This window comes from Eulemur rufifrons, chromosome 6 (genome assembly GCF_041146395.1).
Source record: "Eulemur rufifrons isolate Redbay chromosome 6, OSU_ERuf_1, whole genome shotgun sequence".
NCBI classification, from domain to species: domain Eukaryota; kingdom Metazoa; phylum Chordata; class Mammalia; order Primates; family Lemuridae; genus Eulemur; species Eulemur rufifrons.
The window spans coordinates 85,534,623-85,678,801 of NC_090988.1; positions in this window are offsets into that span (position 1 = coordinate 85,534,623).

Consider the following 144,179-nt stretch of genomic DNA (forward strand, 5'->3'; position numbering starts at 1 on the left):
ATTTCCTAATTTTTTTTTAAATTCTTGTTAGGTGTTAGAATTTTATATCTTTTTGAATAAAATAACATACTTTTTGAAATTTAATCTTGAGAAATTAAGTGAACCAAGACATTACATTGTGTTTCTCTATTCAGTTCAATTCATTCTCCCACTCCTTTCAAATCTTCTCTATTTGTCTGATAAACCCAACTCCATCACCTTCCTGTTCCCTCAGAAATAACCTTATATTTGAACAGGGAAAATTGATGCCAACAGATTGGTACTGTTCTAATTTCCTGCTACCAATTCTAAACCTAATCGTCTCTTCACCCATCTTTTCTTCCTATTAAAGAAGTATTTATCTGCAGCCTCAGAAACCCAACTCAAACACACTCAAAGTAGCGTGTTTTGGCTTATCTATTTGAATGTCTGAGAATGGAGCTGACTTTCAGTACAGCCCTATCCAACAGTATCATAAAGTCACTGTCTCAGATCTTGATTCTACTTTGTTGGCCTGTTCTCAGACTCACCCTGTGTTATATTTTGTGCTACATTCTTTTTTTTTTTTGTACATATTCTCAGATGAGGCCTTCTCTCCCCCCAAAGTGCAAAGACTACAAATATACAGATGAAGACTATGCACAAATTTAAAGAGATGTGCTGCTACTGAAGAAATTATTATAGTAAGTCCACACAGATATTAAGATATCTAGAAAAGAATATTGCTTCTCATTCAACAGACACTCAATATTAAATGCATGGAAAGTCAAGTGAATGCTTCACCTTTAAATAATGTTATGAGCCCTAGGAGACTAATAATCGAGGACATATTTCATAAACTCTGGGGAAAGTTTGCATGGTTTTGCTGATTTGTTGAATTGGATTTCTTGATTTGTAAAAGGTTATAACCTTCAGGCTCCCCATCCTGTGAGCTGGGAACTAAAGCCTCTTCTGGCAGAGACCAGAAGCAGGCACTTCAAAGGGGAAGAGCTTTATGCTGCGTAGGTCTGCTAAGTGTACATATTCAGTGGCTTATAGGAGGAGCTATGAATATTCATGAAGAGGGGCACATACATGCATAGTAAGAAAACATGCATATTACGTATATCCCATGTTCACTTTGGGGTGGAGACTTAACATTTAAATACACTAAAATTAGGCCCTATACATCAAAGGTGAAGCAGTGTGAAGGAACGCAGTGTGAAACCTTGCAAACTGGTCAGAACCAGTCCATGGTCAGCAGTCTTGTATCAGGAGAAAGTTAACTATCATCAGACTCTTGTCCAATCACAGCTGTAGATATGGCTTGTGGAACGGGGTCAGTTACCATCTGGCAGTCAGTGAGCCAGCAATGGTTTCAACATTGTTTATCTCAAGGCCAGTGTTTGTTTAGCTGCTAGAGAAAAAGAAAAAAACCTTGTGGCAGTTAGAACATAATTTATTCTTTAAGTGTGGGTGTATGTTTTATCCCGTGTCTTGCATGGGCTTAGGTCTTCTTTAAATTTGATATTTTATTGTCACAGAGTTTGTTCTGTCATTTATGATCTCTATTTTAATACATCTAAACAAAAACAAAGAGATTTACTTATGGTTGTTTGAGATCCATGTAAGATCACACACAAAAAAACAAGAAATCTAATGAAAAGGTCATCTTTTGAAAGAGACCAGAATATCCAAAGCCAGTTCATATGTTTTGATGACTTCTTAAGTGTTTAGGTTGTCGAAATTATTTAAGGAATCCTCTTGGCATAACCAAGTATAGAGGTATTATTTCTTAGTGTCTTATTCAATTGTCTAAATCAGGGGTGGGGAACCTTTTCTTGTTGGAAGGCTGCATTAATTTAGCTGTAATCAAATGAGGCTGCATTTAAGAAACTTCAATTAGCTATACTTAAAAATGTATATTATTTTGTAAAAATCTAACTACTATATACTTAATAATTTCAAAAAATGAAAACTATTTGTTAATTTAAAAGTTAACTAACCTTTTAATGACTTTGTTGTGTCTGCTTTTTGTTGGAAAGCATTAGAATATTTGGGTGCAGCATGGAGGTCCGCAGTTTCAGTTGATCCTCTAGATGGGTGTCAGTCATTTGTGACCTTAAGGGCATCTTGATTTGGGTTAAGTAGGAGAATGTAGATTCACAGCAATAAGTGGTTGAAAAACAAAGCATTTTTCAGGCATGTTGCCAAAGGCATGGATATTCTATTGCATTTTTGCATATTTCAATTGGATCTTTCTTAGCATCAGACAATGACTTTAAAGTGTCATTTACTGAGCTTTCAGTTAATTCCATCTGTAGTTTTTTAGGTGACTTGGTGATATCAACTAGGTGAGGCTGAAATGCTAATTTGAGTGTGATGTCATGATTCTCAAAGTCAGTGAAACTTTCATTTCCAATTAATAGGTCTATAACAGCTACATATTCTTCAAATGATTCGTATACACCATCCTGCGCATCAATGACCTTTGCTAACTGGGGAAAATGTTCGTTTGAAATTTCCTTTTGAAGAAGTAATGTTTTGAAAAAAAGATAGCTTTTTTTTTTTTTGAAATGCTTGGATTTTTTGCCACATATCATTTATATGTTTAACCTTGCAAAGAAATAATCAAGTTGTTTTGATTTGAAATGATATGACACAGAAATGCTGCATTCCTACAGAAATCTTCTTTCAATAATTCACATTGCTGATTATCTTCTTCATAAAATTTTACTATCTGTTCTCCCAGAATTAAAATTATGGGTAACATCTATGCCTGCCATACCCAATGTACTTTAGAATGATACAGCAAATCCACAATGGATACCTCATAGTTCAACTTCAGCATATTATGAAACTGATGATGCTGTGTTGCATTTGCAAGAATATGGTCAACAATGCTTACAGCTTGTTGCAAAATGTCACTTAAAATAGTAGCCTTAGCACAGAGATTTTGCTGATGCAAGATACAATGAAAAGAAATGAGAGCATCTGGATCTGTTAATACCGTTTTTATCTGTGTGATAAAACCCCTTATGTTTTCCTGTCGTGGAAGGTGCACCGTCTGTACATAAACTCACTAAATTTGCCAAATTCAGTCCAACTTCACAACACTGATCTTGAAAGCTGTTGAAGATAATCTCTTCCCCATGTTCTATTCACAAGAGTGCCCAAAGCAAGTAACTCTTCTTAGCAAAGAAAATCTTCTATTATGACCTGCATGAAATATAAAACCTGCACCAAGTCAGTAGTATTAGTTGATTCATCCAAAGCAATTGAATAATATATATTTTCCTTTTGAAGTATTGCATGAAGTTGTTCTGTTAAGTTCATGGCTAATTCATGCTGCCAATCAGTCATGGTTCTACTTGAAAGAGGAAGTTGTTTGTACTTCGAAATGTTATGGGGGTCTAAGCATCCTACAACTTTGACAATCCATTCTTTCACAATATCTACATCATTGAATGGCTTTCCCTTTTTTCCTGAGTATATAAGCTACTTTATAAGTTGCTTCAGTGGCATTATTTCCAGGTCTTATTGCTGCTTAAAAGAATTGTCTTTGGTTTTGCTTTTCATCCTTTAATTTCTGCAATACAACCTTTCATGTCTCTGCCTCTAATTTAAAATATTTGTGGTCCTTATGAGTGTTATAATACTTGTGAGCAATGAATTTCTCTAATGTTGATATTGCAGTATCACAAAGCAAGCAAAGCATCTTATCTTTAGTAGAAACAAGATAATAATGCAATTATCAATCCTCATTAAAAAATCTGTTTTCTTACTTCAGCATTCTCCTGGCTTCTTTGACATCATGGGCTGTTAGCAGACAGAATTAAAAAATACTATATGTGCAACTATTCACAAATTCCACTTCAGAAACACAGTGCACTGTTGTCAAAAGCTGATAACACACTGGTGTACTCGACCCCCATAAACTCTCACCAGCTAACCTCATGTGGTGGTGGTGCCAGTGAGGCGGGGGAAGTTAGAAATGAATCATGAGCATCGCAGCTGTCAATTTAGCCCTTACGGCTTACTAATGCTCTCATTGTGCCAGTCAATGTGGGAGGATTATTTCATTGCAACTTACTTTATTCTTTGGCATGTTAAATATGTTCATTTTAAAAATAAAAATATAAAAGATGAATAAAAATGTATTAACAAAAATAAAAGGATTTGTTTTATAAAATTTGGATTCAATCAAAAGGCTTCACTTAAAGATCCAGAAGGCCACATATGGCCTTAAGGCTGCAGGTTCCCCACCCCTGGTCCAAACTGTGTTACAGTCACTTTTCTCAAAGATTGACAGAAAATGAAACAGAGAGGATTGTAAAAAAAAATTAATTTCTAATAGGTTCCAATGACCCTTTTGGACAAAAGTTCTCTGTAACAGAAGGGAAAGAATAGTTTCTCTAGTCCCACCTTGTATTAATACTGCAGGGGGTGGGGTAGCTAAAAACAGCCAATTATGCAATAATTAAATATTTAAGTAAGCCAGATGTGTCAGACTTTATTTCAGCTGAGGAAAATGTGCCTGCAATAAGAAAGTTTGATACACTGGTACCTGTAGTGGGACTGGTGTTTTGGAGGCAAATGTCCACATTAGCAGGTATGTTACACTTGTCCTATTTAATACATTTTATAAGGGTGACTTATCCAGAATTGTCTCCCATATAGTGCTCTTATTCCCTGCCTCTTTTTTATTCTGATTATAAGTTTGAGGGACAATATCTGTACTATATTATGAGACAAATTCAATCTCTTTACCTGCTCTCCGTGTCTCCTAAAATGGACAAGGTAATACCATCAATTATGACATTTTAATCTCTCCTGTCCAGTCTATATTAAAATGGGTTCTCATCTATTACTCATATTGCACTAGCTATATCCTCTTTTTCCATTTACTTCTCCAATATTGCAAAGCACGGCACATGTCCTTTCATAACTAATTATTTTAACACTATTTCAGTGACCTCACAGGATCATTGAAATCATCACATTTTTGCTCCCATGTCAATTAAATGTCCCAATTCAAGACTGGAAAAACTTTTTGAAAACCTGCCTCACTCTGTCACCATCAGCTTGCTCTACTCTGAAGCTGTCAAACACTGTGAAAATAATAGTTCTTTTTTTTCTGTAGCTACTTCACATAAGAAGAGTCATCTTTTACTTTATGTTTCTTTCTGTATTCAGTAACAGTGAGGGTGTTTAGATGCATGCATTTTTAAAACAAAAGTCCAGAGGAAGCAAACTGAAGGTATTTAAATGGGAAGGAAACGTAGAATGTAAAAAGAATATTTCGGTATCACTCATACGAGAAGGACCCAGAATCATCATTGAGCAGTTAACAGGCTGTTAGTGAGTGTTTATGGTGTGCAGAACACTGGGCCATGTCATATGCAATCTTGTTATGAACATGCTTATTTACATATCCTACTGAACTGTTCAACACAAGAGCCATGCTGCTCATAGTGGGGTCTGCATAATGGGATAGTTCATGAGGAAATGGCTATAGAAATTGAGAGTTAGCATTGAGAAACTTTTATATGAACTTAGGGAAATTTTATGACACTTGAATCTAAAAGTTTTTCAAAAGCTTATGTTTTATATTCCTTTTTGTGTGTCTTTTAGTGATTAATTTTTATCATATTTTATGAACCATTGATCTCAGACACAATGAGAGAAAAACTGGTCCTCACCACAGATAGTGGAGAAGCACTGCCAAGAACATGGAATATTTCTCGACCAGCTATGTACTTCTTCATAGCATCCTGAAATACAATCAAATCTGTTTTGGAGACCCTATCAAGTGCCATTCACAGCTGATATTTTCCATGTTATATAAATTTCAGTTTATATTCTATATAATCTAAGATAAAAAGCAAGTGAGATGGCTAGAAAACCAGATTCAACTCATATATATATATATATATATATATATCTTGTCATTTCAATACCTTCACCCCTGCTGGTTAAATGAGCTCTGCTAACCAAGAGCATGGACATCACTTGGGCATCAGTTAAATGCAGAATCTGAGACTCACTAAATCAGAATCAGCATTCTAACAAGATCCACAGATGATTTGTATGTACACTGAAGTTTTAGATGTATTGGCTCAGACTATTGTGGGGATTACCAAAATGTCGGAAACTTCACAGTTTCTAAGAGTGACACTAACATTAAAGACATTAGTGCAACACACAGCACATTTCATTAGTCAGGGCTTCAACTCACAAAGAAAAATGTCAGTGTACACCCAAATCCCTAACTTCAATTCATTTTTATTCTAAACTTATTTTCAGCGTCCTTTTGCTAGTTATGTGGCAGAACTCCTTGAAGAGAGTAACAGGAAATCGTGGTGCCTGCCTGGAATTCAGATTGGAAAAGATTCAAATGTAAATCACCCTAGGCTCTTTCAATTTAATATTGGCAAATTCAGTTATCCCGTATTAACCTCAATCTAAGGTACATGAGGGATCCTGGCCAGAAGATCTTTCTGGTCAATGCTACTAACTATTAGATGGTGAAGAAAACCCAGTCCAGGGATTAAAAACCAGTGGAAAGAACATTTGCTTGAAGAACCTATAATTCCAGATGTCAGCTGAAAAATATCCTTAAATGAAAGAAAGGCTCATTCTCTAATTGATTCATTTGGTAGGTGTTTTTCTCTCCAAAAAGACTATGAGCTCTTTTTGAGGGATCCTGCTAGATATTTTCCTAGCAACCACTGCACTAGTCTCACCTGGCAATATCTATTGCTCTTCACCTCTTTCTTTATGTTAGCTTTATTCCTTGAATATGTTTCTGCTGTGGCAATTTTCACATCTCCCAGAGAGGCAACACAGCATAGAGGAAAAATGTATGGTCAGCTGTAGAGACAGGCAACCTTGGGTTAAGTTTCCAGCTTTGCCATTTACAAGCTGTGTCCTTGAACAATTTGGCTAACTTCTATGAACCTTGGTGGCTACATGAATATCAAATTGGCTAGGTTACAAATTTATTAATGATGTAAGAATAACAACTAACACAAGATGTTTGGTAAATGACGGGGTTACCATTATGCAATGACTGTATATGTATACACATAAACTGTACAATTGTGTGTATATAAATTATATATGTATATGTGTATGCATATGTGTGTGTGTATATATCTCACATGAATTCTTTATCTCTAAATTCCCATTGATTTGCACAGTGCTTGGAATGATTGCTGAATGGAAATGGGGTGAATGAAATAATAAATGAATGAGTAAATGAAGTGAAGGGATAAATAATTGAATTAAGTTGATATTAATTTAATGCCCTCACCATTCTTGACTAGTCCTGGAGGCTATGATATCTTCCTGTGTGTTATTAACCTTATAGTGGTACTTGACTGTAATGCATCTTTCACAGTTCTAGTGTAAATGTCAACTTCTCTCCTCTGGGAAACCTTTCTTGAGTAGATCAGACCATCTTATTCTTCCCCTCCTCTAAATCTACATAAGTCCATATATCTCAAATACTGATTTCATTTTACTTATGTGAACTTAACAATTATACTAAACATTGTGTTCTGGGAACTCCTGGAGGAAGGTGTCTTGCAACCTTCTTGAAAAATGAACTGCAACGCAAACAGACTTGCTTTGGGGAAATAGAACTGATGTTCTTGACTTAGGTATGCCTGCCATCTTAAAAAACAGCAAACTCTACGGAGAGTGAAATATCCTAAGATAATTACAGCCCAGTTCCTGTAGGCTATTTTAAACATTGACTCATAAGCTCAGAAAAATCTTGGCAAGGCAGATCAGAATGAGAATTAGAGTTAGCGTAGGCTGTGGCTATTTGAAATTAAGAAGCTCAGATAAGATGTAATCAGAGGACAAAAAGAACCCCTCCCCCCAAAACCCATACACATATATCCTGTGGGGGAATGGGAGAGTAAGGAAGGGGTGTTGAAGGAAGTATTGGAAAAGATGAAGACGTCTTTTTGCAGCTAAATTCTTAAGAATGACAAGCATATCGACTAAGCAAGCAATAAAAGGGGACGATGCACAGAGCAAATGTGTGGAGAGAAACTAATTTAAAATGGGACTAAAGTAGATTAAGGTCCATACTTTGCCACCTAAGCAGGTAACTGTCCACATATTTTTGGAAAATTATACTTTATTTGATCCAGCTATTCTCCACTTTCCTTGTCATTACTTTCAAATATTTGTGAATTAAATATTTAAATACTAGTTGTAATTTGCCTTTCTTGTCACAAATCTTTACACTATACCCTCTCCTTCTCCCTTTCTCCAGGCCTTGACATTACACTTGAGCCAATTTCAACTAGTTGCCTTTCTTCAACAACCACACCCTTCATTTTCCTTTGCTGTTAAATATTGTGATAATTAGTTAATTTACTTGTAGTCTTTAATATGTGCAGGAGTCAGCAAACTTATACGGTAAAGGGCCAGATAGTAAACATTTTTGTCTGTAATAAAGGACATACCAAATATCTCTTCTGCAACAACTCAACTCGTGTGCTATGTAGTAGAAAAGCAGTCATAGACAATACAGATACAATTGATCATATCTGTGCTGCAATAAAGCCTTGTTTACAAAACAGGCAGCCAGCAGGCTGGGTTTGGCACAGGACCATAGTTAACCGACCCCTAGTGTAGTGACCCGCACATTGTAAGTGCTCAATAAATGTGGACTTTTTCTGAGCTACCATTTCCCTCGTTTTGGAATGTTACTCTCCTTCCATCGCCTCTCACCCTCTAGGAAAATCCTATTCTTCATTCTCACATGAATCCTTTCATTTACATCTCCAGGCAGATTTTCCACTGCAATTTTTTGTTATTAGAAACCCAAATTTAATCACAGTTATTTCTGTTTTCAGTGTACCAGGTATAAAGCTCAGTACTTTAAAGAAAACATTATCTCCATGCACTTTTTGCAAAGCACATGTGGTTGTTATTATCATGTCCATTTTCACTGATAAGAAAACTATTGTGTAGAAAGATTAAGCAATGCACCCAAAATGACACAACTTGTAAATACTCCTTTCTCTGTGTAGTTGCTGTCGAATGTAATACATGTATTTAGTGAATACATTGCATTGTCATTAAGGTAAATTTCCCCTCTGTGTCTTTGGCTGTGTTGTGAAACATCTGAAGGCAGAGTTCTTGGTTTGTGTAAATGAATCTCGACATTTGTTTCAAGATTTTTCCTGGTCCTCAATTTCTTCCCCTTCAAGGTCAAAAGTTCCCAAAATTCATAATTAAATATCTAACTCTGTGAGGAATTCCCAACGAATAAACAGAAAATATAAAGAAAGGTTATGAGACAAGAAGGAAAAATCAGTTCTAATGTGCATCAAATGTAGATATGTCCACCATAGAAATGAATGAATGTGAGAGAGGCAATATTTTAAAAAGAGAGAGGAATATATACCCAGTAGTGAGACTGCTGACTTATAGTCTAGTTCTAGTTTTAGTTTTTTAAGGAATGCCTATATTGTTTTTCATAATGACTACACTAATTTACATTCTCAGCAATAGTATGCACATGTTCCTTTTTTTCACATATTTTCCAACGCTTGTTATCTTTTATCTTTCTGATAATAGCCATCCTAATAGATGTGAGGTGATATGTCATTGTGGCTTTAATTTGCATTTTCCTGAAGATTAGTGATGTTGAGCATTTTTTTCTCATTCATTTGAGACTGAATCTATAGATAACTTTGGTTTGTATGACCATTTTTAACAACACTAATTCTTCTAATGAATGACTTTGGGATATTTTTCCATTTATTTGTGTCTTCTTCAATTTATTTCATCAGTGTTTTATAGTTGTCAATGTACAGGTCTTTCCCTTCCTTGGTTAAATTTATTCCTACATATTGTATTTGTGTATGTGTATGTGTGTGTGTGCGTATAATCCTTAGCTATTGTAAATGTGATTGTCGTCTTGCGTTCTTTTTCAGAAATGAAATCAGTATTTCAAAAAGATCTATACATCCACGTCCATTCCAGCACTGTTCACAATAGTTAAGACATGGAATCAGCCTAACTGTCCATCAGTGAATGAATAGATAAAATGTGGTATAAATACACAATGAAATACTATTCAGGCTTTAAAAGAAAAAAAAAAAATCCTGCCATTTGTGACAATATGAATAAACCTAAGGGACATTACATTAACAGAAATAATCCAGGCACAAATAGACAAATCCCACATGATCTCACTTATATGTAGAATCTAAAATGATTGAATTCATACAAATACAGAGTAGAATAGTAGTTATCAGAGACAGAGGTTGGAGGGGAAGGTGTTGGGGAAATGTTGATCAAAGGATACAAAATTTCAGTTGTATTAGAGGAATAAGTACAAGAGATCTATCATATAACAGGATGACTAACGATGTATTCTTGACAATTGCTAAGAAAGTAGATTTTAGTGTTCTCAACACACAAAAAAGTATTTGAAGTAATGCATATGTTAATTAGCTCAACTTAGTCATGCTAAAATGTATACATATTTAAAAATATGTTGTACATGATAAATATATACAATTTTTTGTCAACTAAAAGTAAATGTTAAAAGAAGAAAGGGACAAATATAAAAAAATTCTAAAATTTATAAAAGTCATATAGCTTCTAATTACAGAAGCATAAAAAATCTAAAGTAAGAAAAATAATGAAAATCCACAAAAGATTTATGGTAGGAAAACCCTGAAACCCCCAAACAGAGCTCTCGCATACAGTGAGAAAAAGTCTGATCATGTATAAGTCAAAACATTTATAATGATGCAGATTCATCAAGTGAAAAATTTAAAGCCAGAATGTAAAATAATATTTCCCAATTGCTGAGAGAAAATAATTGTCAACTAGAATTGAATTCTCCAGCTAAAATATGATTGGAGAATGGAGCAAAAGAAAAATGACCCCTGACATTAGGTATAATGACTGTATAAAACTATAGCAACACAGTCTAATATAGGAGTTTACGAATTATTTTTAAAAACCTAAAATGTTGACCCAAAATAGCATATATGAAGGGAATAACAAGATTGAAGTTTAGATGTTCAAAATTCATTATATTATTTGGAAGTAGTATAACAAAACTGAATAAACTCAAACTTTGTTAAATTGCATATATATGCTCAAATTTTATTTTTTTGTGTGTAAATTTCAAATTTGTAGGATGAGAAAAAACTTAATTAAAAAACTCAAAATAAGGTAGAAGGCAAGAAAGAAGAAAAATGAAGAGTAGAATGAATAAAATATAATAACATATGACAGTATGAATAAATCCAAATATATCAATAATCACAATAAGTATTAAATTATTCAGTTATTATAATATATACTATATTTTATGTTAATAAAGATTAGTTAAAAGATAGAGTCCCTAAGATTAGATTTTTTAAATCTAGCTGTATAGTTACTATAGCCACATTTATAAAAATAAAGGAATATTTAAATTTTAAAAAAGATGGAAAAATAGGAAACAGGCAATTAATAGGTAAAATAGACATGAAGTAAAATTTAAGACAAAAATTATTTTTGAGACCAAAGGGGTTCAATGTGAAATTTAAAATTTGAATATCATAAGTAGTTACTGATTTAACATCTAATCATAAAAGGCAAAAAACTGCCAAAGTTGCAGGAAGAAAAAGATTTATCTGTCATCAGATTTAGAAAATGTAACTTTTATCTTTGAACAATTGATCTAATGTTTTAAGACTGTAGTAGCTAAACCCATAGACATATACTAGGCCCTGCATCCAACAATTTAAGAATACGTTTTCTTCTTAAGCAAAAATTCAATATAATAGCCCCTAAACAATTTTTATTCTGCACACAATGTCCTCTGATTATAACATAATTATGACTAGACATCATTATCAGAAATATAAACCAGAAATAAAACATGACCTAGAAATTAAGTCACATATTATTAATAATATAAAATTAACAATGAGATTATAATGGATACTATAATGAACAATAGAACAATTGCTTTGTTCTAAATTTGTGAGATTCTGCTAAAACTGAATTTACACCTATTTTATAGTTAGTAATGCTTATATTACAAAACCCAAAATTATTGATGTATGCATTCAACATTAGAAGCCAGAAAAAGAAAAACAAGCAACCAAAAAAAAAAAAAAAAGTACAAAAAAGAATAGTGAGTACAAAAGCATGGATGAAAAAGATAAAAATAATAAAGTTAATGCTGATTATTTGAAAGACTGATAAAATAAACAAAATTTGTTAACCATGACCAAAAGAAAAACAGGTAATGCATGTAAATAATTATAAATGAAAAAGGGACAAAATCATGGACACTGCTGTGATTTAAAAAAAATTACAAAAGATATAAGAAATTTTATACAAACACATTTAAAAACTTGGATGAAATCTATAATAGCTAAGAAATAAAATACATCAAAAATTTAAAGAAATGCTTATATAAGCCTATAAATCTAAAATATATTTAATCAGTGTGTGTGTGGGGGGAAACTATCCCAATAAAAGGCCCAGATAATTTTACTGGGCCACCACAATGGTGCCCAAGATAGGAATTCCATTTCTGCTATGGCAGTGGGTGCCCAACCCTCTCACTTAACTACAACTAAAAATCCTGGGTAAAATGCAAAAAAAATGAAAAATTGATGACAACCACTCTACTATGAAAATAAACACAAGCTGGTAAATTACAATGGAGAGTCAGAACTGAAAGATGTAACTTACATGTATTTAAATTTCCACTTAATTTTTTTCTCTCCTGGCTTTGTTCTGAAAGTGAATCACAGTCCAGAGTGGCATAGTGTCCTGGCATCCTAAAAATCTGATAAAAGCCTCATGTTTCTGACTAGAGGAACCCCTGCAAGTGCAGCACTTGGTTTGACCCCTGAGCTTCACATGGGACAGCACCAAACCACTATAGCAAAGCCTCAGATGACTGAACTGAGATTGGAGCTATCACCCAGAGTGCAAGACATGATTTGTAGTATAAACCTAACCAGTTTGGAAAACAAAACATCCACATTCTACAGAGGCTTATAACAGGATGCAGAATCTATGCAGCATAACATTCACAATGCCAAGGTATAATCCAAAACTACTTAGCATTCAAAGAGCCAGGGATCTGGTTGTCTAAGGCTAAGACAATCAAATGTTAACCCCAAGATAAATTAGACATAGAAATGATCAGAAAAAGATTTAAACAGCTATTATAACTATGCTTCATGACATAAAAGAAAACCTCATTTTTAACTGAATGGAAAACTATCTGAATAGTCCTCTATGCATTAAGAAATAGAAGTTATCAAATTCTTCTTCAAAACACTAAGCCCATATGGTTTCATGACTGAATTCTATCAAATATATATGGAAAAATTATATTTTTCAAAGTATGATAAAGATATATTAAAAATTACAAATCCATACTTTTCAAATATTTAGATCCAAAAATTCTTAAAATATTAGTATAGAAACTAAGAATACATAGGATAATACATCATAACCAAGTAATATTTATTCTAGGAATGCAAGGTTAGTTCACTCAAAACTCAGTCTCTGTAATTTAATGTATCATATCAATAGAATAAAGAAGTAAAATCATATTACTGTTTTAATAAATGCATAAAAATCATTTGCAAAAATCCAACAACTGCCATGATAAACAATATGTAGCAAACCAGAAATTTCTTGAACTGCCAAAAGGCATCTGGAAAAATACTATAGTCAGCACTATACTTAATGATAAAAGACTGAATGGTTTGTCCTGGAGAGTGGAAGTGAGGTAAGAATGCCTGCTTTCATCATTTAAAAAATCATCAGATTGGAAATTAATAAATAAAATTGTCTCTATAAAATAATATGATATAATTGTTTATATATAAAATCCCAGGGAATCTATAAAACAACTATTAGAAATTATAAGTGAATTTAGCAAGGTCGCAAAATAAAAAGTTAATATACAAAAAACAATTGTATTCATGAATGACAAATATTTAAAAAATAAACTTTGAAAAACATATAAATTACCTAGGAATAAATCCATCAAGTTATTTCTAAGAGTTCTACACTTAAAATAATAAAAGTTCACTGAGATAAAATAGGGAAGAACTAAATGAAGAGCTATAACATGAGCATGGAATGAAAGACCCTACAATCCAATCACAATTTCATCAGGAAATTTTTATAGAAATTGGCAAACTAAGTCTAAATTTTATGTGGAAATATAAAGAATCCAAATAAATAAAGCAACTTTAAGAAGAAAGTTGGGGGACTCACTGTACCTGGAGTCAAGGCTTACTCTACAAAAAGCTGTGGTAATCAAGACATTTGGTATTCATATGAGACAGACATATAGATCAATACAGATTACACAAAAGAGAGCCCAGGAATAGATCCACACATATTAATTCAATTGATTTTTCACAAAGGTGCCAAGGCAATTGAATGGGGAAAAAATATCTTTTGGCTTCGTTTAGATTCTGTCCCGAAGCTCTGTATTTTCTCCAAGTTATTGCTCACCTTCAGCATGCTTGTGAGAAGTGTTTTTAACTGTGTCCTCTGTTACAGAATCCTGCATCTTCGTGTTTATTAATTCATTCCTTACTACTTTTGGTGGAACATTTATCTTTTTAGAAGGAGATATATATATATGTATAGATATAGATATAACACATGTTATATATGTGTGTGTATGTGAATGTGCACGACAGGAGCAGAAAATGTGTATCTGTACACCAGAATGAAATTAATAATGCTATACATTTATGTTAAAATTAGTTTATTCTAAATCACTGTCTCCTTTGTTTCACGTCTGACCTGCACTGGTATACCTCAAGGATATACCAAGGATATACCACTTTTTCTCCTTTCCACTTACATACGGAGAGTAAATCCCATGCTAACTGGCTCTAGTTTTGCTTTGCTTGCTTCAGGGCTGGTCCATCTAGCTCTACATTTTTAAATGTATAAAGTCCCAGAGTCACAAAAATCCTTAGCAGACATTGGATAGCTGAAGCTTCAGAGCAGTGATACCGAAGTTTACCTCTCCTCATTCCTACTTTCCTCCACCTTGGAAACCTTTTCAAGAAGCAGGAGAATGATGAAAGAGATGAGACCAACACTCCCTACAATGGGTTGTGGCAAAATGTAAATTAGAATTTGGATTCCGTTTCTCCCAGCCCTTATTCCACCTCATCTGGCTTCAATCCCAGCTTCTTGTTCTTGTTTTATTTCCCTTCTGCTGTTTCTTTCTTTGAGTTGCATTTGTGTTGCCAGGTGGGAACAACAGCTGAACACTGTGGTGGTGTAAGACACAAAAGAGCTCCATTGCAGCCACCGTGATGGATGGCATGAATAGGGAAAAACCCACAGAAGTGCTTAACTTTTCTCATTAACCTGCAGTTGTTTCCGAAAAAGTGAACTTTCATCAAACAGTAAAGTAAGACATCTGTTTCCACCAGCAGTGACTTCTAGACAGGGCAACATGATGTTGAATCGGACCTAGGACAAATTTTTATTGAATTGATCTAAGTTCTAATTTCAGTTTTTTTTTTCCTATAGAATAGAGGTCACTGAGTTTGATTATTACTTTTGAAAGTATATGTACATCTCAAGCAATTTAGGTGAGGATATGAAAAGCTCATTCATTTGTCAACAAATATTTACTGTTTATTGTATACAAGGTACATTGCTAGGCTCCCTACAGTTATTTGTATCTGGGCCCCAAGAGCACTGTAGCTGAATTCTAGTGTATGCTTCTCTGAGTTCTGGGAAATATTTTCTACTAGATTTCTAAAGAGAAAAAATGGCATATAATTCTAAGCTATCATTAGGTATTATTGCTGAAGCCAGCTGAACATCTGCAAGATGACTTGCACATGACAAGGGCATCAATGATGTGTCACGGATTTCGGGCAGCATCGTAGGGACCTTATTGATTGTCATATCTGGAGATCTTTTATCAACTTAGTGGTAATACTGACAGAAGCATGATGAAAATTAGAGCATTTATTTTTTGAAAATGAAGTTTGTATAAAAACAACACAGTTAAATCTAAATGATAGACAGTAACTCTATACTTTCTTACCTGTTGACATTTCAAAAGCAACTTATTTGTTTAAACTGGTCTCATTAAAGCCTTTTAGCACATCTAACACACATTGAACATGCTCAAACAGCCCTTGGAACATTAAGTTAGAGGCTTAATTTATCTTGTGGACAAGCTCAACCATGCCATTTGATGTACTAACAATTCTCTATAAGGATAGTTGCTACACAGTAATGGCAGAAACCTGACTACCAGACGTAATTTCCTCACTTGAATAAGATGCTAGGGTTTGAAAAAGCTTCTGCACAGCCAAAGAAACAGTCCAGAGAATAAACAGACCACCTACAGAATGGGAAAAAATTTTTGCATACTACACATCAGATAAAGGACTGATAACAAGAATCTATTTAGAACTCAGGAAAATCAGCAAGAAAAAATCAAGCAACCCTATCAAAAAGTGGGCAAAGGACATGAATAGAAATTTTTCAAAAGAAGATATAAAAATGGCTAACAAACATATGAAAAAGTGTTCAACATCTCTAATCATCAGGGAAATGCAAATCAAAACCACAATGAGATATCACTTAACCCCAGTGAGAATGGCCTTTATCAAAAAAACCCAAAACAACACATGTTGGCGTGGGTGTGGAGAGACAGGAACACTAATACACTGCTGGTGGGACTGCAAACTAGTGCAACCCCTGTGGAAAGCATTATGGAGGTATCTTAAACAGATTCAAGTAGACCTGCCATTTGACCCAACAATCCCATTACTGGGCATATACCCAAAGGAAAAAAGGTCATTCTGTAACAAAGGCACATGTACCCAAATGTTTATAGCAGCACAATTCACAATAGCAAAGATGTGGAAACAACCCAAATGCCCATCAATATATGATTGGATTAGTAAACTGTGGTATATGTATACCATGGAATATTACTCAGCTATAAGGAATGATGAAGATACGACATCTCTATGGTTCTCCTGGAGAGAGTTGGAACCCATTATATTAAGTGAAGTATCCCAAGAATGGAAAAACATGCATCACATGTACTCACCAGAAAATTGGTTTCCCTGATCATCACCTAAATACAAATCTGGAAACGACACCAATTGGACATCAGACTGAGGTGGGGGGTGGGGGAGGGGATGGGGGTATGCCTACACAATGAGTGCATTGCGCACCGTCTGGGGAGTGGTAACACTTGAAGGTGCTGACTCGGGAAAGGGGGGGTGGGGAAAAAAATATGAAACTATTGTTTTTAACTTGCACTGTTCACTTAATAATTTATCATGAATAAAAAAAAAAAAAAAAAAAAAAAAGAAAATGCCTGTTAGGTAAAAAAATTAAGAGAAAGTGAGTTATAAAATATCCTGAGTGAGGAAATATTACAAAGAAATTGGGATTGAGTAGCTTCATTATCAACTTCTATTGGAGCTTCTTCTGAAAAGAAATAAAGAAACACCACTGATTTGTTTCAAAAAAAAAAAAAAAAAAAAGATGCTAGGGTTTGAGATCATCTAGTCTAATGTACATATACATATAATTTTTTCCTAAATGATACAGTTGAGACCCAGAGAGATTATTGTGGACTTTAGGCATTGCAAAAATAGAAAATATGCTTTTAACAACAACAAAAAAAGATGACAGCATTAGCAATCATTGACCTTAGATGAAAATTGAGTTATTGCTTTTTTTCTTTCTCTCTCTTTTATTTTCCACTATCTCTCTCACTTTACCCTCTTCTTTTCCCCTTTCTGTCTATCATGACTTGTACCTTGTTCCAAAAATAATTTGTTTGTTGACATTTGAATAAAACATAGTATGAAAATAGTACCAGGACAACAAAATATATAAATGCAAAGCTTCACAGTTTGTGTCACCTAGAGTGGTAACAAATGTTACAAGAAAGAGATTTTCTATCATTTATGGTTATTATCTAAGATTGCATTTGGACATTTTTTCAAAGCTTAACAGCTTGTGACCCATTATTGTGTCAATAATATAACTTAAATTTTAAGATTCAGAAGAGAAAAGAGAGGCACACACTGAATTCTGTGCATTCTCCTTTTAAAGGAAAAATAGACAAGAAATAAAGTGAGAAGTAACTTTGAAAGGATTTGTATGCAATTGGGGTCAGACTGTTATTAATGATACATAAATGGAATGAGTGTTTCAGAATACTTTTATAAAACAGAGAACACAAATTGTGAGGTATGAATTCAAAAGCCTTTTGAAAAAATAAAACCTGATTATTTTGGCTTACCCATCCATTCGTCTGCTAATACACACCACTACCACCACTCTCTAGCTCATTCTTTTTCCTCCCTCCCTCCCTTCCTCCTTTCTTTCCTTCCCTCCTTCCTTCCTTCCTTTTTGTTCTCACTCTGCTTTTAGTCTCCTTATAATGGGATATTTTAAGCTTTAATTGTGTCATTCTGTACTCCATACAGAAGCTGGGCATTATATAAGTTTGTGAAATGCAAATGTGTTTTACCAACTTTTAACAGCAAGATCCCCAGCGCTATCAAGATGAAATTAGTACATCCCAAACATATCACAGTAAGCCTCTCAAGAAAAGAACGGAGTCCTAATTTTGCAAATGAGCAACATCCCTAGTCATAATTGGCTGCTTCTGTCCTAGAGTAGATAAGCAGTCCAAAAATTTCACATGATGCCCAACATATGTGTCTTTCTTTGCTAAAATTTACTCTTGTGTATGGGATTTAGATTCATTTATACCATAATAAATAACTAAACAAAATTTAGAGTGCTGGAAAAGGAATTATAAGGCTTTGAGGGTATAACCCTTAATTTGAAGATCCAGGCTTCAAATAAAGAGGTCATCTTAGAGTTACTAAAATAAAATAAACATGAAGGGAATCTCACACTCTGATAGATAACATTAGTTGGCCTTGGGAGAGAGAATTAAGGATGAGAAAGAGAAGGAGGGAAAGAGAAAAGGAAAAAGAAAAAGAAAGGAGTATTAGAGAAGATAGCATAGGGACGCAATACAAATTGTAATTAAAATTCCCAATTAATGTGTGGCCACAATATTAGATTGTATGCAAAAGAGATCAATCAGATTATATATAATCTCACTGGAATTTTCACCGTCAATCAAAATGACCTCTTCTAACCGCCTTTAACATTTTTCAACAGTCCATATTTTTGTTATTCTCCTGGTTTTTCCTCTTCATTATAATGTTTGAGACATATTTTCTGTTTCAGAAAAAAGAAAAAGTACCTTTGAACTGTACCTTGAGCTTTTCATATCCAAAAGTAAGAGAGAACTCAATAGATATGCTAAATAAATACTGCTGGAATGAGCAGCTTAAGGTTGTGCCCCCAAACTTTAACTGAATAAGATTTCTTCAGATAAATCATGAATCAGTGCAGTTCTTTCCCAAGTAGAGAATAAGATTATACCCATACTTGACTGATACAGATATTTTCCTTACCTCTCTGGGTTCTCTCTCTTTCTTAAAACAGTATAGGGTGTCTCATTCATTGATTTAATAAACATTTTTTATCATTCCTGAAACGGGCCTTCAGATTAGCTAATTCACAATGCAAACATTGTTTTTCTAAATTCTCTTACTGGAAGATTCAGTAATATCTTGGCAAATGACACACTATAGGGTGACACAAGTTTCAGTTGCAAGCTATTTCTTTTATTAGGTGTGTGAGTTTAGATATGTTATTCAACTTCCTTAAATGCATATTTCTTATCTATAATATATAGTATTAAATTAGTTCACCTCACAGTGTTGATATGAAGACGAACAAAGCAAGACCTCACATAGCAGTAATTTGAAACCTAACCAGGCTGTCTAGCCAGCTGACTTGCAATACACCTTTGATTTTAGTGCAATAATCCTGAATGGCTTCATGGGAGTTGGATATCATAAATCATAGATGGGTGAGATGGACTCTTTTGCTAGAGTTTGTTAGAGAAATCACCTCCATGCAGCCCAAGACGTACCTATTTGATAAGATCAGAAATTATCAGCCAAGCACTAGCACTTTTAGCTTTTCTAGTATGCCAGAGAAGGAGAGAAGGTTTTGGTTTCTTGACTTTAAGTGACCTACCCCATTTTCACATCTCTATATCTCATCCTCAGAGTCTTAGACTTTGTGCTATATTGGATTCCCTGTCCAGAAATCTTAAAAAAGAAAACCAATTCTACACTCAGCATTCAAACTCCTTAGTCATAGTCTTTCTTTACTCCGTAAATATTAGCTACCCACCTCAGCCCCTACTCTATAGAACTGGAAAGTCTGCCTTAGTTGTGTTTAGGCTTCATCACATTATAATGTGCTGAGGGAAAAACTGTCTTTTAATACCCCAAGTACTCCACCTAGGGCAGATTTTATGGATTCTAAGTGTCAAGGAAGGTCCAGTCTACATCAGTACCCCTGGCAGGCTAGTAGGCTGGCGCCCTTTAAACTTATATTTCATTAATATTTTTAACAACTTATTTATAGGGAAGGATACATGGTAAGTGCAGTAAGTGCAGAGGGTGGCAAAGGAGGACCATTATTTATAGTTTTCAGGCTCTCTGTCATTATACTGAGAAATTCAGCTTAAGTCCCAGAGGTACAAATGCACTGATCAATCAAAAACTCTGCAGCTGACCATACCTAGTCTCCTCAGAAGACAGTTTAATACTCTTTATTCTCAGTATGCAACTGGGGTGTCACCAGTACCCTCCCCCAAATAAGAAGTTTATCAAAATAGTTCTTCTAATCATTTAAGAGTATTCTTGAGGGATCCATCTTGCTCATTTCCAGTATTTATTTGTGTGTGTGTGTGTGTGTGTGTATAAGAGTCCTTGCAGTATTTTAAAGTAAAATATATTGTCATCCAAGACATTTTACTAATTGACCAGACTTATAAGCAGTGTTCGAAATATTATTGATTTATTTATTGTCCTTTTTCAAGAATACAAGATTAACAGCTGCCAACATTTCCTTACTCAATAAGTAAGCCCTTATCTCCTCACAGCCAATAAGAAATAAATTAGGAGAAGGGTTTAATCACTCCTTTGTTTTTCTCAGTAATTCAAGGTCTTTTCATTCAATCAGGAAGCCTGATAGTCAACTCTGTTGCCCTAATTTAGAACATTTTGCAAATAGTTCTACATTTTTTCCCCGTCCTAACCCTACCAGAACCTCTCATTTTGCACCCTTCCCATATTACAAACTCTTGAAATACAACACGGCTAACGGGAGGTGTGCAGTGTCCCATTTTTATCCTGGGTGTCAAAATCTAAAGGATGTGAGGATGAAGTCGAGAACCACATTTGAAACACAGCAAATTAAGAGGCTTTGGGTTTTCCTGTAGAATCCCTGGAAGAAGAACAAAAGACTACTTCAAAATGATTTATAAGTTTACCACAGGATCAGTCAATAGAGATATTAGATGACCAATCAATTTCACAAAGATTCATCAAAAAAAGACAACAAATTGTCAAACAGTTGCATTAAATCTTCCTTCCTTCTTTAAGACTTGAGGTCGCTGTTATCTTTGAGAAGTGTCCAGTGGCTACTGAATTAGATCAAAAAGAGTATACACTGTATTGGATTTGAAGCACTGGTTCTAGGGTAATCAAACCAAAAATGAGAAAATTGGAAAAGCACATGATGCTATGAAAAGATCCTAAAACCTAGAAGAAAGGATGTAGAGCAGACACATGCATTAAAATGATTTACTATAGAAAACAGAAAGCTATTTTTAAAATGTATCTACATGTGTTATTAATAAAATAGAATATAGTCTCAGGTAGATTTGAAAGGGGTCTAATTAATTGTACCTTTCTTTCGTTTCTTTGTTTAGAAACAACTGAGAAGTAAACACAGAACTCAAATGTTATCAATAAACTAAATTTCTAGTGTTTCTTGCTAACAATTTTCTTAAGCTCAGATCCGAGACAGCCTGTCTGAGCATAAGTGTAGATATCAAGAGAAAATGTCACTTAGTTAGCATCATGCGTCTCCTGTTGCAAGATGAAAACAAAAGGAAACAAGAAATCTCCAGTGCTCACAACATTTTAATGTATTTAATCAATACAACAGAGAAATGAGAACCAACATCCGTCTTCCTCCACCAATCAGGTAACTCATTCCTCCTCCACTGGAAGAGAAAGAGATGGGGAAAAGGTGGGGAAAGGAGTGAAACGGTGTCAGGAAGGAATGAGGAATAAGCATTCCCCCAGAATTGTATTTTAACTCATTTGGGGAAGGAGATTCCTTTAGTTTTGATATTTGACTCTCCAAACGTCATGTTGAAATGTGATCCCACTGTTGGAGGCGGGGCCTAATGGGAGGTGTTTGGGTCATGGGGGCCAATCCCTCATAAATGTCTTGGTGCTGCTGTCCCCAAGGTAATAAGTGCGTACTCCTACTATTAGTTTTTGTGAGAGTTCCCCCAGAGCTGGTTGTTAAAAAGAGCCTGGTTCCTTCCCCTCTCTTGCTTCCTCTCTCGCCACATGGTCTGCACACGCCAGCTCCCCTTCACCTTCCACCATGAATGGAAACTTCGAACCCCTCACCAGAAGCAGATGTTGGTGCTGTGCTTCTTCTACAGCCTGCAGAACCATGACCCAAATAAAATTTTCTCTATGAATTACCAGCCTTAGGCATTCCTTATAGCAACACAAACAAACTAAGTGGAGGTCAATAGATTATTATTCTGCCACCACTTTCATGACACTACTCCCCAAAACATGACCACTGTCGCTTTGGATGTCCTCCTAGGACTACTGGTAGGCAGAGTACATTTTGCCTCCAGAAACCTATGGAATGGGTCAATCAATATATATTAACTAAATCACCCACAATTCCACACTAAACACAAAGATGAAAATTTCTACCCTATTTACTTCCTATCCCAAATTTGATCTAGCCACTTTTATCTCAAATGCCATGGGAGGCTCTAGGATAACATTCATTGATAAAAGAAAATATTCTCATTATAAAACGCCATAAAACATAGAGATGCCCCAAAGTAGAAATTAAATCTTTTCCTCAAATCAAATTAGGGGGGATAAATAAATTCTAGATTAAGTCCTTTTTCTGTTGTAAATTCAAGTCCAAAAGAAAATTATCTTGTTCATGTGAGTTAAAGTATAAAAATAATTCAATATTCTTAAGTTGTCCAAAGAAATTAAAGTACTGGCCTTTATTATTATTATTATTATTATAATTTTCTGTTTTAGTTGAATGGCTTCCTCATGCCTGAATAGAGTTGAAGTCTGGCTATCATTTGTCCCATTCCTGTCTTCTACTGTAATAGGTGTATGTATTAGTTTGCCAGGGCTAACATAATACAATGCAACAGATTGGTGGCTTTTCTTATAATTCTGGAGGCTAGAATTCCAAGATCAAGGTGTTGGCAAATTTGGTTTCTTCTGAGGCTTTTCTCTTTCTCACTGTGTCCTCATATGGTCATCCCTCTGTCTGTGCACCTATCTTTTCTTTCTCCACATTTCTTCTTCTTGTAAGGGAACAGTCATATTGGATTAAGGACCACTACCCTAAAGAACACATTTTAACTTAATAATGTCATTAAGAACTTATCTACAAATACATACATTCTGAAGTACTGGGGCTTAGAACATCAACATATCAATTTTGAAAGAACAAAATACATGTCCATAACTGAGTAATTCTTCAGGATTTGGGAACTTTAATTAATACCATGTCAATTCTCTAATGGATCCAAAGCGATCCAAGGACAGACAAGATCATCAAAGAACTGTGCCAACTCCCAGAAAATAAAAAAAAATATTAAGTCAATACCCAGCATCTACAGCCATTTATCCTGATTTTTCTTTATTCCTAAAATTAAACATTTAATGTTGCCAAAGTCTATTGAAATGACTCAGTGGTGGCTGAGAGAAGGAGGAAGGTAGAGAAACCCTTCCTTGTATTAGCTTTGCCAGAATGCCTGTCAACTTAGGTTTCCCTGGAGACCACTACCTGTGAGGTTATTTTCAACTGAGAGAATCTACCATAAGTAAGTTATTTCCGTTTGTTTACCATTTGTCTAGGAAAAAATTGCAATTATGTATAGTTTCTCTTCATGCAGAGTGACCTTCAAAATAATCATACTTTATTAGCCCTTAAAATTTGCAAAAGTGGCAACCACTTTTTGAGCTTCCATTTATTCTCATTTAGAATATTAAAAATCTCTTGGTTTTCATTTTCTCTTTGGTCCCCATATTTCTGGCACCTTCATGGGAACCTAAAGAAGCCTCTACCTGGTAAAAGCATCTGCAGATTCTCTTGTGAGTGGACATTTTATACCTGTGCCAGCAGTTTTTGCCTCTTGCTATAATTGCTTCAGCTTAAGAAATCTGTTTCCTAGGAAGTTTCCAAGCTGCTGTTGTTGCTTTGGAAGCTGGAGTTCTCCAGAGGACCAACATTTCTGCTTATGCTCCTCAGACACTGTCTCTCTTCAACCTTTGAATGTTTCAAACAGTGAGCAGCATCTGCTTTTCCTTCAGCTTTTTCTTAAGTAGTGGCAAATGCCTCCAGGATTCTGCTTTCTTCTTCTACCACCTTGCACTTTCAGAAGGTTCACCTTCTTGACTTCCTAAGAGTTGAATCTGCTTATTTATTTGGCCTCTTTTTGTTTTTATTTTCTATCTGGCTGGGGCTGTTTGCTAGACGTGAGTGTCCTATTTTTTATGGCTTTTCCTTTGCTTTCTGGCACTGAATTTTTTTTCTAACATTCTTCTATAGATTGTGGGGGTTTTTTAGTAAGATTTAATAAGATTTCATGATAAGTGATAGGAAATTAATGAGTTCTCAGTCTGGCAAAAGCATGTAGAGGTTACCATATTGAATTGGATCATCCTGCCCAGTGCATAGTCTCCTGTCAGATAGCAAATAACCCAGACTTTACCTTGGGTAAAGCATTCTATAAGTGTTAAAGAAAGGAGATAAGTTTATAAACAAAAGAACAAAAGCTGACCACATACTTCTTCTCAACAGGAAAATAGGGGGCTCCAGGGCACAAGGGGAACGGAGAATGTGCACATAGTTTCAAGAGACACAGGGTTCAACTCAGAATCTTTATTGAGTGGAACTTCATTTGTAAAGACACGCTCATGTAACAAAGAGCTCAGAAACTTTACTGCACATAACCTTTCTGTGCTTCAATGTCCTCATCTGTTAAATAGCAGTAGTCATAATAGCACTGCACACAGAGTTGTTGTAAGGGTAAATGAGTTCATACGCAGTAAGGTTTAGAAGAACCTGGCATGTGGTAAACTCTCAATAAATGTCAGATATCTTTTTATCACCATTTTATAGATGAGAAAACTGAGGCACAAAGGAGTTAAGTAATTTGCCTTATGTCATTGACTAGTTAAAGGAAGAGCTTACTTTCAAACCCAGGCACTCTGGCTTCATAGTTTGTGTTCTTAACCATTGTACAAAGTGCATTCAATACATATTAGGTACTATTTTTATTGTAATTAGATAAGTCAGAGGTGGCACATAAGGGTATTCTCAAAACATGTTCCAGGAACTAGGAAGGAAAGAGCTAAGGTGTGCTCATTTCCTATATAATGGGTATTGCTCCAATCCTTTTATCTATATTATCACATTTAATTCTCCACCTTCATCATGCATGCAGTATGATTCTCATTTATAAATGAGAAAATTGAGCCTGAGGAAAAGCATGCCTCAATTACAGATGAAACTAATACTAGAATTCAAATCTATCTAACCTCAAAGTGTGGGTCTTGTTACTATACAACCCTGTTCCAATGTCATATTATTTGCTCTGATAATGTTCAGTTTGCCCCTAGCACAGTCACCATACGAAGAATCTAGGTTTGCTCTAAATAGGTGACAGCAGATGTTTCCATTTTCTTGGTTTTCCTGTGAGGTTCAGTCTCTGCAAAAGCCAGAATGGGTGGTTAGAAGACTACACAAAATGTAGTAATCGGAGCTTCACTGACCTCTGCAAAAAAGAACGTTTTCTAGTGTGAAAGATGTTGGAATAAAAACGGAGTCACTAATATTACGAAAACCCTTTCTGTAGGTTGTCTGTTCGCTCTAGTCATAGTTTCTCTGGCTATGCAGAAGCTTTTTAATGTGATCAGTTCTCATTTATTTATTTTTGTTGATGCTGTGATTGCTTTTGGGGGTCTTCTCCATAAACTCTTTGCCTAGGCTGATGTCTATACGAGTTTTTCCAACATTTTGTTGAAGCCAAAAAAAAAAAAAAAAAAAGAAAGAAAAGAAAGAAAACCCTGACAAAGCCAGGGAAGCGCATGAAGAGAGAGTTTTCATGCATATATGCCTGGCAATAAAAAAAAAGATTATGAAAACCATAACCTTGCACAAAAGCCATCAGAACCTTACACAAAAATTCTACAAGGACATCTGCCCAGCAACTGCCCATCTCACACTGGACTGGTGTCACCCTTGTTATTGATCTATGTAGCCAAGGATAATTATTTCAAAACAATTATGTAATTCTCCTCGGTTTTTTGCCTTAAAAATCTTTGTCTTCCTTTACCTCCCTGTCTATGCACAGTTTACTATGGAATGAGAATTTCCATTGCAAGACATTATTCCCAAAGAAACATCTATTCTTTTGGATAGCTTCTCTCTGTTTGTTATTTACATTGACACTAGAAAAATAGAAACATATCATGGGCTCATAATTAAAACACTAGAATAGTTTCCATCTTCAAAGCCATTTGATATTACTAAGATGTTCTTTTGGGTAGAAAACATAGACACTCTTTCTCCTTCTAAGACTTGGACCCTAGGATTCCTTGACATTCTTGTACCCAGAGTCTGCAGTCTCCAGATTTTCAGGGTAATTGTTCCATTTCTGGGTAAACACTTCCATTTCATGTAGGAAATTTAGGATTGCATTTGTTTGCTGCTTCCTCAGCTTCCATTCTGCCTTTTATTCTGCCATCAACACTAATTTCCTTTTGGTAAAGCATAGATAGATTGATTGATTGATTGATTGTATGACAGCTTTGCAGTTGGGTGGAACTGATTCTACTCTCATCTGCAAGGGTGGGACGGACTGGTTTAAGCTAATCCATACCCGACCCCCTTCTAGCTTTTATTCCTTCTAACCACAGCAATTGGCTCAGGAATGGATACATGATCCAACTGGGGCCAATGAAAAAGACTCAATCCAAAAATTAACTGCTGGGGCCCTTCTCTCTCTTCCCCTGGAGCTGTACTGGTGAGTGTGGGATAGATTCTGGAAGCTGAAAATGAAACTGACCCTGCCAACACATGGCGGACATGTCACTGAGCTGCTGCCTCGAGCCTCGGTAGGGACAAATTCTGTCTCTAAATTGTTTCAGTTTTGTGAGCCAATAAATTCCCCTCATTCTGGATGGTGGTTTGGATTGAGTTTTCTGTTATGGCTGTAAAGAGCCCGAAACAACAGTGTATGTCATCAGGGAAACATCTTCTTGATCCAGCAACCCCTAAAATCCTAATGGTTCTTATGGAAAAATGAATCAAATATCACACAAATTAGAAATGCAATGTCTTCTCTCACAGAATGAGAAGTACTTTAGTGATTTTCAAAATCTTTCTTAATTTCTGCTGCAAATAATTAATGAACTTTTTAACTACCTTTATTAGCAATATAACCATATGTAGCTGCAGGGTAGACTGCCTCCTGTATCAGGTGTTATGATACTGACATCATGTTACAGGGTAATACTGTGGCTTCCTTTCCTGCATTAGAGAATCTGCTAAAAACACTGGCCTTATAATGATTCTCTGGTGAATTTTTGGCATCATATTGCTACTCTGTGACCCAGTGGTACAATAACATTATAAAATAGTGCTCACCTAGGAAGGGAAAGCTCCAAGTTTGGTATGTGTGGTAGCCACTATGACACTAGCCTAAGCTTGGAAAAAATATTGGATTTGGGTCTGTGTGAATTGCTAACAAAAGAGATGAATATTCTGAATATTCTTATTGTCTAGTAATAATCATTATGCCTTTGAATTTAATTTTCAGCATTTAAAAAATGTAAAAACTCATATTTGAGTAGCATCTACTGTATACGTGGGCATCACCTAGAATGATTCTACATATTTGTGCATCTCTCTACGTATATATTAATATATGCACACATACACATGTGTTTATGTGTATACACATGTGTTTATGTGTATACACATACACACATACACATCACATATATATAGGCTTTGTAATTTCTCAACACCTAGTGACAAACCCTTTTCTTTCTAAAATATGAAGAGCTATTAAAAAAAACAAACAAACAAACAAACACTGAAACTGAGATCCTGAGCAATGTGAGACTGTTCAGAACTTCTCATCTCAAGCCTCACAACAATGGTATGGTATAGTCAAAGATCCAGGGAATTTTAGTCTATAGAGTCAGTAAAACTATGAATCCCAAGATATCAATAAAATAAAGTTTCTTATTTGCCTGAATATTGCTGAAAAACATGGCTGAGTTTCATGATGTTAAACATAAAGCAGTAACGGGCTGAGAAATGAACGTTTATGGCTGAGTATAGGCAGTCTGAGATTATCAATTGACCAGGCAACTCTCTCTCTCCAATCTCACGCCACCATTCTCCTTTCTCGGGGCTAGGGAAATTACTATTTGCAACTTTGAAATCAGAATACTATCAATTCCAATTGGCAATGACCAATGGAAATTATCCTGCATGTGATATATCTAAAAGAGATCTGGCACTGGAACGAGAAGTATTGGAATTAAATCCTGGACAGGTATCTTATTAGCTGCTTAGCCTTAGGTAAGTTATTTAACCTTTGAATGTTTAAATTTTTTCATCTGTTAAATGCACATAATAAAATTTGTTATGAGGAATAGATATATCATGAATAAAACCACTTAATATGCTTCCTGAATGGCATGAGGATTACTACTATTTAATGGGTGAGTCCATGATTTAGGAGTACAATGCGCAAGGCTACTGAAGCCTTCCTCTGCTCCGCATAGCACAAGGAGACTATTAATTCTAGTGAAAATGCTAATAAGAAATATTGTGTTTAAAGGTGGTGGTTGGGATGACCAGAGTGTTGTCCAGCTAGATGTCAAAATATGAAACTACACTTCGTATTTCTTCTCATTCTTTAATCAGAAACTACTGCTGTCTGATCCATTTCTAATGACTTTAATCTTCTTTATTCGGCTTTAAACTTTTTTTTTTTCCTAGCTAAGAGAATGCTAGCTATTTAAAGAGGCATGTGGCTCCTTTAATTTACTGCAAAACTCTATTAAAGAAATCCTAGAGCAGGAAATAAGAAAATATTGGTTCCAGAGCTACCTTTACTACATCTGAATACTTAGTTTCCTCTCCCAGGCAGTACAATGATGTGTAAGTCCCAAGCAGGTACAAGGTCCTGTGGCTGCCTCAGGTCATCCAGCTTCATTCACTTCTGTTTAACAAGAAGGACTTTTTAGAAGAATTATTTTAGCTTCATTATTCAAAAAGGCCAAACTGCTATCTGAATATGTCATCAGTTCAGAGTTGCTTATAGTCTTTGCCATATTTCATACTACTATTAATTATATCTAACCACTATTAATTATAACCCAGATGCAAGTTAGAAATATTAATAATAGCTAACTTTTCATGAGCATTTTCTGTGCTGGAAATTGTTGTTATCAATTCGTATATATTAACTAATTTAAACTTCACAACTAGTCTAACTGAACAGGTATTACTATTATAATACACCTCAGTTTATTGGTCAGACAAGGTGAGCACAGACAAGTGATGTCAATTGTTCATATTTTATTCTCTAGTAAATATTGGTGCCAGGATTGGAACCCAGACAGTCTATTTCCTGAACCCAGACTTTTGTTGATTACATGATACAGCAAAATATAATTATTACTCTCTCATTTTTCCCATGTGCTCTTTTCCAATACTAGAAAATCCACATAGTCTAACAGAAATATCAAATCACATAATTCAGATTATGTCCACTCCCCAGGTTTTTTTTTTTTTTTTTTTGCAATAAAGCTGTCAAAATTAGGGACAGTAGGTACATGTAAATGCACTTTATGAATAGACATATTCAGTAAATAGGAAAATAATAAAATTGATTAAAAAATAAACATTGTGGTTTTAATAAAGTCTTTATTTTAATGTGCATTATGAAATGATCCAAACACCTGAGTACAAAAACTTCAAGACAATAGAAATGTAGGAACTAAAAAACATTCATATATAAATAAATAAATGTATTTACATATTATAGCCAAATGAAAGAGTAAAAACAAAACCAATTCCAAAACATAGAATAATTTAATTTTTTGCCAATTGTTGAATTTTAAATTCTGTGTAATTAATTTTACTAATTATTTTAAAGGTAAAATATGAAGTATTGATATATTTTTTCATATTTGAAAAAAAACCAATTGTCTTTCTGGAAGGAATGGAATTAGATTGTTCTCATCTTTTCTCTATGTTTTAAATATTTTCTCTCTTTTTTCCACACCTTTGCACTAAATTAGTCTGTTCTTTTATCTATTTTATCAAATTCTCATTCTCTTATAAAAGAACAAAAAAAGCTAAATTTATTAATTAATTTTCTGTAATGGAAGGGGGTGTATTTCCTGGCCTTTTTTTCCCCACACATAAGGATTCATTTAATATTTGCGAAGTCTACAGAAAGAGAATGACAACCAGAATAGCCCTAGAGTAACAAAGGTCTACTTAAACAAACAAAAATAGCTAACAAAATTAAAAAGCAAAAGAAGAGCTTTTTAGATCATTCTTTCCTTCCTGTTTTTGTACTTTCTTCAATTTTTCAAAGTAGAAGGAAGGAAGGAAAGGAGGAAAAGACAGAAATGAAAAAGGGGCTCCATGGTCACGGGGAGGAAATAGGCAGGGAACACTTTCCCTGTAAATGTTTCTACTTTCTTGCTTACCTTCCCCATTCTCTGCTTTCCCCCCACCCCAAGGCACCTGGTCTTTGATGGGGATGTATCAAGTCAATGACTCCCAGGAATTCAGTGCCACGTGTTACTTAAACACTTACAGATCCCACATCATAATTACCCTCAGAGATATAATCAGTTCCTTAACACTCTCAATCATTCAAGCTCTATTGCTAAGTGATAAGGTACAAATATGTTTTGTCTTACATTTTGTGACATAGACAATGCATGTGTATTTACTGTTTTGCAAAGTAAGATGCTATCTTATTACAACAAAATTAGTCAATTAGTAAACAAATATTGCTGAGCAACTTATATGACTCCAGAATGTGACACAGACCTGCTATGCAAGGCAAACTGGTTATAATACATTTTCTGATGGTGTACTAACCACAATTTTGATCGTTGCCTGAAAAAAGTTAGTTATTGCAAGTGCAAATGCAAAAGTGTGTCATGTCTAAGTGTTCACTTTACTAATGATTTCTACTTCTAAAAGAAAACTTGAAGACCACTGCAATAAAGTATTACTAATATGGGGAATATTTATGAAGTGAGCCTGCTTTATGTATCAAGTTCAGGTCTGCCCTGTGTCATTGCACTTTTGGTGTAATTGGACAGAATACGTGAAATGAAGATCTACAGGTGAATCTGAGCATTGAGGGTGCCGTATTGAGCACAGGGCTACTAACTGACTGATTACAGCCAGACTGCACCAAGAATCACATTTCACAAGGGAGGGAATGTTATCAATACATTACAATTTAGATCCAAATAGAAGTCTTTCGCAACACCAATAATCAGCACAAAATATCTTCTCAAATTATCTTTTTGTATGTAAACAAGTAAAATTCCTGAGAGTCAATGGTTCCCAATATCATTTCCAAATCATTAGGACAATGTCCATCTTTTAAACTTCTAATTGGACACAATAGGTAATTTTTTACTTAGATGAGAGTACACTATTGCTGGTCCTTAACGCAGCATTACAGAGTGGGTCAGAGAGTGAAAGGAGGATTCAAACTACCTGCGTTCAAATCCCTGCTTGACATCTTTCCCTTTCCTTAACCTCTCTTTGTATCAGTTTTATCATCTGGAAAGAGATGCTGATAATAACATTACATACCCCTTAAGTTTTCGTGAGAATTAAATGAACATACATGGATACATGAAAATACATTCCATGAGCATACATGGAAAGTGCTTGAAACAGAAGTAAGCCTTAAATACAGTTTTAGTTATTATTAAATATAGTTTGTCCACCCAACTAAGGTGAAAGGAAATAGCTGCATATGGATTAGCATGGGAGGTATGGGGATGGAGAGAAAAAAAAAAAAATACTTTCTAAAGGTCAAAACCTCTCTTTCTTTAATCACTGGCCAGACTTTGGTTTATTGGTACCACAGGATCTTGAGGAAACACTCCCTGAGGCAGCAAGATGAAAAACCTCTGGCTAGCAAGAACAGATGGGTGGTGTCAAGAATGAAAAAGGGAGAACAGCAGGGCATTTCCACTGATGCGACAAGTTTGTTTGCAACATAAGGTATTTGACTTTAGGCTCATATTTTAAGCCCCGTTTTATATATTTATTTAACAGACTAGCAGATTGTAGCACAAATTCACCTTTTGTGCTTTCTTTCATGTAATGAGCTTCCTAAACCACATTATAATGTCATCTTCTAAAAATACTTTCTCCCTTTCAAATGAAGATTTCAAGATAAATGGGAATTTGGTCACAGATGTTATTACCATAAATGAGAGAGAATAAAACATATTTTCTTTGTTTTCTCATGAGAATGGTAAAAAAAATAATTTAAAAAGGACTTGCCTAAGGACCACATCAATAAACATTATTGCCAGGCAGCCTAGGTTTAAAGCCTTTTCTAGCTGTGTGATCTTGATCGTATTAAACTTTTTATTTTTTTTTTTTTTTTTTTTTTTTTTTTGTTGAGACAGAGTCTCACTTTGTTGCCCAGGCTAGAGTGAGTGCCGTGGCGTCAGCTTAGCTCACAGCAACCTCAAACTCCTGGGCTCAAGCGATCCTACTGCCTCAGCCTCCCGAGTAGCTGGGACTACAGGCATGCGCCACTATGCCCGGCTAATTTTTTTCTGTATAGATTTTTAGGTGTCCATATAATGTCTTTCTATTTTTAGTAGAGACGGGGTCTCGCTCAGGCTGGTCTCGAACTCCTGACCTTGAGCAATCCACCCGCCTCGGCCTCCCAGAGTGCTAGGATTACAGGCGTGAGCCACCGCACCCGGCCGTATTAAACTTTTTAAATTGGCTTTTCACCCATAATTTGGGAATTATAATAGTTGTGGCTTATAGAATGTTTTGAAAGCTTAAACAGGTTAATAGAGAGTTCATAGAACATAATGTAATTAAGTACATATAATATTGCTGTATATAATCACTACCCATCATTTTGCCATTCTGTTATCATTAGTAATTGATTTATGATGGAATGAGTCCTATCAAATTGTTTCCTATGATGAATTGTATAATCAATTTTCTGAATATAGCTAAGAAGAGACTAATCCTAAGAAACAAAATGGAGAGCAAGTGCATATTTATCCCTCACCTTCTTATGAAGACACACACATCTGTAAAGATGGCAGCCCGTTCCACTCCAGGGAATCTACACGATGGTCAGGAAAGCCACATGCTTTTACAAATGATAAACTATATCAACTGCCCCTCTTTAAAACAGTGGGGCTCACACCTACAATCATGTCATTGAGCACTTTGTGGGTAACATGCCATGACCTTGTCTTTTGTCTCATGTTCTTGACCTTAAAGTCAAATCTTCCTCCTACTGGGCAAACCCAGGTGTCCAGGATGCATTCACAAGCACAGGAAGGGATGGAATGGTCTATGTGATTATTTTCTGGAAGACGACCAAACTTCACTAACAATATAGATACTCATTTTGAAAAACTCAATCTATGTAAACATCTACTTTTAAGGCTCAAAGTAACTGGAATGCTGGAAGGACAGAAGATAGGGAAGTAAACTTGCATTGAGCACCTTTTTCTCAGTGCTTGTGTCACATATTCAGTCCCACATGACACGAATTCAGCACCTTTAAATTAGTTTAGCTTATATGAACTTTACCAAGTTAAAACAGTGACTGAGTAATGAGTCGGGATGCCCGGGGCAGAGACGTCCGTCGTCTCTCCCACACTCGGAAATATAATAAAAATCATTTGATGCCTCATAGGCACAAGTTTTTAATTTTATTTTTTCATTCCTCTGGATCTGAGGGAAGAGCTATCCCTTTTTGGTGATTAAAAATGTTTTTTTTATAGCATGATTTTATAATTTCTGGAATTAGGAGCATTGGTTAGTTGAGAATATCTTGGTTCAGGAAAACATGAGTTCTGAGATTTTAGAGAATAAAATTTTCTTTTCAAGTCTTTTCCTTTTAGAAATGACATTGTTTTGCATGGGTATAAATTTGCTGTGCCTTTTCTTCTACACTATGAGTTCCTGGAAGGCAAAGACCAGGTTTGGTTATTTGTTTTTCTTCCTTTCTTTGGTTTTTAGCATAAGACCTTAATTTCAACAGACTAATTAGTTAAATAGTTAACAAATCAATTGACAAATTGATTCAAGAAGTTCTGAAATCTCTCCTGTACAGTCCTGCTCAGATAATATGATGTTAGTAGTATTTCCTATGGATCAAGTAATATAACTATACAAATAAAATCTTCCTGAACAGTCCAGATTTTAAATATTCTATATTGTTGTTATTTCAACTGCCAGAAAATATGTCTCAGTTTCTGGTTTGATAAATATAAACATAGTAGATAAACCTCATACAACTGGTACAAAAAACTCTTTAACTCCCTGATCACCCCCCACTCCTAGGGCTTTAAGCAACATGATGTGAAGGGTAGAGTTTGATCTTTGGAATTCAAGAGGCTCAAATTGACATTCTGCTCTTTACTAGAGGTTTTTCAAGTTTTTTTTTTTTTTTTTTCACGATTCTTACAGGCTTTGAAAAGCACTGTTCAATCAAAATCCTATAATGGAAACCAAATATATATAATAGAAAAGGCACAACTTTTCTCCTTGGAGCCGAGTGAAGGGCCCAGAACCAACTGACAAGTCAGTTGCAAAGGGGCTAACAAAAGTTTGAGAATTGTTTCTTTAAATTATTGAAAAGTCTATGATACATCAATTTCAGGGACCAAACAACCTTCCTCACTTTCCTTCCGGATCAATGTTGGTCTTAAGCTTAGGGGACGTGACCAGACTGAGCACAACACCTGAAAACCTTTTCTTTAATGTGTGTCCTCTTGACCATTTCCAGCCTATGGGATGCTTGTCAGTCAGGGAAGGGCCACATTGTCTCTTGGAGCCTAGGCCTTGCATAGCAGTGTTAACTGCTCTCTCAGCAAACCCTGCAGGACTGGGGTCATAACTCTACCTCCAGCTGTGGCTGTGTGTTGTACATGGTGGTTTGGAATCCGATGACTCAAAGCCACCATCCCAGGTAGCAGCCGGCTGTCTTTGGATTTCTCTCTTCTTTTAATGTTCCATTAACCTCTCACAGCTGGCCTCCCTGTGCAAGATCATCAGTTCAGCTAATCTTTCCCTGATCTCTCCCCTTCTTGCAGGAGGTTCATCATTAATGTATCCTCCCTCTGCTCCCTGTGTCCTCTCAGCCTACCAGTGCTCTCTATTAGTGCACGCTGTGCCAGAGGCAATTCATCCCACTGGCTGCACAGCACCGTCTTTGCCGGGTTCCAGCACCACTGGGCCCCAAGGCAATGTATGTCCAGGCCCATTAGACACTGACTTGGAAGCAATGTGAGGATATCTATTTGTGTTGGAACATGAGCTCTCGGAATGTTGAGCCTGCATTTTCTCACTCGGCCTGGTAGCATGCTCCTATTCAGTTCATGCCCCCTCCCGTAGGTAGGTCTGACTCAGATGAATTGCAATAATAAAAATCACAGTAACAATGGTTAATACAATAATAAGAATGATATCATTACAATAACAATCGTCAATTTCATAGAGCGTTAACTATGCTGGATCTGTGCCAAATGCTACTTGCTTTGATTAAATTCTTACAATGCCTCTGTGAGTTAGGTAACGTTGGTTAGGGCGGGCATACCAGGTCACAGAAAGTTTAATGAAGCTGCCCAGGGCTATCCAACCAGTAAGGAAAAAGCCTGTACTTGATTCTCACTTCCCTATTTCCTTTAAAACTTGAGCTTTTAACCATTACACATAGTAAAAGAGTAGCTAACAGTTACGTTGCTTGGGGTTTTACCTGTATCAACATTTCAAAATTAAATGTAGTTTAGTATTCAAACCATTAGCAAGGTTGATATAAATTAGTTAGGCACATTTAAATATATAGTACATTAACTTTGCATGAATTTAAAAATAAAATATGAAAAGGAACTATTAAAAATAATTCCCAAGTATGGTCCATTAGATAAGGAAGGACACCTGCTTCCTCTCTTGACTTTTAAGGGGAATGTAAGCAGAAAAGTTTGAGAAGCACTGACGTGACTAATGAGGCTACACTAGAGTGTTTTTAAGACAGGGATGACATGACTCTACTCACATTATAAGAAAGTCTCTGGTTGGCTTGGCTCAAGCTTAAATTGTACTACATCCTCTTTCATTCTCTGTCCCAGCCAAACTATCCTTTCAGTAGCCCTTCAGTATTTGACTGTGCATATTCTTTCTACTGACTGTTCTCTGAGCCTAGAAGGTTCTTCAATCCCCTTTTCTTCTAGGTAATTTATGTTCACCTTTCAGTGTTACTACCTCAGGCATCCTTACCCAATGGACCAGACCCTATATTATCAACTATAATGTTCCTATGTGTTTCCCCTTTTTAGTGTACATCACAGTTTTAATTTTATATTTGTTTTATGACTATTTGATTAATAATTATTATCCTTAGATGGAATGGACTAGAATGTAACATGCAAGAAGGATGAGACCATGTCTATTTAACTGTTCCTGTACTTACACAGTACTTGGTATATTGTGGATACTTAACAATTGTTTAATTAGGGAGAAAAAGAAAGAAAAAAATGATGGAAGGAAAGAGGCATATCAAATGTTGGCAGCACCATTGCTATCAACTTGGCATATGCAGGAGGTCATGGCAGACAGTTTCCACCCACGCTGTGGCTTCCTCTATCTCTTCATCTGAGACCAGAGAATTAAAGCCATAGGAGGAACCCTAAATGAATGAGAATTTCAAACCTGTGGATAAATAACCCAGTTTCTTTGCCCCCTAGTGGACGACTCTGAGTGTCACGAGCCCTGGTCAGCCACAGCACAAACATGCCTTTCAGTGGACGTTTTCTTGGCTTTCCTGGCTGCCCACTTTCACTTCCCCACTTCCTCACAGCACTTCTTAGGACCAGCTCTAAATGCACTACTTATATTCAAATTCCCATATCGGGGTTTACTTTGGGGGAACCCAAACTAAGAAAGGAAGAAAGGAGATAATGGGCGAAGGTATGAAGAGAAAAGGAAAGTGAGAAGCAGAAAAGGAAAAAAAGATGAGAGGGAGGAGGGATAAAACAGACATACAGGAGAAAAAACAGAAAAAAGGAAGGAATACAGGAAGGAAGGGTGAAAAAGAAGAAAGGAAGAAACGTGAAAACAGAAGGAAGGGGAAAATAATGAAAGAAAAATAGTAAAAATGAAAACATAAAAATGAAAGCAAGAAAAAAAGGAGGGAAGGAGTGAAGTAGAGAAAGGAAAACTGGAAGAAAAGATGAAAAGAAAAAAGGAAAGAAGAAAGGGGAAAAAGCAGGGAGGAAGATAGAAGACAAGTAGAAAGAAGGGAGGGAGGAGTGAAAAAGGAAAGAATGGAAGGAGGAGAAAAATAGGGAGGAAGAAACAGGGGGGAAGCAGAAGGGAAACAAAGAAGGACTTTAGTTAAAAAGAAAAAAAAACAGGAAACAGGATAGTGATTTTGAGCAGAAGAAACATGGACTTGGAGAGGCTGATGGCAGGGAGACAAAGATGAAGTTGGAAAAACATTTTCCTAAGCAAGCTACAGTTACTGTTGTGCTTTTCCACTATATGCCAAAGAACATTTCCTCCTGTCTGGTTAGGATGCTCAGCTCACTGTCAGAGAGTGTATCCTGGGTTATAGCAAGAAAGTTTTGTTTATGTCTCGAAGGACTGATCTGCCTGTCTCCTGTGTCCACGCTGTTTCCCCTTGGCGTGCACATGCCTGGGGTTCCTTGGTTGTTTCCCCCAGAATGACAAGCTTGAAAAATATTGGTTGGGGCAGTCACAGCCACAAAGCAGCAGCAGGTTAATTAGTCTCCACCTTGAGCATCTCAGTGCATTTCAGGGGACACATAGGACAGGAGTGAGGTGACTTCTCTGTGCCAGGGAGAACATACAAGTCAGAAACAAACATACCGAAGCAAGACAAAATGCCCATAATCGGCATGACGGCCACTGTGGTTTAATACATTGCTATTTATGAACGTGAAACCTTTTCTTCTGTCACACAGTAATCATTTACAGCCTAGTCTTTGGGAAAATTATTAATTTTGCTTTCTTTTCAGCAATCTCCATTTTAAGTAATTTTTTATTTCCGTTAGACAGAAAAGATTGAACTAACCTCAAAGAAAGGAATGAAAATCAAGATCCTGTCTTTTAGAGTTAGTGGTGCCATCAACAAGTGGCATGGCCTTAAAAACCACTTCATTCCTCTTTGCCTTTTTCCAGAACAGTTTGGATAAATTCAACAATATGCAAAGTGGGTGCTGTAGACCAACTTCTGAAAAGAGAAAAAGGGGAAGGCCCTTCATCCAAAGCAGCCCTGATGATTTATTTTTTCATCTGAGGTCTGAGTGAGCTTCCATATTATGTAACAATAATTATATTATTATGTAATAATATAAAATAATAATAATCATCTTTAAAAATCTTTTCAAGTCAAAAATAAATTCAAATTCTATAAACAAGCATATAAACCAAGGCAAACATCCCTTAGTAAGAATTTAAACCACAAAAATAGCATTTTCTTTAAATGGAAATAGCAAAATTATCAAAAAGATAAATATCAGTATATATTAAGTTATAGAAACATTAAAGCCACACCTGACAAGTGTGTTTCTGATTATTCTTACAGTTTCTTTCAACTTCCCCAGCAAACTGAAAGGAGGCCCACTAAGCTTTCTGCAAAGGTACATCTTCAAAAGGGTAGCTTAGGAGACGTGCCACCTTCGCATCCCTGTGCTCTTATCAAAATGTCAGTGGAGCACATGCAGAGATGATCTCTCTCCCCTTCCATGTGCATTAGCCTCAGTCTGTGGACTAGATGGCTATCGCAGAGGTTGAAAGAAAGAGAGATATATATTAAAATATTTCTTACGTTAAGTTTCCTTTGTGGTTTGTTCAGGCCAGAAGTGAAGTCAAAAATGCTTCTCTTCAGAGTTGGCAGTTTCCAAGAGTTCAAGCCGTGTACAGAATAGCCGCGGGGTCAAGGTGGAAATGGCTTCTCTGGGCCCCTCAAGCTGCAGCTGGGTTCTTGACCAGTCTGTTAAAGAAGCAGGAAGAGAGGAGGGGTGTTGAGGAGATGAAAAGCCAGGGCGAGAGGGAGTTCCTTGCTAACTGGGTAGCTCCAATTTGGTTTAAGATGGAGTCGCTGGGTAGTTCCAGCAGTTATGTGAAAATGGAAGCATTCTTGGACATTTGTGAACTCCATTAAACACTCTCTCATTGCTATGACTCTGAGGGATGGAGGACTGTGTTGTGGTTGTTCTGGGGTTTATAGTCCCAACCCTCACACAAGGCTTCAGTTCACAGCTGCAGAAGAGACATTGTTCTGAGGCTCCCAGAATCCCTCAGATCTGCCAAGGTAGATGGAAACCTTCATCCTCCAAGAGAGAAAACTCTTTATTTGCAAGTTGGACCATTCTTATCAAGAGAATTCTATGAAATTTTAATTCTTTAAAACTTAGAATATTTTGATTCTCTTCTATATATTAAAAAAAAATGAGAAGCCACACAGTAAAATAATGATAAATTTAAAACATTTTGAATCCTGACTGGTTTTTTACTAGCTGGACGACCACGCACACATTATTTCAGCTAAGTCTGGTTTCTTATCTAAAAAATATAGACAATAAAACTTATGTTATCTGGTTGCACAATTGTAAAAAGCTTAGCACATTGCCTAGCATTTAGTTTATTTAGTATTATTAATAAAATTCAAAAAACTCTGCACAATAGTGTGGATTTAAACTACAGAACCTCATGACAAGTCACGAATACTTTCTGAGTGCCTCAGTTACAGATCATGTCCTTTTTCCTAGTAATGATTTAATTAAATTGTTATTCAGTCCTCAGTTTTATTATAATCATAGCCTCCATCAGCTGCCAGCATGTAATTATAAACATTATACAAGATTTGAATGCCATATTAAATTTTTTTTAAGTAATAGGGAGCCACTACAGGTATTTGAACATGGCATTCATTAATTCCTTGAATCGTATTTGGTATATGCTTACCATGTTCTAGAAACTGGCAACAGAGGAGTACAAGACACAAAGCTCATAAAGTTTATATTCTCATGATGGTTAAATGAGGAGAGATGTCATCTGTTAAATGATAATCTGGCAGCAGAGTTCAGAAATTTAATAGAGAGTAAAGAGGAAACTGAGGAAGGGGAGCCTGCTTATAAGATACTACACTGATCCAGGGAAGGAGTAACACTTGGCCATCCCAGAGTGACAGCAGTACGAGAGTCAACTAGGGGTTGTGTGGATGAAATGTTACAGCCCAGGCATCTTGTTGCATGTCTCCTGAGCAGTCATAAATGGGAGAGTATGGTTCAGGAGAGACTTCAAAATTTGAGTTTAATTTGCAATAGGATGCTTCTGAAGCTGACAAAATTATGAAAGGGTATAGTAGAGACACAAAAGAGGGCTGGGATGAAATAAAAAATTATCTTCTATAATTTATCACAATCAAACAAGGAAATAGGTAGGTGAGCTCACCCACCACAAGTCTTGGGAAAATGAGCATATTGGAAACTTCCACACTGAAATCTCCTTAAAATTCCAAATACAGTTTTTGTTGTCTTATCAAGGGGAAAACGTGTCATAATCCATGATAAGAATTAGAAATTCCTCTGAATGTGCCCTGGAGAAAAGAGAGCCATTTACTCAGCCAAAATTGTTTAGTAACCTCATTGCTCAGAAAATGATTGTTTCTTTCCTGTAAAATTGATTTTCTAGTTTTTTAAATTTTTTTTTATATCAACATATTATGGGGGTACATATGTTTACGTTATGTATGTTGCGCTTATCCCACCCAAGTCTGAGCTTCAAGCATGTCCATCACCCATATGGTGCACACTGTACCCGTTAGGTGTGTATAAACCGATCCCCTCCATGCCCCTCCCATCTGCCTGACACCCAATGAATGTTATTACTATGTATGCACTTAAATGTTAACCAGTTAATACCAATTTGATGGTGAGTACATGTGGTGCTAGTTTTTCCATTCTTGGGATACTTCACTTAGTAGAATGGGCTCCAGTTCTATCCAGGATAATACAAGAGGTGCTAGATCACCATTGTTTTTTGTGGCTGAATAAAGCACCATGGTATACATATACCATATTTTAGTAATCCACTCATGTATTGATGGGCACTGAGTTGTTTCCACATCTTTGCAATTGTGAATGATGCTGCTATAAACATTTGAGTGTAGATGTCTTTTATATAGAATGTCTTTTGTTCTTTTGGGTAGATGCCCAGTAATGGGATTGCTGGATCAAATGGTAATTCTACTTGTGGCTTTTTGAGGTATTTCCATATTACTTTCCACAGAGGTTGTACTAGTTTGCAGTCCCACCAGCAGTGTATGAGTGTTCCTATCTCTCCACATCCACTCCAACATTTATTGTTTTGGGACTTTTTGATAAAGGCCATTCTCACTTGAGATAAGTGATATCTCATTGTGGTTTTGATTTGCATTTCCCTGATGATTAGAGATGTTGAGCATTTTTTTCATATGTTTGTTAGCCATTAGTCTATCTTCTTTGAAAAGTTTCTGTTCATGTCCTTTGCCCACTTTTTGATAGGGTTGTTTGATTTTTCTTGTTGATTTTCCTAAGTTCTATATAGATTCTGTCAGACCTTTATCAGATGTATAACATGTGAATATTTTCTCCCATTCTGTAGGTTTTCTATTTGCTCTCATGATAGTTTTCTTGGCTGTGCAGAAGCTTTTTAATTTGATCAGATCCAATTTCTTTAATTTTGTTATTGCTGTGCTAAATCCAAGGAACCGCCTCAGTTTCTCTCAGACAATATTTTAAGTAAGTCTTGGATTTGTCACACAGAGTCAGTAACTCACCTTGAGAAGATCTGCACGTTGAATTGAGTAGTCAAGCTGCAAATAAACATTATTCATATATTCCATTTTAAATTGAGTCACTAGATTTGCTGTTGCCTTTGTAATAGAGAAATATAAAAGGAATAATGAAGCCTATGCATTATTAAAATATCAAATATAAAACTGTAACACAATACTCTCAAAATAACATATTTACAACAAACAAAATGTCAAATGTAGAGGTATATTTCATGAATAACTAAAAAAATTTAAGACAATTGCTGAATGCATGGAACTTTCAGTCTGGCTGAGGAATTTATATATATATATATATATTTAACCAAATAAGACAAACATTAAAATTGCCATGTAACTTATCTAGTCTTTTTGAAGAAGTGGAGACCATATCATGCTTTAATGATGAGAGAAGACTTTACAGAAAAAATATTATTTCCACTTGTATCTTGAAATATGGGTACAATTTGTGTAAATTTATAGAGCAAAACCAAAAGCATCCTTGCTTATTGAGTTTGCTTAAGTAAAAGTGTGACGGCAAAAAAAAAAAAAAAAAAAAGAAAATGTGAGATGCGTTTAGGGAACTTAGTAAAAGGATTTGACATTTGATATTTTGTAATGAGAAGCATCTTAGATGCCTAGCTAAGGTTTGTAAACGTTATTATGCATTTACCTTAGAACCACTGAAGGTTTCTGTGCAGGAAGAAAGTGGAGTTTGAAGGATAATCCGGCCAAAGTGGGAGTGGGGTGTTACCATAACAAATACTTGAAAATGTGGAAGTGGCTTTGGAGCTAGATAATGGGTAGAGGCTGGGACAGTTTTGAAGTGCATGCTAGAAAAAGCCTAAATTGTCATGAAGAGAACATTAAAGGAAATTATTCTAAGGGCTCAGAAAAAGAAGAGAGCTGTAGAGAAAGCCTGTCTTCATATAGATTATCTAAATTGTCTTGATCAGATTGCTAGAAATATGCAAATTAGAGACCTAATCTGATGAGATTTTAGATGGAAATAAGGAATATCTTATTGGAAACTTAAGGAAATGCCATCCTTGTTACAAAGTGGCAAAAAACTTGACTGAATTGTGTTCACATCCTAGTACTTGGTAGAGGACAGAATTTAAGAACAATGAACTAGCATATTTGAAATCCCTAAACAAAGTGTTCAGGGTGATACATGGTTTCTCTTGCCTGCTTATAGTAAAACGTGAGAAGAGAGAAATGAATTAAAGACAGAATTCATAATCTAAAGGAAAGCAGAACTTAAAGATTTACAAAATTCTCAGCCTGGCCATGGTATGAATACTAAAAAGACTTCCTCAAAAGAGAACACCAGGGGTGTGGCCAAACATTTGGTAAGGATATTAGTATGGATAGAAGGAAGTTAGATACTATTCATCAAGTGAATGGAAAAATGACCCCAAAGGTATTTCAGAGCTCTTAAAGGCTGTCACTTCCATCACAGGCCCAGAGTGCTAGGTCCTTGAGGACAGAACAGTTTTAGGGGAGGAGCCCATGGCACTGGATGGATGCCAAGTATCTACAGGACTTCAGGGCTCCTGCTCAGTGTTGCCTCCATCTTCCAGTGTAGTGCTGCTGTAGCTATGTCTCAAGGAGACCCAGGTGTGGCTCAAACCACCACTCTGGAGGCCATAAGTGGTAAGCCCTGGTATCATCTACATGATGCTAGCTCTTCAGGTGTGCAGAGTGCAAGAGCTATGCAGGCATGGTTACCTCCACCTATATTTCAAAAAATGCTCAGAGAGCCTCAGAGAACTACCACAGAAACAGGACTATGGCAGAGAGTCCCCACTAGGGCAATGCCCAACAGAGCTGTGGAATCAGCACCACTGCAGAGAGCACCCACTAGGACAATGCTCAGTGGAGCCATGGGGTCTGTCACCACAGAAAGCCTGCCTAGTGGAGTTATGGGGGCAGGGTTGCCTCTGAGATCCCAGAACTGTAGAATTGTAATTGTACAAATCCAACCTGTGAGAATGGCAGCATGGGTCATGCCCAGCAAAGCTGTAGGGGTGGGGTACCTGGAGTTTCATGACCCATCCTCTACACCAGTGTATCTGAAAGGCAGGCCTTAGAGTCAAAGAAGATTATTCTCAAGTGTCAGGATTTAATGTTGTTTGTCTTGTTGGGTTTTGGATTTACCTGAGACCTATACTCCTTTCTTCTTTTTGTTGCTCCCTTTGGAAATGAAATATCTATTCTTTTCCTGCCTCACCATTGTATTTTGAAAACACATAACTTGTTTGATCTCACAAGCTCACAGCTGGAGAGCAATTTGCCTCAGGATAAATCATATTTTGAGTCTCAGCCATATCTGATTTAGATGATATTTAGATAAGACTTTGGACTTAGACTTTAAAGTTGATACTGGAAAGAGTTTAGAATTTGGGGGCTATTAGAATGGAATGACATATTCATATGATATATGCAAAGGACATAAATTTGGGAGGCCAGGGGCAGAATTCTATGATACGAATGTATCCCCCAAAATTCATATGTTGAAACCTAATCCCCTATGAAGTAATATTATGAGATGGGACCTTTAGGAAGTGATTAGATCATGAGGACTTTTCCTTGAAAATGGGATTAAGCCCCTATAAGATGCTTTATAAAAACGTGCTTCACACAGTGTTTGGTCCTTTTTGGCCTTGTGCCTTTCACCGCCTTCCACACAGCATTCGACCCTTCTGTCATGTGAGGCTACAGTGGAAAGACCCTCACCAGACACCAAATTCTGGCGCCTTGAGCTTAAGTTTCCCAGCCTCCAAAACTGTGATAAATAATTTTGGTTCTTTATAAATTCCCCAGTTTTGGATATTTTGTTATAGCAGCACAAATAGACTAATACAGGCAGTAACACAGTTATCCTCCATTTTTGGCTCATACAATATACCAGTTCTATTCATATGTGAACCAAGTTTACCATTTTTCTTCCTCCTCTAATGTTATCAAAAGGAAACCCTGTATGGTCATGGTTTTAAGCTGAGGAAGCAGCAATAATGCCACGTGAATGTCATGGGGTTCTGGGCCAACTGTTCAGCTTACCTCTGTCTCTGACCCAGTTCTTACTTGATCCTAACTCCACAATTTTCATTTTATAATGCATTGTTGCTGGACTCAACCGGATTATTTGGAGGGTCTGACAGAACTCCGCTATGGACAGGAAGTCTGGTTGTCTGGTCACTTGTCCCATCATCAAGTTGTCAGTCCCAAGAGTGTGCCTGGAGCTGTTTTTTAAGGTGAATAGTTCTTTGCTAGAGAATGGCATGGATTTTCTCTGGCTTATATTGTGACTCTTACTTTGGGGCTACTATAAATTTATAGCATGCTTTCTTACCCCAGATAGCTATTGTATAATAAGGTTTGGTCACCCGTCTGGCCCAAGCAGCATGTGTGCTTCCATCAAAGCCTTCTTGTCACCCTGTATCTGGATCACAGCAGTATTTCTAGGTGTGGAATATGCTATTTCTAGAGGCCAAAGATGCTACCAGACATTAAGTTTTTTCTTAGGAGTGAGGGTCACAGAAAAATAATTTTCTCTTTCTTTTGGATGAGATTTTCTGGCATGTTCTGGACAAGTAAACTCTAAAAGAGGCCCCATCATCATAGGCTTTATCACCCACCCTCTGAAGCCAATGTGTCTTACAAAGGCCCCCAGCATACTTGACACATCTTGTTCATATATGTGATTGACATTATGTTGTTGATATAGTGGGCCAAAGTGTGATTCTGTGGAATAATAAGGTACTCAAAATCCTTTTGTACTGTAAGATGACAGAGAGTGAGAGTATTGAGCAAGAATGTAAATGTAAATTGTTGTCCATCTTCTATGATGATAAACTACTCATTGCCCTTCTTGCTAGGGATGGAAGAGAAAGTATTTACCGGATACACGGCTGCATATACTTGAAGCCATGTCAATCTGGTCTTGTACACAAGCCTGTCATTATAGCAGCTGTAATAAGAGGTACTGCTTTGTTGAGTTTGAGGTAGTCTATTTTAATCCTCTAGGATTCATCTGATTGTTTTAGGGGATAAGCTGGGAATGCAAGAAACCTACTACATTTGTCCTTTAGGTCTTTAAGAGTTTACTAATCTCTGGTATTTCTTTTGGGATGTGATACTGTTTTTGACTTAACTGTCTTGGTTGGGGATAAGGAGAGGCAAATTCAGAAGCTTTTACTTGATCTCCCTACTTTAATAGCTCTTACCCCACAGACCCGGATCCTTTGTGAGTGTTCTGTGAATTATCAAGCATGTCCATTTCAAATATACCTTTGGAAGCTTAGAAATAACCTCTGGGTGGTTTCCTGTACCCAGTGGGCGACTGTGAGCTGGACATGGATAAGCATTCCATTCGTTACCTGATCCCATTTGATTTCACTCCAATAGCAGTGGCTAAGTGACACATTGGATGCCTCTGAGTATCAGTGAATGCTCAGATTCTGTGTGCAACCATACTTACATAGTCTGGGAATTCTCCTTTATTCCATGTGTGATTGTAGTTACCAGACGAGGGGGCAAGGTCATTATTGAATACATTTGATATTGCAAGGTCTTTCTTCCTGATAATTTAGCCTCACTTTCAATAATTGGGTTCTAGGTCTAAAATGTGACTCAGATCCTAAAACTTGTCAAATTATGTCTGATCTCTGTTATTTTAGGGTCCCATTGTCCTGCTGATGTCAAATAAACCAATTCTGTAACTGCATCTTATACTACTGTGTCTAGCTTGCAAAGGGGAGCCACCACTGAATTTCTCAATGTTGCAGTATTCTCACTATTGCATTCTTTATCACTGTAGTAAACAGACTGTTCTCTGGGCCCTCCTGTGGACACTCAACTACTGAATTATCCTGACTTATTCAGCATAATTTTTTTTTCTAGTTCTCTGAGCCTTTTAATTTCCCTTTCTACATATTTTACATTTTTTATACCTTCCACAGTTGTTCTGTTATTTATCCTTCCCTTATGTGGAGATCTTTGGTTAAGCTTTCAAGAGCCATCTTAACAGAATGATAACACTTTTTCCTGGGGTCCCTGTCGGGGATTTAAAATCCAGTGTTCTGGGAGAGTGCTCTCATATCGATAAACTCATCCTTACCCAGCTTTGTATTCAGCCCCTGCCCCTTCCTCTTTGATCCTATGTCCTCAAGACCTTGTCTCAAGCTTGCTCTCTTGTTTCCTGCTGGCACATGTGCTCTAGATCCTACAGCTTCTTCTGGGCACAGTCCCTTGTATTCCTCAACAAGCCCAGCACCTTCACAGCCACATTATGTTGTATTTTCATCCCAGATATTTATTTGGTGTCCAAAAGGGAAGGGACGGAGAGATCCTGAGGCAGGCATACATTATCTTGCAAGGCAAAGCCCACTGCATGTTCTTCAAACAGTGGGAGGGGTGGTGAGAGGAAAAAGTGGAACATTCGTGCATGCCCAGAGGCTTAGGGAAGTCTGAGGATTCTAGACCTTTGAGTATACTAATTGAAAATCCCCCATCCCAAGTCTATGTACCCTACTCCTTCCCACTATGATGTTGATCTTGGCACAACAGACTCACTGGGGCTGAAAAGTCTTTTTTTTTTTTTTTTTTTTTATTGCTACTCTTATGATTCAGTCCTGGGCTTAATATTTGCTTTTTTTTTTTTTTTTTTTTTTACCTCAGGCTGAAGGAAATAAAAACCTCTTTTATAAATTGCCTACCAGGTACTCTCACTTTCACACTTAACCTTAAATGATTGAAAAATTGCCCTGAACTTTTACTTGGGGTTTTCCAATGCATCAATGCTGTTAAACAACAGCCATCCGATTCCATTGCCCTTGATTTTATGAATTCCCTGAATTATAGCATGGCAAGAAAATTCCCTTCCAAGGTATCCCATTCTAGTTCATCACCAGTAAAAGTTTTTATAATTGCACCAACAGAGTATGCCAGAGTCAATCAGCTCTTCACCTACCAGAGATGGGGTCCTCATTGCCAGCCAGTCAGCAGATGGTAGAACTCCAGAATTCTATATTGAAATCTGTCTCTTCTATAATCACTCCTGGCACCAACTCTACTAAGTCAGGTTCACCAGGAAACACTCAAATAGAAAACTATGCACAGCAAGTTTATTAGGAACAACACCTCAACAACACCTATAAAAGAAAGGAATGATGTGAGATTTTTTAGAATGAGAAACTAAGCTATAGTGAAATAGCAACAAAAATATCAGCTGATGCAATGGAGGAGAGCACAGGAGTTTGGAAGGCTTTTTAGAGTTGCCCCAAATTGAGATAAGATGGCTAGGCCTTTGGATCTCCACAGTGACATGTGGTAAGTGGACTCCCTCCTAGGAAAGGGCATCAACTTTGGGAGGGCAGTTTCTTTTAGCTGAAAGAAATTTGTGGGGATGGACAAATCCAGGAGCTGTTATCAGGCAATACTTCTGACAACTAGGCAATAAATGCCTCCATTATGAAGGTGAGATCTAGGTATCTAGTGTATCGCTACTTCTTCCTTTAATAGATGAGGACTTAGGAAGTCTTAGGAAATTTAAACTTGCTTTAAAGTTCCACAGCTAGAACATTATAGCAATAAAACTTAAAAGCATTTTACCCTCCTGAAGATTGGGCTCCTAACTAGATTTCAGGGCTACCTTCTTTTCTATCAAATGCTTAGCTTTTTTCCTCCTAGAGAGAGTAAATTTTTTTTTTTTTGTGGCAAGATACTTGTTTCTTCCAAGTTTCTCAAATTCTTGATGTCCTGAGCTGATTTTTACGTCTATATTACACATTGGTCTACTTTGGGAGAGCTCTACTGTCACAATGCAAACCTTTGAAGAGTTTCAACAAATGCTATTTAATCATCATTACTCCCCCAGTCAGCTCACATATTATCGCTAATAGATATTGCTTCCTTGTCTTCACCTATCCTTCTCTGAGAAAGCAGGGGCTTTGTTTCATTCACATGTATACACGCAATGCCCAGCAAAGTGGCTGAACCATTTTTGTCATTCCTTATGTAATTTGTGAATGAAGTAATGGATATTTAATGACTCTTTTAATGACTCTATCACTTCATTTCCTTTGATCATCTGATGTTGGTTTAGCACTATGACTTATAAGACAGGAGTTTAAGTCAACATTCTAACACTTTCTAGCCACATAACACTGAGAAAATTACTTGAAATACCTGATCCCCAGAAATGGTACTTACCTACTTCATGATGTTAAATCTAAGAATAATAGAAGATAATGCATGGGACAATCTCTGGTAACAATAAAAGTTACATAAATGAAAAATTTGATTACAAATACCAAAAGTATACCTTACTTTAAGCAGGAATGTTTCTGGAATCTTCTTTTAATGTTTGTTGTCTATCTATAACAATCACTTACCATTTTGTTGTTAATTTACTTTTCACAAGCCTTTGCTTTATTCTCTTTCCCAGAAATGGCAAGTGGCTTAAGGGCTGGACTTTGTCAATTTTATATTCTCTTGTATTTCTGTCTGGATATACTCACACTGCAGTGTCATAGTAGATATTCAATAAAACTCTCAAGTGTTTTAGTACCCCCTTACTTTTATGAACCAAATCTAATTGAGGCTTTTATTATTATTTTTTTTGATAATATGCAAAGTGTCACCAATTCTGTATTCTTTCAAATTGTGCTTCATCTGATCTTATTTCCATCCATTAAATACTCCTGCTCTTTACATATTTTTTCTTTTGGAATTGTCACATATTTCTCCCTAATAGCTTTTGATTGAATGGACTCTAATCCTCAAGGGGGCAGAGTAAGGGAGAAGAAAGAAAGAAAGAAAAGCTTAAGATAAAGAGGTGGTGAGTCACAAGTAATATTGACTGAGAAGGAACAGAGAGATTTTTCTTTGCCTTTCAAAATTGATTCCCATTTACTTTTGAAGTCATTTTCAGCAGAAAATTGATTAAAAACGCAGAATTTTTTCAAGAGATCATCTACTGCTTTTTATCCTTTGTGCTTTTCAAGGAAATGCAAGGGGTGGGTGGGACTTGCAAAACCTCAACTGCTTTCTTAAGTGGAGGATGAGCCTAGGAAAGAAGGTTCTGCACTCCTGAAACTATCTAGTGCCTTAAAGATTGTAGCTTATTGAAATGGAATGTATTTCATCTTGGGACTTAAAAGTACCAAACCAAAAAAAAAAAAAAAAACTCACAACGCTTCCTGAATACACTGTCATAGCACATGAAATAATTCAATATACATGTGATGCAAGAAGAATGAAGTGAAACTTGGGAAAAGATTTAGATGAAGTAAAAAGTCTAGGTCGGCAGAAATCTAGATTTGATGGCATCTGAGTTTGTACCAGATGGTCTCTAAAATGGACAGCAGTCCTCATTCTTTTCCCTGCCACTCTCATTTTCCTAAAATATATTTTTATTTATAGAAAAGTTAGGATGAGGCATACCACGATAACTTGAAGGAAGAAAAGTATTCCTAAACAAGACACTACCAGTAAGTATACTCTAGCATCATACTTCCTAAAAACTGGAGTCACTCCTTTGGGATGTTTGCCACCATCATCACTGAAAATTGGGACTGTGACATTCAATCCTTTTCTTTTTCTTTCTTTCTTTTTTCCCTGCTTTTCCCCCTTTTTCTTTTCTTTTCTTTTTTTTTTTTCTTTTCTTTTTCTTTTCTTCTTTTTAGAGATAGGGTCTTGCTTGTTGCCCAGGCTGGAGTACAGTGGCACAATCAAGGCTCACAGCAACCTCAAACTCCTGGGCTCAAGTGATTCTCCTGCCTCCACCTCTCGAGCAGCTGGGACTACAGGCGCATGCCTCTACACCCAACTAACTTTTCTTATTTTTTGTAGAGACAGGGTCTTGCTAAGTTGCCCAGGCTAGTCTGGAACTCCTGGCCTCAAGCCATTGTCCTTCCTTGGTATCCCAAAGTGCTGGGATTTCAGGTGTGAGCCACTGTGCCCATCCTTCTATCATTTTCTTATCAAGCTGTTCCCAGAAACTATAGGCTGCACACGATTGAAGCAAATATTAACTAAGAACCTAAACACAGATGGCTGTAGTGAAAACGGTACTCTTGCTGCTAGTCAGGTCACCTCATTCTAGTCCCAATCTGGCATTAATTAGTATAGTATATATTACAGTATAAATCTTAACTAAGACACTTCCCTTTTCTCCAAGACATAAAATAATAGAGATTATAAAATAATGAATGTAAACTAGAGGTCTTTATGGGACCTTTAAAATTTCTTTGTATAATGAAATCTGATAAATTCTCTAAAAATACAAAGGTACATGAAATTTTGCTTTTAATTCAAGAGTTAATGTTCCTGTGCTCCGTAAAAAGTGAAAAAGAGAACTACTATCCTGAGTTTAATCTAGTTAAAAATATGAAAAATGTACAAATGAAATGACTTGAGAAATATATAAAGTTACAGCCAGGCAATGTAAGTGTGTAAAGGAACAATGACAAACCAGTGCAGCTCCATTATTCTGAGGTACTGATATTTGTGTGTGTGTATACATGTATGGACACACATATATGTACATATACATATATACACATCTAATGTGCATTTATTATGTGCACATAATAATGTGAGTTGGGTGATTAAGTTCGTGAGCTACTATTCTGTGATCTTTGAAAAAGAACATAGTTATGAAACAAATGATGCTCACTGAAACAGGGTTTGAGGAATACTCACTGGAGTTAGGAAAAGGGTTGAGACACAGCCTTACAGGATGGAAGCTACAAAACTATGATTTCTGACCCTGTTTAGTTATTGTAGTCAAGATTTGCCCAAATTTTGTAATGCATTATTAAATAGTACCTAGAGGACATTGATATTCATATATATGATTTCAAAAAGTGCTTGAATTACTGGAGGAGTGGTCAGGTTTTCCAAAATATGTCTTCAGAGGAACGTATTTGCTTCCCCATATATATTCATCTGCTGTTTCAGTTGTGGCAGACTCTTTGTCTCTTATTCAGTATTGCCACTGTGGTTCAATAGTGCTTTGGCCACACACTGGGGCTTGGAAATTAGTTTTTTTTGAGGATTTTGTTGGGTTTGATAGAGAAAGATACCCAAACACATGTACACACATGCACAGAGAGAGTTTCAACAAAAAAAAAATCTGCAAATAAAGCTCCAATCATTGCCAGGGGCAGCAGATAGTCATTAAGTATGAGAAAAAAATGTATTTTTATATTATATTTAGGAAATTTATGAATGCTGTTGAGGCTTTTCTATTTTTTCCCCTGGGCAATGTCACTACTTTGCCATGAACAGTGCACTGTATATATATTTATGTTATATAAATATATATATTTATATTATTTATATATTTATATATATTAACATATATTTATATTATACCTTCTTTTCTAAATTGTCTGAGGTGTAGATTTATGTATTATTTATTCTGATTGGAATCATTTAAAGAACATTTGCAATGGAAGTTAATCTCAATGTCTACTTGGTCCAAGATCATCTTGAATATAGCACACTGGTTAATAGTTGGCTCTGGAATGAGGTGATACTTTTCATACACCTCTGCCAGTCTCTATCCTGGTGTGTCATCACGTAGAGCTAGTCTGTGTTACCACATCTATAAAATAGAGATAATAACAGTAGCTCCCTCATTAGATTGTTGGAGAATCAGACAAAATAATCAAATTAAAATACTTAAACATAGTACGTGACATATTGTAAAGTCTAAATAAAGTTAGCCAATTTTATTATGTGGCTTTAGTTCATTTTATTTTGGAATTGGCTTGAACTTTAACTGTTAGGCTATATCAGCTTGTAAAAACATGCAAAGCCTTCTAGAGTAGTGACTCTAAGTCTATGTTTTAGTTATTCTGTGTCAATAGTATTACCTTTCTATAGCAGAAATCTATGCATTCAATATAAACTAATCAATCAAGGCCCAGAGTCAGACATCTAACTTTGGCAAATGGTAGTCTTCATCAGGAGTGTGATGAAGTTTTTTTTATACTTGGCTACAAAAAAACTAAGTATCACAAAAACATTCACATAACCAGGAGAAATACAAACATGTGTGCACATATGAACATACATGTGTACACATGTGAAGATACACATACCCACACCTGTATATACATGCTAGTTATTTCACACAGAACACATTTTAGCTAAGTGAAGGACTTAAGGGTAGTGTGCACACTGGAAATGGGATGAAGTCTCACATGTAAATGGATTATAATGTACTCCTTGCTTATTGTACTCTGTGACTCACAAAGAGTTAAAGACTACTGACCTAATTCAGGTGGGATTTTTGACACTAGACCATTCCCCCCGCCCCAACACACACATCCCTGGTTTTTAACAGGATATCTTATAAAACTTTAAGTAGAGTATATTTTAGGATTTGATATCCAGGAATAACATCTTGATATGAATGAAAGTTAAGTATACTTATAATTTTGAATTAGAAGTAAAACTAAGTCATAGCAAAGAACAGATGGCTAATAGAGATGTCCAACAGTTGCCTAGATTATATAATATAAAACATCATTGATAAAAATTATTTTGGAGAGAATTTCTCCCATGATAGTTGAGGTCCATCTCTCTGTGTATCCTTGGGAAAAGACAGCTGAGACCAAGAGGGGAAAGTCCATGAGGAGAGAGATTTTATCTTTGTTTTGTTCCTGTGTATTTTATTTTGACTTTCTCTTTTTCTTCTCAAGTCATAGACTACAGTAAGATTTTGATAAATACATTTCACTATTACTCTCTTTAATAACACTGCTCTCATTATTCCTGGAGATTTCAATGTGCAAATGAATGATTTTTTCCAAAGTTTTGGCCTCCTATTTTCTCGACCTGCTCTCTCCAGCATTATTGCAGTCCCCTGAGCTCAGACACTCACTCGCTTGTTATTACCAATGATTGACCATCTCCATAATCTCAAGTATGCTACTCTGAGCATCACTTGAATCTTTCTAATACCTTCTTTCCAATGTCACAGCTTCATTATGTTCTTATACTTATTGGAGTCTGCACTCCATTGCTCATCTGAAGCTTGAGCTCTCTCTCCCATAAGTTCATGGCCCTTCATGCATAGCTTAGATTCCATGCTTCATTTTAACCACTGACTATCATACTCTCACTCCCTTTCTCTTTTCTTCCTTTTACTACTTACCTGACAAAACCCCAACCCTGATTATACCAAAGTCTATGCTTATTTTGTTTATACATTTGCACAAAGGTACAGGAGTAGAGAAATAACAACACTGGCTGGTCTCACTTTAAATTGGTGGGCACCACCACCAAGTAATCCCTTGGCACTGCTCAATAATCCCACTACATTTCCCTATTTCACCCATTCTTTCACCTTCCCAAATGACTACTTACACCTTTGACTCATTGCTCAACTCTAATCCCTCTTCCATCTTCACTGTCTGTGGGTGACTTTGTTCTCTCTTTCAGTAAGAAAATAAACACAAGTAGAAGAAAATGGCCATATGTTTTCACAATCAAATTCTTTACAATATTTGCATCTGCATTCTAATCCTCTGCTTTCCTTCTTATTGCTCTGGAGGAACTATCCTCTCTGAACTATTCAAGGATACTTTCCTAGCAATTCACCATATCCTGCATCATCAACATTTCCTGCTTAATTAGATCATTTCTCTATGACTATAAATATGTTTTATATCTCCTGTATGAAAAATAATAAAACAAAACAAATACAGGAAAAAAAACTTTGACTTCACTTACTTCTCCAACTATCACTTTTCTTTTTTCCTCCTTCTTACAGCAACGCTCATTAGAAGAGTTGCTATATTTACTTTTTCTACTTATTCTCTCATAACCACTCCAATCAGACTGTGTCTCTACCACTCCAGTGAAATATTTCTTATCAATGTCACCAATAATCTCTGCTTTGCTAAATGTAATGGCACAATTTTAATTCTTTCCCATCAGCAGTATTTGATACAGTCGATCATTCTTTCCATCAACTTGTCTTGTTTTTCCTCTTACTCATCTCTGGTCCATATCTCCATACTCTTCTTTGTTTGACCCTCTGCCTTTGCCTCCAACTTTTGCCTGTCTACTTTCACTCCCAAGGCGATATTATGGAGTGTACATATGCCGTGGACTCCTGTTTTTTCCACCCTAGGCTTTTCTCCTGAACTCTAGACACAGGACTATAACCAGTAACTTAGCATCTCCACTTGAAAGTCTAATAAAAGTAAAAATAAAAATATGTTTACAAAATAAGTATTAACATTATTATATTCTATTAACATTTAGTGCTTACTATGTTCTAGGCAATCAATTTTCTATATATAATTATATAGGAATATATATAATACATACATATATATATTCACTCTATCTTTGAACATCTCTATGAGATAATGTTTTATCAGCACTTATGGTAAGGTTAAAATAAAAATAATATCATTATCATTATTTTATGTGGAGATGCATGTAACTTTTCAATCTGCCTTGAATTTGTATTCTGTAAAACTGACATATTTTATGGGATTGGGATACTACTGATAGTAGAAATAGAAATTCTATCTCTTTATTCTCCTTCCCATTTTTGAAATCTGTTCCATTTCCACCTATGGCCACAGGAGTGGTTAGAAAAGGAGGTGTCAGAGATGGCAGGTGATTATTCTTTAATTCTTATTTGTCAATCTCATATGTAATAAAACATTCAGTAATGGAATTAAATTGTCAAACTTCTCCCACATCCATTGACCAACTGAAAGATTAAGAAGTTCTTGTTCATTAGAAGAAAAGCTCTGAAAAACAAACAAATAATAAATTAAACACAAACTGACCTTAGATTTTTTCTTGTATTTTCCATAAAGATTTGTAAAAGTACTGGTTATAATAAAGACTGTGCGAAATCTAAGAAATCTTAGCAAATTATTTAGTTAAATGCCTAATTTTGCAGATTACAAAGATGAAGTAATTTTTCCAAGATAACAAAATTAGACCAAAAATGTAACCTGTTATTCTTCTATGTATTCTTTCACTATATTATTGTCCTGAAAAATATCAATTTTTCAGCTTTTCACATTTATTTTTTTATGATCATCTTTCTCTTTATCTCACTTATCACATATGTTGATGAGGTTTAATTTTTGTTATTGTAGATACCTCCATTTTAATTGCATAATTAATTTCATTTTACTTGCAAAATTTTCTTCTATTTTATTAAAAATTATGGGCACTAACTATGAACAACACACTAAACCTATGGCTTCAGTGGTGATCAAATGAAAGCAGGCTTTATGGGAGCAAAGTTTCACAATGTGTTATAATACTGATGGTAAATGCATTTAAAAAATTTTTAGCATAGATTATTGCCTAATGTACTAAAAAATTTGGAAGCTTATAGACTGATATAGAAGGCCACATAGCCAGGTCTATGCAGATCAGGTGTCTTTAACTGTGACACCATGAGGAATTCATCTTACGGTGTTAGTGTAGACATGACCTGATATAGCCTCTAAGCCAACTAAAAGGTTTAGACTTTCTGAAGAAGCATTTTCCCCTCTCCTAGCAGACTGCCTCAACCACTGATCTTCAGGTGCACCTTTGAGAGGAACCAGGGGTCACTGGGGAACCACACCTATTCCTATCTTAACTTACATTTGCTTTGCATTGTTTTTTAACTGAAATCAAATCAATTTAACTGAACTTGAATTGATTCCAAAGCATCATTCTTATTGATTTTGGAATGTAGATTATATATGATCCAGCCAACATATCAGAATCTTCCATTTTTCCTTTTGCAAAATGTAGATAATATCCTCTATTGGCCATTTCCATATGAATTCTAGCATATGGATTCTTCTCATATCCAGTGATATTTCACATGTAGCATTTTTTTTTCAACGTTAGTCATTGAAAGTTTAGATACTTAGGAGGTTAGAGCGCTGGAAATGTTTAACATATGGATGGCAAAGTCACGCAGGCTGTTGACAGGAGTCAGAGTCCTGAGGAAGGCTGAGGCAGCTATCAGTGTCTTACATGAGCAAGAATGCGCAGGAGTGAGAGGGATATCAACATATGGAAATCTCAAAGATGAATAAAGGGAGGCCTAGAAAAGGTCCCCAGAGGAAAACTTAAAATTTAATACCCTCAAGCATAAGTCTAGTGACCATTCAACTTTAGTGCTTGCTTCAGAGGCATCCCAAGGCCTAGAAAATGCTTTCCAGATGCACATCAATCTGGAGGCCAGGACAATTTGGCTTTCTTATGTTATGATTACTAACAAAATATGTCCAGACTAACAGGAAGGGAAAAAAACATTCCAGACAGATTTTTGAAGTCAAAATTAGTTGTCCTGCTAAATACTTAAGAAAAAAAAAAATTAAGAGCTATTTCCTATGAATTGATGGCTTCTAAAAAGAATAGATGGAGACAAAAGTAACTCAACAGGGATAGTTTTTTTTTTCCAACACTCATGAGAAAAACAAAATGGAAGGGAGAGAACAGAAAGTGGACGTAGGCAATAGAACTCTATTTCCATCAGGGTCTATGTTTTGTAACTATTTATTTGTGAGCAGCCTGGATGAGATCGTAGAGGAATATAGCGTCAGATAGAATATAAATTATAACAAGATTTAATTTCTTCCTCCTTCAAGAGTGTGGGGTTTTATCTCTGGAAAATCAGCAATGGAAAGATACACATTAACTAAACCAGCAGCTACTATTGATCTACAATTTCAAAGTATCTAATCAATGCCATGTAAGCCAAGCCCCTGGGTCTGCAGTAACTGACATCCTAATAATTGATACTTATCATTAGTTGTTTACTGTGAATTCAATGTATTGGAGGTTATTAGCCTTTCCCATTGGGAAGTGAAACTACATTTATGCTGGAGTATGCCATTTCCTGTGATGATTGAGGAAACCTTCATTAAACTTTCAGGTCTTCAAAAATCCAAATCCCACTTTATATATTCTCAATAGATAGGGACAAATGCAGGAGAAAGGTAAAAGTTTTGTTTTTGTTCCTTCTTCTTCTCTCTCTCTCTCTTTTTTTTAGATTGACCATTTGCTCTATGGAGTTATTATACAATTCAATCTGTCAAAGGCCATGTAACCAAAACACTGTGGGACCATAGTCCTCTATCCCAGGTCCTATTGCTTACTTTTATTTAACTAGCAAAACAGATCCCACAATCCGGTGCCTCCTCACTGTTTCCATGGACTTCACTTCCTTCAGCCAATGCCATTATCACCCTTGACTGGATTATGAAAGTCATGCCCTGATCGGTCTCACTGCTTTCCCTCTTGCTCTTCCTAATGTCTCTTTTCTATGCAGCAGCCAGGGTGGTTCTTTAAAAGAGTAATCTAAATTATATTACTCACCTGCTCAACACCCTCTAGTGGCTTCACACCTCATTCATAAAATCTAGACCTTTGCCATTGCTCACAAGATTCTACCCAACCTGGCTGCTGGCTCTCGGTTACTTGTCTGATGTCATTTCTTACCTCTGATTCTATCATTTGTTATGATCAAACTGGCTTTCTGCCAACCAAGCAAGTTCCCATTCAGACTAATAGCACTTGCCTTTGCCTAGAATACTCTTCCCCAGACATCCCCGGGGCTTGCTCTCTGGTTTAGTTAGAGCTTTGCTCAGATGCCAATTTTGCAGACCAACAGATATAAAATAGATATTTCCTGGTTGCCACTTGCTTGGTTTTTCTTCACAGCTTTTAGCATATTCTGTGCTTAGTTTATGATCTGTTTTGCCGCTCCATTGAGGATAGAAAATCAGTGCTGCATTTCTAGTGCTTAGATTAATTTCTGATGCATAGAAAACATTCAAGAAATATTTGATCAAGGAAGAATAAAAGGAAGAAAGGAAAAGAGGGAGGGAAAGAGAAGGAAGGAGAAAGAAATGAAGGAAGAAAGGGAGGGAAGAACCAAGATGGGTTTTGAACTTTAAAAGTACCCTAAGCAATTCAGAAGTTATCCTCTTTTAGAATTTATTACCCAGAGGTGAAATGAAGAGCTTCAGAACATTAGGAAACTACAGGTGAAACCCCAATGCCTGAAAGAAAATTTAGACAAACCATAACGTTCTCCACTGAAAGAAGCAATTATTTGTAATGGGGTGGCTAAGTGATGATGAAGAGAATGCAGTTCTCTAAAAGTTGCCAAATTGTTTTTGTTTCCTTTTAGTTGATTTCACAATTTCTCTCTCTCTCTTTCTCTCTCTCTCATACACACACACACACACACACACCACACACACACACACAAAGAAAACATAAACAAAACAAAAACAAAACGGAGAGAACTGAGGGTATTCAATTAACAACAGCTGTGAATCAATCTGTGATCAATTACATTAAATAACATGGATCTTATGCTTCAATTATCAGGGCTCATGTTGACGGTTAGGTGAGAACTTACTACAGACACTCTCTGACTGATACTGCTCATTTGCCTAGTTTGCTCACCTAGTATAAAACTCAACAAACAAAAACATATGCCTGCACTTTGTGAATAATTTTAACTTCCTTTAATTTCCTTTCAGTTTTGAACACAACTTTTTTTTTTTTAATTGGAGCAAATATTTTGCTTTACCTCCTTAACTCAGCAGCTAGTAGCAGAGGGGGAAGTGCAGGTTTTCTAATTAGAATGTGCCTTCTCTCTGTACAAATATTTGTTAAGTATTTACTCTATGCCAGGCACTGTGCTAGGTACACACCTTCAGTGCTGTACTAAACAGAGGCAAATAAACACATCCTTTAAAAAATATTTCCTATTTCACATTCTGTCTTCTGGCACAATATTCAGAAAGTTGCTACCACAAACATCACTGTCTGAAACTGAAGTAGGCTTTATTATGCCCAACTCTGTTCTGGGCACATTTTATATGTAATATAACCAATGACAACACTTCAAGTTGAGAACTATCATCCTATTTTATAGATGAGGAAAAAGAATTTGAGAGAGATTGGCACCCAAAGTAACTCAGTTGATAGGTGAAAGAGCCCATATTCAGATCCATATCTGTCTGGCTCCAGTGTCTCTGCTCTTATATATCACAACATATTGTCTCCTGTTAAATTGTAGATGTAGCCTGTGTTTAGGAAAGACCTTTTTTCTTCTAAGAAATTAGCCTGAACTTGGCACAACTGATAAACAGAATTATCACATAATCTCAGTGGATTTCAATTTTCCAAAACAATGACACTTGAATCAATCTTGTTAACTAATGCACAATAGTTTAGGGGATGAATCCTGGTGTTGATACATGGAATTAATAGTGGCATACAGACCGATGACTTAAAACACAGTAACTTGAAAGAGTCGATAAATAATGGTTGACATCAGTTCTCTACTGGAGTAACCTCCACTTCACTCCACTAAGTAATGAATGAATTGTTGGGTTTAGAGACAAAACACATGTAGTTAAAGTGACTAAATTTAGAAGAATTTGAATGTATACCATTAGCAAGTCTAAAACCATGTCATAGAAAATTGGTACAGCTTAATCTGAAAAAGAAACACTGTATCTAGAAAAGCTGAACTAAAAAAGTAAGAATTTGTAAGTATGTTTGGGAAAATATTAGGGCTGTTTATGATATTTCAATTCTCATTTAAGACATGGAATATGTTTGGAATGTCCTGTGCTTTGAAGTCAGGCATGGCCTTCTGTCTTTCTTTAGCCAAAGGACTAGGAGAGAAAGCTTTGTCTTTCACTTCCAGGCCCAACCAGTTAAGAGTTAGTGCACAAGTTGCCTTATTTCCTTTCCTGGAGAACAATAACTTGTGAGGTTCTTGATGATGGAAATTTTCATTAGCCTGAGTCCCTGAGCAAGCAACACAAGTATCAACACGAACATATGATATGAGTAAGAAATAAACCTGTGTTGTTTTAAGCTACTGAGAATAAAGGATGGTTTGAACCCCACTGTGAACAGTCTAAGCTGACAAAAATAGCCCAATCTGACACTATTTAGAGGAGAGAGTCCCCTAAATGAGATCATTTCAGATTTATCTTAAAAATGGAAATAGTTTCATCAGTAATCATCTTGGTGCCATGAGCCATTGATATTGCCTAATTGCCTTCTTTTTATCTCTTTATTCTTTACTAAAATGTTCTTCCAATGAGAACTTTCCTTACCATGTAGCCTATAGGAAAATGGTATACTAATTGGCTGATACAAATCTTTTTTTTTTTTTTTGCCTGCCAATTACATTTCCTTATTGTTAAACCGATTCCTTTGCCCCTCAATTATTCATCAGATTTCTATTAATTTGGTTAATATAGCTTGGGCCCTAAGAGACTAAGCACATGAGTGTGGGTCCATTTGTTAGGTAGATAGTAAGGAAAATCCGGCTCTCCTAGGGACAAAGGCAGGCTCCATGCCTTGGGGCTGCCTCCAGCAATTGCCCCAGCTGGGGAAGAAGGACTAGGGCGGATACTCTGTCTTGGTGCTCCCCACATTAATCCTGCCCCAAGCAACTGCCACACCTGTGGGAAGGACGAACGCCCTGCCAGTCTGCAAAAGAAGGCAGGGAATCCCCCAGCTCATGGGCCAGGCAGCCCAGGCACAATAGGATCTGGAAAGTGACCTAGAGGTTACCTAAGGCTAATTATCATTTCATTAACTGTCCATCAAAGCGATTCCTTGGTGACGTCTGAACCACAGGGAGGGCCCAATCTGGACAGTATAAAACAGGACCCCAGAACATAACCAGAGCCTCTTGTTATAACAGGGGGCCTGTTTGTTGTCTGTGGTGAACATATCTTGCTCTTGCTCTATAAACCTATCTTGCTCTTCCTCAAGAAACTTCATTTCATGCTTACCATGATTTCAGTGTGTCTGGGGGTCATTCTTCAGCCAAGAGCACGCCAAGAACTGAGAACAAGATAGCCGACCTGACACATTGACTAAAATGGGCAAATGGGCTTAGGGACCACACAACTGCTTCTGAAAGAGAGAGAGAGAGAGAGTGAGAGAGAAGGAGAGAAAGAGAGAAAGGTAGGTGAGGAAGGAGATAGACATAGAGATTGACAAGAAGTAGGCAAACAGCTACCCACCCCAGCAGGAGCCTGCTACAGGCTGATTTGTCTAATCAAAATTATTTGTACTCCATAATATTTTGAAATAAAAAAAGAGAGAAAGAGAGAGAGAGAGAGAGAGAGAGAGAGAGAACAATTGCCTGTCAATTTCTAACAATATCCTTGCTCTAAATTCTGTTCTCATAAAATGACAAATCACTCTCTACTCCTTCTGAATTTGGTGAAGCAAAGTATGTTCATAAAGTTATGTATATACTTTTAATCAATCCTCTTCAGACATTTATTTCTGGCCAAAAAGGCAGGTGAGGGAATGCAAAAGCAGAGAAGGAGGCTGTCTCTGCTTTCACTCTTGGTTTTTTCAGATTGCCTCATGTGCTTGGATATTTTGTTGAACAAATAACCTCCTCCATCAAATTGACAGGTCTTTTTGGTTAACTTGTCTCCATAATAAATGTTCCATCACCTACATCTATTTTTATTAAACAAGGTGTGGTGTGAAAGGATAAAAGTTTTCATACAGTCAGTGGGCAGGCACTTCTGTTTTCAGCGGCTGTTGTATTTTTAATTCATATTTTTATATCAGGTTAGAATAACATGTATCAGATTATTAATGTCAGGATTGTAATAAGATTATTTTCTGTTGTCATCAAATCTTACAGGAATTAATGGACAGATTATACCGGTTGAGACCCATAAGTATTTGATGGCACCTGACTTATAAATTATTCTGTTCCTTCAGCTATTGATTGATTTCTGGACATAAATAACAAAGGAAATGCCAGAGTAATAATTCATCCACTCTTTTGTGGTCATGACTTGTGTTTCAGAAACATTGTTTATTTTTCTTGGGTTCTGACTGGACTTATAATTCATCTGGCCCCCTGTACACACTGCTATTTGCTTTTTCACGTTATCATCTCAAGGAAGGAACCACAAAAATCATATGTTCATATGACTAAGACCAAAGTTCTGTAACCTGTGATCACGAGGTCTGAACTGAAGTTGCTAGAATGAAGCCAGCATGAAATCTTGAAGAGAAAATTAGTTAAACTCATTTGTCTCTTGAATTAATTTCAGAACCCCCAGCCTGTTATTCAAGACTTTTCATTTGTTCATTGGCTCCCTCTCTCCCTTCCTTGCTCTTTTCTTCCTGGCTCATTCCTTCCCTCCCCCCTTTTTTTCTTTCTTTCATAATAAAACATGTGTTAGTGTCTAGAAAATGCTTCTGAAGCTCAACTGGACTATTTATTACTCTCTTTATTATTTCATTCTTTTCAGACTCTGTGCCCTTGCTGACATTTTTTCCTACTCAGAACATACTTTTCCTTTCATTTTCTATAAATATAATATGCTGCTATATTCTAAAGATGCTTGATATATTTGTTCTTCCTCTAAGCCTTTAACAAATACTTAAGTCTATGTGGACTCTTTGCTTGTACCTCTTTCCCCTGTAGCATTTAAAATAGTCTTCATTATTTCAAAATTTTCGTATGCTCATCTTTTTCCCTTTAGCTGAAGTGACTTGAATAGATTGTATATTTTTAAAAAACTAAGCTGAAACCAACATAATAACAATAACCACTAAAGAAAGGGCATGCCACTCTAGGAGGCAAAAATATCAGGGTAAGAGACTTCTCCTCTATAATTTATTGGCTTGAATTTCTGAAGGCCCCTTTGCATCTCGATTGCATTATGTATAAATTACAGCTTTCTTTTTCTTTTTCCTCCTTGGAACATTTACAATTTCAGAATTTATGACTATAATACATATCTTCTGTTAAATGATTAAACATCAAATCAAATGATCTCACTATCATAGGTAGAGATTTTAAAATATGTAGGGATAACTTTGCAAACTCTCTGAATAGAATATATAACAGCAAATCACTTCAATGTAACAATAGCAGATATCTATTATTGAGTACTTTATAAATGGCAGCAACTGTGCTTAGTAGTTTAGATTTTGCTCTCCAGTCTTCCCTGGAACAAACAAAATTGCATGATGGTGGATTTTACTGCACCTACTTTACTCTTAATAAAACTGAAGCACAGTTAGGTTAAGTGACTTGGCCCATCCAGAGTCAGAATTTAAACCAGTGTCTGTCTGATAGTAAAGCCTATGCTCTACTAAACTGAGCAAAATCTCTATGTATTCTATTTGGCATCAAAAAGGTTTTTCCAAATATCGCATATGTAAGTTTGGTCTCTCTTGATTAACTTTCACATTTGAAGTTAGACATATTTTTTACTTGCCACTCCTAAATAGTGACATTTTAATCAACTCTATAAATAACTACTACAGGCCTAAAGGGGATGTATAACCAATACTGCACTGTCTCCAGTGTCCCTATCTGAATATTGCTCTGCTGCTCTAGCTCTGACTGTGAGTTATGTTTCCATTAATAGTAGCAGGTATTTTTTGCATAGAACCATCTACATTGTTCTTTTCCATGCTACACTGCATGTATAAATTAGAAGGCTGAAATTAATGATGCAGGCTAGAGCCATGGAACACAGCAAACCAAGAGATCCTCAAGAAGATCCAAGTCAAAGTCCTGTATTAGCATAGACAAGGATTATTGACCATTGCATTTAATGGTACTGTTGTTGGTAGATATCTGTTCACAGTAAATGTTTATGGAATGATTCATCATAAACTGATGATCTAGTTGGACAGCCATTATTTATTAAGACTTTGTGAATTTTTCTACCTTTTTCTTTTGATTTTCTTTTAATTTGATCTTAGTATAATCTAGATATAAATTTTTGTGAGTTTTAACCAATCTTTTATCCTAATTTATCATATTTTAACTTTGTTTACATTTCCATAACATAATAAAATGCATAATTTTGGTATAACCCAATGAAAATTGTTTTGCTGTATAGTTTGTTGTTTTGTATTACTATTATATTCTTAAGAAGTTTTTCTCAACTTATAAGTCATAAACATGTGTTCCCAACTTTCTTAAGTTAACTTTATAGTTTTACCTTTCACACTCTGGTTTACAGTTTATCTAGAGTTTACTTTTATGTATAGTATTGCAAAAGAACACATTTGATTTTACTGCCGTATTTTGAGCCACATTTTCCAAAACTGTGTGTTAAATGGTCTGTCCCGTCTTTATTAATTCATAGAGCCATATTTACCATATAGCAAGTTGCTTCATGTACACAGCTGTTTCTTGTTTGCCTATTCTACTTCATGTATTTATTTGTTAGATTTGCATTAGAAACATGCCTAGTCTGTTGTTGTTTTTTATACTATGACTTTGCGGTATATCTTCTTCTTTTCTCATTTTTTTTCTTTCAAAATTGGTTAGCCATTTGTTGACTCTCGTATCATTGTCAGGTTTTTCAGTGCTATATAAAAAAGTATTGATAACAGTGTCACTGCATAGAGTTGTTTCATTTATGTCCTGATTAGTCCTCTGTAGTGCTACAAACATCCCAGTCTATGAGAATAATGTGGGGCAATAACCAGTGGCAATAACCAGTACTCCTGTAGATACTTTTTCTTGGGCAACCCTGACTCATCTTCAATCATAAAGACAGAGTCTGGAGTTTTTCTATTAGGAATAATGTTTGAGGAAGAATTTTGATAAATGACATTTAACCAAGTTATTTAACTTTATACCCCTAAAGTGCAAAGAGATTACTTAAAATTGAAAAATAAATATTAGGCTTTTTAAAAATGTTTTTTTATTGAATTAAAATGTGATTTCTTTTTTCTTTGATAAGGAAACTAGTGAAATTACAATGCTTAATTATTTTATAAATGAGAAGAAAACACTGAACAATCCTGGGTTACCTATTACTTGATCACACTTGTAATATATTGTAATTTTGATTAGCTAAAATTTTGTTTGGTATTTATTTTCATAAATTAAATTAGTTTATAGTTTAGCTTACTTTAACTCCTTATCTAGTCTTGTAGCAAAGGATACCCTAACCTTTATACAATTGGGAAGATAGTTTTCAATATTTTTCTAGTGTATCAAACACCTTGAATAAAAAAAGAATTATTTGTTTCCTGAAAGTCTTTTTTTAAACAATAATTTGTACTGTTATTTCATTGCCCTGCATTTCCAGGTGGCTTGTAGCATCTCCCTAGATTTTTTCCCTTCTTATTCAGTAGTACCCCAAGATTGTTTGCAGACAGAAGTATTGTACTATGTGCCACACACCATGTAACATTTTGCAACTTCTCTCTCTAAGCTAGATTTTGTTTTCACTTAAATAATTCCATAGCAAAACAAGGTGATTTGTATGTTTGGCAGTCAATAAGATCCAGTGGAAAATTGAAATAAAAATTGTTCCTTCTTCCCTCTTTGTGTTACTCTCAAAGCCAGGATCCCATGAACTTATGCTCACCTGTGGAACACACTGGCTATACCTCTGTTTTTTTGTTTTTTTGTTTTTTTTTTTTTTTGAGACAGAGTCTCACTCTGTTGCCCGGGATAGAGTGAGTGCCGTGGCATCAGCCTAGCTCACAGCAGCCTCAGACTCCTGGGCTCAAGCGATCCTACTGTGTGAGCCTCCCGAGTAGCTGGGACTACAGGCATGTGCCACCATGCCCAGCTAATTTTTTCTATATATATTTTAGTTGGCCAGATAATTTCTTTCTATTTTTAGTAGAGATGGGGTCTCGCTCTTGCTCAGGCTGGTCTCGAACTCCTGACCTCGAGCAATCCGCCCACCTCGGCCTCCCAGAGTGCTAGGATTACAGGTGTGAGCCACCGCGCCCGGCCTATACCTCTGTTTTTGAAATTGTTTCTGACAAAAAGCTTTGTGTAGAAAATCTTCTGAGACATAATGCATTTGATGATATATGCATTGAGTCTTCATATTTAATTATTAATTTGTACAGATGTCCAATCTGGGTTCAATCTTTAACTCTCAATGTTTTGAAATATCAATTCATCATCAGAAATATCACTGTTAGATGTCCAATGTCAATGTGTTAAATGTTATTAAAATGTGCCTGGGTGAGGGATTTTCATTATCTATATATACTATTTAGCACCCAGTGAGTTCTTTTAGTTTGAAGCCTTTCATTTTTCTTTATTTCCTATAAAATATATAATCATTATTTTCTTCAAAATTTGCTTTCATTTTGTCACATATGTGTGTATGTATACATAGATATCTGTGCATATAATATATACATTTTAACTTACATATATGCACATGTATACATATACACATAGATATATACATATATATTTGTTCTCCTTTTCTGAAACTATTATTCAGATATAGGAATTTCTATTCATATTTTCTAGGTTTCTTAATTTTTCCCATCCTCTGCTATCTCTTCATGACATCCATTATCTTTTGGGATAGTATAATGTCTTTAAATTTAGACATTATCTTCACTAATTCATTCTTCCATTGTAATAAATATGTTCTTCATCCCATTTTTGTGTTTTTATTTAAATTACTGTATTTATTTATTTAGTTTGTTAGTTGTTTATTTTTAATAGACTTTATTTTTTTAGAGAAATTTTAGTTTCACATCAAAATTGAGAGAGAAGGTAGAGAGATTTCCCATGTACCTTCTGCTTCAACATAGACATGGCCTCCCCCACTAAAGAAAATCCCACACCAGAATGGTGCATTTATTCTAATTGATGAACTTAGATTGACACATCATTATCACCCAAGTCCATAGTTTACATTAGAGTTCACTTTGGTGGTGTATATGATATGGGTTTGGACAAATGTATAATGACATGCGTCCACCATTGCAGTATCTAGTATCATACAGAGTAATTTTACTGCCCTAAAAATCCTCTGTGCTCTACCTATTCATCTCTCTCTCTCTCCACTCCTCCTAATAATCCATGATTTTTGTAGTCTCCTTAGTTTTTATTTTCCCAGAATCTCATATAGTTGGAATAATATAGTATGCAGCCTTTTGCAATTGGCCTTTTTTACTTAGTAACATGCATTAAAGATTCCTTCATGTTTTTTCCTGGACTGATAGCTCATTTTCTGACCTCAATTATTGTTCTTCTTTTGAAGAACTTCTTTTAACATTTCTTGCAAAGCAAGTATACTGGCAACAAATTTCTCCAGCTATAGTTTATCTGAGAAAGTCTTTATTTCTACTTCACTTTTGAAGGATAATCTTACAGGGTACAGACATCTCAGTTGGTGGCTTTTTCTCCCAAATATTTTTAAATATTTCACTCCACTTTCCTCTTGCTTGTATGACTTCTGAGGAGAAGTTGAATGTAATTCATATCCTTGCTCCTATATAGGGAAGGTGTTTTTTGTCTTCTAGCTTCTTTGAATATTTTTTTCTTTATCTTTGGGGTTTTTACAGTTTATGCCTATATGTGGCTTTTTTGAGGGACATTTATCCTGTTTGGAATTCTCTGAGCTCCCTGACACTGTGGTGTTGTATCTGGCATTAATTTTGGAATATTAATTATTATTTTTTAAATATTTCTTTGTTCCTTTTTCTCTTTCTTCTTTTTCTGGTATTTCAATTACAGTTGTGTCCCATAGTTTTTGAATATTCTGCTCCTTTTTTTTACAGTCTGTTTTCATTTTGACTTTCTGTTTCTGTTTTGGAAGATTCTATTGACATATCCTCAAGCTCACAGATTCTTTTCTCAGTTGTGTCCCATCTACTAATAGGTCCATCAAAGACAATCCTCTATTATGTTACAGTGTTTTTGTTTTCTACCCTTTATTTTTTATTATTCTTTCTTAGGATTTTCATCTTTCCACTTACATTATCCATCTGTACTTGCATGTTGTCTGCTTTATGCATTAGAGTCCTTAACATATTAGTTATTGTTGTTTTAAACTCCTGGTCTGATAATTGCCACATTCCTGCCATATTTGATTCTGCTTCTGATGCCTGTTGTGTGTCTCCAGGCTGTGTGTGTTTTTGTTTTTGTTTTTTGCCTTTTTGTATGCCTTGTAAGTTTTTTCATGATAGCTGGACCTAATAGACTGGGTAAAAGGGACTTCAGTCAATAGACCTTTAGTAATGTGGTGGCAAGGTATGGTAGGAGGAGGAAACGTACTGCACTCTATACTATACGTCTTAGTCTTTTTGTGAGCCTGTACTTTGGACTGTGAGTTTCACCAGTATTTCTCAGTCCTCTTCCTCTTTAGGTGGGACAGAATGGCTATAGTGGGCTGCAGTTGGGAATTTCCTTTCCATCAGATCAGTTAGGTTCTGATAAAACCCCAAAAGTTTAGGCTCTGATAAAATAGTTTCTCTTGAGGGCAGGCTTTGTGACGAACAGAATGCTCTAGAGTATATCAAAAAGGGTTACTTCCCCCTCACTCCACCTCTGCCTGCAGGAAGCGTGAAGGGATTTTTCTCAGATGTTCATTGTGAGAACCTAGCAGAGCTGCTGAAGGTAAAATTCACAGAAGTGTGAGAGTCCCCCCCTGATGGGCCCCTCTGGAGCTTTTAACTCTCAGACGGTACACATTTAGCCTCCAGGAATTTGTCAGTTAGGGTTTAGTTTTGCTACCTTGGTACTAGTTCTCGCAGAGGTTTCTGCTCTCAGGTTTCTCCTGTGTTACTTTGTGATACTCTGTATTGGTCTGTCTCTCCACTTTTGGGGGCAGTGATGCCCTGTGGACTCACTTCTCTGAGGGACCTGTGAGGAATTGTTGATTCTTCAGTTTGTTCACCTTTTTTACTCATTGATAAGATGCAGTTATGTCTTCTGAGCTCCTTACATGGCAAAATGGAAAACAAAAGTCCTTACTAATTTTTAATGAATCTTTTACTTTAGAATAGAATTAAGTTGACAGAAATGTTACACAGACGGTAGTTGGAGTTCTCATACACCTCACACCCAGTTTCTTCAATTACTAATGTTACCTCCCAACCAGGTTCATTTGCCGGCTGCCCAAGAAGCAGCCAATATGCTGAGTCAGCAGGTTTTACTGCAGAGTTAGAGCCTTTTTTCTGCATAGTGCTAAGCAGGGAGATGGAAGAAATGTCTCAAATCCACCCCCCTGAGAACTTAAGAGACAGGGTTTTTAAGGATAGCTTGACAGGCAAGGGATTAGGCAATTAGGTTTGTTAATTGGGGCAAAATTATAGGAATGTGGAAATCATCTTCTAATTATTATTTTTAGCTAGGCCCTTACCACAGTTCTCGCCTTGCACCCTCTTATTGAAGGACAGTTTCACTAACATCTTAAATTAGCATGGTACATTTGTCACAATTAATGAACCGATATTGATACATTATTATTAAATTTATTCAGATTCCCTTGGTTTTTACCTACTACCGTTTTCCCGTATCCTATAGAGGATACCACATTACCTTTAATCACCATTCCTCCTTAGAGTTCTATAGGCTGTGACAACTACTGCATTTTTTATGACTAATTTTTCAATTGTCCTGTTTCATTCCATCAACACTCTTCCTTGTGTCATTGCAAATATTTTTGTAATTAGTTTAAATTATTGATCTCTTTTTCTAAATTTATGTGATAAACATTGTTTGATTTGACATTTTCTTTTTGATGGCAGTATTTCCTGAGCATCTGGTTATTTTGGCCGAGAGATCCTGTCCCCGGGAGGTATCAGAAAAATCTGTCTGCTGTTGGGCGCAGGGAGGAGCCAAATCCCAGGCTCTAGTAGTTTGTGCTCTTCCTGTGAGTTTAAGGAGACAAAAGAGAAAGTGCCCCAGAACTGCTGTCAGCCACCTGCTCTGTTGCCTTTCCACCAGGCACAGTGCTGTGATCATGGATTCTCCTTCAAATCCTTTGTGGAATCTAGCAGAGGGAGACAACATTCTTTTTAGAGTATAATGTACCTTGGCTTGGGGTTTGAAGGGGAAGGAGACAGAAGGAGAATCGAATGTTAGAAGGGGGTGAGACGGTTCACATTTGTTTGCATGAGACTGAGCTGGGGCTTCAGCCTCTAAGTAAGTGCTCCTGACACTGACTCCCTGGGGCATCAGGGCTGGCAGGAATTTTCCAAGTTCAAGTGATGAAGAGGAAGAAAAAGACCTTCTCCACACCCACCTGCTCTAGGCATCCCACCCCCAGTGCTGCGGGATACCACCTGTCATACATCAGTTCATGGAATTGTTTGGTGTCCCCTGGGGTTTTTCATGAAATCCTTAGATCCATACTTTTTTCTTCCCTGATCTGTAGTTTCTCCATGGTTAACTTGGAGGAGGAAGTCCATAGCTCGTGCCAATGTTCCATATTTTCGGGAAGCAGCTAAGGCTTAGGGAGTCCAAAGTCTTAAGCTAGTGAAAGAGACAGGATACAGACTCATACTTGAGGACTCCACAGGCTGTACAGTTTCCACTTTCTCACCTCTTAGGCCTACATGTTCACCCTCTCAAATATAACACAGATGCCTGGCGCACTGGAACTACTATCAAACAGTCATGTGGGTATCTTGTGTGCCTGAAATGGGACTTTACTGGATGCCCCTCCTCTCAAATTTAACAGTGATTTTAAAACAAGAGAGAGAAATAATTATTGCATTTCTTCCTTGTAACTTATTCATTCATTAACTCAGTACAAACTTACTGAGGATCCACTGTGTATAATAGACACTGATCTATACATTGGGTATAAAGTAATGAGGAAAAAAACTGAATTGCCTACTTTTATTGAGAAGTGTCCTACATTATGGTAGGAGTAGTCAGAAATATAGTTCTCATATATAAAGCAAAACAAAAAACTCACTCATTAAAATTATAGTCCCTACTCCAATGTACCCATGGATCATATAGACTTACATACTCACACATAATCTATCTTAATAAAATATTCATATAACATCATACTTGGAACTCACTGAGGACAAACTGCTAATTAGGCAATGATGCTCTTCAGTATCCCCAGAACTCTCTTCTCCAGCCTTCTCTCCCTGTTCCTGTAAGAGTTGCTCTATGCTCTTTTCTTACCCCTACCTATCACAAATTACTGTACAAAATTATTATTAAGTCAAGATAGCATATTTCATCCAGCTTTGAATTATTTTCCAAAACTTTATGCCAAGTAAATAGATACCTAAGTTTGATTATTAGGAATGTACTGGAGGTAGAATAAGGTCAGAGTTATTGTGAAGTCCCCAGAAATCGTATGCATCATAGACCCAGCCATGAAGCTTGTCTTGTAAACAAAATGAAGTAGATTCAAACAAAGAGTTCGAAAAGCGGGGGGCAGGGGGGGAGGTGCTATTTTTTTCTGTATGGGATCATAAACTATTGATTAAAAGCACAAATTGCTTAGAAACAGATGTTAGCGGATAAGAAAGTAAAATCACCCCTAATGATGGGATATAGGCTTATGTGCTTAAAACATTTCTCTCTCACTAGCATATCAGGCAACCAAAAAATTAAAAGTAATTTGAACTAGAAGCAGACCAACACTTTCTGGTGGTTACACTCCATGCAGCACTCTGGAAAATCCAATAAAACCAATTACCCGGCAGTTATGTTGCTCATTAGATGATCAGCATAAGCAAATAACATGGTCTAGGATCAATCACTTACTTCTAGAGGAGGAGGAAGCTTGGTACATGGAGAAGAAGCAGCCACTGGGGACAGGACTGGCTTTTATTGGTCAGTTTTTGACAGTGGTTATTATTTCACATGACACATACAGGTGTGCCCATTTGAAGGGCTGTCAAAATGCCCTCTCTGGCACATTGGAGGGGAGAAAGAGAGAAAGGAAGAGAAGGAGGAGAACTCCACCTGTAAGTCTGTCATAATAACTTTCATATGGGGTAAGTAGAGACCAATGGTTATTATGAGAGTTGAGTAAATATAGTGATAAATAAAATCCTCCTTATTTTGGGGAAAGAGTAAAAATAGGGACAAGAGAAAGAATTCTCCTGTTTAGACACTTTCTGTGGTCCATCAAAAGCCCTTAAGCAGGATGCTCAGAAATTATGTCATTTCCACATCGTAATATACAACCCCCTACACATACACATTACAAGAGTTTCTCCTTCCCAATATAATATCCACCGGTCCTTAAGGGAAAAACAGTGGATTTGTCCTAAATTTTGTCTAACCCATTACATTAGTAGTTCTCAACAGGTACTGATTTTGCTTCCCACCCCCGAGACCCTTTGGCAATATCTGGAGATATTATTGGTTGTCATGATGAGAAAGGTGGCATTGGCATGGAGAGGATAAAGGCCAGGATGCCGCTGAACATCCTACAATGTGCCAGTTCTCTCCTAACAGAAAGTGATCTGATCCAAAATGTTTATGGTGCTGAAGTTGAGATACATGTGATATATGATAGTAGATAAAATGAGGCATATACGAAATATAGATCACTATATTATTTGATTTAATGACATCATATAAAAATCTCAAATTTTCATTAATTAATATCAAAAATGTACCAAGATACAGCATCAAACTAAGTGTCTATCAAGAGAATGGATAAAGAAAATGCAGTATATATGTATATAAGGAAATAAATACTCTTCATTTTTTTAAAAAATATAAACTTTTTTCATTTCGAACAACATAGATGAACCCGGAAGGCATCACGTTAAGTGAGATGAGCCAGACACAGAAAGACACATACTGCACTATCTCACTTACATGTGGAATCTAAAAATGTCAAACTCATAGGATCAGAGAGTAGAATGGTGGTTAGTGGGAACTCAGGGTGAGAGTGGGGGATTTGGGGAGATGTTGGTAAAAGATAAATTTAGACAAGAGAAATAAGTTAAAGATCTCTTGTACATCATCATGACTATAGTTACTGACAATGTATCGTATACTTGAAAATTGATGAGAGTAGATTTTAAATGTTCTCACCACAAAAATGTTAAGTATGTGAGTTAATTGTATTAATTATTAATAGCTTGAGCTATTTCACAATGTGTATATATGTCTCAAAACATCATCTTGTTCTACAATTTTTAATAAATACATACAATTTTTATTTGTAGATTAAAATAAAATTTAAAACAATAAAAATAAAATGTTATATCTCAGGGACAGATTTAATGCTATGAAGTCACATTGTGTGTCCCCTCTTAACTCCACAAAGCAATACATAATAGTAATAATAGTGCTATATTCTTAGCAAAGAAAAATAAACCTATTCCTTTTTATCAAATTGTAGAAGATGCTAAGAAGTCACACTTATCTTACCACTGAGATATTTGTCCTGCATACCATAGATCTGAATACTTTAATACCTCAACAATAGAAAACATAACATTAAAGGAAGTCAAATGGAATTATATATGCTTTCTTCTTTTTCATAAGTGATGTCTTTCATCAAGACAATTGATACAGAACTGAAGTGGTCCATAGACTCCTTGACTCTTCTTTCAAAATATATATTGATCTACTATATACCAGGCATTTTGCTAGCCACTAGGGCATTGGTAAAGAGATAAATATCACTGTCCCCTTATCGATGCTCACACAAAACTTATATGGTCTGTGTGTTGCTGGGGTTGGGGGTTGGGATGGTGGTGGTGTTCATAGGCAAGTAAACACACTCTTATAGTAAAAAGTATTGTGGTAGGAAGAATAATCTCCCCTCCACCAAAAGAAATCCAAGTCCTAATCCTTGGACTCTATGAATAAATTGCCTTCCATGGCAAAGGAGAATTAAGGTGGTAGATAGAATTAAGGTTGTTAATCTGCTGACTTTACAATAGGGATTGGATTGTCCAGGTGGGCACACATGTTATAAGAAGGATCTTTAAAAGTGGAAGAGAGAGACAAAAAAGAAGTTCAGGCAGGCAGAAAGGAGGTGAGCATGATGTGATGTGAGAAGGCTTTTGCTAGTAAGATGGTGGAAGGATACCACTAGCCAAGGAAGGCAGGCGGCCTCTACAAGCTGGAGAGGGCAAGGACGTGGATTGTCTTCCAGAGCCTCCAGAAGAAAGGCAACCCTGTTGACAACTTGACTTTAGCCAGATGAGACCCATGCCAGAATTTTAATCTCCAGAACTATAAGATGATAAATTTCTATTGCTTAAACCAACATGCATGTAGCAATTTTCTATGGTAGGAGTAGAAAACTAATACAAATGCCAACTGTTTTGCATGGGGAATACAAAGATGCATCTAAGCAAGGCATGAGTGTGATATGTGTGTGCTTGTGAGCAGAGGCATCAGACAGGGAAAACTTTCCAGATTAATTAAATTCTAACCTGGAGACATACATGTTAGCCATTTGAGGAAGAATAGAATAATGTTCTAGGTGGAACAAATAGAAGTAAAGTGCTTCTTGTGAGCTATATTAAGTTGCTCAGGTAATAGAGTAAGAAGAATGCAAATGATGAGCCATAAAGCAGGAGATATAAGTAAAAGTCATATGATAGAACATTGTAGACCAATTTACGGAGTCTAGATTTGATTCTAAGGGCAATAGTTAGTGAACGACGATTTTTAAATAGAGGAACAACATGATCTCATTTCAGGGGAAAAATTGTTCTAGTTGCGTGAAGACTAGATTGGAGAGCGACAAAGCAGAAGCAGGGAGAACAGTTTGCAGGCAGCTGCAGCAATCCCTGGGGAAATGGTCATTCACACAAGGTCAGGGCAATGGAAATGGATACAGGTAGGTGGGTGAAGAAAGGTAAAATGAATAGAGCTCGCTTAAAACAAACAGGAACTGAATGTTGGTGGCAATGAAAAGAGGTGGGGGGAGGCAAGAACAAACCCGGGAGGCTGGCTTGGAAAACTGAGTGGATTAGGAGAGCCTTTCTGGCTAGAATACAGAAATACGGGCAGTGTTGAGATAGGGGGATTCACTGAGAAAATTGATTGACTTCAAACAGGTTCATGTCCCAGGGCATGAGCAACATCTTGGTGGACTAGAATGCAGGGAAGGTGATTTGCAGGCTTCCATGGCTCTGCGATTTTTTTACACTGTACATTCCTATGGGATACTTTGCTAGTGTCTGAATTCTAGTCAAGGGCAGATTAGTTCCTGCACAACTCACCTATAGGCTTGGCAGTCTGTTCCTTTTAATGTGGAAACTGGCCTTAGGATCATCAACAAGTAGTTGTTAATAAATATAATACAAAAACAAATAAGCAAACAAAATTCATTTTTTAAAATGTTTATATTCTGAGTCAAAAGTGTCTTTAAAGATGGTGAGAGTAGGATCATTATGTAAATTTCTGATCTTTTACTCACATACATAATTGAGTATAAAGGTTTGATTAAGACTTGTGTAAGAGAGAAATAAAGAGTCGGTCTTTTTCTTAAAAGACAGTTGAATTGAGAAAAAGATTCCTTTTTCTAAAAGAGAGTTGAATAAAATATACCCTTGCAATGACTTTGAATAGCTCAGGTTCTGGGGCAGTCAATACACATTTCCAAGTTATTAGTGATTTGAAAATATTATTCACCTGTGGCTGGATTTATAAGCAACAAAACATTTACACATGAATTTGTTTCAGAATGCCAGCAGACCCTGTTGAGACACAGGACTATTTACAACCCCTTGCCTTTTCCTAAGTGTGGGTTGCAGATGTTTTGTTTCATTGTTAATAATATGTACTCATAAATATCTATGTGTGCAGACACTTGAAAAGTTGATATCTGTTTTATTATTCAAAATATATGCAATATGCCTCTAACCATTGTCTCTGCCCAGTATCAGTTTTTTCACTCCTGCTTTCTTTTTTCCACATCTATATAATAAGCTTACTTGCATTCTTTTCCCACCCGATCTTGTCTATATTGAGCTGAGGATTTTTTTTTAACCTCTACGGATTCCAATCTTGCTCATTTTCCTTTATTCCACCTAAATTTGTATTCTGACATGATCTTATTTATTTTTGTCAAACTTTAGGTAGGAGAGTGGGAGGAATATACTTACACTGAAATATAGTTTCTTTCACTTACTAGCTATGCAACATTGGCAAGTTATTAAAATATAACTTTTCTAAACCTCAATTTATTCATTCATAAAGTGGGGGTAACATTATCTGTAAGTTTATTTTACAGATAGATAATATCTTCTTCCTTGTTTTACAAAGGATTTAAGCCAAGAGTTAGTTCCCCTCTACCCTTCTATTCTCAGATCCTAAGTTATTTGGCTTCTGGGACTGTAGCTAAGTATGGAAATGTGTCTAGTATAGCAGATAATGTGGTAGATGCTCTCCACAGTGATAACCACTACACAAATACATAACAAGAAATATGGGAAGAGGAGGAAACAGTTTTACTTAATATCTTTCCACTTTGATATAATAACTCCAGATATACCAATCCAAGAACCTACTACTTCCAGGAAAAAAAATCTTCTTTTCATTCTCCTGATGCTTTTAGAAGCAAAAGCAAAAAATGAAACATGAAGAATTTTAAAGTAGCTGTTAACTGAAATAATTTTAACCTCCCCACATAAGCTTCATATGGATGTTATTGTCTCTAGGATATATACCTGATATGATCTTTTAAAATCAGTGACAAAAATTACATTTGTCTCATCAAATTTCATTAGCTTACATCCTTTTCTGTGCTAAACTAAAAAAATCATGTGAGAAATTACTTAAGTTGGTCTGTCCTCTGAGCTTCCTTTCCTGCCCAGAAAATAAGACTCTCAGGTACCTGGTGAGTAACTAAGACTCAATCACTTTTCACACAAACTTTTACTGTACAGGAACAGCTAGTAAATATTTTAGGATTTGCTGGCAATATAATGTTCATGGCACCTGGTCAGCTTTGCTGTTGTACCCTAAAAGCAACCATGGATGAAATTTAAACAAATGAGTATGACTTTCTTAAAACAAAAACTTATTTACAAAACAGAGGACCAAATTTGGCCCATGGGCCATAGTTTGCTGACCCCTGCTCTGGATTACATAGGGTTAATTCCTATGGCTGATATTATCACCTTTCAACAGGTCAAGATTAAGGTGCAAAACCAAAATGTCAAGATCAAAATGCATTTAAGGAACATGGCCAGTGTGATAAGGTAAATAAGAACAAGAGAAAGACAGACACAGAAGTTCTGACTCCAGTCGCAAAATGTATATGTCCATATGTCAAACACAATGTGGGTGTGATACTGGGGTAGCTCTCAGATTATTAGTGGTGAAGAACCAATTCTTTCTTCAATCCATCATGAAATGAAAAATGCAAAATCATGCATTTGGATGATAATAGAAGATTGTTATAAAATTTCTAAATATTTAAATTCATTTTCTGCATTTATCTCAGTGTGAACTAGTAGCAAACAGATAAGGACCAGCACAGAGGTCCATGACCATACTCTGAGGAGTGCTGGTTAGTGACTTCTGTAAGAAGGCAAGTTCCTGCCTGGACGTGTTTCTGCCTTAAAGTCTTTATCGCACTTGTTCACGGGATTATCATTACAATCCTCAGTAATAAAGATGTATTTCATCCTCGTATCCAAAGTCTTTCATTATCCAAGTCCAGCCCTATTGCTTGAGCAGTGCCCTCCTCTGCACCCACACAGGATGACTTTCTGTGCCCAAACACATCTGCTTTCCTATATTTTGTCTTTGCTCATATGATTTTCTAGTTCTGTATTATGTCAGAAAATCCATCTTCAGTGTCCTTCGAAACTCCTCCATGAAGTATGTTTCCTCTCCGTTGAATGCAATATGGTCCTCCACTGAACACCCATAAAGCATTGCATGCTTTGTCTCTTCCTAGACTAGCTTTAAATAATATCGTAATACACTCCGCACCTGTCTTATCCAGATAGTGAGCTTTTGGAACTTGAGCTATATCCTATTTATGTATCGGACAGTGACGCTCAGAGTACCTGATACTGTATCATTTATAAAATAGAGTCTCCTTACAAATTAGTCCATAAATGAGTACGCTGAACCCATATTTCAAATACTCTCTCTTATGGATCCCCTTTGAATACTTTTATAAATTCACTCTTCTGCACCTTCGTCCTTTCTCTCCTCCACTTAGGACAAAGAGGCTTATCAGCAAGAGAGTTTGGGAACATAAAACTACAGGACACAGCAATCTGCAGCATCAAAAGCAAACCAAACAGATGCATAACTCACTTACAGAATTTGTAAAATGAAGCCTGGAGAATGAAAATGCAATTTATAGCTCATTTATGGTATTCTGAATGTCACTGTCAGACACACATTTCACAGGCAGAAGGAAACCAACCATGATTAGTATTTAGCTCAGCCACAACCCGTGACAACTGTTTGTTTCCACTGTTATCCGTAAGACCTCGCTTTAGGATGCACACTTAATTGGATATACTGAAGGAAAGAGCTACCATTGGTAAGTGAGTAAAATTTTACAATCTCCATCAAAGTTGCACACTTACAGAATTACGAAGCCAAGCTGGTAAATAAATACAATTCTGAATGATAAAAACTGACAGAATTAAGCTTTGTTAGCAACATGTGTGAGGAGAAAAGAGCAAAAGATTCACGTAGGTGTTTTATGACTATTATTACATATGAAACAAATTATGAGTTTTATGGGCATACTGCATTTTATTGGTTTGCCTCTATATTTAACACAGCTGTAAATGAGGAAAATTCTGATAAATGTTTTCTTGATGTATGGTTCAAACTTATTTCATCTATATAAAACTTCCTTTCAGGTAAGACTGCTCACTGTAAAAGTAAGGAACTGAGAAGTGTGTCTTGCTCTCAGGGCCTGCCCCACAACTTCCATAGCTCCAAGGAAAGGTGGGTGTTCTAGAAAGCTTCTTTGCTAGCCTTGCCTACAGCTTCTAGGGAACCTTTTTACTACAGTCTCTGGAAGGAGCAAATATGCATTCTACCTTGCCCCTTTTACCTCGCCAGAGATAGACACTATTGATGGCCAACAACTAATATAGCCTTTTATTCTTATTATTTTAACTAAAAAATAGGGCTATCTAAATGTGGGAAGCTAAGCAAAGGGTCTGGCTAAATAAGGGCTAGAGACAATGAGATGGCCTTTTTATCTGTCAATTTGGTTAGGGTCCAGCCCCAGTTGCTCATTCAAACACTCTTTTAGGTGTTGCTGTAATGGTATTTTGTAGATGTGATTAAGGTTCATACTCAGTTGACTTTAAGTAAGGGAGAATATCCTCGGTAATGTGGGCAGGCCTGATTTAATCAGTTGAAAGGCTACAAGAACAGAAGAGGATTCCCTGAGTAAGAGGAAATTCTACCTGTGCATAGCAGCTTCAGCCTGGGGCCTGAAAACTTCAGTCTGCCTTTCCTGAGGGCCTGGTTTATAGATGTTGAACTTGCCTAGCCAGCTGCTCCACAATCACATAAGCTTGTTCTTTCCAATAAATATCTTAATATGTATCTTCTACTGGTTCTGTTTCTCTGGTTGAATATTTACTGAAACAGGCACTGTTCCAGTAAAACAAAGGACCAGACAAAATTGAATCCCAGTGACTGGAGAAGAAACCTGTTGAGCAGAGGAAAGCAGTCTTCCCCAGAGAAGTGACTGAATAGTCACATAGCCCCAGAGAAAATAAGACATTTTATTTCCATCCTAACTTCATCACTGACCCAAGGATCATTCAGTAGCAGGTTGTTTAATTTTCATAACTCTGTGTAAATTTAGGAGTTCCTCTTGGAATTGATTTCTAGTTTTATTCCACTGTGGTCTGAGAAAATACATGGTATGACTTTGATTTTTCTGAATTTGCTGAGACTTATATAATCTATCTTGGAAGATATCCCATGTTCTGATGAGAAGAATGTGTATTCTATAGTTTGGGGGTAGAATGTTTTATAAACGTCTGTTAAGTCTATTTGTTCTAGATTCCTGATTAAGTCTAGTGTTTCTTTGTTGATTTTCTACCTCAATATTCTGTCCAATTCTATCAGGGGAGTGTTGAAGTCCCTGGATATTATGATGCTGTTGTTTATTTCTTTGGTTATATCTAGTAGAATTTGTTTTATGACTCTTGGAGCTCCTGTGTTAGGTATATATATTTTTAGAATTGTTATATCTTCTTCTTGAATGACTCCTTTATTTTTCTATAATGACAATCTTTGTCTTGGATTTAAGGTATATTTTTTCTGATATGAGAATAGCTACTCCTGCTCACTTTTGATTTTCATTTGTATGGAATATTTTTTTCCATCCCTTCTCCTTGGGTCGCTGAGAGTCCTTGTGAATTAGATGTTTCCTGGAGACAGCATATGGTTCGGTCACATTTTTTTCATCAGTTCAGCCAATCTATATTTTTTCAGTGGAACACTAAGACCATTTATGCTCAATGTTAATGTTGACACATGAGATACTGTTCTGTTCATCATGTTGAATTATATCATGTTGTTTTGTTTTCCCCCTTGTGCTACTGTTTTATAAAACTATGAGCTTTAACTCTCAGGTGTTTTTACACTGATGGCTTTCTAGTGTTCTCTTCCATATATAGAGAAAATTTGAGGATTTCCTGTAGGGCAGGTCAAGTGGCAACAAATTCTCTTAGCATTTCCTTGTTTGGGAGAGACTTTATTTCTCTTTCATTTATGAAACTTAGTTTTTCAGGATACAAAATTCTTGGCTGATGATTATTCTGTTTAAGAAAACTAAAAATGGGTGTACATAATTTAATGATCTCATTTATGTGAGGGGTAGTCAATTTCTACAGGTCATGTGCAGAGAGTTTGCAAACAGATTACAGCCAAATACATGCTATTTTTTAAAAGTTTTATTAAAATATAGTCTATATAGAAAGAAAACTTCACATGTTTAATGTATGTAATTTGATGAATTTGGCATACGCATATCCATTGCCTTTCAAAGTTTCCTTGTGTCCCTTTGTGTTTGTTTCGTTTTATTCTTCTTTTTGTTTTGTTTTGCTTTTGTGATAAGAAACATATCACGATATCTATCGTCTTAAAAATGTTTTAACTGCACTGTACCATACTGTTAACTATAGGTCCTATGTTTTACAACAGATGTCTAGAACTTTTTTATCTTGCATAACTTAAATTTATACCCATTGTGCAAAAACCCTCCATTTCTCCTTCCCCTGAATCCCTGGCAACCACCATTCTATTCTTTGCTTCTATGAGTTTGACTATTTTAGATATCTCATGTAAGTAGAATCATGCAATATCTGTCCTTTTGTAATCAGCTTATTTCATCTAGAATTACGTATTTCAGGTATATCCGCATTGTAGCAAATGGTGGGATTTTCTTCTTTTAGAAGGCTGAGTAATATTCCATATATATATATATATATATATGCATACACACACACACACACACACACATATACATATACACATTTTATCTATTCATGTGTGGATGGACATTTGGGTTGTTTCCGTACCTTACTAATTGTGAATAATGCTGCAATAAGCATGGGAGTGCAGATACCTCTGAGATCCTAAATCAATTATTTTGGATATGTGCCCAGAAGTGAGATTACAGGATCATATGGTAGTTCTATTTTTAATTTTTTGAAAAACCTCCATACTGTTTTACATAATGCCTGTACCATTTTACATTCCCAACAACAGTTTAGAATGGTTCTAATATCTACACATCTTCACTGACACTTACCTTTATTTTTAATTATAGTCATCATAACAGGTAAAATGCATGCTAATTTGTAAGGATGAATAAGATGGAGCTAATAGTAATAGTAAAAATAATAGCCACACTTTGTTGAGCAGTTACTATATGCAGGAAATTGTGCTAAGCATTTTATATGCCTTATCATATTTAATTCTACAAACAATTCTATGCAGAAGATATTGTTATTATCCTAATTTTCCAGGTGAAGGAACTGGGAATTGTAAAGGTGTAATAATTTGCCTATGGTCACAGGGTAAGTAAACAGGGAAGCTAAAATAAAAATAAACAAAATATAACAGTATGGTTTATTTGTAGAGATTCAGCTCTTAAACACTGCTGTTTTATTCTATTATATGAATTTCCATGAATATTTATAAGGAAGCTCATGTGCTAAGTAGAAAGGAGCCTAAGCTGGGAGGAAGAAGACATAAGTTCTAGTCTCAACACTTTTTGCAGTTAAATATTTGAGTCATAGTCAGCTCCCCTTCTCCCATCTGCAAAAGATGATAAAGATAATAAGAGGATCTTGGTTAGTTTCTTTAATTTTCCTCAAGACAGGTCATCTCATTCTTCCCAGGAAATCTTGATTTTTTTTTTAATCTGTGTTACTGTGATACCTAGAATATCTGTACTCATAATCTGACATTCTTGCCAGATATCAGCTGCCCACTTAAAAAAAAAATCAACATTAAAATTTATGAGAAAAAATATTAATGGATAATTAGCTTAAGGATATTCTATCTACCTTTTATTTTTTTTAGGTATTTTTCCTAGATCAAATCATGCTACCAAAGAGATTTAAATTCCAGCACTTTTTTCAGCCCATAGAATTATAATGTGCCTTAGCTTTCATTTAGAAAAGGCCATACAGCTTTTAAGGATTGAAATTACATACATTATAGTTTTGTTGAAGATGTGCGCTTCATCACTGAAGTTCCATTTTGAGCAGCCAATGGAGAAATTTGTCTTTGACTTTAACTCATAAAAAGCTTTGCTATTGCTAAGCAATTAAGGCATGTTGATCATATAGGTGAGGAGTCCACAAACTACAGCCCTTGGGCCTAAATTATAAATAGGTAGGTCCATTTGTTTATTTATTTTCTATGGCCTGTTTCACTTTATAGCAGCAGGACTGGCTAGTTGTGACAGAAGAGAACAACTCACAAAGCTGAAAACATCTACTCCCTGCCCTTTTACAGAAAAAGTTTGCTGTTCTGCCTTGGGCATCTGGGAAGATTATGCTTCCCTATCCAACCTGGTAGTTAGGTATAGTCATGTTTGCTAACTCTGGATAAGTATGAACAGAAATTATGGGTACAGGTAGGAGCCAGTAACTGACTCTCCATTTTCTCTGTCTCCATGGCCTATGACATTGCTGATAGTGAGGACCCTCTCATCCTAGCTCACTGAATGTGGGCCAGCCAGAAGCTACTGCCTCTCTCATGGTTATGGAGACTGAGTGTGAAATAAACCTTCAGCACTTTAACCTACTGAGATGTGGGGGACACCATCCAGCCTGGACTGATACATGTAGTAAATTTTACCAAATGATTTTTACAATAAGGTAGATTTTAAATAATGATACTAACAGTTAAAATAATATGAATAAACATTTGGAGCTCTTGAATGTTTGGGGATCAGTTGACCCTTTGAAGATTTACTTAAAACTAAAAGTCATCTCAAAAGAGGAAATAATAAAATTATATGTGTGTATATATATGGTTATTTATATATAAGTAATATAATTAAAACTTTATAAGCACTTTCAGGGTTGCGGACGCTTTGTATACCAATGTATAGGTTTCTAACTAGTATAGTGGAAAGACCACTGGGTTTGGAGATAAAATAAACAAGAATGGTTTCAAACTCTGGCTCTGCCACTAACAAATTATGTGTGTTTGTTTAACTTATATGAACTCTGAGTCTCAATTTCCTAATCTGTAAAAGGTGGCATTAATACCTGCTTTGCTTTGAAATTGTGAGGTACAAATGTAACAGTATGCAATTGTCTATCACAGTGTTCAACATATGAGGTCATCAATAAATGCTCATTCCCTTCATCTTATAATAATAGTGACAGCAGTACAGTGAGATGATCTCAGCTTAAACCGAATCCAAGCTGGCACAGGGTAAAATAAAATAAGAATGTTCTCATTTGTGAAGTAAAGGATTAGATCTGATGAAGTCTATTATTCTTCTCCACTCTACAATTCTGACTATCATTAGACAAACACCTCTTAGAAGCAAATAGGTATTATTGGAATAACTCAGTAAAGCAGTTTTGCCTCATTGATTTTAGACTTGGAAGTTCAGCTGCTGCAGAAAGGTACTTTCTGTAATGTGTGTATGTATAGTCTTAGATTTAAAATAGAAGGTTAAATTCAAAGTTCTGTTCTTTGGGAAATTTTAATATCGAAGCCATCATGTAGAGCAAAGCTTTCACAGAAAAATACATTGGAAAGGCACAGTGCATGAGTCTTTAGATCCCTGCCTATCTTAAATACTAGAATATTTTCTTAAAGATGTATCCCTGATACATATATAGCTATTTTAGAAGTTATTAACATACAGTAATATAATAACAGATGTTTGGAGATGGACAGGACCTGTTTGTGTGGCCTTAAACCTTATCATTTTTCAGATGAGAAAAATGAAATCCAACAATATTAAATGACTTAACAAGAGATAGTGGCCTCTGTATAAAAGTAGAAACAGAAATCTAGGAATTCCATTGCTCTTTTTTAATGCTTTCCCACATTATGGTATATTAAATTATCAGACCAAGATAGTTTAGTACAATCCATATTACAGGAGACTGCTGAAAGCATGTGTTGTGAGCCCAGGAGGTTCCATTAAATACAAATGGCAAGGAAATTTCACAGACACTGTGGACAATACACTGCTCCCATAAAAGTCTTGACTTCAGTACTAGGCTAAACACATAATGTGTCCTCTATGTCTTTTAATTTTTATAACACTTTTTGAAGTTTTTAGTTATACATTTATTTAATTACTATGAATGTTTTATGAATATTGTTAAGTTCACCAGACAATACGCTCCATAAGATGATAAATTCTCTTTCTCTTTTTTATTTCCTCCATTGTACCCTTAATACATATCACAGTGACTAATAAATCAATAACTATTGATGCTTAATAAATATTTGTGAAGTAAATTAAAAAATAACTCTCCTGTATAGTAGACACTATGATTATTTGCATTTTTAAATGAAGAAATGGAACCCCAAAAATGTACCTTTGCAATAACACTTCTCTCCAAGTTTCTCTCCAAATTGTTCTTATTCTGGATGTCTACATGCTAAATAAAATTAATGCTCACTATTATTGCTGAGCGTATAAATTTTTGCTTCCTTTCTATAGGACTATACTTAGGAAGAGACAACTTCCTAGGTTCCTCAGTGAAACTTTGTCTTATATCTTCTAGTTGCTGAGGCACATATACATCTCAAAAATAAGTAGCAATAGCAGCATACTGGAGGACTTCATTCTCAGCATTCATTTTACTAAACTTTGATTTCTGAGAGTAAATTTAAAAGTAAAGAGATGATCAACTGGACAATCTTTCATATTGATCATTATATCAGTTATCTCTTTCTGTGTATCAGGTAGCTGTTTTCTGTGTATATCACTGAGAATACACAGATAAATCTCAGTGATATAGAAGAATAGGCATCCGTTTCTTGCTCATATGTTTGTGGGGCATCTTGTATAGCTCTACTTTTAGGCTGGGGATTTATCCAGGCTTGGTTTAAAGCTAGAGATTTGTTCATTCTGATTTTGGTCATTCTAGGCTGAGACTCAAGGGGCAGTGATTTCCCACGATGGGGATATTTCTTCTCCTGGAAGCTATGACCAAGCCCAACATCAATGGAATAATGGGACAGGGAAGTGTACCAATCCATAAAGATGGTAGAGAGAAAGAGAGATGGAGTGGAAGAAAGAAAGAAATTACTTGCTTAAGATAACTTGTTTTATCCTAGTCATATCTTTATATCTATAGAATCTTGTTTTTTTTTTCCATTTTAATAAATTAGGCTGAAAATTAAGTGTAAAGTGAATTCAAACCCTTGCTTTACCTTCATTGAATCTATAGCTGGACTTCCCTAGAATTTAATGATACCTTTGCCCACTTTGAACTTTTTTAGTATATTTGTTTCTAGGCCCACATGATAAACAACTTCACGTTATCTCCAGTGATACAATCAGGGCAATTGTGATGATAGAGTAAAGATGGTATTGTCCTCTATTGAAATAATTCTCCAAGAAAGAAAATCACTGGGCCAGAGAAAATGGCAAACATTGGCATTGTAAAGGCACATGGCATGTGTGAGAAGTAAATGAGGAAATGCTTTTAAAGTATTTGCACAAGGCACTGAGGGTGGCAGTGCATTTATAAGTGCCCAGTAATGTTATTTTGTGATTATGGTTATTTTTTAAGCAAGTATGAGTCTTAGTCTTGCACTTAGATGTGCAAGAACTACAAATTCTTTTCTTTTTTTAATGTAAAACCATAACTCAATAAAAATTTATTTTCTAGACTTCACTTACAGAGCTGAGGCTGAAATTTCATCCATTACCCTCTTCTGGGGTGTGCCATGGCTCCAAACCTTAATTGCTAACAAGTAGTTGAGGTGGATCAGGGAGATCTTCTATCTGGGTCCAGGCCACTGATTACTCATTTGTCCCTGAGACATACACTATGCCATTTATTTCCTTCTTTAATCTACTCTCTACAATGTCCATATCACTCTTGAGCACATGGAATTCTTTTCAATGCTGCTTTTTTTCCTATGACCTAAATGTTCCAAGTGGACATTTCTTCTCTGGGCTCTCACTTGCACCACACCCCCACTCCCAGCACACCATCCTAAAGCAGTGACTTTCTTTTCTCCTTTCCTCATTTCAGGGGGATAATTTTCTCCTTCCTAGTTCTGTCTAAGACATTCTATTGATATTATGAATTTTCTCCCCTCTCTGGTACTTGTCTTTTGAAATCAAATACAAAGTTTTCTGCCGTCAGCACCGCAGCACCCTTGACAAAGGACAAAGTACAGGAGGTTCTTCTCTGCTGAAATAGAGGTTAAGGAAAGAGAAATTCCGGAAGAGATAAACAAACAGACATGAGTTGGTGTTTCGAAATATCATGCTACTATCATTGTTATTATCATTATACCCATCCTCATCTTCATCCTCATCATTACAGTTATAAATATTGACCTGATCAGTGGAGTCCTTGTTAACACACTTCTCAGAATCCTCAGCCCAAAGAACCCTCAGTTTCAGAGATGTTGTCAGTTTGTTACAGCACAAAGTGCACAGCTTTGGAACTCAGATATGAGTTCAAGCCCCCACCCTGCTACTCAATATCCTTGATTAAATAAATATCCTTGGGTGTCTAAGCTATGCCTGAGTTTCCTCATCTCTAAAATGGGGGCATATATATATATATATATATATATCATCAGGTTCCGGTTTTGTAATGGAGAGTAAATCATTTAAGTAAAGTACCTGATATGATTCTGGCAATTATTTAATAAACGTTGGATAGCTTTTGTTAGAGAGGAAAGGATTACTCTCAGATTTTTCTGTAGTCCTCTAATTTCTGAGCTCCCTCTGCAGGAAGGCTGTGGTTCAGGAAGCTAGAATACCTTGCTGATCTGGTTATTTGTTGTGCATGGTCCCTTAAAGCAGCTGCAGTCAATGCCTCATTGCCTTATTTAACATAATCTTCCTCTTGCTGGAAACCTTGATAGTAAATGCCAGAGGCTCCAGGGTCAGTAATTAATTATAAAAACAGCAAAATTCAGGAAACCCATTGGCAGGAGGTGACCCTGTAAAATAGCAAGTTGTAGGCCACTGTTGGGGAAATGAAGACAGTAAGCCCAACAGCCACTTCCTTTCCCATTGGCTTAGAGCACTTGGGTATTCATTTATGAGGCCATCGAGTTCAATTAGATCTCTGCATAAGGAGCTGTCAGTCACCATCAAGGCACCTCCCAGACATATGTCAGAGCAACCTCCTCTCTGTCACTTTAATCTCGTTCTGGAAAGCTGTGAGCAGGATTTCAAGGAATTGAGTTGGTGCATGTTGCATAACACTCTGTTTTCCAACCTTTCTCCGCACCACTGTTTTTCCAGAGGCTTCTGCCATTGCAGGTCAGGCTTGCAGGGAGCCAAGGGGTGCTAGGCTTAGAAGTCCTTGAGGAGCCCATCTAGCTCATCCTTGACAGGGATATCGTTCTGGTAGGCTGCAGCAGCAACTTGATCAGAGTAAGCAGCCCAGGGCCGTGACTTTTCTGAGGGTTCTCATTAACCCAGCAACAATGAGAAAATAAGAAGGAGCCACTAATCATAAAGAGCAAAGAAAAATACTGAAAAGTACTTCATGGGTGATAGCCTAGCTGCTAAGAGATTGGCTCTACTTGTATCACCATTTAGAGCAGCTGCACTTAATTTTCCCCCATCATACACACCTGACAGGTGACATTTGCATACGTGACACTTGTTTGCAATTTCCCGAATTAGCTCAAACACCACACCTTCTACAACCACTCAAGAAAGTATATCTGAATGCAAATAAGGGAAAGAGAGGTTATTATGGCGTTAACCTTGAATCTGCTTTCTTTAAAACAACGTGTAATATTCTGCTAACAAATTATTTGTATCTACCTCTCACAGTAGATTCAGTTATACTATTGTGTCATGATGTTGTGGCTGAGAACTTGGTTGGATTTTTAACGTTTCAAGACAAGAAACATTCAAGACAGATTCTTCTTCCTCTCCAGTTCAGTAAACCATTGCTGAGTGAAGAGCATGCAGTGAGTCCCACGCTAGGGATGCCCCTGCCCCCGATCTTATCAGACACCACCAAAACTCTGTGATAGGCAGAGCTATTCTTCTATCAAAGGACCAATACTCTTGGATCCAAAAGACCTGATTTTGTATCCCACTTCTTGAACTCCTTGAGCCTGGACAAGTTGCTGAACTTGAATTTATGACCTTCAGTTTTCTCATCTGAAGAGAAGAGAGATATACTTAGTTCAGAGTTGGTATGGGTATTAATAATTTTTAACTAAATATACCAGACACTAGATCCAGAGCCCTTTAGATAGATGGGGTAACAGAGGTTTAGAGACTTTATGACAATGTTTCTGAGCTGGGATCCAAACCCATGCAGTCTGGCCCTAGAGGGATATGCTAAATTACTGTACTATATTGTCTTCATTTATTTAAGTGATAAATTGTTGGCTATTCCCTGAAACTTAGCAGGAATTTGTACATGTACTAATTGTAAGAGGATTCCAAAAAATAACTGAGCAAAAAAGATTAGAGCTATTTCCTATAAAATTATATACAAATGCACATAAATAATTATTCCATTTTATACAGTAATTAAGGAATTGTAGAATTTTCGTAGTGGAAGAAACTTTAGAGACTTTGTATTCCAGTGATTTATAATCAGCACATCAGAAAGGTTCATTTTTAGTTTTGTTGGCTTTCAGCGGATGCTGAATTTTTAGTTTTGTCAACCAAAATTATTAATAGATTTATCAAGTGAAATCAATATATCTAATTTTTTAAAAGTAGATATATGTGCATCTATATATACTCATGTGTAAATTCATAATGTCCCTATTTTAACTAAGCATGTAGAAATATCTTCCAAGCCCATCAGTAGGAGACCAAGGTTTTCTTTAATTCTTCTCTGTCTTCAAGCCTCAAATTGTTTCAAAAAGGCTTTGCCTGAATTGTAGGCTAGCTTTGGTTCTTCTGTATTTTCTTTCTTTTAACACTTACCACCCGTAACTGTGTTTACTTCTTTGTCTGCTTGTACACAGTGTTAGACTGCAAGTGCTTTGAGAGTGAGGCTATGTAGAAAATTGTTTCCCAAGTCATCCATGTAATCCAAAGGCATTGGTGTAATCCAGTTGGACTTCCTTTCATGAACAACTTTCCATGTCCTTCCTTCCCACTTTATATAAAAATGTCATAACAATAATTCTCTAAGATCAAGATGGAATAAAGGAAGGAATCATTGTACCCTCTGTGAATACGTTGTTGTGACTACTAAGTCTTTATTATATATATCCCACTCTTCTAAACTTGGATTTACCCAAGACCAATTCAGACATCATCTCTTTTCTGATTCAGACTTAGTTGGAGTCACTTCTGGGTCTCCCAGCTCTTTGGTGCCTCTTTTGAAACTCGTCCTGAGGGCTGGAGAAGTAATTATGTTTTTTGAACTATAGCAAAGAGAGAGGGATGGATCACCTCTGTTTTGCTATATTTTTCAATCGGCTTTTCCAGTCCATCAGCAACTAGCAACTCTTTTAGGGGCAAATGGATGTTTCAGTGTAGAATTTGAGTTAGAGCTTTTGGAAGAAGAGTGGGATTCTATATTTAACTCTTCTCTCTCTTCCGTCTCAACTTACAAGATAGATATATCTGCTAGAACATGTGATCTATGGCCTAAAGAATTCTAAGGTGGCTCCAGATCACTGCTCTCAGTTGACTTTATTCTGGGAAACTTATATGAAAAAACTCTTTCAGAAAAGGAGAAGAGAACTAGAAAAGTGGTATAATTGTACATTCACTTTTGGCTGTAGAATGACTCACACTCTCTCTGGGAATTGACTTTCTTGACTGAAGGCACAAAGCCAGGAAAAAGGTGCACACAATGGGAAGGGACAAATGAACCCATCTGTTGGTAAATATAGTGTATGTTTGGATTAAGCTTTTATGCTATGCCAGACACATGGATCAGTAATAATTCAGATATATCGTGATTCAGGGAAGTAGAAATTGATGTTCCTTTTTGTCAGATGAGGAAGTTGTTATAACAACAACCAGGGTAAAAACAACAACAGCTAATATTTATTGAGCCGTATTTTGAAACTCTTTTCTGATTGGATCATATGTATTAACTTTCCATATACTTTTTTTTCATTTCAGAGTATTATAGGAATACAAATGCTTTGGTTACATAAATTGCCTTTGCACCACCCTTTCCTTACATTAACTAAGTTACTCCTCTTAGTAACTGATGGGATAGATACTATTTTTGCCTATATTTTATAAGTGAGGAAACTACAAGATTGAATAATTTATCTAAGGTTACACACTAGATAAGAGGCAGAACTGGAATTTGAATCCAATACTCAAGCTGTAGAATCCATGCTTGGGAAACCAAGGCTCAAGGGTTTGTGTAATATGCACAGAATCACCCTTCTTAGTCTAGATCTTTGGGTCTTAAATCCAGATATGTTTATAGTCTTATACATTTTGTTAGTGATATTGTTTGTTTTGTTGTTCTGCTTATCATATTAAATACTATTATCCAGGGGAAAAAAGTGGGGTCAGAAAGAGAAATTAAATTTAACAGTTTTAATTTATATTATTCAAGAGCAAAATTGGCCTGAATTTCCAGGATATCAATCTTACACCTTCACATTTTTGTAAGAACTCTCTATAACAATAACAATGCATTTCCTCTGTCCCTTTGATCAAAGGTAAAGTCAGTAACAAGCTGAAAATTGGCTGCCTCATCCTTTCCAGAGTTCTCCCTCAGCAAATCCAAAGCCTCCATTTCTCCTGTGTTCAATGAAAACACCTTAAGCTAAAGTTTATTTTTCATGCTGCCATTCTCACTGCCTACTGTTCCCAAGCAAGCCCCTTATAATAGAAATAAGTCAACTGGATTAGCAAGAGACCAGCTTCAGGGACCCTGACATTTCACAAGGAACAACAGTCCTTTGGTTTTGCTTTTTGCAGTTCTGTCTCTCCACAGACAAAAATAAACAGGAGAAAGAGGTGCTTCTGAAAGATGCTTGATTAGCACTTTCATTTTAAGCCCTTTGTTTAGACAGACAAATCCGATTCAGCTTATTCCTGTTGAGTGACACTAAGCTGCCTTTCAAAAGCTTTTGCAGTCTTAATTATCTGCCATCCAGTAATACCACCTTCTCAGAAATCCTGGCTAGAGGACACACAACCTTATAGTCAACACTTATATTGGGACCAATCAGGTTCCTTTGTAGGAATTTTTTGCCACTCTTCTATAAAAGGAAAAGGCTTCAATGCTCTCAATGTAAAAGATAGTTCAGAGTTTGCCATATTTTCACTTACAATGGTAATTACATTCCACTTCTGTGTTGTGTTTGTTACCCAAGGTTAAAAAAATGTGCTAAATTAATTAAAATCATCTGAGATACCTGCCATCCAAATAACCTGGAGTCCTATGAGTCAAATCCAATATGAGTAATCAATTAAATATTAGTAAAGACTCATTGGGGGTAGGTGGGTTTTTTTTGTTGTTGTTGTTTTTCATTTGTTTTGTTTTGTGTTGTTTTGTTTTTTGCTCTAGCTTTCAAGGACATTATGTAAGTCACATCAGGTTCTAATTGAAATGTTAGCCGGTTGATCATACAGGTAGAACAGGTTAATTATCAGGTGGTAGCTGAATAATTACCTAGCAATTGCCATCTTAGATTACTGTTATAATTATTTTGGCCCTCTTCACCAAAACGCAGATCATCCTTGATAATTACTTATGGATTCACTGAGCATTATTAAGAGGGGGCCTCTTAAAGGCTGAAAACAAATAGTAATTACAGTGTTAAAATCAAAAGAAATAAGGTCTCCATAGCTCCTCCAAATTTAATGCAGGCTCTGCTTGGACATATTGTGTATTGTTTTATTTCACACCTCATGTGGGAAATTATTGAAGGAAAATAGGGTCTTAAGTTGATTATTTAAATTTCAGTGATTCCTATAGGAAGGAATTAATGAGGAAAGGAAGAGACAGAAGGAGGGATGTAGGGAAGAAAAAGGAGGGTAGGAAAGGAGAAGGATGGTAAGTACTGACAGAGGGAAAATTGGAAGATGTAAGGTTGGAAGGGTAAAAGGAAGGGTTGCTAAAAATTCGTTTAAAAAAATAGTAGGCTGAATATGCCCCTCCTCCAAGAGATTTTTACATCCTAATCCCTGGAACCTGTGGATGTTGTCTTATGGCTAAAAAGGACTTTGCAGAAATGATTATGTTAAGAATCTTGAGATGGGGAGATTATCCTAGAGTAACTGGGTGGGTCCTAAATGCTATCACATGTATCTGTGTGAGTGAGAGACAGAGGAATATTTGGCATGGACAGAGGAGAAGGCAAGTGACCATGGAGGCAAAGATTGGAATGATGTATTCAGAAATCAAGGAAGGCAAGCACCTAGAGGCTCTGAGGAAGTATGGCCCTACCTGCACCCTGATTTTGCCTTAGCAATATTGATTTTGGCCTTCTGTCCTGCAGAAACTCCAAGGGAATATGTTTGTGATGCTGTAAGCCACCAAGTTTGTGGCCATAAGAAACTAATACAGTCATTCAGCCATTCACAACTGTAATGTATTACCTATCAGAGTCTGGTGCTGCTGTGAACACCAGGAAAAGAGAGAGAGAGAGAGAGAGAGAGAGAGAGAGAGAGAGGAGAGGCTAAATGAAGAGAAAGCATGCTTAAACAAACATAAGACCACAATAAGATTCTTTCAGATAGTGATAGGTTCTATGAAATATATAAACAGAGAAATGAGAGAGAACATGATGGGGAAGAAGAGGCTTGAGGTGGGGTCAGGGAAGACTCTCCTGAGAGGGGGATATTTGAGCCTGTCTTGCGAAGATATGGTATTTTATAACTTTTGATATCATCACCACTTTTTAGTCTGAAAACAACTTTTGAAGATAATAAGAGTTATTCATATTTTACAGTAAAAGAAACTGAAGCTTAGAGGGCTAAAATGTCTGACCCAAGATAATACTGCTATGAGTGATAGGTAGCCACGGGGTTCAAACTCAGATTGGTCTATGCTAAACCTTAAACTTTTTCCATGTGAAGTGCAGATAAAAAAGAGTAATTGCACGGTATGGATTAAGATGTCACAAAAAGTTTTCCACATATCCCTAGGGAAGAGGCTGGATTTTGTATTGAGATCTACATTATTTGACATTCCATGTTACCCAGGTCACAGTGCATCATCAAGTTCTAGCGGGCATCAACAATTACCAGTTTAGACAGGATACTCCATGATTTTATGAGCAAAACCTACTCCTCCCGTGGGTACATGAGAATTCACTTCAACTACTACCGACCCAAAGATTCACCTCCTTTCCCTGCCATTTGACTCAGCTCTGCCCTAAGAATCTTCCTGACACTTAAGTGAAAATATCATATGCAGATGAATGTGACAGGTAGGTCATTGCCCTAGAGTGAGCAGGGAAAAATGAGTTCTACTGCTGAAGGCCTAAAGAATCCTAATTTGATATTTAGGGCCTTTGGCTTGATTGGGCTAGAGGACTCAGTCCTGTTGTGTCAGTTTGCAGACTCCAGGGAATGACTGGCTGCCAGGCGAAAACCTGACTGACTTGTAACCAGCGGGCCAGAGCCCAAGCACAGCACTCACACTGCGATTGTTAATGGTGGAGCCCGGCTGGCTACAGAGACTCCCAGGGGAAGCCTACAAGCCTGTCAGTGCTTGTCAGTGTCACTGTGACAACTGAACACTCGGGAAGGAGTTGTGGAAAAGAAGAGTAGCAGATAACAAGGCCACCTTGAGAAGTCCTATGCTTTGAGCACCTGGAAATACCGCGAAGGGAAGTTGGAGGATGTGGTTCCTATTCCTAGCATTTGCCCACAAGAACGTGATATGTTTCAAAACCACAGATGAAGCATATGCATCAAAAATAGTCTTTGGAAGTATTACATAAAGGTTTAAGAAAATAAAACTTTTATCATAGCCTAGATTGCCTTATAGAGAGGTAAAAACAACAACAATCACGACAGTAGCAATGGCAAAACAATAGCTAGCATTCATTTAATAATGCCACGTGCTGGGCTCAGTTTTAAGTGCTTTAGGCATGTGAACTCATTTAATCCTGACAACAACCCTATGCAGCAGGTATTATTCTTATCCCATTCTATACTTCAGGAGAATAAGAATGAGGCACACAGTTAAAATAAAAGTGTTATTAACTTCAAAAGGATGTATCCAGGAGTGAAGCCAGAGAGTCTATGATTACCTACACTGAGATGCAGGGTAGTTTTAGAAAAAGATCATAAGCATGGAGATGAGCTACCTGAATTGGAATCCTAGTCCACCATGTGTTAGTTGGATAACCTTGAAAGAAAAGTCTGATCTTTTTAGGACTCAGTTTCCTTATTTGCAAAATGGAGATAATAATACCGTCCTAACGTGATTGTTGGGAAAGGCAATGGAATGAGATAGATGAAGTACTTAGAACAATTTCTGAAAACCAGCAGGCTCTTGACGAATTGTCGTGAAAGCATTTATTCAGAGATGTCTAAGCACAGTGTCTTGCTATTCAAGGTCAAACTCCTCTCAGTGTCAGCTCATTTGTAAGATGGTGACAGTCCAGCTTGCATAACAGACTATGTAAAAGAATCATAGTTGATTATTTGTTTTAAGCAATTTGTAAAATACTGATCCCTGGTGAAATATTATATAACTTTCATCATGCTATTCTATTGCCATTAAAATGGGAAGAAAAAGTGTTTTGCTGTGAGGCTGGGGTCATGAAATTTGGATAAGTAACATGTAATGCATCTATCACAATGCCAGGCACATAGTTACTGCTGAATTAATGTCAGTTCTCATTTTGAATTAATTGTGATTAATGAAGAATCAATGCCTTGCATGTATATCATAATTTCTATCAGAGATTTCTTTTTTAATTGTTTGAATTTTTTTTTTTGGCTCAAAGAAGCATATAAGTGCACTAGCCATCACAGAAACTACTGCCTTGTTAACAATCTTGTAACTGAAGTCAGTAAGGCAATATTTGGCCAAGCTTTAGCTATCGAGTCAATTTTCTCAGGGGAAAAAAAGAGGCAGTCCCTTGAGGACGTTATTACACAAAATTGTTGAACCTGTTCATCCTCTAAATTCTAGGAAAGAGCATGACAAGTCACTGGTGAGGAAAAAGATGAGTAGAGAGTATGTGATTTTTTTGTAAATAATTCATGCATCATCCCCCTGCACTGTAGCTAATTTGAGGTGGTTGGGAGGAAATTGCTTTGGATTATTAAAAAAAAAATACAAAAACACCCTCTTTCAGCTGACTGAGGCTGCCACAATCTAGGTCATCTTGATATTCAACTGAAGAAAGACATCTACTGTTTGTCTGCTTGCTACTTGCTGGGTTGATAATCCCCAGATGCAGCTTTTAGAAAAATCAATGATCACACATAATAGTCTTTGGTATCCCAACCTGCTCTTCAAAATTAGCTAATGGGCTGAATGCCTGTGATGTAGGTAAAGTTAGAAACAGCTCATTACTGGAAGAGATCATATTGAGAAGTCTTGGTTGCTGGCTTTTTATGACAGCAGCTTAGTGGAATCTCTTTCTCAGTTTGCTGAAATGCTGCATAATATATGATTCCATAAGTCCTAATCAAGATCTAATTAAACTGAGGAAGAACAAAATACCTGTGAAAGAAATGATATCTTCTCATAAAACCAAGACCTCAGTTCTTCTACATGAAGTGGCATCTCTGATTTGCAAAATACCATATTTCAGTAGGGGATGTAGGTGGGATATAGAACAAGATAAATTAAGGAGGTGTTCTCTGTTTCTTGGCTGGTGGAGGTAGAATCTTAAGCACCATAAAACTCTAACAGCATCCTTCTGTTCCACTTCCCCTATCCACATATCCATTTTGAAGAAGAAACTGAGGCCAGATGTATGAGTTACTGGCACAAATTCACACAGTTACTGAATACCGAAGGGTTTAAATGACTTCCCTGAAGTTCCACAAGTTGTTACAAAAGGGTTTCTGGTATGCTCCAGGCAATTGGTTTTTTTACAGGGCTTCATTCACTAGCCTCCTTCAGAGACAGTTCTCCCTGCACTATATTTACTAAACTACCTCCAACATATCAAGATTCCTTCCAAGACTTTATGAGTCATGTCAGACTCAGGCATTTCACTATTCATGGAAACTCAGGCGACAAATTTTCAGCCAGTGGGAGTACAACATAAATATTATGTACAGTTCTAGCTACTATTCAAAAAAGTAAATTGGAGTATGCACAAGAGACTGCCAGGAATGCTGAGGGTGACTCAGAGGTTGACAATGTATGAGGACCAAGTTGAAAATATTAGGAAAACCCTCATTCTGGAGAAGACTTTTTACAAACTCTGAACAAAGTAAATAATACTGGTCTTCTCAAAGAAGGATTAACCTCATCCTTATATCTCTAATTTTTAGGGATCAATGGAGCAATAATATTTCAGAAGATAGGCTTGAGCTTATTATAAGGAAAAATGTTCTAATAATCAGAGCCATCTATAGAAGCATCAAGAAGTACAGACATGAAACCACTGAACCCAGTGAAAGGAATCAACCACTAATGAATACGTACCCATGGGCTGGTCATTTATCCTTTCTTGGCCTTGGTCGTCTTCTTTTGCAAAAGTGTAGTGTGAAAAAGCTTTTTTAAGCTTTATTTCCTGATCTCAAATTTTAATTTTAATTATGATTATAATAATTAAGGTATTTGCACTGGGTAGACTACTATATGTCAGAGGTATTATAGGGTATTAAACCATCAAATGCAAGATGGAATTAGAATTACTTTGATTTTACCCAAACTAGATCTTTAACCCCTACTTTAATGAGATATTAACTAAGGCATAATGGACCATTTCACCTTTATCATCTAAGTCTTAACAAAAATATAGTTAAAATGTTTATTGAGAGAGAAAAAGAGTGAAATAAAGAGAGAAAAAGGGAGAAGAGAAGAAGAGGGAAGAGAGAAAGGGAAATTTTGCTCTCTTAGTATAGATTTTTAGATGCAATTGATTTAATGTGTTATAATACTCTGTCATTCTTGACCCCAAGTCAATTAAAATAATGCATGACACACGGCATGTGACTTAGTAAGTACAGACATAAAGAACAATTACAATTTTATCAAACTGTTCTAGTGATGACATGAGGAAAATCCTGCTGGGCATAGACACCACAGTTTGCATCAGTAAAATCTCAGCATGGGATGCTGGGTTCTAGCACCAGAAACTGCAATTGCTGCATCTGGAACTTTCATACAGTGGCCAGTGCTGCTGTTCTTTGTCACTTAGGCTGATTCTGTGTGTTCCCTGCTGCCTTGCATCACTGATTCTTCTTCAGTGTCTAGGACAAATACGTCTGAGCATGGGAATTAGACACACTTGTTTCTATTTGCCAGGGAGTTTGATAAAATAAGTGTCTGACATTTTCAGTTTCCAAAACGAAGGAAAAAATTTCTACCTCAGAAAAGTGAGACTTCACTAAAAAGAGGAAGGGGATTCAGATGTTAAACAGTCAAAAAAAAGTGATGAATATGCATCACATCCAAGGAAGCCAAAGAAAGTGAATGTTTGAAGACAGATGAAATGGTCAGTGGTGTCAAACTCTGCAGAGAAGCCAAATCAATTGAGAACTGACATGACATTTTTGAATTGTGCAAATGTAAAGTTATTGAAACATTTTGAGGGCTGTATCAGTAGAGTATTGGGATCAGATGCTAGATGTTGTGGGCTAAGAAGTGATAAATACACATTCACCCCAACTATTGATTAAGTTCTAGAGCAGGCAGATACAATGAACATTGTATAAATATTTTCATCAACTCACAGGCAATTGGCCCTATTTCCCAGAGGTGAATGCTATGCTCAGGCTGCCTTGTGGAAAGAATCACTGATGGGAATGGACCTCATGTGCTTTGAATGTTAGTTATGCTTGCCACCTTATCGTATACTAATCAACTATACTTTGTGAGTCTTTATTTGATTCTAGTCATATTTTAAACTTTACAGCTTCGAGCATCTTGGTAATGGCTCATTCTCTCTGTAATAAGACAAAACAAGAAAAGAGCATCATTTGTCATATGAGGATATTGAAAACCTGCAAGGGCCACAGAACTTGCTACTATTGTCTGAACCAGTTTCACACTTTTTAAAAAAATATTTTACTTTTAATGAACAAATAAAAATTATATATTTTTATGTTGCTCAACATGTTTTGGTATTTATACACTGTGGAATGACTAAATCATGCTAATTAGCACATGTATTACTTCATATACTTACCTTTTTTTGTGGTGAGAACACTTAAAATCTATTGTCTTAGCAGTTTTCAAGTATACAATATATTGTTATGAACTAGAGTCACCATGATGTACAATAGATCTCCTGAATTTTTTCCTCCTGTCTAACCGAAATTTGGTTTCCTTTGACCAACATCTCCCCGATTCCTCCACACTGCAGCCTCTGGTAACCACCATTCTACTCTCTGCTTCTGTAAGTTTGACTTTTTTAGATTCCACATTTAAGTGAGATCTTGTTATTTGTCTTTCTGTGCCTGGCTTATTTCACTTAACATATTAAATGTCTTCCAGGTTCACCTGTGTTGTCAGAAATGACACGTCCTCTTCTTCCAGCTTTATCATTAACACCCTCTCTGCACATCTTAGCATCTTGAGATGGTTTCAGACTGTTTCCTTTTCCTCTATTCTGTTTTGTTAATTTTTCAAGTAGATAATTTTCTTATTATTCTCTTTCCACTTCAGCTTTAGACATTAAAGTTCACTCTCATCAGGGGTTCAGATACAATTCCCTTTGGCCAGAGGTGGGATTTGCTCATTCCCTTCCCTGTGCCAGTAACCAATGTCGCTGAGCTGATGAAATTCTGGGTTTCTTCCATGAGAAGGTCAAGCAATCTATTTAAAAGATATGCATTTATTCAATAACTATGTTGTGAGTTTGTTCATTCACTCATTTATTTATTCATTCAACAAATATTTTTAGAGAAACTACAATTTTCAAGTGCTGTTTTTGTTCATGTTGATTATTCCACTTTTGTACTTTTCATGATGTGTCACACAAAACAGGTGCTCAATAAATGTTTGCTAAATAAATATAAATTCAGGGGACATATGCAATACAGAGATTGTTTATAAACAACCTGGAAAACTAAACTAGTACTGTAGATTTGGTAGCATAAGTAATTAGATAAAACTAATTTGGTTCATCAAGTATTACCACCCAAAATGTTGTTTAACAGACAGATTAATACATTAATGACACAGAAGCATTCTTGCATGCTTCACATTGATGCTGTCAGTGGAGAGGAAATACAGTCTTGAGGCAGCCACTGAAATTGTCACAAAATTGTAGATGTCAGAAATTGAAATGTCTAATGTCAAGCAAAAAAGGATGTGTCTGTTAGAGCATTCTGATGAGGGTTGGGTATGTGCTACTGGCAATAATAATTATCTCAGCAAGGTCTCAAAGGTCGGAGTTCCAGAAGGAGAAATGGCATTTGGGAAATAAAGTGTATTTAAAGACAAAGAATTAATATTGGCATGTTATCAGAATGCCAGAGATTTATTCCATGAGGAAAAGAGCCAAAGAAGCAGAGTTATAAAACAAAACCAGTGAAACAGGAAATAGAGAACAGCGGAGTCTAGTTGTGCATATTAATTTTTTTTTTTTTTTTGGTAGGCAGAACATATAGTGAGTTCCTAGTTAACTGCCACATTTCAATTTGCATCTCAAACCATGATAGAGAATTCTGTAGCAAAGCAAGAAATCAGAATTAGAAAGTTTAGATAGTTTAGATAAATTTAATACTAAAATATCCATATTATGGTGATAACTGTCAATGTTACAGACAATATATGAAAAGCTAATGTGTGAGTAGAAATATTACAAATTCAGGGCTTTTATATTGTTTTCAATTTATATCTTCTGTTGTGATTAGAAGATTTAAAGCAAGGATTATCTATGTCAAAACATCCACAGAAAAACCTGTGAATATTTTGTAATTTGAATGCAAAAATAATAATTTTGAATCTATGATCATTTTTAGCACATTTCTAAAGCATTAGAGAGTAATAATTTAGAGGCTGAGTTTTGGAAAGTAACAGATTTGTGCTTGAGACCTGGCTCCATCCCTTACCAGTAATTTGCTCTTCATCTCTTTAAGACTTAGTTTCCTTTTATGAAAGTAGAGATAATTGTAGGAACTGCTTCACAGGATTGTTGAATGTTTAAATGAGACTGCATTTAAGGCACTTACCTCATGCCTTGATACATTGTTATTGGCTACACTGACCAGTGATGGTCACATTGTAACGTTTATGTTGACCATCACTACTGTTAGTCTTTAGATGCAATTGAAAGTAAAAGATTGGCTATCATGTTGCCCTGCTCTTTTGAAAGTTGCTAAACCATTCTGTGCCTCAGTTTCTTTACCTGTAAAATGAAGACAGCAAAAAACAGGGTGGATTTAAAGTTTAAATACATTGTAATAAAAGATATTAGGCGAATTTTGTATCCATATGGAACAAAGTGATTCTTGACCTATACAGCTTCTTACACTATGAAACAGAACAATTTCATTTACTCCCATCCACCCTTACTTACCCCCCTCTAAATATTTATTGATATCTCTTAAATCTTTTTGCTTCTAATCCTATTCCATCTACCACCTTCTTTCCCTTGGAGCATTACAGTAGCCTCCTGAGTCTTTCTGCATTTAATTTATTTTTAAATATGAAATAAAAAAACAATAGTAATCAAGATGGTGTGGTATTTATGCAAGTTTAGACTTATTGATCGATGAAATAGGATAAATAACCCAAAAAGATATATATACACACCTATATTTATTACTAAGTAGACAGATAGCTATTCATTTGGTTTTGATAAAGGTGCAGAGGCCATTTAATGAAAGAAGGGCAATCTTTCCAACCAGTGGTGTTGGGACAATGAGATTTCAATATGCATACCTTAACTCACACTGTATACAAAATAAATAAAAATGAGTCCTAGACCTAAATACAAAAATTAAAACTAGAATAGTGCATAACTGTATTTGTACACTTGAGTGAGGAAGATATTTGTTAGGACACCAAAAATATGATCCATTAAAAATGCTAACATGAACATCATCAAAATTAATATTTTCTGCTGAGAAAAACACTTAAGCAAATGAAAAGAAAAGCCACAGACTGGAAGAAAATGTCTGCAAAGTACATATGTTAAAAGTCGTATGTGTTGAATATATAAAGAAAGAACTCTTTATGTAAACTCAAATACAAACTCAAAACTCAATAGTAACAATAAATTTCTAACAAAACTGAGTAAATTTGAGTAGCTACTTCATCAGAAAAGGATGTTTAGAAGGCAAATATGAACACAAAAATATGCTTAACATCACTAGTCACTAAGGAAATATAAATTAAAAACCACATTAGATACAATCACACACACATTACCACAATGGATAAGTACTTGTAAAATGACATACTAGAAGGCACAGCTGTTGCTGACAGAAATACAAAAAGGTATAGCTACTATGAAAAACAATTTGCGGATTTTTCATAAAGTTACATATACTGGTACCAAACAACCCAGAACTCTCACTCCTAAACATTTACCCTAAGACAAATGAAAATGCACAGTCACACAAACACCTGTATGTGAATGTTATAGTGGCTTTATACATCATTTAAAACCCTGGAACTATCTCAAATAGCCTTCAACTGGTAAACGAATAAACACATTGTGGTATATTGTGATGGGAACGATTCAGCAAAGGTTGCTGCCTAGGCATTAGAAGTAGACCACCACACCCAAAAGGTTCAAGCCAGTGGCCAGATTTTCCACCTAGCAGATGGGGGTCCCTGCTTTCCCACCACTTCCTTTAAATGAGCCATTCAGACATTTTCCCGTGAACTGAAAGTTTCTATTTCCTTATGAATATATACTGCTAGTTGCCACTCTCTCTTTCTCTCTTTCCCTCCCTCCCTCCCTCCTCCTCTCACTCTCTCTCTCTCTCTCTCTCTCTCTCTGAGTAACTCTTCATCCCTGCTTCTTGTGTCCTGGGGACGACAGACTGTCCTCCCAATTCATTGTACCATCCCTGCTTAGGATCTGTAAGTAACAAATCTTTAAACTTATTTTCCATTGTGATGGTATATCAAATTTGTGCCTTTCTTCTAAAGAACCAGGGGCTATCTGAGGCTGGATTTTCTCTGGGATGCCAGGAAGAACACAAGGGCAGGCTCCCAGGACCAGCGTGAAGGTTAGACAGGCATAAACTGGACATGAGATATACAAGAGCCACAAGGCATCTCAGAATAAACAAGTTTCCTGTTTGAGGGCTCCTTGTCATGGGTTGGACAACTAGGCATTAGGCAATCTACCAGGTAAAGGAGTCCCATGAAAGGTATACTATGTATTTTTTCTTACTCCAAAGAACTACTTGATGTAAGGTACATTGTAAATACAAATTTCTAGTTCCCCTTCATTTTCCATGAGGATAGGGTTGCTAGCCACTCTGGTACTAGAATCTCAATTTAGCTGGTGTCTCTTGAGACATAAATACACGCAATGGAATACTTTGTGGCAATAAAAAATGAACTACTGATACATTCAACACCATCGATGAATCTCAGATCAAAGAAGCCAGAAACAAAATTCAATTCATATGACACTCTGGAAAAGGTAAATTATAGATACAGAAAACAGATCATTTGTTTCTAGGTTTTGCAGGTGATATAAAAGGTATGAGGGAATTATTTTGGGGTAAAGAAGCTATTGCATATTTTGCTAGTGATGGTTATTCCATAAATGTATGGTTTTGTAAAAACTTATAGAATTGTAAAACAAAAAGTGTAATATACTATATTTAAATTATTTCTCATTAAATATATATCATTTAAAATAACATCCAAATACATGAAATACAAATTTAAGAAAACATGTGTAAGACAAGTACACTTGAAGTTAGAACACATTATTGAGAATAATTAAAGAAGACCTACAGAAAACAGATATGCACAGACAGAGCTCATGGATTTTAAGACTCAATGTTATTAAGATGTAAATTCTCCCCAAATTGGTCTGTAAATCTAATCCAATCACAATCAATATTATTGCAAGTTTTTTTCCAAAAGAAACAAAAATGGGCAAGTAGATTCTAAAGTTTGTATGGAAATACAAAAGGACCTGGAATGGATAAAAATTTTGAAAAAATAAAAATTATTTGGGAAATTTATACTACTTGAAGTTATAGAAATTAAGACAATGTGGCTTTGGAATAAGGATAGTTGTATAGTTACATAATATGAAATAGAGTTCAGAAATAGACCCACATTCAGTCAAACAATTTTTGACAAAAATGCCAATGTAAACTCAATGGCAAAGTATTGTCTTATCAACAAATAGTGTTTTTAAAAAACTGGTTATTTATACAGGAAAAATGTATTCTCAATCTTTACGTGACACTGTTAACAAAAATTAAACTGAGATGAATCGCAAATCTAAATGTAAAATCTATAATTACAAAATTACTTGAAGAAAATATAGAAAAAGATGTGTGAGTGTCCTTGAGGTAAGCAACAATCTTAAACAGGATAAAAGGATCATAAACCAAAAAGAAAATATTGGTAAACTGGAGTTTATCATAATCAAAATCTGCTGCTCTTCAAAATACAATTTTGTAAAACTAAAAGGTGTGTTATAAACTGGGGAGAAAATATTTGCAATCCATATATCTAATAATTGGTTTTATCCAAAATTTATAAAGAACTACAACCCAGTAGTAAGATGACAAAAACAGAATTAAAAATAAGGTGAACAGCACAAAAGAAGAAATACAAAGGCCAGCTAACAGATGTAAAAATACTAACCATCACTAGTCATCAGAGAAGTGCATGTTAAAATCACAATTAAATACACCATACACTCACTGAAATGGCTAAAATTTTAAAAGACTGACAATACCAATTGTTAGGAAGGATCTTAAATATCTAGAATGCTTATACGTAGCCACTGGTAATGAAAATGATTCAAGATTATGGAAACTGGCTGTTTTTTAAAAGATAAACAGACACTAACCCACAATACAGTAGTTCCACTCCCCAATATTTACTTAAAAGAAATGAAAACAAATGTTTACAAAATAAATTTTATCCATATTTTTACATGATCTTTATCCCTAATAGACTTAAACTAGAAACAAATTGATACCATTCAATAATATTTAGAAATTTTAAAAAAGCAATAGGTACATGTAACAGCATTAATATTACTCAGAAAAGTTATTCTGAGAAGAACAATACAAAAGATTACACATAGTATAATTCCACAATGAAATTCTAGAATAGGCAAAACTAGTCTAGAGTGGTAGAAAGATGGTGTTTGGTCACCTTAGTCCAGAATGTAGAGGATAGACTACAAAGATCGTAAGAAAAATTTTGGAGTGATAGAAATGCTCTGTTTATTGTTTATGGTAGTGGCTACATTGTTGCAGCACTTAAAGTGGTTGAATTTTAGTTTCTGTAAATTATATTTCAAAATTGTTAAAATTTTCAGTTATTTCATCAGGATGATGAAATTGACCTCCTCCAATCCATTCTGGGCACCTTAACTGGAATGATATTTTTGAAATGTAAATTGAAACCTGTCCCCTCCATACTTAGAGCACTTCAAAGGTGTCCCATTGCATTTAGAATTAACCATTAAATTCCTTATCTGGTCCACAGGCTCTGCATGTTCAGACCCAGACCTAACTCTGTAACTTCATATTGGCAGCTCTTTACCTTAGTCACTTGGTACTTTCTGGTTTTTGTTTTTGTTTTGTTTTGTTTTTTCTTGGATATGCCTCGCTCATTCTCATCATGGGGGCCTCTGTTCATTTGCTTGGAATTTTCTTGCTCACCTCCACCCTTCCTTTGGCTTGTTACTTCACTATGCTTACAAATGTCAGCTTAATTATACTTTAGAGACTTTTCCATGACCCCTTGGGTTAAGTCGATTCCCTGTATTTTACACTTTCATAGGACCACGCAATAAAAGTATATATATCCTATTAAATTGGTGGGTTGACGTTAAAAAAGAAACATCACATTCAACTAGGTTTTGTTTGTTTGTTTGTTTTGTTTTTTTGTTTGTTTGTTTTTTGAGACAGAGTCTCGCTCTGTTGCCCAGGCTCAAGTGAGTGCCGTGGCATCAGCCTAGCTCACAGCAACCTCAAACTCCTGGGCTTAAGCCATCCTACTGCCTTAGCCTCCCAAGTAGCTGGGACTGCAGGCATGTGCCACCATGCCCAGCTAATTTTTTCTATATATGTTTTTAGTTGGCCAGATGATTTCTTTCTATTTTTAGTAGAGACGGGGGTCTCACTCTTGCTCAGGCTGGTCTCGAACTCCTGACCTCGAGCGATCCACCCGCCTCGGCCTCCCAGAGTGCTAGGATTACAGGCATGAGCCACTGCGCCGGGCCTTCAACTAGGTTTTGAACCACTGAACTGGACAGTCCTCCCAAAATCCTTTTACTTTTAAAATGCTATGATTTCATAAATTGAATTACTTGTACTTGATTTCTGTGAGAGGCTTGTAAGACAAGAAACCAAATTCCAAAAGAATCACTGTGATTCCTTAAATTATCTACTCCAATGCAAATAACATATGTAATTTGCTTCCTCTTATCATTGTTCTTATATTTCGGAGGGATAATGTCATCTGTGAACTGTGAAGTCTTCATGCTACAGACCTTGTATCAAAGGAAAGCAGAAAGCGACACAATTGAATTAGGCTTAAAAGTCCCCCTTGCCTCAGGGTATTCTCTTGAAGTAATTAGGTAGTCTTGGGTTTGCTATTAGTATTTTATATACCCCACAAATATTTGCTGTCCTAAAATATTGAGGAAGTTAATGCACTCTTGTTTTCCCTGTTTATAAAATGGGGAAAATATTACCTGTATTATTAGCAGTATATTACCTATATTATTACTAAAATAGTGCCTATGATTATTAGAATGAATGTGAATTCCCTGACCTGTAATATGCATTCAGTAAATGGTAATCATGAAAGAATCCAGCAATTGAGAAAAAAAGCACATTATTACGAAAGCCTAAAGTGCCAGCTGGAAGAATCAATACAAGCCACTTTCCTAGGTCTTGGAGCATAATTGAGTTAAAACACTGCTATCCCCATCTGTAATTCCATTAATAGGTGCCAGGAACTTTAATCAATGTGCTTCAGGCTGGCCTGCCTGCCCAGGCACACGCCTATTTAAAATGGAGACACCTACATTTGTAAGAGTCAGAGGTTGTCACGGCCAGGGCATTGAAGACTAAGCAAGCCTCCACAGAACTAAATGGTTACTGCTTTGGAACTAGAATCAGCTAGTTTAATACTACATTAATTCTCCTTTGAAGGAATTAAAGGAATTCCATTTGTATTTCTATTTCCTATTTCCCAAATAGACGTACCATCACTCTAAGTTTATTGTGTAACCCTATCTTGAATCACTTCCATTCCAAGATGCAAAGTCCAGAATTATTTATTTTTTCCTTCTGGACCACTCAAATCTTGAAAGTCCATTTCAATAGGTCAAATTTTAGAAAAAAATCATTAAATTTAAAAATGATTTTTATGTATTACCATTAACAGATGTTCTTTTAGTTGCAAAACTTGTACTGGTTCAATTTTGAATGATGTGTTTTTATAATATATTCAGCTCTCAATCTGCAAACTACAGCTATTAAATTGAGAAGATCAGGTTTTCTCCTCCAAACAAAATAGGACAAAAAATTATCCATTTATTCCACTTTACCCTGGAAAAGGTGTTAAGTGTTGAAGTAAGAATGACAACTTGAGATTGGTTTTTGGAGGGAAGGTAGGAGGATGGGAGAGGAGAGGAAGTGGGAGGGAGGGAGAGAGAGAGACAGAGACAGAAAAAGAGGAAGAAGCAGAGAATATACTTTTATTTCATGGGTGGGGATGATAAACTCCATCTTTCAATGGCACATAGCATCTTTTAAATAGCACTCATGTGATGTAGTGATTAATAAATCACCAGCCCCTACATTCAAATCTACCTGAACTTCTTGCACTTTATTACTATTAATATAGATAATCCTTTGCCTTATGTGAACTTCCATAAATCCATCTCTCAAGAGAAATTGGCGGATAATATCTCTAGGTATGTTATAAGATCATCCTACCCAGATGGAACAAATGCCCTAACAAGTGGTCTTAGTTTTCAATCAGCTTTGTTTCTTTGTACACCAATGCCAAAAGTAAAATAAATGAAATTTCTAGATTTGAGCTGCAATTTTGGAATTTTAAAAGCAGACTTAAGCATGTCACCCTTCCAGACAAGATGGACACTGATGGTTACTATAATCGATACATCAAAATCATTGCTAAGCATTGAAAAAAAAATCACTGGTCTGAAAGAGTTAGATCAAATAACTCCAAAGTCTGTGAATTGATCCAAGGAAATAAACTCCTTACAATAAGGAACTAGTTCAAACCTCCATCATTCTGACTTAGCCAAGCAGGACTTCTCACATCATGCTTGAAAACCAATAATTCATATGGTTTTCCCAAAAATATTTTGTTTTAAATATAAATATTTCTAACACAAAGAAAAGTTGAAAGTATAGCAAAATGTGTATGCATATGCTTTGCATCTAGGTTCAACAATTGCTAACATTCTCTCTTCCACTCTGTGTATGTGTATGTTCTCTCTTTTTCTCTCTATGCATATACATACATTTTTGAAAACAAATTTAATCATCATGTCACTTCATGTCTTTTAACTTCCAATTTCTAATAATAAGGAAATTTTATTACATAATCACAACAATGGTACTCACCATTAAGAAAAGCTTTGTGCTATACCTTCCTTGTTTGAAGAGTCTAGGCCAGTTGAAATACTGTCTAACATTTTTGACTCCTCTGTTTCCTTATGGTTTCATTTACTTTGTCTGTCTAGCCTCTATATTTTCTACAATCTGGAAGTTATGATAGTTCTAATTATTTGATGGGGTTTTAGTTAAATATTTTGGGGACAAGTACTCACGTCATAGGTAGTGTCAGATACCTCACGTGGAAGCACAGCAGGGTAAAAATGTTATTACAATATGTCAATGTCAATGATATTCATTTTCATCACTTAGTCAAGAGGAACATTGATTAGTTGTGCATTGTTGCTTAACAATATTACTACATATTTAGCCAATTAAAGCAGCACATATTTATTATCTCACATTTTCTCCGGGTCACCAGCTGGGCATAGTAAGTTTGGTCTTCACTTTCAGAGCTTCACATGGGGAAATTATGCTAGGCTATGGTCTCATCTGAGGCTCAGCTGGGGAAGAATCTGCTTCCACACGTGGTTGTTGGTAGAATTTAGCTCCTTTCAGGATGCCACATTGAGGGCTTCAGTGTCTTGGGATACTGACCTCCTCAGTTACTTACCACGTGGCCTCCTAGGCCAGCTCTAGGCCAGCTCAAAACACAGCAACTTGCTGCTTCAAATCCAGCAAAGGAAAAGAGTTTCTTAGCACACTAGATAATACAATCTTATGAGATGTAATAAAATACACATAATCCTGTACCTACTGTTACTTTTGCCATGTTCTTTTTTTAGGAAGGAAGTCAAAAGTCCACGCACACTCAAGGGAAAGAGATTACACAAGAGCATGAACACCAAGAAGCAAAGACCGTGGGGTCATCTTAGAATCTGCCCACCTCAAGGTAACACCAATATTTCTTTGTTTCAAAGGCATAGTTCCCAATTAATAATGAATAAGCACTCTGTGGGGTGATACTTTGACACCATGTGAATAATTTAATAGTTAAAACATCAATATTAAATTAATGTTAATTTTCAATTGGAAATATTTGTGAATTCAGAATTTTATAGATCTACTATATAAGAAATATATCTATACAGATGCTTCTTGACTTATAATGGGGCTATGTTCAGATAAATCCATCATAAGTTGAAAACGTCGTAAGTTGAAAATGTATTTAATACACCTAATACATCATAGCCTAACCTAGTCTAGCTTAAACATGCTCAGAACACTTACATTGGCCTTCAGTTGGGCAAAATAATCCAACATAAAAGCCTATTTTATACTAAAGTGTTCACTATCTCATGTAATTTATTAAATACTCTTCTGAAAGTGAAAAACAATGGTTGTATAGGTACTCGAAGTACGGTTTCTACTGAACATGTATTGCTTTAGCACTGTCATAAGGTCGGGTACCATCTGTGTGTGTGTGTGTGTGTGTGTGTGTGCACTCAGAGTGCATTCTGAACCTTCAGAAATCCCCAATTCAAAATTAACACTACAGGGCTTCTCAAAATATCTTTTATTATTTTATGTTTTATATTCTTTTCCATTGTTCCTAATACATCAAGGCATTTAATTATTTGCTCTATTCTACAACATACATAGAACAGTCTCAAATTACAAAATAAAAATTATAATTAACAATAATCCTGCTAAGTAAAATTTAAATTTTTTTAGGTTCTTTTTTGCCGTTAGGATGTATCCTATTAAGGACAAATAGAGTATTGTGTTTCACCGGTTCTTTTTTTTTTTTTTTTTTTTTTTGAGACAGAGTCTCACTCTGTTGCCCAGGCTAGAGTGAGTGCCGTGGCGTCAGCCTAGCTCACAGCAACCTCAAACTCCTGAGCTCAAGCGATCCTCCTGTCTCAGCCTCCCGAGTAGCTGGGACTACAGGCATGCGCCACCATGCCCGGCTAATTTTTTCTATATATATTTTTAGCTGTCCATATAATTTCTTTCTATTTTTAGTAGAGGTGGGGTCTCGCTCTTGCTCAGGCTGGTCTCGAACTCCTGAGCTCAAACGATCCCCCCACCTCGGCCTCCCAGAGTGCTAGGATTACAGGCGTGAGCCACCGCGCCCAGCCCTGGTTCTTAAAATAATTGATATATTTGCATGTTTATGTTGTCAATTTAAAAAGCAGTTATGTTTTTATGTTTCTATTTGGATTCAACTTTAAGGTTTATTATATTTTCTTTAAGATTTATCTTTATATTTGATTATGTAAACTATTTACATGTTCCAAAGGTCAACTGTATTTTAAAATTCAAGTAATTCTAATCTTAACTCTTTCCTTTCCATTTAACGCACATATCTTTATATGGAGCCATTTTTGTTTATTACTTTAATGACTAACATATCAAAAAAGTAAATGCATATTTTTTCTATTTTTTGTTTCTCTTTTCATACATAAAAGTTACATATTATTATATTGTTTTGAATCTTTATTTTATCTTTTTTACTTTGAAATATATCCTGGTATATAATTCTCTAGAGATCTTTCTCTTTCTTACTGTTTTGACTGTTGTATGGTGTCGCATTATGAGGGTATCATAGTTCTGTGAACAGTTTAGTCTTGGCAATGAAGTTTTGTTCTCACAAACGATACTGAACTAGATAACTTGCGACTATGTTGTTTGCTATTTGTGTGGGTATATATTCAAGTGAGATCACAAGTTGAAGTCCCCAGGAACTCTAAGATAAAGATTTATTAGTGATTGTTCTCAGTACCAACACTCATAAGGAAAAGAAAGCAAGCAGCATTGAGCAAAGGGAGATGTCAAGCTGTGGTGTAGTATTAATTATTAATGAAGTTCACAGCCAATGCCACAAGGAGATCTGGAGCCAGGATAGCCCTTCAGAGTTGTCGGGAGTTAGGGTGAGGGATCCAGGTCTTTACACCACTGCAACAGTCAGCAATGCATATGGACGTACCACAAAGGTGCCATTTTTGAGTTAGTCATCCCTCTTCACCTGATAATTGAAAGTTTTAGCTGGAAACCTATCGGTAGTTGGGTGAATAGTCCAGTCCTAAAAGAGAGATTGATGTAGCATGACATGGAATCTGTGATAGTTCACTCCTATGTCAGTTGAATCCATTTTCATCATATAAATTCAAAAAACTAGTATGTTGCTGCTGCTAGGAAAAAAAAATTCACAAGAAGTAGATTAGTAGGATGAACTTCAGCCCCCACTGCCACAAACTGGTCTCAAAGCTGCAACTAGTTATCATTACCTATATCCATTACTACCCATTCTAGAGTCCCCTCACCTTCAGCTAGCATCTCTGCTGATCTTGGTGGCTCAAATTGTAGAATGGACAAGATCCTAGACCCTGAGTAGTCTGTACCCCTGATTCCCATGTCATTTGAAAGCACTGGCCATTAAAATGATCCATGTATCATCAAAATTGGGCAAGAGAGAACTAAGAGGTATCCAACTGGATAACTTGGATGCCAAACACATTTCTCCTTCCCTCCATTGTGTGACAACAGCTCTATCTCCTTTTTGAAGATCCACATCTATTACTCTTACCAGAATTGTGAATTTTGTTCATCCCAGGTGATCCCTTGGCAGGAGGATCCTATAATGCTTGGATAAGTCTTAGATTAAAGTTTAATGGATCTCTTGCTGGTTCCCTAGTGGAAGCATTTCCTTCTCTGGAAAACATCTTCTAACCTGGAAAGGCACAGAGTTGAGAGGATATGGACCACAAATTGTTCAAGTGGATTACTGGAAATAATGGAAAGTGCAAACCTTCCTGGCTTTACCTATTATTTCCCAGACCCACGTATTCTACCCATTGGAGATACAGCATCATATAATGGATGATATAATGTGTATGTGGTGTCCTAGAGGATGTGTCCCATCCTCACAGAGTATCATGTGCAAGTTGGTGTCTCAGCTGTGCCTTTTATAATCTAGGCTATTGCTGTATTAGGGCAGCAGTTTCTGGGTGCTAGATGAAAGAACAAGTGGAATCCATATGTATACACACACACTTCCACACTGCCTGTGCTATGTGGTGGGTCCCTTGGTCCTCTGTGACATTACACTGGAGCTTGTATTGATATATAAAATATTCCATAAGCCTTGTAGAGTGGCTCTGGATGAATCTCTGAGGCAAGGAAGGCAAACATTTGGGCCAATTCCATTCTTTTCAAAATTTGGTATGATTGACTCCCAAACCCATGTGCTTAGCCTCCATACCATTGTCTTTATTTTTTCACAGTTTGAATAGAAGTAAAGGACCTAAGAATATACTGAAACAAAGGCCATGGAGCTGGAACCCAGAGAAATACACAGAAAAATGAGGTCCTCACTCTAACTCTAAATAAAAAGGGGGAGGTAGGAAGGCAGCAGCTCTCATCTCATTTCCACACACTCCTGTGACCAAGCACAGCTAAGACTGTTTGGGTGCTCAGTATGTGCCAGTCACTGTTGTCAGTACTTGGCTTTGATTAACTCTTTTACACTTCTTAACAACCATATGAGGCAAGTGCTATGACTATCCCATTATTATTATCATTAAGGACACCGAGGCACAGAGAAATTAAGTAACTTGCCCAATTTCTCTAGCTTAGTAGGAGATAATTCTGAATTCTGACATGTGTGGCCTCGCATAGGGCCTCTACACTTAAATGCTTCCAGAAGTAGGAGAAGAGGAAAATAAAGACCCAGAATGGTTTTTATAATGACTGCCCTAACCACTCACAATCCTTACTGCCCACCGACCAGTCATATAAACCCCTTGTGCCAGCCTATAACAGAGAAGAAGAAAGAAGAGTGTATTTCTAGCCAAGTGGCAATGTCATCAGACTTGCATTTGAGTCTTAGCCAATTTCAAGCTGGGAAACCACAGGCCCTCAGCCCTTTGGGCGTCAGTTTTCACTGAAGTAGGATTAGATGGTTTCTCAGGGTGCTTGGCCATCTTCCTAGTCAAGAAATAATTATCATCGTGGATTATGTTGGAGTACGTGGAATTTGGTAGAATGGACTCATGTTTTTCTACATAAATGGAGCCCCAGCTTTACACATGAGGATGTCTTTACTAGCACAGCTCTTCCAGAGAAAACATCGAGGTGAATCTTTTAACCCTGAACTCTAGCGGCATTCATTTGAATGCAAGGTATAAACTTATCCTAGAAGCTAGAACCTGGTGACAGAGGGGCAGAGAGCTTGGGTCACAGTAAAGGTACATTCCTCACTTCAAAGTAGCAACCGAAGTGCTGTGCTGTATGACAGGAAGGTGAATTCTAAGAGGCCCTGAAAAATTGGCAAATTCATTAGCTTAGGGAATTGGCTACCCTGATTGCAAATCGATGACTCATTTTAGCACTCTCCTGACAGTTACTGAGTTGTTTCCTTAAGACAACTCTTTAATGAGAAAAAAATACTGCAAGTACTGCAGATATGAGGTACATAGCTGCACATGAAGATAGCAAGCAGAATGTGGCCTCAGTTACCCCACTCCATTGATAAGCTGAAGCAAATAAGCCATCCTTGCAAAAATAATTACCTCTCTCTCCTTCCACAACACAGATACTTCCTTATCAGTTAAGTCTGTTCAAAGTTAAGTACTATTTTTCCAACCAGCATTCTGCACCTCAAAGCTGACACAGCACATATGTCTATTAAAATATCAGACACATTAGCCAAAAAGAAGGAAAAAAGAAAGCAATGCATGTGATAACACATTCAATCATTCCCTTAAAAACGAAGAGCTGGTACTTCTCTAGACATCATATTAGACACTGAAAGCCCAGAAGTGAATGAAAAAGACATTTCCTTCCCACGAAGAAGCTCATAGTCTAGTAGAGGAAATAGAAAAACACACCCATGATTGCAGTAGCCTGTGCAAAGTGTCCTGGTCAATGCAAACGCACTGCACTCTTAGGGCACAGGAGGGACATCCTAATCCCTCAGGGTAACCAGAGAAAGAGCCTTGGAGGCAGTGCCACAAGCTGACTTTTTATGGGTAAAGAGGTTTAGATGAAGGGGCCAAAGGCCATCTCAGGCAGAGAAAGAGGCTTATGAGAAGGTCTATAGAGAAGAGTTCTGTGTGAAATGGGATGTCAGACTGGATAACATTTCAGAGTTTCACAATTTTAAGATTTTATTATTCAGTATTTGTTGAAATAGGCTTTACCAATGTTAAAACAAACAAATAAATATATTAAAAGTAGTTAAAAAAAAACACAGAAACAAAAACAAAAGAACTTACTCTAAAATCAAGCACACAATTACCACTGCTGACTCCTTTTCCTTTTGTGCATATAGTATTCTTAATCCCTTCTCATCTCAGGACATGTATACAGGTGTCCTCAGACGTAGGTTAAAGGACACAAAGTTGCAGTTGTATAGGATAAATAAGTCTAGAGATCTAACGTGCAGCAGGAGGACTATAGTTAATAATATTATACTGTGTACTGGAAATTTTCTAAGAGAATAGATTTTAGATGCTCTTATCAAAAGAAAATCACTATATGTAATGCTTCAAATATTGATTTACTTGTTTGTAGTAATCATTTCATTACATATATGCATCCAAACATCATTTTAATATCTTAAATATTTATAATTTAAAAAAAGAAAGAAATTTGTGTGAAAGACTTTCATGGCAAAACAATGAAAAGAGGGAAACAGAATATATTTTAAAGATATTTATGCAATAGTTGTATATTACACACAGGGATAGAAACATATACACACCATATGAAATAGTGTGGACCGGTTAAATTAGTCACAACACATCCATACTATTTAATAATGTGTAGCTTTTAAAAAGGATTGTAGTTTGTACATATTCTTATTGAAGAAGATGCATGATATATGATTGAATGAATAAAACAATTTGTGAAAATATGTGTATAGTAGGATATAATTTTTGTTAAACACAAAACAATTATATAACTCTGTGTGAATGTATATGAGTTGGTTTAGAATATGTGTGTAAAACCATGACAACCAGTTATTAATGATCATTGTTACTGCTGGGAAGATAGGCAGGGAGAGGTTTTAGGGACCTCAACTTTAAAAATAAATTATACATTTCATTTCTTTTTTTACAAAATCCTTTCTAAAAATGTTTAAATATAAAAAAATTGCTTGTGTTATGTGTACTTTATACTTATGTGTTCATGTTTTAAATATACATATATACATATATTTTACATATATCAACCTATCTATCTAATTTTTTAAGTTTTTTAATTTCCTATCTACTTCCTCTATATTTTCCTTCTTGGGCCTGATCTGGCTTTATTTTCTCCCTAGACCATGTGTTGATTTTCATGAGCATCATGTCTCATTGACTCTCTGGCTGGTTTTTATGTGACATGCTAAGCAAAAGGGTCAACACATTTATAACAGCTGCCACGGTCTGCCATGCCCTGGAATCCACCAGGATCGTCCCACTTTGGCAAACTCGCCCAGCTAATTCAATGTAGCACTTAATTCACCAAAATAGCTCATTCAGTTTACTTCTATTTCAAAAGAATTTGAAATATTTAATATCATATAGTACAGAAAAGAAAGATTGTCTCTCGCTCAGAAATGGGTCCTTGTTGCCATAGCCAGGCCATGTGCAAGGTGCTTTCCTTCCCAACACCCAAGTTATGCAATGCAGGAAATAAGCAAAGGAGACAGTGTACATTGAGTTGCTTCATAAAAATGAAAAGGTATATGCAACGAAATTTTATTATTTCCTGGGCCTTATTTTATCATTTTTTACTACTATTCAGGCAATACTTGGAGGACAAGTTGATGACTAATACCCCTGAGAATCACCTTCATTCATTTATTCAAAAAGTATTTATTAAGCATCAACTGGTTTTGATGGTGAGGAAATAACAGTACAAAACCATTAAAGGAATCCCTACCCTAATGGAGTTTACCTTATACTGTAAGGACACACACCAAAAACAGAATAACTAAAATATTATATTTCATTAATCCTAAAATTTTCATTGTATAGTCAATCACATGTCATGGTCTAATAGTGCTTTTAGGTGTTTTTTTTCTTTTTTTTTTCTAGTGGTACATATACAAATGTTGCATCTCATAATCATTGGTGTCCAAGACTTGATAATGTATGGAGTACTATGGGGGGTGAAAAAGCAGAAAAGAGATCAAAGGAGCTGTTCGACTTCAGGAGGGAATGAAATCTTTACAGGGTCTCATACTTTCGTGGGGTTGAACTTCAAACAGAAGTCTGCATGAGCCTGAGCTTCAAGTCTCCTACAACGCTGGTCTCTGCTGTTCTTGGGAAACCTTAAATAAGAGGGTTTCTGCTGTGGTTTCCCTGGATCCCTCAGAGTCTTCTGAGTGGTAATTATTCGTAAAACATTTAACTAAAACCCAATTATTCTGGTCTTTCCACATACTTACATTTTTATTATTATACTTTCTTCGAAAAAGGTCCAGTCACCAAAAAAGCCAAGATATCAGATATATGTATCAGATAATAATAATTGCCACCATTTATTAAGGGTGAACTCTCTGTGGGACAGTTTGCTTTAAACGCATCATCCATAATTCTCACAACCCTTCAAGGCTGATGTTATCATATCCATTTTACAGATGAGAAAATGCAAAATCTGCAGAAGATACACAAGGGCAAGTGTGGCATAACGTATGTGGGCCTCTGGAGCTGTTTCCTCATTACTATACCATGATCATTATGAACCTTCACAGTGGCCCTGACATTGGGTAGTTTCCTGTGTCAAAAAGGGAAAAATAGAGTCTTACCTAGGACCTCTTATTATGCTAGTCATTGCACTATAATATTTCATAGCAATTGCAGCCATCTATAATTACCAAAACAAGGAATATGCTCTTGCATTCTAGAAACACTGAAACAGGTATTTTTTTAAAAAGAGAAAGGTGAAGTTGATCCATTCTTCAATACTTTTATTAATTCAAAATCCTAATACAACAATAAACAAAGTAGTCAAAATTTTACAATATATCAAAGAAAAAGGGCTTTGGAATAGATGGATCTAGATTCAAACTCCGCCTCACATCTCCCCTTTACTTTTCATCAAGAACTCAACTCTCTGAAGCCCATATTCTCATCTGTCAATATGAGAGAAGGCTGCCTGCCTTCTGTGAGGACCAAGTGAAAATATATGTAAGAAAATCTTACCAGGTCTATAAGAGGCAGCTAATATTACTAAGGCAATCTCTGGGGAGGAAGTGTGGCATAGTGTAAAAGCTGTGGTAGGCAGAATAATGGCCTCTCAAAGATGTCTACATCCTCATTTTTGGAACCTGCAAACATGTTACATTATATGGCAAAAGACAATTAAGGTTGCAGATGAAATTAAGATTCTAATGAGATGACTTTAAATTAGGCAGATTATCCTGGGTTATATGTGTGGATCCAATGCAATCACAAGAATCTTTAAAAGAGGAAGAGGTAATCAGAAGAAAAAAAAATAGATGGAACTACGCAAAGCACTCAGCCTGATGTTACTGGCGTTGAAGAGGGAGGAAGGGGGCTGTGATCCAAGGAAAGCAAGCAGCCCCTCGAAGCTGGAAAGAACAAGGAAACAGATTCTTTATTAGAGCCTAGAAAAGGAACACAGCCCCGATAGCACCTTGATCAGAGCCCAGTGAGAGGCATTTCAGATGCCTGACCTCCAGAACTGTGAGATAATAGATTTATTTGTAAACTACTAAATTTGCAGTAATTTGTTACAGCAGCGATAGAAAACTAATACAAAAGCTAACAGCCAGAAAGCCTGGATTCTAACTCCTGCTCTGCCACTGACTAGTTCTGTTCTCTTGGAGAATTTGTTTTAACCCTTCCATGCCTCATTTCCCTCATCTGTGAAATGGGAGTGATCATACTAGCCACCTCATAGTGTTGGGGACTCAAAGAGTTAACATATATTACTTTGATAATCTAGAGTACTGTTTGGCTTATGGTGATTACTTAATAAATGTTAGCTATCAACACTTTCTTAGAGGCCAACCATAATGGTCTCAGTGACTTGGCTTTCCATCCTTTAAATGCTGTAAAATCTTTCATATCTACATTTCTAAGCCATTTGTTGCATAAACTTGGAGAATGGTTAATAGAGTGCAGAACTCAGACCCTGGGAGGAAAATTGAGGTCATGCTGGTAGGGAGAACAGAAGCAAAGAAAAGGAGGGGCCGCAGCTGTGATAATGAAAAGGAAAGAAAGGCAAGTGTGTAAAGAACTGACAACAATGGCAGACCCATTGCCATTTTTAACCTAACATTTTATCACTTTTGCCTTTAAAGAACAACCCCGTTGCTTTCAATCATGGGTGTAGAGAATGCACATAATTATTTGGCATTTCAAAGAAATAAAATTCAAAAGAGCCGCTAAAGTTATCCATCCCTCTTTTCTAAACTTGAAACATCAAAAATAGATGTCCCTGGCATGATAACACACTGAAGTCATTTTGAAAGAAAATTAGAATTTCCATTCCTCATTTTCCTTTCTTCCCAGTAAAGTTTCAAGCAGATGGGAATATCAATTTAGTTACTTGACATTTAGAAGCATAAATGACTTAAGAGCTTTATGATCCCCTCTCATTGAAGCATATTTGATAACATCTGCCCAACATCTTACATTCACATCAGAGCCAAGTGTGATTTAACAAGAAGAGAATGGCGAGAAGCCAGCACCCCAGGGTTCCATCCCTGGTCCTGATACTAACATAAGCAGCAGTTACTACCTAAAGATAAATAAACCTTGTTATTGTTTGGGCAGCTTGTTTATTTTTACCCTAGCTAATATGCAGTTATTAATACTAACTGAGAATTTAGAAATGGGATTGGTAATAATTTTTTCAAGGAGAAAATAATACTGCTCATGTGTAAGTTTTCATTCAAAGATTTAGGGAAAGAAAATCTATCTTACTTTAGGTTGTATTGGAGAAACTACAAAAATAATGGATACTGTGGCTATATGTCTCATTCTGAAAGAATGAAAAGTTCTCTTTTGTTATTTTTTCCTGAAGACATGTTACCATTTTTGCTAGAAATTCTGATTCTTCTTTTAGGCAATAAATCACAGTACTTCGTTTATATTGTTACCTCACTAGTTATCAGTCTTAAGCCAGGGACATAAAAATAAATATAGTCTAATCTTTCCATTTTATAGTGTCCTTTTAAAGAAAAGAAGAAGAATGTCATCCCCAAGACATTTATGAAGACTTATTGGGCAACCTCCAATAGATAAGAGCCATAAAACAATTAAGCAACATTCATCAAAATCACTTGAACAAATAGGGAGCAAGCATCTCCAGACCTGGTATTCACATCTCAGTGAAATATAAATCTCTCCTGAAACCTTATATTTGGATATTGGCTAATGGATACCTTTAACTCCTTCAGAATTGCCCTGTCTTAGTATTGTGTATGAGTCCATGTGTGCTGTGTCCTGAGAATCTATGCAAACAGTTAGGACTTAATAAATATTTACTTAACAGATCGATTAATTAATTCATTTACAGTGCTTTTCATTCTATTGTCCTAGTTTGCAAGATTAAGGAATTTTCTGGTATACATGGTCTCATTGGAATTTAGTTTATTAAGTCACTCTGTTACATAAATAATTATAATAAATACGGGATTCTGACACTTGAAGAAACCGTATAGGTCAACTGATCCAATACCCTGATTTTCCAATTTGTAGGATGATTGTAGTATTTCAGGGGCCCTCAAAACAAAGTTGGACAAAAGACTTCAAGAGAGATGGTGATCCATTTTAGGCACTGGACCTGAATTCAATGCCAATAGTGTAGTTTGAGAAATAGTTTTATATCACATTTCACTTGCTTTAAAATATGTATTTCTATAACATGTTTTTATAACTCTGGAGGTACCTATAGCTTTCTGATTGTCTTTAATATACAGGGGTCTTTATCTGGATGAGGGATATATATACATATACAGATGGTCTCTGACCATCTGGCAATATTGGATTTAATAATCAAATTTAAATTTTAAAATTATATATTTACTTGGAGTTTTCTTACCCAATGTCTCCAGAATACAAACTCCATAAACATAGGGATCAAATGTATTCATTACCAAATTCATTGCTTAGCACCTGTCAACTCATCAATAACTAAGTGATAAAAATAAAGAAGAAATGACATGACAACTTGAATGTTTTATTAAGGTAGTCATGCCTGCTGAGATATCCAAGCACAAACAAGAAAGCAAAACTAGAGGATTACGTGATGGGGAAGAAAGTCAGGTGTGTGGAAGGCGGACTGGCCTTGTGATGTATCAGTATGCTCACATGGCATAAAGACTTAGGACCAAATCAGACCACAACTTTTTGGTTCTAATTTAAATCTGTCTGCTCCTATCCTGACTTTATATAATTCTATTGTTTTTAAAAAGGCTTCCTCCAACAAAGACTTTACCATAGGCATTTGATGTTCTGCTGCCAACCATCCATTCTCTCTCCTGGTTGTAACAACGTACGATTTGCTTTTGGGTATCACTTGCATCCCCCTGCTGGGTACTGTTTGGAGAGCAATAAAGCATGGGACACTATATGGGAAGATGGCCCAAGCTTGGAAAATTGCGTTCTCTTTCTCTGAGACTTGACAACAGCAACCAAAAGAATGAAAATGTTCGGAGTGAATTCATGGCAATGGTAGCAGCCAAAGACAACATCCAACATTTTCTGCAACTTGGTACTCTGGTTCTCCAGCCTTTCTCTATATTCTTTCCCATAGCTTTCTGGTAATTCAGTTTCTGCTTATGTTAGCCATACCAGTTTTCCTTGTTTACAATCAAGAAATTGTAACTGATACAGAGGTCAATATTTGTCTAATGTGAAGACTTCCTGTGTGGGCTTTAGAATCCCCGTATCTGTATTTATATTATATAATTGTTTTGTCTTTGACCATATGATACATAGCACATTTCTTGCCCTACCTAAGCTCCAGTTTTCCCATGAAGATAAAATAACTTATCAAGTAGAGTTGGTGTAGGGATTAAATTAAATGATGCCTGTGTAGTATTAGGCATTTAGTAAATAAGAGAGGTCCTTGAATAACATTGTTTCATTCAATGTCATTCTGTTATAATGATGATGAGAGAAAAATAGATTCCTGTGTGGAGTTTGTACATTTTTCCTATGTCGGGTTTTCTACCAGTAGTTCAGTTTCCTTCCACATCCCAAAGATGTGCACGTTAGGTGTGTCCAAATGGTCCCAGTGTGAGTGAGTGTGGGTTTGTGTGTGAGTGTGTCCTGAGATGGAATGAACAGTGTCCTATCCAGGGCTGGTTTCTGCCTTGGGCCCTGAGCTAACAGGATAGGCCCTGTCCACTCGAGACCCTGAACTGGAATAAGTGGGTAAATAATTATCTTACTGGCGTTTACTAATCTTTCTTAAATGTATGTGCAGCTGACATTTATTCCAATGTTTAATATTAGAAGTGTTTTGGTCTTTATTTAGAAGTTTGATGATGTTTTTTGTGACCAAATATATGCTGTAGGAACTTAACTCTTATTTATATCACTTAGTCTATGCTCAAATTATTTTCATTATACATTGTTTCACTTAGGCACAGTTTCCAAGAACCGTTAATGACATTACCTGAGGACTTATTGTACTTGCTAAATGGTAGCAGTCTAACAGGAATATCAAAAGTAAAATGACTCTTTATTGAGCTACTGTAATCTAGGAAAAATTAGAGTTAAAATATCCATTTCTCCAAGTATGTTCTACTTTGGGCCTTTGCAAGAAGTGCTAATCAGGCATTGATACAGCATTTCCTTAATTTTAAGATGTACAGATTCTAAGAAAAAACCATTTTCTAAACTGAGACTCACCTTTTAGTCAATGTTTTCAGGTAATGTGTTAGTGTTCTTTTGAGAGGACAGAGGAGCATGAGTACATCTTGCCATGGGCCAACTTGCCTCAGTTTACCCACTTATTAAATAAACTACATACTTGCTACTGTGTATAAGGAATAAGTATAATTGATTAATAGTTATGAGGCCTGGAGATCCAGGGACAACAAGCAACAAAAAGTCACAGTGCTTTGTTTTTGTTGGTGTTTTTTATTAATGTTGACTGAGAGGTATTGAGCCAGCCAAGCACACAGTGTTATATTGATTTTCAAAGTGAGCACTTAACTGAGGCATCAACATTAAATCTAAACATAATCCTTTTGCGGGGAATAAAGCAAGACCTCCTTCTTCAAGCCAGATTTCTTCGATGCAGGTTTATTTGAAGCATTGTGACCTTGGTCTCATGTCTGTTCAAAGTTGCTCAGTTTCAGTGTTTAAACAGGGGATGCTACAGAACCAGCATCTGGTCTACCAACTTACGAATTTATCGGAGGGATGTTAGAACCATGTCATGATTCTGAAGTATGGGGAAAGGAGAAAAGGGATGGAATAATTTAAACAGTAGTGGTTTAGGAGTCATAAGGGTGTGGATTCCAAAGCTTGACCTTCCACTTGCCTTAAGCCAGTTACTTGACATTTCTGAATCTCAGTTTTCTCATCTGTAAAAAGAACTAGTCTTACCAACAACCTTTGTTAATTGTTGCAAAGTTTAATAGCACCTGATTATTAGTTAGAGTGCAATAAACATTTGTTATCTTTCCTTTCTATTTTTTAAATGAGCTAGAAGCTATTGGCTATGGGAGGAAATACTTTCTTTACCCCACAAGGGGGAAAACAACACTGAAATAAAGACTGTTTGGGTTCCATAGCACAAAATGAAAAAATATACATAGTCTTTAAACAATCCGGAAAACTATAAAGCTCATTCAAATTCATGTTTGTTTTTCCCTCAATTACAAAGTCATAGCCACTATAATGAGGTTGGATTATTTTTTCAGAGATAATTTTCCAGTACTACTTATCCAGTAACTGTAAGTAGTTGATTTCTATGAGCGTCAGTCCCCAAATGCAGCATATGACAATAGCAAGTTATAGGTAGAAGACGCTTCATAGAGCAGGGAAGAGTAGACATTGAGAATTCAAAAATAATAATATAATAAAATATCAATGTTGAGAAGTGAAGACCAACACAACAAAGGAGAAATTATTATGCTATTTCATATAAGGGACAGGGGAGACTTTTTTGAGATGGGCCTTTTGAAGAGAGTTGAGCTGAGTGAAGAAGACAGTTCTGTGGCTATCTGAGAGATTGCATTCCCTGCAGAGGGAAGAGTGGGTCCAGCTGGAGCAGGCTTGTGTGAAAAACAGGGAGGAGCAATGTGCCTGGGGCATGGCTTACAGGGTAGAGGGGTTAGAGATGACACCGAAGACGTGGTCATAATAAATAAAGTGAATGTTACTCTAAGTTCAATGGGAGTCAGTGGAGGTTTTGAGCAGTGGAGAGATACGATCTGACAACTCCAGGAGTTAGTTATGATTGGTGTTTTGGAACAGGAGGTTGAGCAGTGTTTCGGATGAAGTGACAGAACCAGGACTGGGTGCATGTCTTTTTGGCCTCTGCCCACTCTACAGTGATGGTGAAAATTAAGCCTCTACTGGCCGGGTCTGCACCTGCAAAGGAAAATGGTGGAGGGTGAGTTGATACCTTAGGAAGAAGTAGTCACTCTTTTAGAGCACTTCTTCTATCAAAAATATAAATATCTTAAACGAGTGATTAAAATAGCGTCATCTTTTTCACTGTTTATGACAACTTGAAGTGAAGTTTCTAGAACTAGCTTTCATTTTGGAGTATTTTATTAATAATTATGTGTTTATTCTTAAGGGGAAGGTACTGAATTTTCAATCATTTATGTATTTCTAGCTGTTATTACAGAACTTGATACTTTACACATACATTCAATAAATGATGACTAAATTAATGCCCCATAAAGACTAATAACTACTTCACGGTTGACAATTCAATTGCTTTCACATTTATTATCATCTTATTTGATCCTGAGGGGAGGGCTTTGACGTCTTTTTAACCCACTTTAAAGATGAGATAACTGAGGCTCAGAGAGGTAAGTGGCAGTCCAAAGTCATGAATCATGGCGAGAGATGATGTGATTTAGTGTTCGTGTCCCACTTTTGTTGTTTACACAAACAGTAAATCACATTATCTCATGATTCTAAACCACATTTACCGCAATTGTCCTTCCTATGGTTACCTCCTGAGCTAACTGTCAACTCTGTCAGTCTGTATTCCAGGATTAATCCCAGTTAGAATCTACCTACTAGATCTTATACACATGAAATGGCTTAAGGTTAATGCATATTAGAAACATCCTCTAGGTATCTCTAGAAAAAACTGTGTAGATTAGGGTCTGGGTGAATTTTAAAATGTTAGCAATGCACATTTTTTGCCTTTAAAGGGTTAGAACAAGGATCGCTCAGAATTAACTTAGCATAATAGGCATTGAATGAAGACTCATATGACATCGCCAACTATCTAGGATATTTATCCATTTAAGCAACGATCTAGGGTTTTAAGATGGCTTCTGAATTTAGTGGCAGATAAGAGACTTAATTATGTGTCAATATCTTGACTGTTCATTCTACTCTAGCAAAACTATATTTTCTTTTCCTCTATGGTTTTTGTCATGCTACCAGATACCAATTGTTGACCAATTTCCATTTATAAAGATCAAGTTAGTTTCTCTCACTGTAAACTCACACCCTGCCTTTTAATAAATCTTGCAAAGTGTCAGACATGCTCTCAGTTCACAGTTGAGACCCTGGGAAATCAGACTCATTATGGTATGAACATCAAAGCAGCTTTTTAACTACCGAGAATCTCTGGAGACAGAGCCATCACTCCATCCGATCTCCTCTCCTCTTCATCAGTGACTCATGGGGTCTCATTATCTGATTTGGTATTTCAACACTGAAGCAATTATGCTAACACCAAGGGCATCGCTCATTGCCACCAAATAGAAAAAGGCAGCAAAAATTGTGCCAGTGTCAGCATGCAGTGAGGGTCTAAAAGGGAAACTGATGCACAGATGATTCATCATAATCAATAGGACCTGTCAAGACAAAGTGAAAAGGGAAAAAAATATTAGAAACTCCTTCCAATGTGCTAATGGTACCCCTATCCAAGATTGCAGGGGAGAATAACACTCCCAATATAAATTAGATTTGGCGGTTTGATTTAACTCTGTTAGCCACTCAACCCAGAGGTTCGGAGTTGGTGAGTTTTTCTTTATTTGTTTAGCACGCACAGAGCACTTACTACGTGCCCTGCTCTGCACTACAAACTTTATAAATATTTAACTTATTTAAATTCAGAAATTCTTGGTCAGTTTCCTCTCTGCAGAGTTTCTTCACCTTCTCTTTCTCCTTTCTCTTCTTTATATTTATTCTACAATATTGCAATAAATTTCCAATATTCAGCCTTTACTACAAATAATAGTTAACACCTTTGCCTTTATTCTAGAGGACATTTGGGAAATAATTCAAAATATATTCATTTTTTCTCAAAAAATCTTAAAATTTAATTTTAAATATACCACTATAAAATCTTATCTAAAGATATTTTATCACTATGAAATCTAGTGATTTCTGCAGCAACAAAATTAATTCTGTGGAGATTAATTTGCCAGTCTTACAGTTCTTTCTCTGCATATGCCAGATCCTTATTGACATGTTTTCTATACTATCAATGAGGAGGGAAATAGGTACCCAAACAACTATTCCAGAAATATTAATAGAGTCTATTTATTAGAAACAGACCTGCTTGTTAGAAGAAAAATAAGCTATTAATTACCCTTTTCTTCCCCGTTTTATCTGTTGAAATCATCCTTTGTTCTGATTGGTAAATAGAAATAAGTTAAAAAGAAAGAATGAATTAGAAGAATGGTCCAGCTGTGCTCCCCAACCTACAGAAAAAGAGCTTGATGCTAAAATGAGACTATAAATCAACTAATGACAGTGTTCGATTTTGTGGAAGACTTAGCTTCTCAGCTAACGGTCCTCCGTCAGCATGAAATTTGAATATGACAAAGTGACTGTTTTTCCTGCTATTTCTAAGGGAAGGTGTGAGGTGGAAGGGAAAGGATGAGAGTTTGTAAAGCTGTACCGCTGAAGCGGATACTACTGTCTCCTTTATGTGAATGTATTGAATTGTAGTGACACAGCTGACAAAAAGAGTTATGTCTTTTCATGAGCTTGTATTTTTTATTGCTCACATTAGCTCTTGGAGAAGGAAAAAAATACAGGTGAATTCAACAGGCTATAAATCTTCTCTGACATATAGTATGATATTGTCTCCTGGTGAAAGAGAAGGCGAAGGGGACATAGAGCACCTCCCTACCACAAATGGAACATGCATCGGAGAGAGAAGAGCAGTGTTACAACACCGAGGCTCTGATCTGTCCTCTCCAACTTTAGAGTTACAAAACACACCAGCCATTAAGAGAGATGATGATGGCCACCAATACCATCACTAACCTAAGTTCTCCTTGTTCCTAAGATGTTAATTCTGTTTCAAAGTCAGCAAGCCACATTAGGGGAAATATGCTATGCCCCATTTGCATTATTTTAAAAAAGACAAAACAGGATCCAAAAGTATTGGAAAAATAAATCTAGTTTAATATGGAAGCATACATAGTTCTCAATATGTCCTCCAATAAATTCCCTTAAATATACCTTCCAAGATATAAAAAAGGGCAAAAGCTAACAACCAGACTATAAATGAAAAATAAAACCATAAAAGTAAGGAGTGAGGGGAAATCTCCAATAACAACATAATCAATGAAGATGGATTTAGAAGAATATTTTTAAACTACACATGTAATATATATTTTGTTCTGAGCCAGAATAGCCCAGATGACTATAAGAAACTCTAAAAGGAATTTGATTTGCTGCTCTCCCTCAATTCTGCTCTTAATTCTGGGGCATGGGGTCTTCTCTAAAACAAATCTATCTATATGTATCTCTATGTCTATATCTATGTCTATCCATCCACCTATGTACACACACACATGCATATATGCACATACACACATATAACCATATATATTTATTTTTCTATTACATGGAAGCTAATTTCTGAACAGCCAGATGTATGTCTTTCTGCCACTTGTCCCAGACTATCTTTCTTAATTCCCATAGGCTCCTTCCATACTATGTACATATGTTAAGAGACTAGGAATGATATTCTTTTTGTCACAGGAAAAGAGCAAGAGTTGAGTAGGAGTAGGAATAGATTCAGTACTGACCCTCAACTGACATATTATAATTTGGGTATTGTACATTTTTTTTTCCTCTTCTAAGCCCCTGAAATTTTGAAGTCATTTTTCAATATTGCAAAAGTGAGTAAATAAAAGTATGTACTTAGATATTTGGGACTGTTCAAAATATATATACACACATACACATATGGCTTCAGGGCTGGGTGTTGCACAGTAAGGGAACTGTTAAAGAATATTTGGAAAATGACTTCTGTTGGCCTCCATTCCTTTCTCTCTCCAACTAAGAGTGTTATGCAAAGGAAAAGTATTTGATGATTCTATTTCTCAAGATAATTTAGAAGGCAAATAACAGATCTTACGACTTTAGGCAAAGAAATAGCAAAATAGCCAGTTTGCCTTAATTGTTATTAGGTGCACTTGTTATTCAGCACTAGAAAAGAAACACAGTAATAGAAGCCATAGTAAAATGTAAAAATAAGAAAAAATACTGAGCTTAGAAAAAAATCCATAGGTGCCAAGGTAGGACTCATAAGATTTTAGGTATAATGTATGAAAGCAGGTTCACGCTCTGGACATAATAGAGACCAGCTATCTTTTCATCAAAACTCCTTCACACACAGAACACCACATTTCCCAGCCTCCCTTGCAGTTAAATGTGGTCATGTGACTGACTTTAAGCCAATGAGACTTTGGAGGGAGTGATTTATACCACTTGAATGCTATGCTTTGCTTCCCAAACCTTCCCCATTGTACTCCTTTTTTCCTCATAGTCTGACTGAGTGAACTTGGATGACTGACCTCTGTTGTAGGGGGAAACCTTGGGTTCCTGAATGACAATAGAGAGCAGCACCAATTGTCAATGCCTCCTGACCAAATTTTATGTAAGTGAGAGGTAAACTGTTATTTTGTTAAGTCACAAAGATTAGGAATTTATCTGTTATAGTACATAGCAGTGCCTTACCTGATATACATATTGAAAATATCACAAACTTATACCTACTTCATAAGTAACCTGGCGAATGACTCCTTTTTTTTTTACTAAAAGCATAACAAAAAAGAATTTTCTTTACTAAGCAAGGCAGAGTAGACTTAGACTTCCCTTCAATGATACACCAGAGTAAAAGGGAACAAAGTATACATTAATTTCATGAGATTCTATGTAAAAAAGATATTGAAACCAAGAAATGTGCAAGATAAGGCCTCTCTGTGAGCTATCTTCAAGAGCAATAATGCACAGTAACAGATTAACTACTTTGAGAAGCTGGGTGTTAAAAAAAAAAAACAGGGATCTGCAAACTAGCTCACAAACCTAATCTGGCTCACTGCCTGTTTTTGTAAATAAGGCTTTATTAGAGCAGAGCCACACTTATTTATTTATTCATTGTCTATGCTTGCTTTCCCACTGCAACACAAAGTTAAGTAGTTGCAATAGACTGCATACCTCATAAAGCTGAAAATATTTACTATCTGGCCCTTTACAGAAAAAATTTGCTGACCCCTAAATAAAACAAAGACAAATCAATAATCTGTTTAATGTCCTAATTTATTTGTTCATAAAATACATTATTTTCTGTTAATGCTTGTTTTTTCCAAGAAGCACATCATTTAAAAAGCTTTATGTACAGAGATTTGAGGTAAGAAAAGTTGTAATTTAAGAAATTTATATCCAGACATGTTTTTACTTATCTGTGCAGGTAACCAAAAGTTGCCATTTGATATTTTGTGTGTCTGATAATTTGGATAGCCCCTGAGAAAAAAAACTGTATCATAGTACACAAACTATGTAGTTTCTTGGTTACAGATACAGGTTTGGAGACAGATAACCAGGCTCTATAGGACTTTGATATTTTCATGTCCAAAATGGGGTCGATAATAAAGATGCCATGAATATTTAACTAGGTAATTCATATAAGATTCTTAAAGTCACAAAACCTACCATAAAAATCTTTTGAAACTAATGAAACATAGTACTCAACATGAAGTTTATTATAGATAATCTAGGTAACTATGGTTAGAAATTGAATGGAAAACAGACAAAAGATGTTTGATATGTAATGTACACATAAAATTGTCCCATAAACTTTAATTTGTGATATGATATGATAATAGAAGACAGAGAAAGAAAAAAACATCTGAATCCATTTTTAATCGATATAAACATATAATGATATATAATATATATTTTACATATATAATATAATACAATATATATGTGTATATTTTACATATATATGTTAACCTACCAAGTAAGCAAATTGTTTCCTAAACTAATACTCAGTATTGGTGGAAAGGGCATGTTGATAAAGATATAATTATATATTGATAAGACTGTTTAATTTGACAAAATCTTTCAGGAAAGCAGTTAGACAACATGAATAAAAAAGCTTCTAAAGCTTTTGAAATGCCCAGTGAAGTAATTCATTTAGGCAATGTTCATCAATGGTTGCCAACACCTCTAGAGGAAAAGTAAACAAAGAATCTATTGCAGGAAATAGAGTTACTCCATGGATGGCTCACTGATCAAATAGAGAAAGGTGCAACTTTACAATAGAAGAGTCAGACCAACACGAGGGAAACAGTCATCTTACCATCGCTAAAAGCACAATGTTGTGTTAGTCCTGATGTGATGCAATGTGAAGAGCAAAATAGTACCTAGAAAGTAATCTGCCAAAGACTTCAGGTCTACCTTCCAGTTTATAAGAGCAAAATATATAGGGATAAGTTGAATGTCTCCATGAATAAACAATCAGATGAGGCCAAAATGTGGGAAATTCTACTGAGAAGCTGATTGCTTTTCTTAAACCAGTTAATGACACAGGAAAGTAAGATAAAATGGTAGAAACTATCATAAATGATAAGAGACTTAAGAAACAAAGTAGAGGACAAATGGAATAGGTGAAATGTGGTGGATCCTGCTTTCAATTGACCAACTGGATAACAGGACTTTTTTTTATAATTATAAAATTTTAATATGGGCTGAATATTTTGAAGAGAACTTTACCAAAAGTCTTAGGTTTTTTCCTATTATTATTGTTGTTATTATTTTATACCAAATGATTTTGCAAAATGTCTGGCACCTCTGCTTTCCCTCCTGGAACCCAGAGACATTCGAAGACTAAAATGTAATGTTATTTCAACAAAAGATAGATTTTTCATTCTGATTAGCTCAGTTCCTAATGAACCCAGTTTTTTCTAGACCATGAGAATATAAGATATAAATAGCCATAAGATATCATCAACCAGATTTTTTAATCTCCTTTGCCTATTTGAGTTTCTTGTCAGAAGAAGCCAACTTGAGCTCTATATAACTTGGGTTGGCTTTCCAATTCAATATCCTTTCTTGGTTACTTTGATTTAAAATTTTTGCACAAGAGGACTACACCTGCTTCTATAATTATTATTTTTTTCCTTCTTACTTCTAATTGCAGCTTGGTGTGAACATTCAGTATGAGGGAATCCCTGCCTGCAGAGATAAATATAGTAAGCTAGTCTTGGCTGAGAATTGGGAGTAATGGGAAATGTGTTCTAAACCTACTTTCTATCATGGACTCTTCAGCCTCTATACTATGCAGCTACTACATTCACATTTTATGTATGTAGATGCATATTGTTTAATAATTTATAGAGGTGGATACACTTGCTACAAGGCAATGTGATGTTCTCATTCAATCTTTGGTAGCATCAGTTTCTGTAAGAAAATTTACTGCAATGATGTGCATAGTAAATATTTAATAACATTGGAGACATCAGAGTCTATTTTTCTTTGAAGAGTGCTTAATTATGTCAATTTCCTATCATAAGATGCTAAAGTCAGTACTATTTGAATTGGGAGTAACAGGGTAGAGGCAAAGAAGTCCTAACTTATGGCTTTCCTCCCACAAAAAGTCAATGTGTGTGAGTTTAATGAGGCAATGTAGCAGAGTCATTAATTTGGGCCCCACTAGTTAAATATTTGTGATACTTCACCTGTGCCAGAGCTTGAGTTTACCTAGCAGTATCAATGAAGAAATAGTTGGCTAAGCTACACATGAGTATAAACAACACAGGATTTAAAAAGTTACATCTATTTTTACCATGTCCTCTCTAGTCATGTACTTTAATAGCTGTTATTTGCCTACATGTTAGTTTGAATCACATGTTGATATTTGACAATTTTGACCTAAAGAGGGGCACTTTCACATGGGTCAGTTTGTAAGCTTTAGTCCTTTCAGTACAGAAGCTCTGATGATAGATGAAGCAACATTTCTGTCAGTTCCTTCCAGTTGATGACAGACTTGCCACAGCCTTGCTACATTTTTCTTACATTATCACTAAAACATTCTAAGCCAAGACCCTAGATGATGGAAAAGTTGATAGGATAAGCAACAAAGTTCCACTTGGCTTTCCCAATAACTGCATGCATTTGGCCTCAGTCTTGAGAGTTATAACTTGTAACTCTCAATAAAGTCAGAACATATGGCTTCCTCATGAAGAATAAACTACAACATGGCGCACTATGCATGATGACAACTTTGACTCAAATATCTCATTGCAGTGTTATTTTTACATCCTCCAAAGAACAAACTTTTAAAAACATGTATTTTTTACTGGACAAAATAAACAATATTAGACTTTCAGAAGAAGTTCCTCTTGGAAAATTTTGTTTACAGAAAAGTAGTAATGATTATTCTAGAAAGAAAAACATATAAACTATGTATAAAAAGCATTGTTTATGTTATTTTGTACCAAACACATTTTATTTTTAGTAATAATAATTTGACACGGGATTTTCACAGTGAGTTATGGGATTTCATTTGCACCTTTCATGAGGCATACTAACTACACGACTTTTGAAATCCCAGAAGTAAAGGGATGGATATTTAATTTACCAGTGGTAGACTCTTTGAGGACGAAGATATCATAGGCATCTTCAGATCCTCTCTCATGACTATCAGGCACAAAACCTGTGCTTTAAAATGTGGATTATCAAATTGTATTCTGTTCTCTATCATGTCTCAGGGACTGATACTTGGCCCATCTGTGCCTATCATCCCCCTGGCCACAATAACCAAGTGATTCATACCAGGTCAATGGGACTTAATAGTGGGACTTTTGCTAGAATTGTTGGCAAAAAGAATCCTCTTCCATATTTCTTATTAGAATGCAGCTCATCATCACACATGCTTTCAACGAATGTTTGTAAACACCTATTATGCACCAGGCTCTGCATACCACAAATGAAAATTCTCCCAAGAAAAAAATTGAGAGAAAACCAGAGCCTGATGACATTATTTGAGTATCAGAATCTAGCTTTAATTGAAGGTCATTACTAAAGTTTATAGTTTATATTTATAATGTATGATAGTTTGTTAGGTTGTCAATGGCAACAAAGATGATATCTGAATAACATAAAACATTTGCCAAATTTAAGTTTCTTGGGTTCAATTATAAATCAGACAATGTTAGTAAACCTTACATCCAACTCTTATAGTTCGGGGGAGATAGACTTACTAATCATATCACATATGCATCCTTGCATTTAACTAATACTGGTACATAGACACACACCCACAGACATGTACACATACACAAATTTTATAAAATTTTAAATTATTCAGATAATTCTGCATGCCCCAGAATGAGTGTGAGATAGCAAATATAAATCTGCTATTTGCTCAGATGATTTTAGTATGTGTATTTCTCTCATACTGTGTTTTACATTGACAATTATAAGTTTAGGTAAGTACTTTTTATATAATATACATCATTTTTGAAGAACTATAATTTTAAGACTACCCCCTCATTATTGAAACATTGTTTATAACAGCAAAAAAATTAGAGACTTATGTAAATGGCCAGTTTACATGGCTTTTGTAAATTACAGTAACTGTACAGTATGGAATACTCTACAGTGGTTAAAAAAGAGAAAGGGCTATATATGTTGAAAGTAATTGGTGAATGAGAGCTACATATTAGTATAAATTTGTATAATCTCATTTTTTAGAAAAAATCTTAGGATACTTATATATTCAAACTCATAATATTCACATATGAATTTGCCACCCCTTAAACTCTCTCTCCATCTCTCTCTCTCTCAGACACACACACACACACACACAGAAGCATGCACACAAATAAAGGTCCAGGAGGTACAGGACATATCTTTCAACAGTAATTATCCCTGGGATCCTAATTGTTCAAAATTTAAAAAAATAAGCTGTTGGAATCTGCTGTAGTAATTACTTAATTTACCCATTAGTTATCAGAAGGAGAAGATCCAAGAGACTGTCCCTGCAAGTAAAAATCCATTACCTATCAATTAATAACGTTCAGAGCATGGCCAGGCATGGTGGCTCACGCCTGTAATCCTAGCACTCTGGGAGGCAGAGGCAGGAGGATTGCTTTACTTCAGGAGTTTGAGACCAGCCTGAGCAATAGTGAGACCCCATCTCTACTAAAAATAGAAATATTAGCCAGGCATTGTGATCTAGCTACTCTTGATGCTGAGGCAGGAGGATCGCTTAAACCCAGGAGTTGGATGTTGTAGTGAGCTACAATGACGCCACCACTGCAGTCTACCAGGTGCAACAGAATGAGACTCTGCCTCAAAAAAACAACAAGGAAAATAATAAATAATGGTCAGAGCAAATTGGCTTCTTGTTTTGTGTTGTATCATTTCCTCCTATGTGTGGTTCTTTCAACTTTCATTATATCAACAGTAATCAAAATCGATGCCATAGCTGGCTATCTGCAAACTGCGGGCAGTACAGAGAGGACTAGGACATTTGATTAAGTTCAAAGTGTGTTCATTTTCTCTCATTTTTTAGATAACATTCTTACATGTCTCTTGGCCCAAAATCCCAAATCTTCATTATGACCCCAATTCAGGTTCTTCATAATGCAGTCCTGCCCTTGGCCCATTCTGTCACCTTGTGATTGTGTTTGGCCTTGTTTTTTTTAATATTATTTTAATTGACAAATCATAATTTCATTATATTTATGTAATACATTGTGATGTTTTGATATATGTACAAAATGTGGAATGGTTTTATCAAGTTAATTAGCATATCCATCACTACTTCACTTACTTGACATTTTTCTGTGATGATACATCAGAAATTTACTTTCTTAGTTATTTATGAAATAGGTAATACATTATTATTGACTATATAGTCACCTTGCTATACAATAGATCTCAAAACTTATCCCTGCAGTCTAGCTGAAACTTTGTACTCTTTGACCAGTAACTCCTAATTCCCTCTCTCCCCTACTCCACCCCTTCAGCCTCTAGTAACCATCATTCTACTTTCTACTTCTATGAATTCAACTTTTTTTAGATTCCACATGTAAATGAGATCATGTGTTATTGGTGTCTTATTCTACTTAGCATAATGGCTATGTTTATTTCTCTGCAGCCATCCTAATGGTTAGACCAGTCTCATTCATTCTACTGTGTATACTCCCAAGATTCCTACCTGTGGGGCTGGAAATGTAGGACTCTGTTAGAAATAATTTGTTTCAGGAAGAATTTTCTAGCACTAAGAAATGAGACTATGGAAGCAACTATTTATTCTGTCTATGCACAAGGTTTTAAGTGCTTCCAAGAAATCTAAATTTGGTCTCCTCATTTAAAAGATAAACAACTCCACTACCATCTATGTTTAAAAGCACCCATAAATCTGAATCACCATCTGGTCCTTCTTCAGTAAAAGATTTAATTATTCAACTGCTACCTGAACACCTCTACTTAGAAAGATGTCCTCTCCCATCTCCAACTCAAATGCCAAACTGAACTCATGCTTTCTCTTATTCCAAATTAGCCCCAATCCTTTCTTGTATTAGATATCTCAATTGATGATGGGCATTGATTTCATCACCAAATCTAGAATCTGAGAGGTGATGTCTTCTATTAATAGATATCCTTTCCCCTCCATGGCCCATATTATGTTAAGTCCTGTTGATTCATCATTCCTAACATATCTCAAATCAATTGTCCATGTGTCATTTTCACTTTGCTTACTTTAGTTCAGAAATGCATCATCCTTCACTTGCATCTTTGTTCGTAGTGTTCACTTTCCTCCAGTGACCCTCCACGTTGTCACCACATCATCTCCCTAAAATAGAAAACAATTTATGTTCTTGCCATCTTCAAATCATTCTGAAGCTTGACAATTCCAAGTTAAATAACATATTTTTTTAAAAATTTGTGCACAGCATAAATTAAAAGTAAGCACCCCCAGATATGTCTATTATTTAATTACAATGTATCTATCTTTGTATTACATGTAATGTACACTATATAAATAATATACAAATAAATAAACCAAGAATATAAGATAACAATAAAATGTAAATATATCTTCTCTGTTTTCCTCCAATATCTCAGTGAATTGTTTTGAACACCTCTGAGGCTGGTTCACTTCAGTTTGGAGTCCATTGTTTTAATGGATAAAATCCACTCTTTTCCATGGGTCAGTCATTCCATTGGGTCACTTTGTATCCTATTATTCCTTCTACCATAGACCTTATCATGGCAATTTGTGATTTATAGTTTATGTGTGATAGGGATAGGACATGCATAACATGTTAACATTAGAATTAAGATTAGAATTAGGCTAAGCCTATTGAGAGTACTGTATAATACTGTCTTTGTTTTTGCAACCTGAGCACCCAGCACACTACTTAGAGTATATTTGCTAAACAAATTAGTGAATTCATGTAAATAAATGTTAACATATAAACTAATTTAGATTGAGCTTTCTAAATAGAAAATGTATTTGATTGAATTGGCCCTAGTCTGAAATTTACTTTTGCACTTTACATAGAATGTTGCTCTATACTAATTGATATTATTTTAAGAATTGGAGAGAAGAAATTTATGCTTAAAGGAATAAAAAATTATCTAGAATTTCAGAGACATTTACTACCTAAAAAATGTCCTCATTATGTAAAAGCTATCTATTTATTTGTCAGTTCCTATGGAATCTCAAATCAAACATTTTGTATGCAGGCAATTTGTACAACTTTGTATAGATAGAAAAATAATAAAACTGAATTTCTCTATAATTCTTCTATGGTTGGATTCTGGTTGTCCCCAAAGTATTATGTTTTCATTTGTTTATGCTCTTAAGTTTCTGCAAAATAGATGCTGACAGGAATTATTATATTTTGAGAAAGATTATTGCTATGTTTTCAAATGCTTACATCGCTTGCATTAGAAATGCTGAAGGACCTGGAAGCACATTTTCATGGTTTTCTTCAGTTACATTTCTTTTATCTGGATGCCTACTATTTAACTGACTTTGCAGCAAATAAATAACAGCCTCCGACCCCCGTTTCAGCACTGATTCCATTGGAAGCACCTGGAAGGCTAGGCAGTTTGCAAATTGACACTAGCTGCACAATTCTAAAAAATGGCCCCCCGAGACAAGTTTTACAAGGGTCTCAAGATAGAGGTAACATTTTATCATCATGCATTTATCATCATGAATTTTTTAATTGGCTTTAGGAAGAAAAAAGTGTTCATTAAGCACCAAAAGGTGGTAAACTTGGAGAAAGAAAAGCCACAAACATAAATCTAAATTAAGTGCTTAAACTTTTGTGAAAGCAAGCCAAAATTGAACCCAAATATGAACTTTTTAATATGATTTTTTTTTCTTGCTCAAAGCAGATGCCACTGCCACTTTGGCCAGATTTCTGCACTGAAAAATCATTATCCTTAGGGTTAACCTCAGAACCCAAGGAGAATTTGCCATTTAAAATTTCATCATCAGTTTCCGTTAGCTGAGTTTCTGAGTGTGCCACACGGGCTCTCTTGTTGGGTGTCAGTTAATTCCCCAAGACTTCCTACGTGAATGGAAATCACTAATAATAATAGCAATTAACATGTACAGGGAGATTTTTCTCTTCCCTAGTGCTTTACAAACCTTCCCTAATCCTAGCAGCTAAAAGCAAAATTTGTTCCCTTGAAGTTTAGAGTAAGATTTGGCATTTGTTTGAAGGTGATGTTTCTTACTGACCCTGTTGGGAGTTTGATACTCAGCACACAGAAGAGACCAAAAAAAAAAAAAAAAAAACCAAACAAAAAACCCCAAAAAAGGCAATAAGTGTCACAAAAAAGGAGAAGTAGATCTAAATCACAGCCAATGAAATGGGATATGTATTATTGAGAAGCTCCTATTCATAAGGCACTCATCCAGACAGAGGTGACCAGTCCAAAGATGACTATCACTAGGACCAAGCTGGAAGGCTTTGCAGAATTGCAATTTGTATACTTAGGTAATGGAAGTGCATGGTATTGTGAGAATTTGTAGGTTGGAGATACTTTGTCCATACTTGATTGTGGAAAGGCATAATGGAGAAGGTGGTTTTTGAAAAGTGTTCTGAAGGATGGGTAAAATTTCAGTAAGCACAGTTGGAAGCACAGAAGGCATTCTCCATAGAAAGGCAGACGTGAGCCCAGGCATAGATCATTATTCAGGAAAGTGTGTCCTGGAAAGGAATGCATGGAGCTGTTTAGCTGGAGGTATTCACATGTTTGGGGTATGAAGTGGGCGTGAGACTGGGAAAGGTGTGTCTGACTAAATTGTAGTGGACTCTACACTCTAGCAAGAGAAGGTAGGGCGCGATTCAGTAGGTGGTGAGAGTCCTTGAATGCGTTTTAGCACAGAAGTGACATGATCAGATTTCTGCACTGCTAACAGCATTCTACTAAAAGCAGAATTTTACAGCTGTATTGAGAAGTGTTGGGGCTTCATGTTAATGTAAAATGTATACTTCCTGGGGGCTGTAAAAAATATTCCAACTGAGGTGTAATACAAATGTATCCCATTCTGCCCCAGAGCCGTGAAGAAGGCCCATTAAGGGGTTTCATTCAAGACCCTCTGTCTATAATGAGGAAGATGGGGTGGCTTGCTCTGTCTTGAAGCTTTTTGAATGACGGTTGTTGCTGAGGCATCTAATTTAAACTTACTTGAATTTATCTGGCCTACGGGAGTTGCTGAAATATTTTAACTGACAAGGTGGGGATTAACTATTAAAAAGTGATAGAAAAATCTCTCAGGTGTCTTGCCCGAGAGGCAGCCAGGGCTTCAAGCTGGTGAAAGGAGAAGCATCAGTGATGGCTCTTAGAGTACATTCCTCACGGCTCCTGTTCCTTCCGATAGCCTAATCAGAAGGTCTTAGACTACACAGCCTAGAGGGTCTGTTAGAATCACTGCAGTGGGCAATGGACTGGTGCTCAGCATTTTGACACATTTGATCTCAAGTCACCTTCCCAATGCCCTTTCCTTAGGATGCAGGTGCTGGATAATTGGAATAAAATCTCCAGGCCTCAGTAAGACCTACCCCCCCTTTGAGATCAGGACACATCTCAGATAGGGCTGATGGGAAATTTCTTACCTGCCCATCCATTAGCTGTCTATGACATGCTTGTCTGATTTGACTCTCCTTTGTGTCTGCAATAGACTCTCCTTGCATTGGCTGTTCTGGCCAAGAATTCCAGTAACAATTCTAATTCTAATACTTTCTAACTACTTTTTTTTTTTTCTCCAGTAAGTCTTCCTAGCTTTCCTTCTCATGCCTGCCCCTATTAGATTTTTCATTTAGTAAGAAAGTATGGGTCCAAAATTCTACATTTTTGACAAATGTTTTACCTGAGTGTAATGCAGCCAATCACAAAACCACTGCCCTAGACTATAAATTACAGAAAGATAAGAATCAGATTTATTTTGTTCACCAGTGTGTTCCAGTACCTAACAAAATGCTTCTTACAAAAAAGAGACTCAATATGTGCTTACTGACAGAACAAATGAATGAAAGAATGAATGAATGACCATTGAAACACGCATATTGGCTGCAGAGTTCTCTACCGCTTCTCAGATCTTATATATTAGGGATCCTGGCCTGAGAATATTTGAAATTTCAGGCATGTCTGTGTATGTCTAGTAAATGAATGTATAGACATTTAGAATTTGGTTAGCTTAGGACACTTTTGTGAATGTGAGAAAAAAGTGACAGTCAATTATTACCTACAAAAAAGAACCGGTGAAGGGCAGAGCATAAGGATGCCCAGGCCTGTGGTCAGAGAGGACTGAGAGAGAAGCTGAAAGTGCTATTAGTATGATGGGCATAAGGAAAAATGGAGAAAAGGGAAAAAAAAACCTTGTTTTTCTGCAGAAGTTAGCATGACTTCCTAAGAAGACTGCAGGCAATGTAGGGCTATGTCAGCACCATACAATTAGAGGTTGGAAATACGAGAAGTTAGTAACTTTGGAATGTATATGAATGAGATGACAGCAACAGTGGTGGCAGCAATGAGTCAATAAATGGCCAAGGAAAGTTGTGCAGATACCACAGAAGAATAAAATCATGTAAAATACCCTCTGAGGACCCTTAAGCCACTTCTTTGAGGATTTTGTGGTAGGCCTGAGTTAATCAAATAGGGACCATGTCATTATAAGAGATTTATATTTGCTATTATATGATATCATTAGCGTTCATAGCTAGTGTGGCCTGGGAATATTTGGGTTGTGTATACAGTCATCGAGGGCACAACCAACTCTTCTGTTTCCTTAGACTTCTCCAGCTATTATCATTTCAATCTCCACTCAGTGGGTCTAGCTTAGTCTAGGTAATGAATGTACAAAAATCCCTAGGTAGCTTATATATACTTCCCCACATGCCAAGATTTAGGGACAGGGTTATAGTTCTATGTCAGGCTTTCCCAAACAGTCTTTGGGGATGACTTACAAATTCTGCAATGAATTCTGCTAATTTGTTCCTAGGCCATAGACAGTTCTATGTAAACTACAGTGTTTTGTTAGTCTCTTGGGTGGGAATCAGAATCACAGCTTTGTGAATTTTGAAGCATAAGTCCACAGGGAGTTATATTAATCAGTCTCAGTGCTGTAGTCTGTGTGGTTGCTTGCCCTTCGAAATTAAGGTTTTAGAGTATTCACATGGATGGTGCCAGTAGTATTACTTAATAACTACTAGTGTTATTATATTATTAGTCATTTTTAGTAACAGCATGTTCGATTGCCTCCTCTTCACCTTGTTAGAGAGCAAGCTACACACCTGACACTTGACACAGATGAGATCAAGAGCAGCTTATTAGCCACATATATTCACAGCCCAGAGGAGCTGGACACTATATGCCAGGCAAGGCCACACACAGGGAGTTACACTCCGGAACAGCCTGAACAAGCAGGGGCTGTGGGAGGCAGACTTTGTACTAATAAGGGGATGAGGTGACCCCTGATTCCCAGGAGAGGATGCAATGGGCTTGTTTGAATAATTGTGCAGTGAGAAGACCACCACTCAGGGATAAACAGGCACTATCCGCTGTCTGTATGTGGTCTATGTAATGAGGAGACTATACATGTTCTACATGGTAAAGGAGCCTTATCTGCAGGAATAGAGTCAGGGAGGAGAACTTACTCTTAGGCCATTTGAGGCCCACCTGGTTTCCAATGCCAAGAAAGCAAATAACATTGAGTATTTCAGGCCTTGCACCATGCAGTTGACATTTAGTGAATGCTTACTATGTGGTACATGCTGGCATAACACCTTAAAATAGATTGCTTATTTTACCTCTGCCTTTTATTCCTAAAACAACACTATATCTATGAGAAAGTATTATGAATTCCATCCTTTAGTACACGTATAAAAATGGTGCTTAAGTTCTACTGTAAGAGATGGGGTCAAGATTTGAAGCCCTCCTCAAGACTATGTGTATCACCTTCCATTAACATCAATAGTGGCGCCAAGTTAATTTGGCCTTTTAAATACAAGTTTAATTGTAGGGTCCTTGAATTTTAGAGCTGTAATTGGTCTTGGCGATCTCAGTGCACCCTGGAAAAATTAAAGATATAGTTCTTTTGAAATGAAAAAATATGACAAGATATAGGATAAAGTAATTGTAGACAAAAATTGAGCTAATGCTAATTATTGCAAGTAAATTTTTAAGGACCTAGAAAGCTTAGGGTTATTTAGATTGAATAATAATAATACCACCAATATGAAAATGATGTGAACCATTAAAAAGATGTCCTACAAGGCTATGAAGATGCTCCTATATAGGCCACTTTAAGTCTTATGTAACTCAAGCTTTGCTGACCTCACGCATCTGTGACTATCCATGTGGTCACATTAATCCGAATAGCCCATATTTAGCTACCTCTTGTTCCTACTTACTTCATCATTTGTAAAAACTATTCCCCCCAGTATTTATGATATTACTCAGGATATGCCTCAAGTGTTCTCGTGAACAAATCTGCTTTGTCCCAGTAGTTACTTTAGCAAATCCTCCCCACCATTCATTCCTAGGTCTGCCCCCCAGGGAACACCACCTCTGTCCGATTCCTCAGTGTCACCTCCCTGACCATTTTCTCACCTCTTTTTCTTCCCCCATTCCTAGGTGTGCCCCCCAGGGAACACCACCTCTGTTCGATTCCTCAGTGTCACCTCCCTGACCATTTTCTCACCTCATTTTCTTCCCCCGGCAGTATATTGGTGATTCTCAAGTCCAGAATGTCCCCTAGCTGCCATGTAGCATGTGACAAGAGGGGAAGAAAACTTCTCTTTTATTCAGGTTTTACTCTGTCACAATGATTTTGGAGTGGTATTGTTTCTTTAACTTTGTCATGAAGTGGAACTAATGCTCATTTTGTTTTGTTTTTCTGAGAATTTATGTGCTCCTTTTATTTGTGCTTTTTAATCAAAAGTAAAAAGGAATGACTCCTTCTAAATTCAGGTTTCTGCCAGTCTTATTATAGGATCTCCTAGTCCTGCTAGTTTATTTTTTTTTAAATAAGGTATAATTTACATAGAGTAAAATCCACTTTTTGGTGCAGAGTTCTAGGATCTCTGACAAGGGCATGTGATCAGGTAGCAACCGTCACCACCGAGGCACAGGACAATTCCATCGCCTCCCAAATTCCCTTGTGCCCCTTTGCTGTCATCCCTTCACCCCATCTTTAGCCTCTGGAAGCTACTGATCTGTGTTCTGTCTTTATAGCATACCATTTTGAGAATGTCAAAGAAATATATATCCTGATCTAAAACAAACAAAAAAAATTTTATTTGTGACTTGAGTGAACATGATCCTCATTTACTTGGGAATATTTGTTTACGCATAGTTATCAGCAGAACACACTTTCATTCTCAGAAGTGCCTCAGTCTGGATAATAAATTAAGGATCGTGCTCTTTATAGTAGTACCCACACACACACACACACACACTCATACTCACATGTTTCCATGGAGAACTGGTTTGGGGCCACATGTCAGTGAAAAAAAAATCTCCATGCTCTGCTCAACTGTCTTCCTAATCCATCCACCTACACAAGAAAAGTAAAAGTGAAATACATAGGAAGACAGCTCAGAAAATTGAAATTTTTACAGTTTGAATACAGTTATTTTTCCCAACTAGATATGCATGTGCATGACTCACTACCATTGGCTACTTGGA